Source organism: Rhinolophus ferrumequinum, chromosome 6 (genome assembly GCF_004115265.2).
Source record: "Rhinolophus ferrumequinum isolate MPI-CBG mRhiFer1 chromosome 6, mRhiFer1_v1.p, whole genome shotgun sequence".
Taxonomy (NCBI): domain Eukaryota; kingdom Metazoa; phylum Chordata; class Mammalia; order Chiroptera; family Rhinolophidae; genus Rhinolophus; species Rhinolophus ferrumequinum.
In genome coordinates, this window is record NC_046289.1 from 51,339,058 (window position 1) to 51,483,236 (window position 144,179).

Consider the following 144,179-nt stretch of genomic DNA (forward strand, 5'->3'; position numbering starts at 1 on the left):
ATAATAAAACAGAGATAATTTATTAAGCCCATTACAGGAGCTTGTCCCTTCATATAAGTTTTCTGATCCATCCCGTGGCTGACTGATATACAAGATTTGAATATAGCCTTTCTTTGCTCTGTTATCATATTTTAGCTGCTTCCTCCAATCTCCCTCCTTTTCTTTCTGTTCAGGTCTTCTATTGTCTACCTTGAAAAAGCCAAGTTATAACTATTTTCAAGTTAAATTATTAGAAACCTTTGAAGTAAACCAACAGGAAATATTCTGATCAATTTTGGCATTTTCCAGTAGGTCTACTTTCTGGGTCCCACCGGGTTCTATGTTACACGTATGTATAGCAGGGCACGCAGGTCCATGGTCGGCTGCACAGGGGGCCTTCCAGGGTGGCTTCACTCTCACTTACCTTCCTCTAGAATTTAGCAATCCGGCTGAAAGATCAAGAGGATTTTATAAGATACCATATTTCAACCAAATGTCTATGCATGCCTCCTGCTGCCAGGGACAATAACCTTGGGAAATTGTGGGAATTTACACAACTTTAGTGAGGAACCACAGCTCCTACCCAGTAGACATGTAAACATAATCTAAGCAGTCATATCGTGAGCAGAATTGTGTTCCCCACAAATTCATATGTTGAAGTCCTAACCCCTTCTCAGAATGTAACTATATTTGGAGATAAGGCCTTTAAAGAGGTGATTAAGTTAAAATGAGGACCTAAGAGTGAGCCTTAATCCAGTCTGACTGGGGTCCTTAAAAGCAGAGGAAATTTGGACACACAAGAGATACCAGGGATGTGAGGGCGCAGACAAAAGGCCACGTGAAGAAGCCAAGCCAAAGCTAGAGGACTCACGAGAGAACCAAACCTGCCTACCCCTTGATATTGGACTTCCAGCCCCAGAACTATGAGAAAATAAGTTTTTGCTGTATGAGCCACCCTGTGATATTTTGCTATGGGAGCCCTAGCAAAGTAATACAAGACATCATTTATTTTGTCCAGTTACCATGATGCTTAAAGACAGAGATTTTTCAAGTATAGACAATGGGTACCCTTACATCTTGGTTGGAAAATAACGAGGGGCATGGGTCTGTGTTGGCTTCGGTCTAGCTTGTGGGTCCTGCAGCGTCACGTCATGGAACAGTCTCTCCTCTACACATACTAGACAACTGTCAGCAGTTAACAACTGTTAACTTAGAGTCAACAGTTTTACTCTAAGTGGTTAAGGGTATTATACAGTTAATGCTCTACAACCAAATCATTTGTTACTTAGTATTTACAATCATATTTGGTGTCAAAATAGTACACAATAGTATAAATCATACAAGTCTCATAATTATCATTATGATACGCATCTATGTTAAAAAGGCCAGAATCTACCTTCCCAACAGTGGAGATCCTCTTTCCCTCCAACATGTCCTCCCATGCCCCCTACAAAACCCGTGACTGAGTTTTGCTTTAAAACCAGGTGCTGAGGAGCTAGGGGTAACAGAAATCCTAGATTATGAGACTGGTACCATGACCTTCATACTTAGAGAGAGACAAGGAGAAGACACCAACTAGCAGTGTGCTGTTAGCATCCAAACATCATTAGGCAGGAATGAAGGGACCACTGAAATATACTCGAAAGCCTAGGCTCTAGATATAAGGGAACAGGAAAGGTTGGGGCAGTGGAGAGTGGGAAAGAGCCAGCTCAAGTATTTTGCTATTCTTACTCTTACCTTTAGGGTACATGAGTTTGAGCGTTCTTAAACTAAACTGAAATTAAGAAAGTTTTCTTAAAACAAATTTAAATTCTTTCTGCCTTATCATTCCCACTGGCGTGGAAAAGCGGTCATAGCCTCCTATCTGTTTTCCCTAAGCAACCCTCACTCCACCATCCTATCTCCATAGTGCCAGCAGGCCTGCCTTTCTCATTTGCAATTCTTATGCCACTTTCCTGATGAAAACACCTTCATTGGTTCCCCAATGTTGTTAAGATAAAGTGAAACTCCTTGGCATGACTGTATCCATTACCTATAGCTGTATTAAAAATGACCCCCAAACCCAGTGACTTAAAACAATAATCATTTATTGTCTCTCATATTTACTGTGGGTAGAAGTTCAGGCAGAACATAGCAGGATGGTTTGTTTCTGCTCTGTGATATCTGGGGTCCTGCAAGAAGACTCACTGGCCAAAAACATCTGAAGCCCTGTTCACCCCACATCTGATGGCTCGGTCCTGGCTGGAACTGGTGGCCAGAACACCCACACTTAGCCTTTCCATTTGGTCTGGCCTTCTTCATAACATGCTGACTTCTAAAGACAAGGGTCCAGAGAGAGAGAGGGAGGAGGCAGGGAGGGAGGGACAGACAGAGGGATGGAGGGAGGGAGGGAGACAGAAGCACACTGGGCAGAATCTATATTGTCTTTTATGACCTAGCTTTAAAGGTCATGTAGCATTACTACTTTCCCCCCTATTAGGGAGCTTGTAGAAGTAGCTCAGGTTCAAGGAGAGGGAACAAAAACCCAATCTCTAGATGGAGGAATGTGAAGATCCTGCGGGATGGGATATATACTATTGGTGAGGTCATCTTTGAAAAGTACAATCTGCCACATTACTTACCCAACGCTTCACCGCAACCAATCTTTGCATTTCCTTCTACTCCTTGCCACTCATTCTACACTTTCCATACTGATCATTTTTGTTTAATGTTTTTTTTTGTTTGTTTGAACACGACAAACTTTTCCATGCTTCTCTATCCTTGTATATGCTGTTCCTTATGCTTGGAATGTCCTTCCTTCTCCCTGTTAACTCCCTAAAGAAAATCTCATGCTTCACGTCCAAATTCAATTGTAGCATCTCAGCAAAGCTTTCTTGTTCAAGCCCAAAGAAGGTTAACTATTTTCTTCATTGGGTTCCTATATGTGTTATGCATATCTCCATCTTACAGTATTACCTGTTTAAATTTTTGTCCTCAACAAACTGAGCAATTCAAAGGAAAGGACCACGGCTTGTTCTATTTTCACATTTCCTTTGGTCTCTTCAGATACGAAATATTTAACATGGTGCTTTACACAAGGTTCCCACTTTTTAAATGTGTGTTGAATGGCTGAACAAAACTTTCAGGAAACCTTCAGAAAATTATCATTTCAAGGGCCAGGTGGCTTTCTTGACCTTCTATAGCAAATATTTTTTCCACCTCTATCATTGTCTGAAATATTTTACTTTTTAATATTTATTTTTTATTTTTCAATTACAGTCGACATTCAGTATTATATTAATTTCAGGTGTACAGCATAGTTGCTAGACTAGTTGCTAGACTATATAACTTACAAAGTGATTCCTCAATAAGTCTTATGCCCACCTGACACCATGTATATTTATTAAAATATTATTGACTATATTCCCTAAGCTGTTCTTTACATCGCTGTGAATATTTTGTAACTGCCGTTTGTACTTCTTAATCCCTTCACCTTATTCACCCAGTCTCCCAGCCCCTCTCCCATCTGGCAACCATCAGTTTGTTCTCTGTATCTATGAGTTTGCTTCTGTCTTGTTCATTTATTTTGCTTTTTAGATTCCACATGTAAGTAAAATCCTATGGTATTTGTCTTTCTCTGTCTGACTTATTTCGCTTAGCACAATACCTTCTAGGTTTATCCATGTTGTCACAAACAGTAAAACTACATTCTTTTTTATAGCTGAGTGATATTCCATTGTATATATGTACCCCTTCTTTAACCATTCATCTTTTGATTGGAGCATTTAATCCATTTACCTTTAAAGGAAATATTGATAGGTATGTAGTCATTGCCATTTTATTAATTGTTTTTGTAGTTCTTCTCTGTTCTTTTCTTATCCTCGTGCTATCTTCTCTTGTTTGCTGATGACATTCTGTAGTATTGTGTTTGGATTGCTTTCTCTTTATTTCTTGTATATCCTTATAGATTTTTGGTTCGTAAATACCATGTACTTCATATATACCAACTTATGTTTATAGCAGTGTATTTTAAGCTCAAAGTCGCTTAAGTTCAAACACATTCTATAATCACTACCATTTTTACTCCCTCCACATTTATGGTTTTGTCATTATTTTTTACTTGTTTTGTGTGTGTATTTGTATGTATCCCTCACTTTCCTGTTGTAATGACACATGATCTTCCTATTCTTTTTGCCTTTTAACCTTTGTACTGTCTTTAGTGTTGGTTGATCCACTGTTTTTATTACGTGTTTGCTTTTGTCAGTGAGAATTTTTTTCTTAATGATATTTTCTTATTCACATTTTGGATTCTTTTTCTTCTTCTTAAAGAAGTCCCTTTAATATTTATTGTAATACTGGTTTGGTGGTAATGAACTCCTTCAGCTTTTTCGTGTCTGAGAAGCTCTTGATAGCGCTTTCAATTCTAAATGACAGCCTTGCTGGATAGAGTAATCTTGGTTGTAAGTCCTTGCTTTTCATTACTTTGAATATTTTGTGCCAATCCCTTCTGGCTTGTGAAGTTTCTGTTGAGAAATCAGCTGACAGTCTTATAAGAACTCCCTTGTAGGTAACTAACTGCTTTTCTCTTGCTGTTTTTAAGATTCTCTCTTTGTCTTTAACCTTTGGCATTTTAATTATGACGTGTCTTGGTGTGGACCTCTTTGCGTTCATCTTGTTGGGACTCTCTGCACTTCCTGGGCTTGTGTGTCTATTTCCTTCTCCAGGTTAGAAAAGTTTATAGTCATTGTTTCTTCAAATAGGTTCTCAATGCCTTGCTCGCGCTCTCTCTCTTCTCCTTCTGGTATCCCTATGATACAAATGTTGCTATGCTTAATGTTTTCCCAGAGATCTCTTAAAGTATCCTCATTTTTAAAAATTCTTTTTTCTTTTTGCTGTTCCAGTTGGGTATTTTCTGCTCCTTTATCTTACAAATCGCTGATTTGATCCTTTGCTTCATCTAATCTGCTGTTGATTCCATCTAATATATTCATTTCAGTTACTGTATTCTTCATTTCTGACTGGTTCTTTTTTATGTTTTCTATCTCTTTGATGAAGTTCTCACTGAGATTATTGAGCATCCTTTTAACCAATTTTGAACTTTGCATCTGGTAGATTGCTTATCTCCTTTTGTTTAGTTCTTTTTCTGGAATTTTGTCTTGTTCTTTCATTTGGGACATGTTTCTTTGTCTCCTCATTATTGGCTCCTTGCCTGTGTTTCTTTCTATGTCTTAGGCAGATCTGCTACATCTCCCAGTCTTGGCAGAGTGGACTTATGTAGTAGGTGTTCTATGGGGCTCAGTGGCATAGTCCCCATGTTCAGCTGAGCTGGGTGCCCAGGGTGTCCCTTGTGTGGGTTGTATGTACTCTCCTGTTGTAGTTGAGTCTTGATTGCTGTTGGCATGTCAGTGAGAGGGATCGACCCTCCTGCTGACTAGCTGTGAAGACTGACCATGACTACAGTGGACAAGCTGTTGTGGGAGGCTGACTCCATGGAGTGGGATTCACTTTAGCTGGGCTCTGGTGCCTGTCAAGTCCACCATTTAGCTGGGCTCTGGTGCCTGTCAAATATGTCACTTGTGGTGCTAATTTGGTGGTGCTCTGGTGTGGTCTGAAGCTGGCCACCAGGTGTATTTGTTCTGGAACCTCTTGGGAGGGGCTCTGGTGCAGGCTCAGGTCAACTGCTGTCTGTGTCTTGTCTGGGACCACGTGGTAGGAGCTACAAAATGATCTGCAATTAGTAGCTGCCTGTGCTAAGCTTGGAGGTACTTGGGAGTGGTTATGCTATGAACTGAGGCTGGTGGCCACTAATGCCAAGCTTGGGGCTGCTTAGCAAGAGGCACACTGAGGCCAGTGGCTTCTTGTTTGGGGTTTGTAAACTTTTGAGAGATTGTTGGGAAAGTCTGCAGCACAAGCCAAGACAGATCATTTGTGAGGAATAGTCATGAAAGAGGGTTGGGCCAGGGGTATAAATTGGGTGGGGTGGATTCTCAGAGAATCAACAGGGTGGGGCAAGGGCTGTGTTAACTTGGTTAATGGAGACTCAGATATGGTGCCTGCCTGTGCCTGCAGACTGCATTCCAGAGATAGCTGCCCTTCCAGCCCTCACCCCAAATCCAGACAATTCAGTTCCTCCCTGTATGTCTCTGGCACTTTTTGAGTTGCTGTCCCTTCACTGTAGCTTAGGGCAAGTGTTTGTGAGCATGTGAGTCTGTGCTCAGGCCCTTTAAGAGGACACCTGGATCTGCAGCAGCCGTCCCTCTCACCTGGACTGAGTCCCTGCTGATTTTTACAGCGAGCAGTGTGGGGACTCCTCAACACTGGTGCTCTGGGCTGGAAAGCCCAGTGGCAGTCTGGGACCCCTCGCTTCTCAGTGAGAACTTCTGCAGCTGAGATATCTCTCCCAATTCTCAACTGACACACCAGCCAGTTTTGGGTCTCTGCCCCCCTACCAGTCTGGACATGGTTTCTTCTTTATATCCTTAGTTATAGGAGTTCTGTTCAGCTGGCCTTCAGGTGGTTCTCAAGAGTGGTTGTTCTATAATTTTTTTGTAATTTTGATGTGGTCATGGGAGGAGGCAAGCACAGAATTCATCTACTCTGCCATCTTGACCAGGAGTCTGAAATACTTCTAGTATTTACTTTTTAAAGTCTTACATATATGAACAAGAGAGATGGACACACACACGGAGAGAGAGAGAAAAGCATGGGAGTAGGGGGAAGCTGGATAGTACAAATGCCTAGTCAAGGACAAACATTGCCTCAATCAAGGTACAGATGATGACAAGCCATGTCTATGTACTTCAGGAAGAAAAGGTTTAGCACAAGGACACACTGAGGGGATGAAGGGGTGAAGATACTAACAAGAGGAGAAAGAAAGCAAAAAGGGAAGGCTGTAAACACCCAAAACAAGTTCTGCTGTGCTAACAATTTTGCTCTCAGACAAATCTTGTTTAATCTTCAACAGTCTCTGGACAAATATAAGCTGGGGGCAAAAGTACCTCTTGTTCTGCCTGATCCTGGTTCCTCAGCAGAATGTAGCCCAGGATTTTCCTCCCACTTCTGCCCTCCCCCTGCATTCTCCAGACCCTGCCAACAGAGAGTCGCTGCTGTTGTGGCCCCACAGGGCTGACAGGAGTGAGAGAAACCACTCCCTGCCAGGATCACACACTCCCATGAGCCTCAAAGTGAACCTTAGATTGGACTCTTTGGTAAAATTATCAGGAGGTCTACAGTCTGATTCACAGCTCTAAATCTTTATCCCACAGTTTTGAGATTAGTTTTATAACATAGATAAAGAGTTGGAAACGTTTTCCTTTTGTAGTAAATAATAATAATAATAATACAGATCTTCTAATATAAAATTTGGCATGTTCTCACACAACTCATATTAGCATGAATATTTTCTATTAAAGGAAGAAGGGAACATTTTCTGTGGCTCAACAGTAAGAGAATAGTCAATAATAGATTTGGGTTTTCTGACCTGATCCAGTGCCTTTTCCATATTGAAATATGGGAAGCAAACAAAAAATTAGTAAGAGAGAGGAAAAATCCCAACTTTGACTCAACCTGTTAATAATAAATGAAAACCATTTAAAAATAAAGAGCCTATTAACATATTGAGTTCAAATTCAAACAATGTTTCTGGAAATACTTGTGCTTTTCAGAGAAAACTTTTAAAAAATGCAGGAGGATTACCACAAGACAGTAAACAAAAGTAAGCAGTACAAACTGATCAAGTGTGTCTGAAAAGTCACAAGGACACAGGATACAAAGAAACATCAAGCTCTTGAGCCCACAGAGAAAAGCAGCTTCTTATGTCTGAGCCCAACTTTCACATTTGTGGGGTCCAGATAAAGAGGATAAATGGAAACCTAAACATCATACATTTAAATATTTTACAATTTTAAACTAAACATACAAATTCTTAAATATCATGTTCTATTCTGCTTTAACAAATAGACCTTCATGATGTCAAAAATTTTAAATATGTAAAGTTATACTTTTTATTTGACTGAAAGTAAAACATTAAGACTACTGAATTTCATTATTTTGTGTATCTTTGTGTTCTCTTGATGGGCCAGCAATGTTTGAGTAAGTAATAAAATAAAGATATGCATTATTAATAAATTATATATTTATTCCACAGAACACAGTTTTTGCCTTTTTTCATCAAAATCACTATGTTGTTCTAACCAAGATTTTCATATAATTTGATGATATTCACAATAATAATTTAAAGGTTATTTTAAAAAGGAATTGTGTTTGAAGTATACAAATTTGAATATATTTCATCAGAAATATGCATTAAATAAAAATAGAAACATTAAAGTATTTCTCATAGATATTTTCAAAAAAGTTACACTTTCTAAAATATTTAAAATTTTCTATTAAAATCAAAAGGCAAAATAGAAATTAAATTAATGTATATCAAATTTATTACTATAATTATTCAGTTTTAAAAAATATAACTACATCCTTCAAAATATTTTTATAAAAATAAAACTGTTAGCAATTCTATAGTTTAATGTTCATCTATTTGCCAAGATAAAGAATAAATATCACACTTAATGCATACCATGTCTAGACCTACATATCTAAAAATGTAAGAGTATTCTAAATTGTTTAATTCAAAATATTCCTCAGTTAATACATAGAACTGTTAAAAAAATATCATGTTAATTTGTGACTATCTCAAATCCATCAACAGGAACACAAAGAGAATCAAGAAAATGGACACTTGGCACTGTTGGGAAACAATATTTCTGCTTCTGAAGAATCTATTGCTTTCCCCTTGAGAGGAAGGATTTGATACGTTAATTCATTTGTCTTTGCTCTCACCTCCATGCTTGCATTGCTCATCTCTCCCTTGAACTCTAATAATGACAGCTGCTTAACACACTAATCTTCCAGCATTCAAATGTTGTCTTGTGTTTTCAGGACACAGGACAAGAGATGAGGAAGAGCATTTTCTTGGGGACTGAACAGTGTTAATCGTGACAGCAGTAAGAGTCAGATCCTTAATGATCCTTAATGATTAAATTTGCTTTAGGTGTATTTGTAACTGCAAGGCCCTCTACATCCCTCTTATTCAGGTACTGCGTACATGTTCTTTTTCCAATCTCGCTGCGAATGCCAGGTGCCTTATTTTTCTCTCTTTTCCTGTTCTTCTTTTACTGAAAGCAGCATGGGGAAGATTTACTCACATTAGCTTTTTTTAAATTTATTTAATATACTGATAGGGTAAACCACTGTTGAAACACATGAAATCTTGTGGGTCTAGGTATATTTGTTATCAGTTATGAACATTTTCCTTGTGAGAATCAAATTATGAATTCCTTGAGGTTTGACCAGACCTCCTAGTTTTCTTTTCCATACCCCCAGGGAATCTAGCCAATGCTAGGCCCTAAGAGGCCATCAGTATTAAACATATGAATATTGCAGTAATTCATTTTTTGGAATGTTTGATAAATGTGCATTTGATACTCTAGCAAGAATATTGGGACTTCATACTTATATAACTGAAAATAAGAAAAGTAGTCTTTTAGTAATCGAAGTGTCAGCTAGAATGTAAGGAGTATAAAATGAAAACAAAAAAGACTTTTAATGCCCTAACAGAGTAGCACATACATGTCCTGAAATACTCTTACCGTCACACTGCAGACATAGGTCCAAAGTCACTTGTTTAACTTTTGCTTTGATGTGGAAGATATCACATGCTCTGGAAGCGATTTCTGATTATTTTCCTCACAGTCCTGTCACCTCTAAAAATAATTTTTCAAGCAAATTCTAGCTCTCATCCACCTTTCCTGAAACTTGTGGCTTTTTCATAACTACTAAAAATACCGATTTCTTTATAGCCAGAGAACTAAAAAGCCAGAATTTTAATAACTGAAAATATTGTGGAAATTCATTTTAGATTTCTGAATTATTTATTTATTATTTATTTCTAAATTATCTCAATTTAGATTTCTAGAATCCAAATATAACTGACTACTGGAACCTCTAGTTTCCAAAATAATGTCTGGCCATGTCTTTAAATCTATAAAATCGCATGAGTTTGGAATGATCTAAAGTATATCGTAGTAAGTTAAAGGTTTTGTTTACTTTATGATATAATTTTTCTCATTGAGTTTATTTTCTTAAGCATTTTTGTAAGAAAACTCAGGTTAGAAAAGCTTAATAATTTTAAATTACAAAATCTACATCTGTACAATGTTTATACTGAAAAGTGTCTTCAGATCTGAATTTTTTTTTGCAATTCTGATTCCCATATTTCTTTATTATCTCTGAAAAACATATTGTCTTTCAAATCCTTAAGAGCATTATAATATGCAGAAATGTTAAAACTCAAAGTTCAGCCATTTTAGTCATATAACAGACTCTTCTTTTTTCATCATAGAAAAGTTTGAGTCCTTCCAACAGTCAGGCAGATGTTGCCTAAGTGCTGTCTCTATATTCATTAGCCCATAATGAATCTATTAATTGAATATGTAAGTTTGGCTAATTAGATGTAAGACATTTCTTCAGATTTAAAGGGTAATAATAAAAAATTTAAACTGCAACACCAGATCAAGCATTTAAGAGTTGATAAATGTGAACTGGAAAGTGCACAATTCCAATATAAATTAGTTAATTGCCTCTGTTAATTTAGGTGAAATACATTAGTAGAAAGGTCAATCCATTTGAGGCTTGATGTGTTTTTCAAATAGTAAATTAAAAATAGCAAATCAAAGAGCACTACGGAGTGGGAAGCATGGAATCCACTTTTCTAATCCAGAGGTTGCAGAGTGGACTCAAGTAACCCCACAGAGTTAACCTGCTGTGGGGTAACCAGTTGTTTCTCAAACCAGGCTGTGTCTTATAGACATCAGCAAACTTTGTTAAAAATATTAATGCCTTGGGCCCCACCTTAGACTAACTGAAATCCCTAGAGGTGAGACCAGGCACCTATATTGTTAAAAGCTCCCTAAATGATTATAATTGGAAACTGGGTTCAAAACCATTGAACTATTCCATGAATGTCTGATCCTCTCACTAAGTAGGAGTAAAGTGGCAACATCAATCTATAACAGGTATGTAAGCGTTAGAAACATGACCTAGTGTCCTACTTAATGCTCTCTTTTTTCCTAAGTGGGGAAAAAATAAGCTTCCGTTGATCTCTCCTCTATTTTCTCTTCTGGCTAGGTCTATACCAAAGGGTCTTCTTAAAAATATTTGTATTAAAAATATAGCTAACATACAATATTATATTAGTTTCAGGGGTACATCATAGTTGTTTAACATTTACATACCTAAATAAGTGCTCACCATGATAAGTCCAGCAACAGTCTGACACTGTACTGTGCTATCACAATATTGTTGACTATATTCCCTGTGCTCTACATTACATCCCCATGACTTAGTTGTTTTGTACCTGGAAATTTGGACCTCTTATTCCCTTTCACCTTCCCCCCCTTTTTAATTTTTCAATTACAGTTAACAATCAATATAATTTTATATTAATTTCAGGTGTATGGCATAGTGGTTAGACATTTATATAATTTAAAAAGTGATCCCTGACTAGTCTAGTACCCACCTAGCATTACACAGTTGTTACTGTACTATTGACTATATTCCCTATGCTCTACTTTAAATCCCCATGAGTATTTTATAACTACCAATCTGTATTTCTTAATCTCTTCACCTTTTTCACTTTGTCCCCAACTCCCTCCCATCTATCACCCCAATAAATCTAGTGCGATCTGCACCATACATAGTTATTACAATATTATTGGTTATATTCCTTATGCTATACTCTACATCCCCATAATTACTTTGTAACTACTAATTTGTACTTCTTAATCCCTTCACCCTTTTTTCACCCACACTCCCCTACCCCCTCCCACCTCCATCTGGCAACCATCAAAATATTCTCTGGATCTATGAGTTTGTTTCTGTTTTGTTTATTTTGTTCTTTAGATTCCACATATAAGCAAAATCACATTGCATCTGTCTTTCTCTGTCTGACACTCCACTCAGCATAATACCCTCCAGGTCCATTAGTGCTGCAGCAGATGGCAAGAACCCATTCCCTTCCGTGGCCGAGCAATATTCCGTTGTATATATGTACCACCTCCTCTTTATTCATTCTTCCTTCGATAGACACCCAGGCTGCCTTCACATCTTGGCCGTTGTAAACAATGCTGCAATGAACATATGGATGCACATTTCCCCTTGAAATAGCATTTTGGGTTTCTTCCGATAAATACCCTGAAGTGGGATTACTGGGTCCTTCTTTGTCTTTTGTTATAACCTTTGTTTTCAAGTCTACTTTGTCTGGTATAAGTATTGCTACCCCAGCTTTTTTTGGTTTGTTTGTTTCCATTTTTATGAAATAACTTTTTCCATCCCTTTACTTTCTGTCTGTGTTTGTCTTTCAATCTGAAGTGGGTCTCTTATAGGCAGCATCTCTAAGGGTTTTGTTTTCTTATCCATTCAGCCCTCCTATGTCTTTTGATTGGGCTATTTAATCCACTTACATTAAAAGTAATTGTAGATAAGTAGCTATTTCCATTATATTATTCACAATTTTGCTTTTTTTTTTCATCTTAAAGAAGCTCCTTTAACATGTTTTGTAATACTGATTTGGTGGTGATGAACTCCTTTAGCTGTTTCTTGTCTGAGAACCATTTTATCTGTCTTTCGATTTTAAATGATAGCTTTGCTGGGTAAAGTACCCATCGTTGTAGGTCCTTGCTTTTCATGAATATTTTGTGCCAAGCCCTTCTGGCCTGCAAAGTTTCTGTTGAGAAATCAGTTGACAATCTTATGAAGGTTCCCTTGTAAGTTACTACTAGTTGCCTTTCTCTTGCTGCTTTTAGGATTTTCTCTTCGTCTTTAACCTTTGCCATTCTAATTATACTGTGTCTTGCTGTGGGCCTGTTTTCATTCATCTTGTTTGGGACTCTGTGCTTCCTGGATTTGTTTGTCTATTTCCTTCACCAGGTTAGGAAAGTCTTCAGTTATTATTTCTTCAAATAGATTCTCAATCCCTTGCTTTCTCTCTTCTCCTTCTTATACCCTTATGATGCAAATGTTGTTTTGCTTGATGTTGTCCCAGAGGTCTCTTAAACTATCCTCATTTTTTTGCATTCTTTTTTCTTTTTGCTGTTCTGATTGGTGGTTTTCTGCTACCTTGTCTTCCAAATCACTGATTCGATCCTCTGCTTTATCTAGTCTGCTGGTGATTCCTTCTAGTGCATTCTTGATTTCAGTGATTGTATTCTTCTCTTCTGACTAGTTCTTTTTTAGGCTTTCTATGTCCTTTTTTAATGCTTATTATCTCTTTGTTGAAGTTCTCACTAAGTTCCTTGAGCATCCTTATAACCAATGTTTTGAACTATCTCTGGTAGATTGCTTGCCTCCATTTTGTTTAGTTCTTTTTCTGGAGTTTTCTCCTGTTCTTTCACTTGGGACACATTTCTTTGTTTCCTCATTTTGGCTGCCTCCCTGTGTGTTTCTATGTATTAGGTAGATCTTCTATGTCTCCCAGTTTAGGCCAGGTATCCTTATGTAGTAGGTGCCTGATGGGGCCCTAGTACAGCCTCCCTGGTCACCTGCTCTGGGGGCTCTAGCAGTGTCCCTTGTGTAGGTTGTGTGTGCCCTCCTGTTATAGTTAAGGCTATTGGCACATCAGTGGGTGGGATTGAGGCTGATTTGTTGTGGGGTTTGGCCACTTCCACAGCTTATGGGCTGCTGTGTGGAGAGCTTACCTCAGGAAGTGAAATTCGCCCCAGCAGGCTCTGATGCTTATTGAGACTGCCCTTTGTGTATGCCACTTTTGGGAGTAATTGGGTGTGCTCTGCTGTGATTTGAAGCCAACCTCCAAGTATGTTGTGTCTCTTGGAAGGGGCTCTGATGCAGGCCCAGGTCACCCACTGCCTGTGACTGGCTAGGGACTACATGGTAGGAGCTACAAAGTGACCTGTGGTTTTTTTGCTTCCTGTACTAAACCTGGTGTCATGTGGGAGAAGCCATGCTGCAAACTGAGGATGGCTGTCACCAATACTGGGTCTGGGGTAGTTCCACAAAATGCCAGGACACCCTGTGGCCTGCTACCACCTGCCAATTTCCTGAAGGTTCAGCCACTGATAAAGCCTCATGCTGTATATAAGTTGGGTGAGACAGGGTCTCAGAAAGTCACCAGAGTAGGAAGAGCTGTGGTCACCAGGTTAATGTAGACTCTTGTTTGGTGCCAGTACTGAGCCTGCAGCTACTCAGCAAAAGTCTGGGAGCACACAGAGGCCAGTCATTTCCCGCCCGGGGCCTGTGGACTTCTGTAGTTTTCCAAGAAAGAGTGTAACACAGGTGGAACTGGCTGCTTGTGGAGAAAGTGCCTCAGGTGTTGGGGAAGTTGGGTGGGGCGGGGTCCCAATGAGTCAGCAGAATAGGCAGAGGAGCTCATCAGACCAATCAGATTCAGCTTTGGCTATAAGCGTAAGGGGCGGGCTCAACACAGGAAAGATGGCACCTGCCTGCTGGCTGCACAGGAGTAGGACCTCCCACAGAGAAAATGGCAACTGTCCTCCAGCCCTCGCCTTCAAAGCCACACACTTCCATCTGCCCACCATATGCTTCTGATGCCTCTCAAATCACCGTGCCTCTGATGGAGCCCAAGGTAAGTGCCTTCCAGCGAGTGAATCTGTGTGCAAGCTGTTTAAAAGGACATCTGGGTTTCCCGCAGCCTTTGTCCCACCTGTATGGTCAGAATCCCCACTATTTTTCACAGTTAGATGTTGTGGGGGCTCTCTTTCCTGGTACCAGTACTCTAGGCTGGGGAGTTTGGTGTGGGGGGCTGGAATTTCTCACTCCTCCATGGGGAACCTCCATGACTGAGGTATCCCTGCTGGTTCTCAACCACAACACAGAGGTTTGGGATTGTTCTGCATCTCTGCCCCTCCTGCCAGTCTCCACGTGGCTTCTTCTTTATGTATTTTGGTTATAGGACTTCTGTTTGGCTGGACTTCAGATGGTTCTCAAGGTTGATTGTTCTGTAATTTAGTTGTAATTTTAATGTGTTCACAGAAGGACACAGACACAATGTTTATCTATTCCAACTCTTGGGTCTCCTACCCCAAAGGTCTTATACTTGAGAACATTTAACTTGGATTTGGGAAATAGGAAGCAATCTCAGCTCCAAGGATTTGCTTTTTGGAATTCTAATTTTACAAATAGTTAAACTTACTGAATTACATTAGTTACCTTTATACTAAAAAATGTCAAAGGAGTTCTTTGTAGAGCCCTGCTTTGGAAAATGTTATCTTTATCTCTTGTGTCTTATGTCCCCCCAAAGCACCTAGAGGAGTATATGGACCATGGAAAGCCCCAACAAAGGCATATGTGACAAGGCTGTCTCCTCTGAATCCTCTTTCACTTTCATTCTGACCTGCATATTCTGACTTCTTTCCTGTCTCGTGGCCCTTGAATAGCTTAATGTATGCAGTTACTGTTATTCCACACACTTCTTTTTTTATTCTTCTGAGTTTCTCTGTCAATGCTTGGCTCATAATGCATCATCCATGAGTATTTGTTCAGTTGAAGCTATTTGATTCATAGAGGAAGAAAAAAAAATCCAGGTTTAGCAACAGCAGTCAAGCAGTCACAGATCCTCTGAAATGGGGAATATGTATGCCTGAAGCAAGAGAGCTCCTACTCTGTAGTCTGGGGTGGGAAGTCCACATTGGACATCCAAGTCTTGGCTCTGAATGCTTCCCAGTTTTTCCTGTGCCTTTCACAGATTGAACTGTGTGGTTGAGAAGAAAACGGCTGGCATTCCTCCTCTGTTGTCAAGACATCTCAAGTGTTCCTCGTTATCTTGTCAGTGGCTCCTTCCAGAATATAAAAGAGTCTCATTTTCTAGTGAACATAAATATGAATCCCTGTCCCAAATATCACCAAAATTCATGTGAGAATTCCTTACGCCCAAAGACCCTTTGGGTGAATGACTGTGTAAGAGGAGAAGGACTTGAGGGAGAAGCTTATGTTTAAGAATGGGAGAGTCCTAAAGAAGTAGTTAGTAACAGCTAAAAGTTATGTGTGGACTTTTAAAAGTAAATTAAAAAAATTTTTAAGTAAAAAGAGAAATGCAAACTAAGGAATGTAAAAGACAAACAAAAGAGCTAACTTAACTTAGTTATATTCCAAGCACTTATCTGGGTGAGAAAAATTAAATTCCGGAGATTGCCTATTAGTAACTCTTCTTCACCCACCATGTAAAAACAGTCACTTCCAATCTAAGACACACCCACGTGACTTGCTCTGAGATACTGCATGCTCCAAGCTACTACATGAGCAGGACTTGTAGGGTTCCAAGTACTTCACTTTCTATGGCAAATCTGGCCAACGAACACTATCATTCTTTTCCTAAAAGTCAAATGGTCTTTTAATAGAAGTCCCTCTCCTAAACTAACTATAGTCTAAAATTTGTCTGCATTCTGAGGGGTTTTTTTCCTCCAAAGTAATTAAAATTAAAAATGTAACCTCTCCAAAGATTTATCGTCAGTAGCAGATAAAATACATTGCATTCAAGCTATTGCTTTTTCAACGACAGTATTTATTTGCACGTACATACCATCAACTGCAGAGGGAGCTAATGCCTTTTTCCTCAGGCTGGTCAGAAAAGGCTGCACAGCTGGGATTTCATTTCTCCCTATGCCTAAGTGTGATTATTGATACAGTATTGAGCTCATCTCTGCACCTAAATTGAAGACTTTAAATGTATATGAGATGGATCTGGGCTTTCCAACAAAGAAAAATCTTGTTTCCACTTTTAAAATAGTCTCTTGAGGTTCCCAAAAGGTGGAGGATGTATTTTAAAAGGCAAGAATTGTGTTTTGTATCAAAACATGATTTTTGGAGTACCATTAGGAATCTACTCCCCGTAATCATAAATACTCCTTTTCATAGACTGCAATGATCAGAGGCCACATCAGGGCATGAGGTACTTAATATGTAGAGAATTTTTATGGTTAACAAATGCCATAATCTTAGCTTCTTTTCTTCTAGATGTTGGAACGAAAAGGGTAATTAAATGAGTGTTTAGATCTCAAATAAAAAGTTAATATTCATGTTAAATAAAAACATAAGTAAATTTATTTAATAGAGTTTTCATAATGAGTCCAAAATACTTCATTAAGCATTTCTGGATTAAAATATGTAAAGCTCTTTATAAGCTTTTGTTAATAAATTAAATACCACTTCTCTATAAATATACCATGCATTAAGCTTTCCTGTTAAGAGTTTTCAGGAAACATTTCAAATAAAGTAGCCTAGCATATCCCATTTGAGATGAATGAGATCATTAGGAAACACTTATATGTGAAATAAGCCCTCATTCTGCATACAACCCAAGGGCCCTAATTTTTTAAATATTTCAAACAATGTGCCCCTTTCAAATCATTAGACTTAGAGACATTTAAGGAACTGATTCAATTAACCCAGAAGAGAGAAATGCTATAACGTGTGATTTATTTTTGCAGATAAATTAAAATGCAAGTGTATCTGTTAGAAAAGGTAGGCTGTCATCATGGTTGGTAATGGGAATGGAAAGGCAATTAAGCAGGGCCACCTGAGGCTGAAATAGCCCCTGAACATGGAAGCTAGAAGTTCAAGCTGGACATTCAGTTACTGTCAAAACTAAGTGTTCCTTCGTTGGGAGGGATCTTTGTGTTCCATTCAATTTCCCTCACTGATTTCTAAAACATGTTTCTCAATTTAACAAATAGTTTCCTCCCTTAGCTGAAAATTAAAAAGAAGCCTAAATTGTTATGGTTTAAACCTTAAAGTCGAACTTCACATAAAGCTGAGGCCTTAACATTACAATTTTGCTTTCTCTTATTTAGGTGAGGAAATATGAGGCACGAATTTATTTTTCTCCTCTACAACTCCGGGATATTGGCTTGACCAGGCCTAATAAATTGTTTTCACAAGGAAATAAATAGAGCATGCTATAGCTTATGTTCCCTTGCATAGGGTTTTTTTAAACAATATGTATCCTAAATAATAAATAATTACAGATGGGGGAGAGTGGAAGAAGAAAACATTATAAGGGTGGGGAAAAAATGTTTCTTAACCAAATCAGGGGAAAGACTGAAATTCAAAATGTTAGAAATCTGAAGGTAGTTGTGGGGAAGTCTGCCAGTTTGATCACTTTTGAAATCTATAGAGGAAATGAAAGCGTAGTACAATGATAATAAAAGAAAGAAGAGGAGGGAAAAACAGGAATGTGAAAAGAGATGGTAAGGCAGCCTTAAAAGTAAGCAATAGCAGAATAAGTCCTATGGCCAGAAACCAAGAAGACATGCACTGACAAAGTAATAATTCACTGTTCTCTGCTAAATCTTGTCCCCCATCTTGAATTAAAGACCTTGGACAAAAAAATGGCTGCAATCATGAGCTGAAGATAGGGGAAAATTTCTTTTTTCAGAGGATGATTATATGAAGAAGAAAATTATTAAAAATCTATGAACAGAAAGGTTTATAGTAAAAAAATGGGGGAAAGCAAAACAAAATCTAAGACCAGGAAGAGAAAAATGTTTCTTAATCAGAGAGCATAGGAAAGTTACTTCCACTTATGATAGAAATAGTCAATAGGGCCACTGGGAATGTTTCATCTTTTGCTCAAATCACTCAACAAAAATTCTTATTAAACAGTTAATATGTGCTTCATGCTGTTTTATGAATTGAGGGAAGGCACAAGAGAAATAGAAGACACGGTCCTTGCGCTAATCACTTTACTGCCTAGTTGGAGAGGAAGTCTCACACAAAAGAAGCCATCAGGGAACAAGTCAAACCATCCTGCCATCTGTCACTGTACTAGACCTTTCAGAGATGTTTATGAGAAGAAGCCAAGGAATCCTTTTCCTGTCTGGAGAAGAAGGAATTCTCTTTATTTGTTCTACCTCTCTGTGTAACAATTCCGTCATACTGTTCCTTCCTTGGGAGAGATTTTCCAGCCACCTTGATAGAACTAGAGTTAGCAAGCAAGAAGTGGGTCAAGGGTGAACAACCCCATCTTATGCTTTGAGAAGAATATAAATCAATGGGTTCTAGTGTGTGATAGTCTTTCCTGACAATATTCACTTATTAGTTTAACTTATGAAGATTTCCCTTTTCCTCTAAATCTTTTGATGGCTTCTCATTGTCTCAAAAATTAAGGTCCTTGCAACCTTGAGTCAACTGCCTTGCCCACCTCATCTGCTGCTCCTCCAGCCACATTAATGTCCCCTGAAAGATATTCTCACATCTCTCTACCTTTGTTCTTGTGGACTCTTCTGTCTATACTGTCCTTTCCTCCCTGTTGAAGCCTCATCCCTCCTTTAAGGACCAGCTCTAAGGTTAGCGTTCCCAGAGAGCTGGTCTCTTCCTTCGTGGAGCACCCAGATTATTTTGCTGACGCTGTTTTGTAACTTTCCCTCACGGCTTCTCATAGTCAGTTGTCTACCTCTTTGTAGGGAAGGGTTTCAAGCTCACTGAAAGGAAGGGCTGTCCCTCTTGCTTGTAACCCAGCCTCCAGAACCTTTCCTTGCATTGGAAGGTGCTCAAAATATGTTTGCAGAATTGTTCTGCAGAAGCACATTGGTTTCTCTTGCTGCTACCTCTTCCCTCTCTCCCTAACTCTAAGACCTTACTTTTTTATTCCGCAGTTTATTCTCTAATCCCCTAAGGCTTTAATACAAGTGTATTTCATGAACATATACTGTTATTAAGGCATAATTTTTGGCTCTGGAGATCCCCTGTGAATAGAGATCTCTCAACTGCCTAAGCTAAGGTCCTTAGTTTCTCCATGAAAACAATTCATTCAGGTAAGATACTTCAGATTCTGAGAAGCTGGAAATTACTTCTATAGACCAAATACTAAAATGAACTATTTGTGTCTATGTCTATTGTTCAGCATCCAAGCACTGAGCATCATGCAGTTTTAGTTACTGATCTTTTCTGGCTGTCACTTAACATCCAAAGAAATGGGGTTCTAAGGGCTCTGAAAATGGCATTTAAGATAATCAGTAGGTACCTGTCAGGCTTTTATGTCAGGAGTGAGGAGGGGAAATAATCTATAAAGGTCTTTTTATTTGGACCCCAGATTTAGCCCACCGAGCCCAAAGTCCATTCTGGTTTGGACTCTCTGGGTTCTTGATGTACATCTACATGCTGACCTCCAGGGTTCCACAAACTTGAAGAAGTCCTGTTGGAACTATGGAAACACTTAAATTAGAGGGTGTAGATATGGAAGCTCAACCCCAAAGGGGCAGTTAGGTGGGGAGATTCTAGCAAGATGGTAGCTGTCAGCGTGAAGGCTAGAAAAGCAAAACAAGTGTATCCTTGTGTGCGTTGTGGTGAGGAGGGTGAGGGCTATAAGGAGAGAGCGGAAAGATCAGCAGGGCAAATGAAATGCAATTTCCAGGAGCGAATAAGGACCAAGACCTGCCATGTCCCGGGTGCAGCCCAGACTGCCCTGGGCGGTCCTCGGCCGGCAGAGGGCAGCAGCTGGGCGGGAGAAGGCAGCCCAGGGCTGCGCGGTGTGGACTGGCTCTTGGGGACACTCGTTTTGAGTGTGGGGCGAGGGACTCGCAGTCATCACTACTGGTCCCCGTCCCCGAGGCAATTGCGAACCGCGAGCTTAGTTGCGGGGAGTGGGTGTGTGCTGGGGTCTCTACGAAGGGTCCCGCGCCTCTGCCCGCAGGAGAGCGGAGGGCGCCCCTGGGTCTCAGAGAGAAAAGGGAACACAAAGTCTGGACGGCCCTGGGACGTGGGTGGGAGGGGATCTCCGTGCCCGCTGCAGCGTCGCTCCTCCATCCTCCGCGGGGTCCCCTCTGCACCGCGGCAGTAGCCCTCCACGTCTTGGGCTGCTCGCGCCGACTCCTCCAGCCCAGCTCGCTGCGCCGCTTCAGCGCCCGGCTGCTCGGGTCCCCCGCCAGCCCCCTACCGCTAGGCTTCCGGGGCCACGACCCGCACCCGCCATCGGCCAAGGTGCGCCTCCTGCTGACGCTGACCCGGCCGGAGTGATACCGGTCGCGCTGGGTGAGCCCCGCGCGGCCACGGCGATTTGTGCTTCGGCCGTCGAGGACAGCGGCAGCAGCGTGGGTGTGGGCCGGGTCCCGGGGGCCAAGGGGAGGGGGACGCCGGGCGCACTTGACCGTGGGAGCCCAGCGTCCCGGCACTCTGCGCGGGTGGCGTGCTTTATGTAAATCGGGGCTGTGCCCAGGCGCCTAAGGTAGGATGGACCAGCCCCCGCGCCTCGGCCCTCACGTCCAATAAGAAAAGCCTCAGCTTGACACCTGCCTATATACAGGCGAGCGCGCCCCCCAGCCTCGGACCGCGCGCACAGCCCGCACAGCCCACGCTGCGGGCCAGCGACACCCCGTCCCGCCACCATGACTTCCAGCAAGATCGAGATGCCCGGCGAGGTGAAGGCCGACCCCGCGGCCCTCATGGCGTCCCTGCACCTCTTGCCTTCGCCCACGCCCAACCTCGAAATCAAGTACACCAAGGTAAGCGACTGGCGAGGACCGGCCGTCCACGGAGACTTTCTAGAATCTTCTCTACTTCCTCTCCATGATCTGTTAGGGAGCGAGGGTGGTGTGACCGCATCTGGGGCTGGGGGTCAGCGTGTCATCGCTGCGCAGCAGAGGGGACACCCGGTCCTCGGGTTTAGGGCTTCGGAAGTCCTGCCGGGGTCTTGGGACACCTCGGGGACTCACCGCAAGCTGAAGTGCGGCGCTGACCGTCAACGGCTCGTTCCCCAAACCGTATCTGCCGCTGCCTTCTGATCGTACTCTTGGGATCCCGACCACAGCGGGAAGGCATTGGCACCACTCTGACTCCACAAATGGGGAAGAAGGGTGCCCCGCCTGGGTGGCCACGCAGCCTGGCTGTCTTTTCTTTTCTGCCTCCCGCCTTCGGTGGTGGCGGCCGCTGATCCCGCTCAGGTCCTCGGAAGCCCGGACGGAGCGGAGCGGCTTTCCTGTAGGAATTGTCAAGACATGCCGCTCTCTGGCTGCCTTTACAGATTTCATGGAAACCTGGCTGCTGAGTACCGTAGATCTAATGTCACTATTGCATTCGAATTTTGTAGGCAGTGGCAACTTTCCTGGAAAACTTGGGAAGTCTTTTAATTTGTGCAGATTAACTGGTTCGCTTTTGAACTGAAAAAAAAAATTATTTTTTATAACGAACTCTGACATCTTGGATTTGCCAATCAGGAATTCTTTTTGTTGCACCACAGAAAATACGAATATGCGTTTGCTACCTAAATATAAATTGGATTTACTTTCTTTCCATAAATTCGACATAGAAAAATGTATTAATGCACATGTGAGGGGATGATAATGTTATAGCATTGGGGGAAGATGGAATTTAAAGTTACGGTTCTTGGAGTTCATTTTCCATTTCTCTTAGTTGATTTTCTCTTTCTTTCAGTGGATTTCTACCCTAAACTTCTCTCGATTAACTTAAACACGCACTGAGCACACACAGTGTGGTTAAAGTTGTTTTCCATCATGCTTTTACAAGATAAACGAAATTTTGTCAAGAAGTAAATTGTTTGATTTTGGCTTAATGGTTGAAAGAGAAATACCAAAAAACATCAGAATATTGAAATTTTCCTTGCGTTGAGTTTTAGGATACAAATCAGGGTGGTTCTTGTTTTGAGTGCCGATTTAGATGGATTTCATGTACCTGTTAGCTTTTTTAGATGATGTGACAAATTTTTGAAAGCAATTTTAATGAGAAGTAATTAATAGTTACAGCTATTTAGTTAGTGTTTGCATAGCAATAGTGCCAATGTGTAGCGCACATCGGGGTTTAGGAACAAGCAAGGAAAGCCTGCAGCTTAAATTTTGTTTTATGAAGGTCCCTGACCTCTTCAGCCACATTTTAAAGGTCTTAAGATGCAAGATCTATGTATGAGAGAGGACCTAACCCTCAGAGTTGGGAGAGTTTAATTTTAGTCTTTTGATTGGATTTTTTTCACTTCCCTGAAAGGGGTTTTAGGTGTGCAGTAGGTATCTCGGGATTTAATTTGGAAGCTCTACCAGTTGTCTTTTTCTCTAACTCCCTTACTCCCTTTTTTCTCTCTTGTTCTCCCCCAGTAGGAAAGACAACTGATTTATAGCTAATTGACGCCTTTAATGTGGAGTCTTTTCGCTCAGGGGAGACTTTATCCAGTATCCACTTTCCCACTTATTACAAAGAAAAACAATCAGAAATGAAATAATGGGTTGTAACTTGATTCTTTAATTTGTGGGGAGGAGGTACCTTATTTTTGGCTTGACAAACAACCCTCATAAACACTGAATAATGCTAATCTACAGGCAACCTCTTTTCCACAAAACCTTGTAAAACCAGGTATCTATGAACATTGCCAGCAGCCTTCCTCTTCAGCTTCTCAGTGAGACTTCCAAATTTTCTGAGACAAGCGTCATAGGCAAGCAGCTTTTTTTAACACGAAGAGCAGAAACTGCTCTTTTGGTAGCCGAGGGTAATGGCTAATGACGTTTTACTTAAACGGAAAATGAGATTAATGGAGAGCTTTAAAGAAATCACTTATGATCAGAAGTGAGGACAATTTTAGTAACAGTTTTAAGCAGAATGAACAAGGCAGAATAGACAGTTCTTTAGAACAGTGATACCACATTCAGTAGGAGTTTCTAAAAGGATTATGGCTGAAAAGTATTATGCTGGAGGGCTTGTTAAATAACACACAGGAAACAACAATATTTGTGGCAGGAAATGGTACACAAGACCAACAGGTGAATCCTTAATCATTTTTGTCTTGGTAAACGAATACATGGTGAAGACTATTAGGATAGGATTTTTAAATCAAATTTTAGGACCAACATAAATAAAGACACTACTGATTTGTAAATGGTCCGATTATGCATTTAGAAAACTGCACTGCAATCTTGTATTTTTCACCATTCTTCTTCTAAAAGTATTTTACTTTTTTTAAAAAAATGGGAATGGGAGCGATCATTAGAAATAAAAGTTTTGTCTGTCAAAGATCCAGTGAAAATGCTCCAAAATTAAAGTTCAATCCCCAAGGATATTGCAAAGGCTAAAATTGTGGTTCTGTTTGTATTGAATTTCAGGCAGTTACACTTAATTTTTAAAATAAGCCTACCTCTCTGAAGGTCCAGTGCCCATTTTAGACTAATGATCAGTGGCAATATCGTCTTTGGAATATGTCTGTATTTATTTCCCTGATACAGCAAACTAGACCCTAAGTTTTAAAAGTGATTCCTTATTAAGGAATACGTTAAACAAAACAGACTGCATTAGTCAAGAAAGAGTAATAACTCCACCAACATAAATAGTGAGGGAGGGTACCACTTTGGGACAGAGAGAATGTATACTCTTTTGCTTGCATCCTAAGAAGAATGCTTAATATCTATCTACCTTGGAGTCTGACTGCTTTTATAATCTAGAGATTTTCTGAGTTGTTTTCTGTTTGTCAGTCTGGTTTTTAGAATTTTTGTGTAGCTACATATATTATAGAAATACACACATTGTAAAATCAAGGCTAGTGGTTTACTGACTGCCCCTAACTGCAGAGGAGATCTCTTACAGATTTTCCGGACTTCGGAAACTTTCCCTCTTTATCCCACCCTACCTTTTCTATGGTCTCTCTCATCAATTCTGACTCTACTAGGCCTTCTGTCCCCCCACCTCCGCACTACACACACATGCCTGCACGCGCTCCTGTGCGCACACACACGCTTAGTGCTCTTTCTCTGTTGATCACATTTTAAGTGAGTGTTTATGCCTATAATTAACAGTAATATAAAGTGCTATGTTTTCCTCCAGCATCTATACTGTGGGGAGCTAGAACAGAAAGAAGGGGACATTTATGGGTTATTGACCTATTAAACTGGAAGAGAAAAAGTAAAAGGCAATCAATTGATAATCAGAGCTAATGTGCATTGGGTAACTATATTTATTCTTTTATTTATTCATGTAACAACTTTTATTGAACACATACTGTTTTCTGGGGTTGATTTCAATTCAGTTCAAACAGTTTTTGAGTGGCCATGTTCCTAACAACTGTGCTTTCCATTATGCTAATTGGGCTGTGGAAGCATCCCCAGGAGCTTAGGGGTCTTAGTAGAAAGATTGAGTGCCAAAAATTGGTTGTCAGTCTGGCGGTAGTTCAGTTGATCAATGTAAAAATAACAATAATGATAATAATATTTACAAAGGTACTTACATGGTTGATAGAGTGTAATGGTTTACTTAGCACTTGCATATATATTTTAAATGATTCTTGCAAAACATTTTGAAGGTGAGAGAATAGGGAAAGTAGGAATAATTGATATGGGAGACATGGCCTTGGCTTTTAAAAAATTGGTAGAGCTTTCCTCACCATATGCTTTGCTTTTCCTAACAGTCACAGGCTTTTTTTTTTTTTTTTTGAGAGAGAGTTTAAATATTTTTTGTGTTGCTTCTATTGCAAACATGGAGAGAATATGAATTGTGCTACTTCTCTTAAGAAGGAGTTACCTTTTGTGGCTTTTGATTCCCTGACTCTAAATGACTATTTTTGATGTTTCTGTGAGTTCTTTTTAGGTCTGGGGTGAGATTTTTGCCTCTTCCAGGGATCATTTCTTAAAAGATGGTGTAGGTCTAGTTGTTTCCAAGCCTGTATTCAAGATTATCTATTGTGATTATAAATTGTAAATCAAACTTCATATTTATAGGGGACCTCAGGTTTTCAAAAAATGCTTCATAATTGTACAGCTCTTTGATGTTTGAATCTCTGTTTAACCCAGGGAAGCTGAACAACTTCATCGTAAGACTTGAATTCAATAATTCTCCTAGGGTCCTTCCCTGATGCCTTCTACCACAGGGGCTTATGTTACCATATGGAACCGTTATTTGCTGAGGCACTTCTGTCCTTTATTTCTATAAAATGAAGAATGATGGTTTTTCGATTTGAGAGTAGAAGATTCTCTGAGAAGTCTGTTGTGTGATGTCTGATTTGCTTGTAGCGAGGCACGCACAAGCAAAGAGAAGCCAGGCATGCACAGTTAGTTCTCTGTTGCATTAGACAAACATGATGATTAAACCATGATCAAACCAAAAACATCTCAGATACCAACATACACAGTTCTGGCTCAAGTCAGTTTCTCAGATGGATAAAGAAATACAAATACTGATGGGTATTTTTGTCTTTTTAGCTATCTTAGTGAAAGCTTGCAGGGGTCGGCAAACCACAGACTGTCTGACTGATTTTGTAAATAAAGCTTTATAGGAACACAGTGATACCCATTCAGTTGCATACTGCCTGTGACTTCTTTTGGACTATAATGGCAGAGTCAAGAAGTTGCAACAGAGACAGTATGGCCTGCGTTTTAAGAAAAATTTATACACGCTTGACTTAGAAAAAGAAAGGCTCTGAATTAAAATAAGTGTTTGTTCAAATCTTGGTCAGATATATGCTTGTTAGCTGTGTGAACAGCTAACATTTATTCACCACAGTATAAAATGGTGCCAGGTTCTGGAGATGCGATAGTAAACAAGGTATGGATGGTGTCTCCTCTCAGGGGGATTCTTCACTGAGTGTCAATTCCTATAGCTGTCAAAATTGAGATAATAGTATCTACCTGACAGGGTTGTTGTCAGGACTAAATGAATGTGGATGAAAATAAATGGCATATAATGACAATCAGCCAAGGATTAATTCCATTTCATTTTTGTACAGTGATGATTACATTTGTAGTTCCAAATTAATGGAGTCCCATTTTAAGACAGATCAACATTGTATGATCAATAAAGTTTTACAAAACAGGTCACCGTTTACTATTTCAATTAGTCATGAGTTTAACATTCTGGGTACCTTGTACGTTTACACTGGCTCTTCATCAAATGGGATTCCTTGGCGGTTTCCCTACCACGGTCTTATTTTTACTAAAGAGTCACCAAATCAAACAATTTTCCAGCTAGTACAGTCATGCGCCGCATAACGACGGTTTGGTTAATGAAGTATTGCATATACGACAGTGATCCCATCTGCTTATAATGGAACTGAAAACTTCCTATCCCTTAGTAATGTCAGAGCCATTGTAATGTGTGCAAGGCATTACTGCTTTGTGCCATCTCAGCCTATCGATAGTTGTGCTGTTGGCTAGAAATACCTGGGGGTGCTAATCTGGTCCCCTGAGCTTCCCATAAACATCGCCCTTTTTAAACGAGTGTTACCTCTGGACCTTCCCTGGTGGTTTTATTATGATTGTAAGATGCCCTTCAGGTGGTAACCATTAGGAAACTTTGAAGGAAAAAAACAGTTTGTTCCTTACGGACTGGAGCTACAGGTGGTTCCCCACAGCACAGCGAGGTGGTGAGTAGGCAGCACATGGGCTAGGGTTCTGTGGGCTCACTCTCTCTTGGTAAATTTAAAACATAAGAGGGGGAATTCAAAGTGCGGGAGAATTAAAAAAGTGAGTAGTCCAAATGGTCAGTTATCTAAATCAACCAAGATCTCTAAAACAAAGCAGCCTCCGTGTGGGAGGCGACCTGGCTCTTTACCCAGTTGTGTGCACGGTGATGTGTGCATTCCAGATAGCCTTCCTGGAGGTGGATGCTCTTTGAGGTGGTTGCCTCTGCAATTGGAGCCTAAGTCAGGCACCTGCATTACAAAACGAAAAGCCAACTGTCAGGACTTAAACTGCAATTACTCGTGAATTTGTGGTGATGCTGGTGTAAACAAACCTGCCGCTGCCAGTCGTATAAAAGTACAGTACAGGGAATATAGTCAATAATATTGTAATAACTGTGTGTGCTGCCAGATTTTTCGGGGAGATCACTTCGTAAGGTGTGTAAATGTTTAATCACTATGTTGTACGCCTGAAATGAATATAACATTGTATGTCAACTATAATCGAAACGTAAATTTTAAAAAATATAGCACACACAATTAGAGTAGTGAGCTGCACCATCTAGGTTTGTGCAGTACACTCTACGAAGTTCGCACAATGACAAAATTGCTTAACAATGCATTTGTCAGAGCAGTATCCCTGATGTTAAGTGACACAGGACTGTATTTTAATAATCAAATTAGGTATCTGACACTTGTGCCAAAATTCAGCATTAATGTGCCTTAGTACACCCAATTGACTGGGCCTAAATGTCAGATTACCAACAGCCATTTCTGGTATTTCTAAGTGGTTTAGATAAAGATGTTGCCAAGTCGTTGGTGCATAAGTCTGGGAAGTATGGCAGCATATGAGGGCAACCTTGGAAAGTAAATACTTTTTGGAAATGGGAAGTATTTTAGGTTATATAATTTAAAACTGAAGAGACTTTCACTAATCTTAACTGCCCAATTTTGGGGCATTTCACTTTCCAGAATGCAAAAGCACCATGCAGTGACTATTTTGGAAGCCCTTCTACCATGTTTCCCCGAAAATAAGACCTAGCCAGACCATCAGCTCTAATGGGTCTTTTGGAGCAAAAATTAATATAAGACCCGGTATTATATTATTATATTATATTATATTATATTATATTATATTATATTATATTATAATATTATAAAGACCAGGTCTTATATTATATTAAAATAAGACCGGGTTTTCTATTAATTTTTGTTCCAAAAGGCGCATTAGAGCTGATCGTCCAGTTAGGTCTTATTTTCGGGGAAACACAGTAGCATTGCTTTAATTTCTTTATTCACTCTGACGGGTCATTTCAAAGCCAGTCGTTTCCCTTTGTACACCAAGTCTAATGCATATAGTAGTGATTGCCATAATGTCACCTTGGTTAATTTTTAATTGCCTTTTCAGATGTATCTTTGAGCTTTATTCCATTTTACCTGTACGGTATATGAGATAATCCAAATTGGGAATTTCTTATCTCTGGCATTTCTCTATTGCTTGTTTTTCAGCCTTTAAGATGGAGTTATGTTCAAATTGTTTCCCTTCACAATCTTAACTCTTAGTGAGTTTATTTGCAGCAAGTCTCTGTTGTGTCACATGATTTGAACACTCTTTCAGCCTTTGAAAGTTCCAATTAGAATAATAATTGGGTGCTTTCACCATCTAGACTTTTGCTGGGCTCTCAACAAAACTTCCCAGGGGCTAAACATGGGAGTTTATTGACCTATGTAGAATGTGGTTAAAAATTAGAATGTCATGAGTGAACATTCTAATTTTTATTGTAGAAGGAAGCTTTCCTTTTCCTCCAGTTCAGCTCTGTTACCTCCAGAAGTAGTTATCTGCTCTGTTTCCTTTCCTCAGCATAATTTGACCTTTGGAGAGCCAAAGTAGTAGTTTTCTTTATACCTACATCTCTGGAAAGATAAAACCTGTTGTCCAGTTGAAACTGGAAACACCTGTCTCTTATTTAGAAGAATTTAGGATATCATGGCTACCAAAATATTTTCTAATTTTGATTATAAAATATAGGGAAAAAATCCAAAATAATTAAAAGATTATGTTTTTGTATACCTTTCTCCTACATAATTTTCATTCGTCTGGCTTAAAGTCTGATTTCGAATTCGATGACTCTTAGGGTTTTGTTTGTTTGTTTGTTTGTTTTGTTTTGTTTTATTGCCCCGGGTCATTTCTAGGGGTTTCTTAAAGATTAAACTGAGTTAGGTATAAGTTGTGTGGGTCTTCCCACAGGTAGGATGGAACCTACCTCCACGTAAGTGGATCTGGCAAAACATGGTGGTTTAGTAAATCCACTAACAGGCCAAAATAAACTGTTTCCCTACTCCCCCACTCTCTAGCACCAATATACACAAGATCTATGGGCTGACGTATGTGTAATGATGGACGGTTTAGAGTGGGAAGGAAGAAGGGAATTAAGGCCTTGCCTGGGAGGACAAAATTATGAAATGTCTGTATGAATCTACAGAGGATAACTTCAAGTTTTATTTCCCTAGGTGTGAAAATTGGACTTCCTCCCTGAATCCTTTTTGGGAGGAGATCAGGAATCAGTATGAGACTGTTTAGTTACATTCCCTAGCAAGCCTGAAACCAGTGAATTCTGCCTCATTTATATTTTAGTGTCTGATACCCAACTTTCCAATATAACTTGATTTTCACAGGGAAAGTGATCTAATTGTATCATTTTATGGTCATTTTTATTTTAATTGCAGCCAGAGCTAACCTTTTGCTTCCCTGAATTTATTCACTTGTTTATTCATTTGACATTTATTAGGGTCACTGTCTGGTACGAAGATATACATAGATGTGGGTTGTGTCCTGAAGAGGCCAGAGAGGATTCTCACTTGGGCGTGGGGTGAGGGAGGTGCACACAGATAACTGTGGTGCATGATAGTAGATGCTAAATGCTTGAGATGAGTGCATTTAAAGCACCATGAGGATCAGAAGGTAAAGAGATGTTTGCAGCTCAGCAGGTCAACAGCACACTATGTTATTAGACATATTTGACAGGAAATGAAATTTTTCAATCAGATAGAAGGCTATAGACAATAATATAACAAAAGTGTGTGCCTGTACCCAGATTTGTTAGTTCTTAACATTTTGCAATGTTTGCTTCTAATTTTTTAAAAGAAATACATTGACACTCTCCCTGTGAACTTCTATTAACCTGTCTTTCTCCCCCTTTCTTCCTCAGAGGCATTTGTTTTCCCCATAGGTGTGTGTGTATGTATTCATAAAACAATATATGTATTCACAAACAAAATATGCCATACGTATATATACATATATATATCTTTTCACATAAATGGTAGCATGCTGTATATATTGTTCTGCAATTGGCTTTGTTTGCTTAACATAATGTATTCAAGATTCATCCATGTTGTTGCATGTACCTGTATTTCCTTCATTGTCATAGTATTGTATCCTTTGGATATATCACAACTTTTAATTCTTCTACTATTGACATTTAAGGTACTCCCAGCATTTTGCTATTACAATAATTCTGCATTAAACATTCCTGAACATAACTCCTTGTTATACTCTCCTGGATGAGAGACCTTCGAGGATATATACTTAGAAGTGATATTGCTGGCTCATGCGGTATATTTATCTATAGCTTAATTACGGATTGCCAAATTTCTGTCCAACGTGATTATACTAGTTTCCACCACTACCAGCATTATATCAAAGTCCCCATTACTCTACATCCTCACTTATATTTAGAGGTCTCATACTTAATAAATTTTGCCAACCTGAGGAGTGTGAAATGTTATCTCATTGCTATTTTAATTTGCCTTTCATTGATTTCTTGTGAGGTTGAGCATCTTTTCATGTATTTGTCGGCCATTTGGCTTTCCTCCTTTGTGAATTGGCTAGTATATTATTTGCTCCTTTGTGTGTGCCTGTGTGTATGTGTGTTTTTTCCAGTTTGTAGCAATTTGTATATATTTGGGATTATAATCCTTTAATAGTAATACACTATGTGAACATTTTCTTCCTCCTTGTACTTATTCTTCCTCCATCTTTTTTGGTGTAATTATCGTGTAGTTTTAAATGCAAATGGAAAGAATTGTTTTTTGTCTTTATGTTTAGTGCTTTTGGTGTCTTATTTAAGAAATTTCAAGATATGCTATATCGTCTTCTTAAAGTCTATTTTTATTATTAAAATTTTTACCTTTTGCATTTGTGTCTTAATACACCTGTAATTGGTATTTGTGTCTATATAAGGACCCATAAGTCTTAAGGACAAGTGATGTAACGTATAGGAAAGTCAGACAATATTAATGTGTAAAGAATTTTTTAACTTGTATTCTGTGCAACTTTGGAATAAGATTAGGAGGTCCCAAATGTGTGGTTTTCCTCTGAGACTGGTCTTCTCCATGATGGGAAAATATCAGAAATTAGTCCTGCTTTGGATTTTAATACATGTTGGTTTCCTTAAACTAAGAACAGCAGTGCATTCTATAAACCCACCTTTAAGGAGTCACTGTACAAAATTCTAGGATAACATCATTATAACTTTTTCATGTCAAGATTAATTTTCCTAATTTCCTTCCGTTAATTCTTACATTACCTAAAACAGAATAAGTGCTCAAACGTTAGTCACGGTTGTGCTCACCCCACTTCTTTCTCTCCCTCCAACCCATACACTCTCCCACACAACCCATACACATTTTCTCTCCCACACAACCCATACACATTTTTGAAGGGCCATTGCCTGGCAAATAGATGAATTCTTCGCTGTATGCTGTTTGTTTATGGGATTGGAGAAAAACTGGAAAGGTGACAATGAATATAATGTGAAAAATAATTTCTTTTTTCATTTTAAAAAGATTTATTTGTAATAACTATCTTTAATAACTCTATATTTCCCCTGGGGAATGCACAAGTATAGATATTGCTAGCTTTAACATTGATTAAAAAGATACAGTCTTTATACTAATACAAAAGGATTACGAGTCTTCCCACCCTAAAACTCTGTGCTTTACTGTAAAGAATTCTCACTGATTTGAACCAAGACTCTGGAGCACTCGGCTCAGAGGAGTTTGTGACAGCAGACTAAAATCAGTAGATTTCCTCTCTTCTCAATTAGGCAACTGAAAACAGGAACTGTAGTTCTAAATATTAGAAGCAAAGTCTACATATTAGAAAAATAAAGAGAAGGAATGTAACAAACTGCTTCAAAATACATGCCTGAGGTGAGAAACAGCTTGTACTTTCATGCAATGGCAGCTTCCAGATGAAATCTTCTTCAGTTTTTAATCTTTGGGTTTGTATTTTGCTGATCTTTCCCTCCGGTCTTTGATTTGGTCCTTCTTCTTGGTAAGAATCTCTTCCATGTTTCCATAAGCTGTTGTTTGTTGGCATTTCTTCTCTGATTCCCTTTCAGCCATGCTCAGCTGCCCTGAACCCTGCGTAGGTGGTGCTCGGATGTTGACAAACTCTCCTCCAGGGACTTCTGGTTTTCTGTCTTGTCGTTAAGAGTCTTCTGAAACTCACTCTTTAAAGCAGCAACTGTGTTTTCCAAGTCACTCAAATCTTGGGCGTTTATAAAATCCTTTTGATTTCCTTGATCCAGCTGTAAATCCTGCAGTGCTCTTTCTAGTTTTGTCTTCTCATCCAGTGCATTTGTAGCCTGTATTTCAGTGGTCTTCAGCCTTGACTTCAATGTCTCGTTCTCTTCGTGGAGTCTTAAAATTTCCTCGTGTAGGAGTTCTGCTGTTCCATCTTCGTTAAGTGGAGCAAGTTCTGGCTTTATGATATCTATGGTGGGCTTTTTATTTGAAGATGTAAATCCTGATGTTTCAAATTCTGCAACTTGTTCTAATAATTCTGTTTTCAGTTCAGAGAAATGTGTTTGTAGCTTGAGGTGCCAGCGCTCAGCTTGTGAGAAAAGCTGCCGCAGTAACAGGTTGGTGCAGGCCGTGTTGATGGGCTCAGCCTCCAGCTGGCTGTGCACACAGCCTGTAACCTGTTCAGGACTTTAGAGACGTCATCTGTGGTGAAGCTCTCCTCCACCAGCCTGCTCTCCTTGAGGTCTTGGAAGCAGGAATCTACAGTCCTGGGTCTCAAACCTCTTTTTGAACAAGCAAAACACATATAATTAATAACTTCATTTTGATGTTGCTCACTTAGGCCCAGCTCTGCCATGGATGGGGCAGGCGGCAGGCAGCAGCCTATAGCAGCCAGAGAGGCCCGGAGGAGCCTTGCTAAATAAACCTGGGATCGCCCTTGAAAAAGAATTTTTAACAGAAAGATCTTTTCCTTGAATAACTAATTCAAAACTGTACTTCATCCTGTTAGTTTAGAGAATATAAATTATTCCTTAGCACCACACCAGGCTTGAAAATAACATTGCTTTGTATTTTGCTAATGTTGTAACTCACTGTGTTTTTAAACTCAAAGCTGGTGGTATACGTTCACTTTTGTGCTTGTATTTCGTGAGTTGTTTGATCTGTGCATGTGTGCATCTAATTCTGAAGAAGCTACTGAAGAAGAATGAAATTCTCCAAACTTAAAACTGAATCTACCCCTTCTGTGAATAGTAGTTGGCTCCACACTTGTCTTTTTAGGATGAACCTATAGTCTCTGAATGCCCGTATTACTAATTTGCACTACTTCTTAATGGTACAATTTTTGCCTTGTATTATATTTTTTTGTGTAACTCACTACTCCTAAACGGTACTAGATTATAAATTCCTATTCATCTTGGTATTTCTGAAGCATCTAGCTCAGTGTCTGATACTGTAAATGCTTAGGAAATGTTTGTTGAATGAATACTTGTTACGTTTTATTATCATTAATAGCTACTAATAGCTACAGCTTTTATTATTAGTACTACAATTTCCAAAGTGCTTTTCACGTATGATTACATTTAATAATTGTGGCAGCCCTATGATGCGGATAGTATGTTAATATCCCCATTTTATAAGTGAGAAAATCAAGCATATTAAGTTAAATAATTTTTCCAGGCCCAATAGCAAGGTGACAATTCCAGAACTCCAATTTATCCTCTTCCTTTCCTGCTCTTAACAGCAACAAGCACAAGAACCACAACAAAGGCAATAAAACTTGAACCATTAGCCTAAAGCTGTGTTGAATGTTTTACAGAATAATCCCAAGCCCAATTCTCTGACTACAAATCCCAAACTTAATTCTAGTTGATATTGTCACAGCTACCATTAGCAACAATTTCAAAGGTTGAAATTGGTAAAGATAAGAGTGTACATTCAAACCAAACCAAAAAAAAAAAAAGCATGTAACCGATGCTTCCAATGCTTTAGGTATGAATCACCTGGGTAGGTGTGATTCCTTAGACTATGGTAAAGAACTGTTGTCAGATTCTAACTGATTTGGTTGTAATCACGCAGGGCCCTTAATAACACTTGTTTGTTTGTTTTCATTCGAAAAGTACTTTTCTTGGTTATGGTTATTCAGATTCGCTTGGGAGTGAGGATGTATGGGACTGTTGAAAGCAGATATAGTTCACGTTCTTTCTAATGCCTCCTGTCCTCCATAGGCCATCATTTTGTGTAACTGGGCTATATAGCCGATGTGGGAGAGACACTGCCAGAGAATTGGGTGGATATCTTCCACTTGTCTTTCATTATTTCTCACTAAGGCTTAACTACTATTAGATCCATCTGTTACATGTAACCTCACAGGGGATGCAGAATAGAGAAATAGAGTGGTCCCCAGAAATTTATGCAATATCCAATCTTTAATAGAGTTTCAATGACAGAGGGTGGTCGTGGTTGGGATGCACAATTAATGTTTCATTGTAAATGGCTAAAAATCCTCCGTAAAGAAACTGCTGACAGGTTGTCTCCTTAAGCCAGATCTTATAGTCTCCAGATTTCTGTCTTCACTTTTAGAAAGAACACATTTCTCTTTCTCCTCTACACACCCCTTCTTCTCATCTTTTTCATCTTCTTTTCTATTTTTATGCACTTGTGCTTCGTTTATTTGCTTCCCTAAGTATTTCTTTCAGGAAGGCTCTTGATGAATCTCATCCCTTGGTTAGATTAGACTCATTTACCTGTTTTCATAAAATGGTTAGTTGTGCCTCCGAAACCTTTGTAGTCACCTCTTCCAGCTGTTAGCCTAAATGGTCCTTAGGGAGACCAGAAGCAATGAACCTGGAATAACCACATTTGACTTCTGTGAGCCCTCTTGAGAATTTAGTAATTACTTAATGGATTGAATTGGTGACATATACTATTCCAGATAACACCCTGGGTTGCATTAAATTAACCTTCACAAATGGGTATTTATTGGTGTACTCTTAAAAGACTACATGTCTTGGCTGTAATTGCCCTTCCATGCTTCTCCATGCTGATAGGTATTTGTACTGAGTGAAAAATTTTCTCAAATTAGAGCCTGGGTGGTAGTTCTAGCCATTTAGTGATGTGTGTCATTGTGTTCAGCACATTGAGCATAAATCCTGTCTTGTAAACAGCAGGGAGACTAATGAGGTTTGCCCACATTCTGGTATCATTACCAGGAATTCCAACAGAGAAAGAGAAGGCTTAGAAAAGAAGTACACAAAACAGAATTTTGGAACTCTTGATGATCCGAATTAAGGCGAGATATTGTCTAACATTTAGTATAGCCATGTGTATACAAATATGGGTAACCTACGTTTAGCTAAAAAAGAAATCAAACATTTTGCTTTTAATGAACTCTTGCAAAGTCACTAATTTAGTTCTACTGAGAGCTAATGAGGGGCTTATTTATGAGTGTCTCTAATTGTGAGTGGTACAAAGGGGACAGCTATTGAAATAATTCAGCTGTTAAAATGATAGCATACTTTTTGCTTTCTTGGAACGCCTCATCATTTCAGCCAACTGAAGTTTCACGCTAGTTTTAATCTTACAATTTTTGGAGTGATTCTGTGGTTATTTTTATAGACAAGTGACATATGAACACACCAACTCTTTTGCAAGAAGCCTTTCAAATGTGTGTGTTTTTTTAAGGTTTATTTCAGATCTTTATTTTTATTGTTACTGTTAAATAACTTGTGTGTTTGGTAATGTCACACCAAGGGATCCCAAGAATGTCCTTATAATTGCCAACGAGTAGTCCACAGAAATCCGCTAATGACTCTCCTTATATAAGTGCGTGATTAGCAGTGTCATTAAGATCCACTGGAAATCAACAATTTTATGTTTGCTAAAGACTTACTGTACTAGAAATGAGAGGAGTAACGCCCAAGAGAACTCTTCCTTTAAATCTTAGCTAAAAGTGATTTTAATACTTGGTAATAGTGGTGCAAAGAAGAGGTTTGTTGGTCCTTTTCTTCTAAACCATTTCGGCAGCTGCCTAAGCTCATGAAAACCACGGTGGGTCGGGTAAACTTTGGAGAGGGAACTTGTCAGAAGCTTAGGCTTTTCACTTGAGTCTAATAGAGACTTAGCACTTTGCAGGTCAGTGCCACTGCTATTTGTCTCTGCCCTAAGAGCTCTGGAGTTCTTCACATCAAAACCACATCTTGCTGAGCGGAGATCAAACGTAGGAAGGTAAGGATTCTGCCAGTGATTTATCATGCCAGGGAGAGTGATCAGGCCATATGGGGCCATTGCAAATGAAGTTGACATTCCGGCAGTTTCTCATACAGGTCTCACATGTAGTTATAGCTAGTTTTTCTTGTAGAGGAATTCCGGGTCAAGTGGCAGCTTTCAGTGGCATTTCTTAGGAAGACTTACCTCCAACATGAGGTTCATTTCAAAACTAAGTCCAAGATTTTTCTAATATTTTATTTAAATGACAAATAGGAATTTCTTGACCCAATGTTTGAAGCTTAATTTGGGCTTTTCATTTGATGTCTCCTTTTCTTCTTTCTCCTTTTCCAGGAGGATGCCTATTGAAAAAAAAAAAAGAAAGAAAAAGAAAAATTAAGGTCCTTTGAGGTCTACAAAAAAACCTTTCTTCCTAAATATTAAATGTGACTTTGATGAAATTGACTATATAAGCTATGCACAATTAGGCTTATTAGTTCATTATTACATTTTATTAACTCAGGGGCTTTCGGAATTAATTACTACTAGATATTACAATTCAGTACCTGGGGTAGGAAAAGGAGACACATAGACCTTTTTGTGTATTTGTAAGAGCAAAGAGGAAGAATTTAATCATTTAAGTCCAAAATAGGTATAATTATGTTTGAAAGCATTCGCTAGGATTTGCATCAAGGGCAAATTTTTAATTTAATGGAAAAAATTAATCCCTCTAATTAACTATTTATTTACATGAACAGATACGTGAAAATGATTGTGCTACAAAAATTCAGCTTGCTCTTTGTTTACTGTCAGAAGCAAGTGTTTAGCCTCCTGTGGAGAAATCACTTATTTATTGGTTCAAAGGCCTCTTCAACTTTGGAATATGCTCTGGGATGTTTCAGGCCCTCTGCAGGAGTTGCTTGCTTTGTAACATAAATGAAAGATGATATTGGCATTTAAATGAAGTAGTCCATGACATTAACTTTTGATTTAACTGAAGATACCTGTTGTCCCTTTTGTGTTTTGCTTTTTCTTTTATTAATGAGATTACCATAAATGGAATTAATTACATAAATGGAATGGGCTTTGGCGGTTAGAACTAGATCTCATCCTGTAGTCAAAATTCACTTGATTTCCCGAGGTATCAGTTTATCTGTTTATAAACTGGGAATTATTCTGATTGATGAAGTACGTCAACTCTGCAGGGAGCAAATTTAAGTATAATAATGAAATGGAATTTCTCCTAGTTTACACTTGGCATCCTTTGAACAGGTACAACATCCATGAAAATCTGGGAGGGTTGTAGATAAAATATACCGGCATCTAGTTAAATTTGAATTTTAGGTAAATAACTAATACTTTTTAAATATAAGTATGCCCCATGATTTGCCAGTGATTTGGGACATACTTATACTGAAATTTAATTCATTGTTTTTCTGAAATTCATATTTAACTGGGTGTCCTGTATTTTTACTTGTTAAAACTGGCAAACCTAAACCGATTACACAGTTTGTGATTTTTATCTATGACCAGCAAATAAACATCATTTTAGTGTAAAATTAATTGACAATGAAATAGACCAAAGGAATCCTTTAAAATTGTTGCACTTGAATCATGAAGAATGTAGTAGACTTTTTTTAAGTCCTAGCCATACTACTGAATAAATAAGTCAACTAGGACCATTGTAAAGACAGCTTAATCTCCTAAATGAATTGCTCCAACCTTTTAATTCAAAATCATACAAACAAAAACATTGAGATAAGCTGGGTGCTTTTTCAAATGGGGACCCCTGTGGCTTTGAAAATAAACACTTCAGCCTCCTCCTCCTCCCTCCCCCCCCAACACCCACACCCACACTCAGTAGCCTTTCTGATGTCTTCCATTTGCAAATGAACAGGCTGAATTCTGAGAAAGACAGAAGACTAATTAAACCTAGGAAGATAGGCAAAAGAACATTTGTTTCTAAGCAGAAGACCAAAAAAAAAAAAAAAAAAAAAAAAGTTACATTCTGTTTTCTCAAGACTGACAAGGGCATGAAAGCCCTTTCGCTGAGTTTCCTCTTCTCAAAGCACATATCCCACACCACTGCTCAAACCCTCTCAGAGCTAGGCCATCGTAGTATGTTTGAACCAGCCTGCGTTAGCCTGTCTTCATGGCAGTCAGAAAAGGGTAGCAGTCAGAAATGCCTGCAGACGAGTTAATGGGTTAGAAGGCCTTCACCATCTTTACCTTCTGGCCCCATTCTTTTGCCCTGTGTGTCTCTGATAGTTTGGCAGACAGGTCTTGGTGACTAGCTATAGAGAGAAGAATAAATGAATGAATAAGCAAACAAATGCAGAAAGAGGAGTGACTAGTTTTGTAAGAGCAGTAATAAATTGCCTTGAATTGGTTGTTTACATTCAGAATCAGAACCAGTTAAGTTTGAATGCACACCATACCAGGCTTTTCAGTAATACAATACCTTATTTAATCCTTACGGCCACTAGGTGAGGTGGTTTTATTACCTTATTCTACAGATGAGAAAATTGAGCCACAGAAAGTTTAAATGACACCTTTAGGTCACACCATCTAGTAATCTTTATACACATGTCAGTTCGACCCATGAAGAAATTACATCAGAGCAACGGGGAGGCAGAATTTGATTTTAGAGCAGCTTTGCCCACTTGTGTGGTTAGAGAAGACCCAGCGACCTCCATGAGATTCACACCAAGTCATATGACTAAGAGAGACTGGGAAAATTAGACTGTTTTGTCTGTGTAGAGATATCCTGCCACAAGGCTTGGAATCCTGAATCAAATGGAACACTAGATCTGCCCTAATCTGTATCACAGGTCCCTGGAATCACCCCAGAGTCCTTTAATCTGAATCATTGTGGGAACAAGGCCAGGCCCCCCACCTTACCTCACCTCCCAGTTCATTTGTCCCCTGAAAGGCTGGCCAAACTGAACTGTCCTCCGGGGAACATGACTAATGACCTTTTGTCTCTGTACTTTCTCATCAGTGTCCTTTCACTTTCAGAAACAGACCTTGAGGTTAGACGGATATGTGAGAAGCTGGGTGGACCTTTGTTACCCAACTGCTAATGTCCTAACTTACTTATGTTTACGACATCAACGCAATTTGTGTCATCATTGCATGTTAGTGTAATGTGTTGGGCATATAACATTTATCTTACAATACTCTGGCACAGTCACTTTAGATTAGTATTTTAAAGTTGTCTTAAAATGTTACCTCTAGTTTCTCTTTCTTTTGACCTTGTGCTATCTGCATACTTTGTAAGTCCAGTTTGCCGTCTATTTTCTGGTGAATTATTTTCTTTTTTTCCTTCCTTTCAGCCTATGACCCACGATAAGTGGGATTCGGTTCATACAGTCTTGGGTCCATTATTTAAAACTGTTAATTGATTTTAAATTAGAATTAATAAATTAGTCCTTGTCAAAGCAAACTTTGTAAAACCATGCTTTTTGCCAGTAAAAGATTACACCTTTTGAGCAAAGGCCGTGTCTCTATAATATCAAAACATTGACTTTAAAGTGAAAAATGCAATCAATCATCTAGGTGTTTTCCTATACAATGCCATTTGGGTGTTTTTTCACTTTTTAGCCAGATGTTTTGGCGTGAAGCCGAGTGAAGAATGGAAGTCAACAGAACTGCTTTTGCTCTGACTACCTAGATATTTCAATATGAGGGCTCTCCCCCCACCACCCAGAAGTGATCTGATCATTTGCTTCATTATTTTACTTTATATAGTGACCTCTTAATTAGAAGTAAAATAAGGTGGGGATTTTTTCATTAAAAATACTTGTCTTAACCTTTGATCATAATCTTCAATTATATTCTGCTTTGCAGAGTAGCATACTGAGGTGGTCATCGATACAAGTTTTTATAACAAGATAAATTTAATCTTATTTAGTTAAATGATAGGGCTGTCTGTTCTTTGTTGTCCATAAATCTCTTTAAAGTACATCCGTAGAAACAATGGAGCAATCATGTAAAAGGAGGTAAGTAACATGTAACAAGTCCTTAAACTACATCTTGATACTGATTAATTAAAACTCATTGAACTGTTTCCTATAAATAGATCAGCTGGTTATTGATTTGCTATCTGGTGCTCCCCTTGGAAGAACCAAAAGCAGTTTAGTGGCAAGGTGGGTAAAATTCAACTCTCCAAGGCACAATTTACTACAGGGTTTATTACAAATCATTTGAAGCATTTACTATTAAAATAACAGAACATTTTATTACTGAAATAAAACATGGCAGCTTTGTCAAAGATTCATTGAGGATAGGAAATTATTTACACTTAACTCCCATTAATGCCTGCTGCTTTGAGAATTCCTCAGGGGGTTAGATTCCCCAATTAGAAAATTCATGGCAACCTCTATATAGTCATGGCCCCTTTGTTATAGGCCAAACAGTGTGGTAAGTCTGATTTGTCCTCAGTTATCTTCTGGCTGCAAAAGTGGCCAAGTGATGTGGCTTGGCTTGTATGGCAAAGCTTCATTGTTTTGAATGTTTATGTAAATAACTTGTGATTTATAAAGCAACTTAAAGCAACTTTTAGATGAATCGGATCCCTGTTGACAGCCAATCTGAATCCCTTATTCCATCTTCACTTCTTTCTCCAGTGCTGTGATTTATCAAATCTTTTGAGCACCGACTGCATGTTAGAATGTGGGAGAAATCAAATGAAGCCAGGAGATGGTCAAGGAAATTAGGAAAGGGAGAAATAGGGAAGGGAGAAACGTCCGTTTTGGCCAGCTAAGCCTGAGGCACATTCACCTTTTATTTCCTTAATTGTACAACAGCCCTGCAAGGTAGATAGGCTTGCTTGTTGTTATTTTTTCCTTCCTTTTTTTTCCTTTTCCCTGTTTTTACAGAGAAGGAAACAAAGCTCAAGAGAGTTTGAGAGTCTAAGATCCTTCAGGATTACACAAGTGGAAAATGGCAGACTGATATTTAAATGGAGATTTTTCAACTCTAGTACCATTCTAATTTGTTCTATAAGGACAATAAAGGAATACATGCAAGATTAATCACCTCAGTCCATTTCTCTACTTTGTTCTTATTTCTCTACTTTGTTTCACATACACAGACACAACCATTGTAACATTTAACCTTCATGATGGAATAAATTAAGCAACTTCAGTCTCTACACTTGTCTTGGGGAGAATAGAGTTGCATTTTACTTTATTATCCTGATGGTCTCTTTTGAAAACAAACAAACAAACAAAAAGTGTAAACCAGCCCAAACACCTTGCATTGGCTTTCCAAAAGCCTGCCTTTCTGATCTTTACTGTTTTAATCCAGAGACACAACCATATACTCCATTCATACTTCAGACCACCTCTCTTGGACACTGAGATGGCGATTCTTTTCAGGTTTGGGAAGGGACACGTCTGTTTGACAGAAAGCTTTTGTTGCAGTGCAATATTATCCTTGTTAGAGTTCTTAAAAGCATTGCACCAGGAAAGGAATAAAATTTTTGAGATGGAGAAATATATGACATTTCCTGCCCAGGTGCCCAGAATCTAAGATGCTATGAAATATTTATGGAAGGAAATTGTACTCACAGATTTTTTTTTTCAAATACCTGTGTGGAGTGTCCTAATAAAGTGCCATTATGAATTTTTATTTTAATTCCCTTAGCTGGGAGAAGTAACTGTGAGCCAAACATCTGTGACCATTTTATAAAGATTTTGGCATTTGATGCCCTTTTCCTATTTAGCCTTGGATACCTAGATTCTACAGAGAAAGGAACATATGAAAAAGGAATCACTTTGATGCAGTGCAGTTGTGACCAGCTCCTAAATCAGTCAAGGTTGGCCAGTCATTCCCCCTTTCCTCTGCTAATCCAAAACCAACCCTCCTGTGGGAAGTCGTTAGGATAGGGATTGGTTTTGAAGCCCCTTCCTGGACCCTCAAATACAGCCCTGTGGTTGTAAGAGCCCCAAACTGTTCTTTAATACGCGTAGGAAAATGATTTCCTATCTGAGGATCACAGTCTTCTGGCTGCTGTCTGTCCTCTGGCAGAAGTTCCTGTCAGAGCACCTGGCGACACTGCAGCACATGCCCCAAGACGTCACCTCTGTGCAGAATCACATTAGGAATGTAAATCACCACGGTTTCCCTAACACATTGTGCTTTCAAGAAAGGAAATGAAAAATTATTTTGCGGTCACCTGTGTTGATTGTGCTGAAGTAAGAAGGGACTCATGTGAAATTCCTGGTGCTGAATAATTTTTAGGAGGCATTGTGAAAGAGATGCAGGGAGGAGTACTCGTAGTCCCTGGCCAGCCATTAAATCTGTTTTCTAAAGGAGCATTAGCAGAAATTAAATTTAGGAAAAAGCCCTGGGATAGGAATCAGGATATGGGGGTTCCAATCCTTATTCTGCCACTAATAGGGTGTGACCTCAGGCAAGTCACTGGATTTGTCACAAGTTTATTTATATAACACTTTCCATTTGCACAGATTATATCTAAGGCCCCTTCCAGCTCTGTGAATCTATTTCTTCTTAATCAAAGTGGCCTCCACTATATTTAGACCAAGAAAAAGTTATTCATTTACTTGTGCATTTTAAAATAGTGCTTTAATAAGCCTTGGCTCTTAAAAGTATATCTTGACATACTCCATAGTTTCACAACAAGAAACTAAAACCAGTTTCTTGGGGGAGGTGAGAGGTTTCCAGTTGTTCTTGGTGATTGCATAGGTTTTTAAATGTTTGATGTAGGACTCTTCCATCTAAATTTCACTTTTTCAAATGATGTCTTTCTAGTACATTAGTTACGTGTTCAAATACTAGACATAATTGGAAAAGGAGGCAGTCATTTTTAAACCTGGAGGACGGAGTCTGCTATAGGCACAGAGATATGCTATTCAAATAGTTACGTAGGAAACATCAGTATGCACGTAGAGAAGGAGCAAGACAAACCTAGTGTCACAGAACTTCTGATAAACTTTCTTATTGAGCGCCCACTGGTGGCCACGTGTTCTATTGCCAGCACCTCAGATACACAGAGTATTAGAACTAGAAGTCTTCAGGAATGACATCTTTCATTCAACTGGTAGGAACTTTATAAAGTGCCAGGTTCAAAGCATTCGAAAGTTCAATTGGGAAGTATTGTGATCAATTATCAATGTCTGCCAAAGGGCTGGACAGAAGGTTTGTATCACAAGTGCCATAGATTAGCTCGTCTTCCGTTACCAACTCTGGTTCTCTTACGGACAAAGAAACTGAGGGCTGGGGAAGCTGGGAGACTTGCAGAATATTTAGTGAGAAACCAAGACTAGAACACAAGCACTTTACCTCCTCTTCCTGTAAGGCACGTTTGGTTCTCTGGTTGGATTTCTCTGAGGCGCACAGATTACCTGTCTAGTGTTTTATAAAATTGGAATATAAAATATATCATCTTTGGAGCATATTCATAGTAGGTATTTAATGAAAGCTTTGAACATTGTGACCACATTATATTATTGGAGCTCTTACTGTGTTGGTTTTCCCCACTGCAGTGCTAAATACTTATTTCAAGGGCTGGGGCTGATTTTTATTTATTTGCTGTATCCCTCAGTGCATAGCATACTTCCTAACATATAATAGGTGCACAGGAAATGATTGTGAATAAAGGAAGAATTAATGACTTCAAGGGAGATAGAACAAAGATGCCAACTGCCTCCCCTTTTACATGTAACTCTCCACTTTTCATCTTTCCCCTCTCTTTTCAGTTCTTCTCTTTCTCCCAATAATCAGTGTTGTGAGTCACTCACTAGCTTTAGAACACCTTTTTAGAAGATAATATTTCTTGCATTTCCTTTCTTCACAAAAATGAAAGGTGACATGTCTTCATTATAAAGAAATGGCCTCAGCAACTTCTGGAAAAACTCTCGTGGTTAATCAGTTACTTTTAATATAAATATATATGCTTAATGCTGAATTACATTGTAAAACTCCCAGGCTGATTTATGGTCTCAGTCTGCCTTAATTAACATCGATTCTAGGGGAATAGTAAATGGGAATGGCCTTCTCAATTGAGGTTGAACAATGAACTCTCTGGGTGTTGTCCAATTTGTTACATGATTTACATGAAGCAAGCCCTTCCTTTCCCGGGGTTATCCCTTTTTCATCTGGTGTTTAGGACGGGTTATATATAATCCATAGATAGGAACATTTGCTGTCAAATACTTTTGATGATTTAGAGCTAGGCCACAAAATGGTCACTATTAATAAAGAAGGAGAAAAAAACCTAATCTGAGGCTTTGCAGGGATTCCAGGTTCTTGCTATGTGTCATCGCTTGTCCAGTCTGTGGCGTTTTTACGAAGTGGCCATAATGAAAGTCAGATTAAATGCACAGGATATATACATTTAATCAACAGCCATTGGAGTCTGTGGTACTGGAAGAGTTATAAGAGCCCCGTGAATGCAAATTTATTGCAAAAGAATCCAAGGGGTGGGGGAATGAATGTCTGCTGAATGGTACTACCTGACACGGGACACCAAAAAACTTTCCAGAGTGAGTGATTTAAGTGTAAGGTTTGGCTTGTAAAGCTGCCAGCTGCTTGGTTTCAAAACTTGAAACATTTCCAAAACATTGGATGAGGCACTTTATATGTGCACTAGAGTAAATACTCTGGTTTTACTGCCAATTTAAATGTGCTCAGTTTACAGTAATGAGCTTGTATAGGCATTACCTTGTTTATAGAAAGTGGAACAGGAAGAAATGAACATTAACCATTACCAGTAGCAATTCCCATTGCCTTCTACCACAACACTGATGGCAAGTATAGTTTCTTCCAATGTGGGAATATGTCACAACTGACATTGGTGTGTACTTGGCTTTAATGCGATGTTGCTTCAACAGAGTACCAAATGCTGTCTGTAATCCAGTGTGATTCAGTCAGGGCTGCTCAGACCAGTTGGCTGTTTCTACTATTTTTCCTAAAACAGATGTCAACAGCATTCTCAGATATGGGAATCGTGGGACAGTAAAAATGTAGTTACCCTGATTACATGTGATTGAGTTTGTTTTAGCCAAGTCTGTTTTCTACAAGTGAATCAGTCATGGGAGTCATTTATTTTCTCTTACAAAGTTATTTGGGTGTGTTTTGATGCTTTACATGGAAGCAGTGGCCTTTGTCTTTTGGGATGACTGGCACAGGAGCCTTTTAATCCTTTTATACTCCGGGGATCATATACTGGAGACAGGCAGACACATTTAGCCCGAAAGACATAATTTGCTCAGCCTGGAAAAGAGAGAGTATATAGAAATTTAAGGAGACGCTAGCAAGCACAATGCCTAGAAGAGAGTAGGCACTCAGGAAAAACTATTGGAAGAGATAAAAATAGAAGGGAAGAGGGCGTTAATAGGAAGAGGCCATGGAAACCCGTATCTTAGGAGACACAGCCTCATCAGCTCAGCTGTGTTTAGACTAGACTTTGTAAAACAGAAAAGTCCCTACCAATTGCCAGGGACTCCTTGTCATTATTTCTGCATTGCTTTGCATGGATTCTGAGAACCTTTTGGCCCAGGTACACATACTTACGAATCTCAGGATTATGCTAGCCGAGGAATACTACACTCCCCCCCACCCCCAGTGTACTTCCTTCTCTATTGTGTGGGAGACTAGCAAAAGGCTGAAATTGACCAAAACCAAGAGCGTGATGCATGTCTGCAAACAGGATTCTGATGGCATAAGTCTATGGCTATCAAACTGGTTTCAAGCCACAGGCTATGTGTGCTTTCTGGCTAGTCTTGCTTTAATGCTTTTTTTTTTATAACAGTATTTTCACGGTGGAAAACAGAAAAGAACGCTACTTATTCAGCATCGAATAGTTCAAAATACCGAACGCTCGAACTTTCCTGGGAAATGAGTGTCACCTCTTTCTGCTTTCCTTGTCACACCCTGTCCCTTCCCCTTTACCCCCACCCACCTCCTTCCACCCTTGGTTCCCTTCTCAATTCATTGTTTCTCAATATGAAATCTATAAGGCTTATTTTTCTCAGTCTCTCCTATTTTCACAGAAGGACATTTTTAAAAAGTAAACCATTTATTTTCTGACACGTTTTCAATATCCATTGTTCTTTTTAAATCTCCCCTTCCTGCATCCTCTACAGTATTTTTCACTCACTTTAATTACTACTCTTTCTAAATGTGGTTAATTTATAACACATTTAAATATTTTTTTTTCTCTTTTGTCTACCTTTCCATGACTCTGACTGACAAGTTCTATGAGTTTTTGACCTGTATACTCTGACTCTGGATTTTCATGATTTCTGGGCCCTGCTTGTTTAAAGACACCCTCCTTAGTCTGAGGTCAATGCTGTGGTAGAAGCTAGTGCTGAGAGTACAGGGCCCCTCAGCCATTGAGGCTGTTGGTAGGGCCCGGGGACTTTGAGGGGGAAGGAAAGAAGCTAAACTTTGATTTCTTCCTTCTCTGTTACAGTCCTTGAACCAGGTTATCAGATAATCTTCAGACAGGAGCTCTGACGTTAAGGAAGAGGGGCTGCTCGGGCCAGCTGAATCATTTTATTAGGGATAGAGTTTCTTCCTTCTACCTTATCCGTTCCCTACACTCCCTCATTTCTTGTTTTCCTGAAGTGTTCTTCTAACATGTCAGCTCACACCGATATCTTCCTTCTCTGCAGAGAACTCCTGCAATGCTTATCTCTACCATTCATCTTGGCACTAAATCATAGACTATCTTACATTATTTAACTTTTCTGAAAGTAATCTTGTCTTTGAAACTTGATTATAAAGCTTCAGGACAGCAGAGTACATGTCTTCTGTGGATTTTCAGTTGTACCTACGAACAACTCTATGTTTAGAGTAGGCCTTTAATAAACATTTTGCAGGTTATTTTCTGTGAAATCAGATTTCTGCTTAGCTATTCCTCTTAGTTCCAACTCACACTATCTTCTATCGACCTGTTTCGCAGAGGAGGATGCAGGAGAGAGTTTTGCAAGTCCCTGACTTTTATGAAATGGTTGCACTGCAACTAAGAGCCATAACTCTTCTTTATACTCCTTATTCAGATTATTATTTTTAAATTTGCAGAATTTAAAAGGTTAATAGTTGCTACCAAAAGTTACTGCCCAGGATTTCCACAGCTGGTGTTAAAGTAAACTATATACTCTAATGGATCCTTCTGTCATATGCAACGAGATCTTGGATGAATTAATGTGTGTGTATGTAAATATATGTATTTAAATTTAATTTTCCAATGATTTGTTAATAGTACATTGATCTTATATCCTGGGACTTTGCTAAATTTATATTTCAAGTGCTTTTGTTTTTTTTAGATTTCTTATGAATTTCCACAGATAATCATGTTGTCTGAAATTCAAGACAATATTACTTATTTTATCTTCAACCTCTTGGCCTTTCATTTCTTTTTCTTGTGTAGTATGTAGTATAATATCACATATTATTACAATATTAAATAGAAATAATGAGAGCCTTTATTATTGCATACATTAGTTTTAATGTATTGATTAATTAAAAGAACAGTGATCTGAAAATCAGGGAGCTGAAGGAAAATGCAAAGCTGATATTTTTTCTAGAAACAAATGCCGTTACCAGTTCTAGAAGGTGTAAAGTAAACCTCTATCCAACAGCAGCGGAATACACATTTTTCTCATGTTCACATGGAGCATTGAGCGAGATGGACCACATTCTGAGCCATAAGACACACTTTAAAAAATTTAAAAGAGTAGAAATTATATTAGGTTGGTGCAAAAGTAATTGCTGTTTTTGCAATTATTTTTAACCTTTTAAACCACAATTACTTTTTGTACCAACCTAATACAAAAAAATGTACTTTCAGACTGTAATGGAATTGAATTAGAAATTAATAGCTAGAAAGCTAGAAAATCCTAAAATAGTTGGAGATTAACAACAAACACATTTCTAACTGACACATGGATTAAAAAGTAAGTCTCAAGAGAAATTAAAACTATTTTGCTAAATGAAAATACAACTTATCGAAATTTGGGGGATGCCGTGAAAGCAGTATTTGGAAGGAAATTTACAGCATTGTATATATATCTATATAGCTACATATAGATATATATACATATTAGAAAATAATAAATATTTCCTAAGTTTCTGCCTTAGGAAAGATACAAACAAACAAAAAAGGAACAGTATAAACCTAAAGCAAGCAGAAGAAAAAATAATAAAAAAAGTGTAGCATAAATCAATGAAATTGAAAATAGGAAAACAATAGAGGAAATCAATGAAAACATAGGGTGGCTCTTTGAAAAGATCGATAAAATTTATAAGCATTTAGCCTGACTAATAAAGAGAAAAAGAGAAGACAAATTACAATATCAGAATTTAAGAGGGTCCATCACTACTGCTTCTATAAATATTCAAAGGATAATAAAAGGATATTAGGAACAATTCAGTGCCCACAATTTTGATAACTAATGGGCTAGTTTCTTGAGTGACACATTCTATCAGAACTTACTCAAGGAGAAGTAGATAACTTGGATAGCCCGATATTTATTAAAGAAATTGATTTGTAGCTTAAAAAAACTTTCTCAAAGATGACTCCAGCCCCAGATGCTGGTAAATTCTACCAAATATTTAAGGATGAAAATGCCACTTCTGCACAAACTCTTCCAAAAAATTGAAAAGGAGAGAATACTTACCCACTCATTTTTTGAGGACTGCAACCTAATACCTTATACCAAAACCAATGGCATTACAAAGTGGCACACATTCTTGAGATATTTACCACATGCCGCCTGCCCCTCCACAGTCCTCTTGAAAATAAGTTATCTTGATCCAGGACTTCATCCTTAAGTGGCCGTGAATGGTCTGCATGACTTCTTTTCCTGGTTCCAGATGTTTGGACCTAAGGGCAGCCATTTAATTTACACCTGGAGACTGGCTTGAAAAGATGTGTAGGATGCGCTACTCAGGAGGCTGACCTGAGAGAGACAAAGGGAAAGAATGGTTGTTGGAGTGAGTTCAGGATGGAGACTCATATTGGCCACACCTAGATAGATCTCTATATTTAAGAAATTGAGTAAGTAATTAATAATTTTCCAAAAAAAGAAAGCACCAACTCCAGATGGTTTCAGTGGTAACTTCTACCAATCATACCAATTCTCCACAATCTCTTCCTGAAAAATAAGCAGAAGAAACCCTTTCAAACTCATTATGTATGGCCAGCATTGCTTTAATACCAAGACCAGATAAAGACATTACAGGAAAGGAAAACTACAAACCAATGTATCTCATTAACATAAATGCACAAATACTAAAAAACATTAGCAAATAAAATCCAATAATGTATAAAAAGTATTATATACCACAACTAAGTTGGATTTATTCCAGGTATACAAGACTGGTTCTGTATTCAAAAGTCAGTTATTGTAATCTGTCACATCAATAGGCTAATGAAGAAAAATTGTATATTATCTAAAATACAGCAATAGCATTTGACAAAATCCAATACCCATTCATGATCAAAACTCTCAGCAAACTAGGAATAGAGGAGAACTTCCTCGACATCTACAAAAAACCTTTAACTAACATCATACTTAATGGTGAGAAATTAGATGCTTTCCCTCTATGACTGGGAACAAAGCAAGATATTTCCTCCTGCCCTTCTTATTCACCATTGTACTGGAAGTCCTAGCTAATGCAATAAAAAAAAGAAAAGGAAATAAAAGTTATCCAGACTGGGAAGGAAGAAATAAAACTCTTTATTAACAGATGACATGATTGTCTATGTAGAAAATCCTTAAGAATTTACCTACCTGCCTGCCCCCCCAAAACTGAAAATAAACAAACAAAACCCCCAAAACACACCTGGAACTAATAAGTGATTATAGTAAGGGTGCAGGATACAAGGTTAAGATACAGAAGTCATTTGCTTTCCTATATACCAGCAATGAACAATTAGAATTTGAAATAAAAACCACATCATTTACATTACCACAAAAAGAGAAAGGTATAAATCTAACAAAACATGATCTTTATGAAGAAAACTATGAAACCCTGATGAAATAAAGGAGAGCTTATGAGATATTCCATGGATAGGAAGAATCAATAGTATTAAGATGTCAGTTCTTTCCAACTTGATCTGTGGATTCAATGCAATCCCAATCAAAATTCTGATAAATTGTTTTGTAGATATCAACAAACTAATTCTAAGGTTTATATGAAAAGGCAAAAGATTCAGAAGAATCAATACAATATTGAGAAGAACAAAGTTGGGGCTGACAGTACCCAACTTCAAAATACCTGAGAAGCTACAATAATCAAGACATTGTGTTATTGGCAAAAGAATAGACAAAAAAATCAATGGAATAAATAGAGAGCCCAGAAATAAACTCACACAAATATATTCAAGTGATCTTTGACAAAGGTGCAAAGGCAATAAATGGAAAAAGATAGTCTTTTCAACAAATGGTACTGGAACAACTAGACATCCACAAGCAAAAGAAAAAAAATGATTTTGTACACAGACTTTACACCTTTCATAAAAATTAACTCAAAATGAACTATACACCTAAATGTAAGATGCAAAACTATAAAACTAGAGATAACATAAGGTAAAATATAGATGACCTTGGGTTTGGCAATGAGTTTTTAGATATAACACCAAAAGCATGATCCATGAAGGGAAAAATTGATACATTAGACTTCCTGAAAATGAAAACCTTCTGATCTGTGGAAATCACTGACAGAGAATGAAAAAGGCCACAAATTGGGAGAAAATATTTGCAAAACACATGTATGAGGAAGGACTTACATCCAAAACATACAAAGAATTCTTAAAATTCAACACTAAGGAAACAAACAACTCAAACAATGGGCAGAAGACACTTCAGCAGAGAAGACATACAGACAGCAAATAAGCATATAAAAAGATCCTCAGCATCATATGTCATTACAAAATTTCAAACTAAAACAACAAGATGCCACTGCACACCTATTAGAATGGCTGAAATCCAAAAAACTGACACCACCAAGTGCTGATAAGGCTGTGAAGCAACAAGAGCTGTCACTAGTTGCTGGTGGGAATGCAAGGTGGTCCACTCACTTTGATGACAGTTGGGCAGTTTCTTACAGAGCTAAGAAAATAGTCTTACTATGTGATCCAGCGATCACTCTCCTAGGCATTTACCCAAATGAGTTGAAAATTTGTGCTCAACAAAAACCTGTATATGACTGCTAGTAGCAATTTTATTCATAATTTCACCAAACTGGAAGCAACCAAAGTGCCCTTTAAACAGTGAATGAATAAACAAACTGTAGTATATCCTCTCTATACTATCTGCTCAGTTTTCTGTAAACCTAAAGCTGTTCTAAAAATTGAAATATTTAAGAAACCAAAACAAAGCGACTAGGTAGATTTGAAAGGGAGAAAAGCAGAACTTGTAGAAATAAAAAAATTAACATTGAAATTAGCTTACACCTAGGTAAAGAGAATTGAATGATACATCTGAAGAAATTACTCAGTTGTGGCACAGAGAAAAAAGGAGATCGATGGAAACGACTTAAATGTCCATCAATAGAGGACAATTTGAATAATCTATAAACAAGCATGTGCATATATATACGTGCACACCTATGTATATATGCATAAACACACACACGGGTATACAAAGAAGCCATTAAAAATGTCTTATGTTGTTTTTTTAATTAATTTATTTTTTATTTTTATTTATTTATTTATTTTTTTGGTTTGTCATATTTTTTTTTAATTGGGGTGACAATTGTTAGTAAAATTACATAGATTTCAGGTGTGCAATTCTGTATCACATCATCTATAAATTACATTGTGTGTTCACCACCCAGAGTCAGTTCTCCTTCCATCACCATATATTTGATCCCCCTTACCCTCATCTCCCACCCCCCAACCCCCTTACCCTCTGGTAACCACTAAATTACATTCCCCAGATTAATTTTCAAACCCCGTGGCCATCTTGTGGTTACTGATTGTTTTCTAATCCCCTCACCTTCCCCCTTACCCCCCTCTTATGTTGTTTTTTAAAAGTAAATTGTAAAACTCATGTAGACTTCGTTTTGTAAAATTATATATGTATACATACCCATATGTGGGCCCAGAGATGTGTCTTGAGTATGCAAACTTTAGTTATCTCTGGATGATGAAATTTGAGGCGATTTTTTACTTTGTTCTTTGTGCTTTCCTGTATAGTTTGAATTGTTTGGAAGAGTTTATACCACATATACAAAAGCAATAAAGCTGTTTTACATAAAGTATATATATAAAAAGATGGAAAATATGAGTGGTTAAAAGACATTGAGGATGGACTACAAAGGTAGAACACTTGTAGTTTCAGAAGGAGATAATAGAATGATATTCCAAGAAATGATGATAATGATTAAGAGTATTCCAGAACTTACAAGAGTCAAAAACTCACAGGCACTATAAGCACAATGCTTAACTATCAAGGTAAATACAAAAGAAATTGATAATTAGACATATTGTGATGAAACATAAGAACACCAAAGACAAAGACAATATCTGAAAAGCAACCAGATAGAAAAGGCAAATCGTCAATGAAGAGGTGGTATTCAGAGGCTTACAGCAGACTTCTTATAAACACCATTGCAAGGTAGAAAATATTGCAGTGATATTCTCCAAGTATTGTGAGAAAGTAATTGTCTTTGGGGGGTATCTTTTGAGAATGAGGGTACAATAGATACAGGTTCAGAATTGAGACTTTACCCCCAGTAAATCTTTACTAAATGAAGTTCTCAAGGATCATGAGAATAAAAATAAAAATCTTAAATATTATATTTTTCTTAAATATAATAATTTTCTGTATAAAATAATAGTTTTATAACAAACTCTTGGAGAAGAGCAATGAGATTTAATATTCTAAGACCCTTGGGAGGAATGTTAAGCTATATATTCAGTTCAGACTTCAAGTTGTTAAATATCCATGATAAAATATCATGGACAACCAATGAAAAAATACAAATATAGTATACAACTTCCACACCAATAACGGGGAAACTGAATTGTAAAATAAACAATGGCAAACATTAATCAGCTTGAAAATAGAGGCAAAAAAAGGAGAAAACTGGAAGTAAAATTAACGCCAAGATAAATAGAAAGTATCAAGTCTAAATATCACACAATATATAACACAAATATAATCACAATAAATGCAAATGTACTAAACTTGCCAATTAAAAGGCAAAAAGTTTCATATTGAATAAAATAAAATCTAGCCATACATCATTTAGAGAGACATATCAAATAATAAAGACACAGTTAAGAATGAAAGGATGGAAAAAGATATATCAGGAAAATACTAAAGAAAAGCTTAGGTAGCTTTACTAATATCAAACATAGTAGGTTTTAAGAGACAAAGATTTATTAGTAATAAAGGAGGTCATTTCATATTGATAAATGGTTCTGTTTTACCAGAGAATCTAATAGTTACAAACTTATATTCACTAATAAAATATCATGAACAAAATAATCTAAAATTTATAAAGATAAAAATGATGGAGCTAAGTAATATATTGGCAAATCTACAAAAGTGGGAGATTTCAACACAGCTTTCTCAATTAAGACAAGCAAAAAAAATGTTAATAAACCTCAGGTTGATCTGAACAATGCATTTCACAGGATTGTTATAAGAGACACCTGTAGAAACCTGTGCCTAATAATTAGTTTATAAAGGCAAGAAAAAGAAAAAATATATCTAACATTAAATAAGTTACATATTCAGAGTAGTGGTTATCTCTAGTGGCAGAGTGGGTCAGGCAGGAGCTTGGGATCAGGAAGAAACACACAAGTAGCTTCAGTGATATTAATAACATACTAGTGCTTGAATGGTGTGTTCATGATGTGTTTTAATATAATGCATGTTAACTCACATTTATGTTACATATATTCTTTTGTATGTATTAAATACAGTATCATACAAGAAAAGTTTACAGCCCAAATATATTTTTCATTCTTCAGTGTATTCATATTTCTTGGTGTGGGAGGTATTGTACTTCTAATCTTATTAGGAAAGGTGTTAGGCAATGATTCATGTCCTCTCCCAGCAGATATTCCATTCCAGTTAACATTAGGTAAGTGCCTACCACATTCGTTATGTCTTTTAATACCAACAGCAACCCATACAATGTCACTGGACAGTTCCTCACAATCATGCAGAGAAAGTTAAGTTTATGACCTAATCCATCCTATCCTCTTAGAAACCTAGAACAAGACAGGGACCTTCTCTTACGGGTCATCTGTTTCTTTTGCCTGTGATTAGGGCATCACAGAATTGTATAATAAGTAGGTATTTGTATACTTTACAAATGAAGAAACTGAGCAAGCTCAAATAACTTAGCTAGAGACAGACACCTTTACTTCCAAAGAGCTCTAGGCTAGAAAAGGCTACATCTTCCCTGACACTTACGCGTATTCTGAAATTAGGTAATATGCAAACCAGAATTTTCTAGTTTCTCATACTGATATCAACAAGTATTTTAATTTGTAAATTACAAGGAATAATTTTGGCAGCATTGGGCTACATTTTAAGGCAGAGCTTGAATTATTTTCTGCAAACTCACATTTAAGGATGAACTTTTGTGAATTTCAAGAAAGATGTTAAATCTTCATTCTTTCATTAACATTTGTTTGGGGCATTTATAGTATGAAGGTAGACACGAAAGGGTAACTCTAACCTTTACATTTATTTTTTTAGTTTCCATTTTGAAATAAGTTCAGAATATTTTTAATTGAGTTTAAAAAATAGTGCAAAGAATTTTTGTGTACCATTCAACCAGATTTCCCAAATGTTTACATCTTTTTAAACCACTGAGCAGTTATAAAAAGCAGGAAATTAACATTGGTGCAATATTATCTAATCCAAAGACATTATTCAAATCCCCCAGTTGTCCCAGTAATATTTATTTTTTCTGCTCCAGGAGCCAATCCACGGTTACACGATTCATTTATTTTTATGTATCACTAGTGTCCTTTATTTTGGAAGAGTTTTTATTTTTTGTTAGTTTCAGGTGTACAAAACAATGTAATAGTTAGACGTTTACACCCCTCACAAGGTGATAACCCTCCTCCCCTCATTGTGTATAGCTGTTACAATTCTGTTGACTCTATTCCCTATGCTGTACTCCACGTCCTGTGACTATGTATACATTAAACTATAGTGACATTCAATATTATTCAGCTTCAGCTTCAGCTTCAGGTATACAGCTCAGTGGTCAGGCATTTACACCGTCCATGAAGTGGTCTCCCTAATAAGATAAGTGCCTATCTGACACTCCATAAAATCTTTACAACATTATTGATTATATTCCGCAAACTGTCTTTTGTATCCCGCAGCAATATTTGTAGTCTTTCTTTGTCTTTCATGACCTTGACACTACAAAAAAGTTTAAAAAAAATGTATATATAGATACATAGACATACACACACACACACATATACACACACACACATACACGTATATATGCCACTTATTTTGTAGGATGTGCTTTAATTTGGATTTGCCTGATATTTCCTCATGATTAAGTTTGGGTTATGCCTTTGGAGTAAGAGTATCACAGAAGTGATCTGTGTCCTCAGTGTATCATATAAGGAGCGCATGAGATCAATTTGTCCCATCACTGGTGATGTTAACTCTGACCACTTGATTAGGGTGCTGTCTGCCAAGTTTCTCCGACACTAGGCTGTTTTTCCCTTTGTAATTAATAAGTATCTCTTGAGGGAACATATTTTGAAACTACATAAACATCCAATTTTTCATGATGCTTTTGCCCACTAACTTTACCATCTGTTGATGATTTTTGCCTGAAGCAATTATTACTGTGGTGTTTGACAAACGATGATGATCTAATTCCATCATTCCTTCGCTGCGATTAGTTGGAATTCTACTGTAGAGAACAGCTTTTCCTTATCCCCCATTTATTTATTCATTTACAAAACTTATATCAGTATGATCTCTTGGATGCCTTTTTCATTCTACAAGTAATTCATTAATATCATTATTTATTTTGCTGCTTAAATGATCCCAGTATTGGCTATTGGGAGCCCCTTCGTGTTGGCTCCTGTGTCCTTTTGATATGTCCCATCATTTTTTGAGCATGTACTCGATTTCTGGCGCCACAACAGTCCAGGATCATTTTGTGCTCCCTGCTACAGCCCTAAAATAAACTATTTCGCCGAGGAGCCCTGGTCAGAGAAGAACACTTTAGACAGCATTCAAAACTTTTGAAATGGCACAGAGAAGCTGAAAACCTTCAAGTATTGTGGAGGTATTTGCTATCTTGTGTATTAACAAAGTTGTCAATACAAATTTTTTAATTGTCATATTGTATGGCTAGGTCTAGAAAAATAGTAACGCAATAAAAATAGCAAATATTTTAACCTTTGTTGTACCAAGAGAAAATCATCACATCTACCATCTGGGTCCAAAGGATTCTTTATATTTTTTACTTTTTAAGTTATTTTATGAAAAATTTACAGAAGTAAATAAAGAGAGTGAAACCAACAAAATAAGCATTTAGACATAGCAAACCAAATTTTCTTCTATATTTTTCTGGTTTTGGAGGTATACATACCTGAAATGGGCATAGTGTGGGAATGTAACTATCTGCTCATCAGTTTTCATGTGAGAAATGAGAAATATTCATATCATAAATACTGATTCTAGATTTTAAACACATCTCTAGTAGATTATAGCTTATCATTATTTCTGGTTCTTTTTGCATGTGCACTATCACAATGTAATACTATTGAAAAGTTTGAAGGTTCATAATTTTGTAGAAAAGAGGATGGTCAATTTTTTGTTTCATAATTACAAAAGTATTTTTATTTTTAGTTTTATAAACGTAAATTAGATTGACCAATCCAATGAACTTTTTAAATTTTTACGTAATATCCGTCCTTCCAATCACCTTTGTATATAAGCCTACTTTCAGCGTCTGTCCATTTATGAATCATATCAAGTCAATTTTTATACACAAATGTCATAAAAGATAAAAGAATTGCCACATGTTCTTTTAGCAAAACAAGATGATGGACTGGGTTCTCATTGCAAAATAATACATGATTAAGTCCTTCCTATTGAATGACTAACTGGTTAGAATATTGTATTTCTTTTTTTGTGTTTATAAATATGTTGTTTGCTCTTTGATTCTTGAATTTGAGAAGATTTATCCTAAAGACTTATAGTCCAAGATTTTGCGTATACAGTCAATTTTACTCTCATCAGTGGAGTCTCTAGTATTTCTTCCTCTCTACCTTCATCTTCTGACTCACCTAACAATTGTGAAATGCCTTGGTTAATTTGTGTCTCTTTCTTATTATAGATGGAAATGAAAAATTATGAAATCTTAATTGTGTTCAGTGAAAGTTAAAAAAAAATGACAAAGATGGTGTCTCCAGACTTCTTTTATACCCTTTTGAAAAATGATGCATTACTTTGGAAAATATAATGAGAAAACCGAAGGTTGATGAAATAGGGGTGACATGTTTATTTATTCATTTCTAGGCGTTCCATTATTTTTTTGTTTCATTATTATTTTAGTTTTTTAAAGCATAGTTGGAAATAATTGATGAGTGATGATGAAATAGCAAAATATTTTAAGATACAGGAAAAGATCCCTAAGATTTCATAACGTACCTTAGATTTATAAAATGATCAATGGACCTAAATGATAGCAAGAGAATAAGTTTTATCCTGTTAAAAAGTAGTTTTTCTCTTTGATCTTTGGAAGGAAGACCTCTAACAAACTTAATAAAAGTCATGAAATATCCAAATATGTGGTGATAGAAGGAGAACTGACTCTGGGTTGTGAACACATAATGCAATACATAGATGACGTGTTACAGAATTGTACATTTGAAACCTATGTAGTTTTGTTGACCATTGTCACCCCAATAAATTTTAATTTAAAAAGCCATGAAATATCAATTCTTACAAAAACTTAGAAATGATCAACAAAGAAACTTAAAAACTAAAATTGGATAGTGATGATATTCCAAAGATTAAGAAATTTCAGTCAAATAGTGAATACAAGGAATAGGGAATATTGGCAAGAATCCTTTCTCCTTAAACCTGATAAATACTCTAGAAGTGAAAACTTCTTAAGTTTTTTGTTACCTTAGAAATCATATTGTGTTTCAAAGGAATGAGCTGTCACCTGTTAGGAAATTTGTTAAATGGAGTGAAAAGAAAACTAGACCAGGAGTCCAAGAACTATAGCTCTAATTTAGGCTTAGACATTAACTAGTTGTGTTTCTTTGAGCTGAACAATCCTGGAAACCATGGTGTAGTGGAAAGAGCAGGAGACTGAATCAGAGCCACAACAAGAACCTGCTGCTTAGGACTCTTAACTTCCCAGCCGCTCAATTGTCTCAGTTTTTGTAAAGATAATAAAATCTGCCTGTTAGGATTGTGAGCATTTAATGAACTCCTATAGACTGTAAGACCTTGGAAGGCTGGAACTCCTAGTCATTTTTGCCTCTCCTGAATCTAGACATATCTAAGTATTTATTGAATAAATGTATACATTTTAAGCATGCTTATACATTCTATAAGTTCTATATTAAAAAACTATAAAGTTTAAACAATTATACGGTCATTGTAGTTTTTGCTTAATACATTTGTATTAAGTACTATACAGATTAAAAGTCTTTTTTTCCCTTTACCTTAAAAAACCTTCACGAAAAGAAAACTTCAACACAGGCTCACTATTTTATCAAATCCAGGAAAAAAACAAAGCTTTGGAATAATCTAGAATTTAATATTTAAAATTATAGATCTATACTCATTTAACCTCATCTATGATTATTAAAATGGCAGGCAATGACAAATCAATTTATCATTGTATTTGTTTTAAGTTGGCGGACTGGCTCCTAAGTTCAGAAATTTTCATTGTCATGCCATAAATTTTATAAAGTAAAAGTATCTTTGTGTATTTATTCTTTAAGCTTTCATAGTCCAAAAATACTAGTTTCTCGCTTAATATCAGTAAAAGGGTTTCTCGCTTAATATCAGTAAAAATTAAAAAATTTCCTTGCCTATTTCTCTTCTAACTCATGTCTTACAAATCTTCTGAGATATTGACTTGAATAATTTCTTAAACCATTAGTCTCTTTGCCATTTTAATAAAATCTTCTTTTTTTTCTATATAAGAACCCCAAGGCTCTTAAAAAAGTCTAGAGAGACCAGTTTGAAAGTTACAGACCTCTTTCCCTTGGCTAAGCCGTACAGCCTACCCAACAAAGAGAAAGAAATCTAACTTGGATTTAACATGTAACTTGTTTAATTCACTAGTTTGGTCATTGTTCAGTTCAGGATCTGACTATGCATTAAGTAAATGCTTATTTCAGCACCCTTCAAGTTTCCCCGTGAAGTCATTTATGCCTCTGAGAGAGAAACTAGGTTCTAAGGTGTGACCACTGTCAGTTTAACCCATGATTTATTCCTTACGTTTGTTGGCCAGAGCTTGGACTATCAATAAATACTTTCTCAGCCTCAGTGTATGTTTTCTGTGTATATGAGACTCCGTCCTTTTCATTCTTGTTTGACTCTCACTGGTTGACACTAACTTAGGCTTAGACATTAACTAGTTGCATTTCTGTATTTAATCTTCGGATGACATTGAGGTTAAAAACATCATAGAGTAAATTCCTGAATTGGGGGTGAGTCTGGACTGCATACTGTTTAAGGGTGTCTTGTAACTCTTCAAATTCTATACTTGAATTATATACCAGCAAGCACATAGAATAAGTGTGATTACCATGATACTTCTGTAACACATTGCCTTTGACTGGCATCCTGTCACCTGTCTCACCAATCCCATTCTGTTCTCTACTCCTTTAGATTTTTATTAACAATGAGTGGCAGAACTCGGAGAGCGGGAGAGTGTTCCCTGTCTATAATCCAGCCACAGGAGAACAGGTGTGTGAAGTTCAAGAAGCAGACAAGGTATGTCCTTCTTAGACAAAGATCCCCTGTGAAATAATTACCTCCAAACAGCAGAGCACTAAACGTATGCTTTCCAGACACAACCACTGATGTTCATTCATCACCTTTTTTGTGAGAGAAGACAGTTCGTCCTTCATTTGGAGTGTTGTCCCTTCAGCTGTGCCTCTTCCTCTCTAACAGGCAGATATAGACAAAGCAGTGCAGGCAGCCCGCCTGGCTTTCTCCCTTGGTTCAGTGTGGAGAAGAATGGATGCTTCAGAAAGAGGACGTCTATTGGATAAGCTTGCAGACTTGGTGGAACGAGACCGGGCAGTTCTTGCAGTAAGTAGCTTAAGAAAACGTTCAGTCTTTGCCCCAAATGTACCATTCCACTGAAATTTAGATTGCTCAGTCTTTCTGAAAATACTGTGTGCAGTGGACCTGGGGAACAAGCTAAGGAGTACATAATACACATGAAACATGAGAGACATTTGGCTTTTGCGATCTGGTGAGGGAAGTGGAGGATCAGCTTGAGTGTCTCTTCTTACTGAATTTTGAAGAACAAAATTTTGAAGGACCTTCCTGCCTTCCTTCCGCTCTCAGGAAACAAAACAAAACAGTTAAGCAGCAGGAGAGTTACCATGCTGCTTGCAGAAAACAAATACCAAATGATCATTTGAGAATAAAATAAGAGTGTGTTTTCCTCCCCAGAGTTAACCCCTCTTGACTGAAGAGAATCCTTCAGAAGCCGAGGCCATGACATGGACCTCTCATCCACTTCTGCTCCCTTTGTTCCTGTCACTTGCAGCAACTTTCTTTCATTAAAACAATCCTTTTCTTACATAAGGAACTTCCCATCTCCTAATGGTTTTTGTTTTTGTTGTTGCTGTTTCTAAAGTAAAAGTCAGTTTCTTAGAGAATACAAACTTTTTGGAACCCGGAACCATTGGGGTATGCCTGTGCTATATACAACAGGGGGCTCCACAGGGATGACCCAGACCTGGTCCATTAATATTTAGGGTAGCCTTGTTCAAGCCATGAGTACTATATCCTCGCCTCTACTTGAGGTAACAGGTCACTATTGGGCTTTGAGAGAAGGAGTCATTGTACCCTTTCTTTGTATCACATCTGCCACTGTTTTCCTCTCCTCCCATCCCACTCAGGGATCTGTACAGATTAGGAGAACAAAAATGACTCCTTTATGGAGATGGTTTGGAATTCTGGCTATATGTAACATTTGTCTGTAAAACTTTCCTAATCTGGTACTTCAACGAGGTGTTTATGCATATGGTGAAAAAGGCATTTCATGGTGAATGGCTCCTTCTTGGAGATGCACGAGACACCGAGCATACTAAAAGTTCTGAAAAGCCCTACTCAGTGTTTCTCAAACTTATTTAAGCCTCGGCCTATTTTTCTGGCTAACCTATCAATATTGTGCAAAACTGAATTCTGTGGAACACCTTGGGGAATGCTGGTCTGTATGCTTATCTGTTCACTGAATTATGATTTCTTTGACAGTGAAAATTGTATTTTACTAAAAAACTAATAAAATGCAATTTGTAATCCTAACACAGTTCCGGACACATAAATGGTCAATGCTGGGTACTCTGATGGTCTATAATGTCTGTTTAATTGAGTTAAATATGTTAGGTTAACAGGGTGTACTAGATGGTGATACAGTTCATTTCTGCAGTTATATTTCCATGTCGTAAAATTCAAACGCCATACTTTTTCTGATGTTATGTATCACTGTCATCACTTCTAAAGACATTCCTACTTTTAAACACTACCAAGCCATAATAGGAGTGAGTTTTAATGAGAATGGAATATAGGGGAGCTCCTGACCAGAAAACAGAAGTTAATACTGCATCCAAGTAAACATAATTGAAAATAAACCTAGGGCTGGCAACTCTCAGGCCAAGTTGGCTGTTGTCAGTAGCTCATAGGGACCATTTAGGTGGTTCAGATTTTGGTTATTAACTCTCCTTTATGCTGTGTAGACCTTGGCTCTATGCTAGCTACATGGAGAATGTAATGCCCAGCTCAGAAACATAAATATTCTAAAAAGTACTGGGAAGTAATTTGATTCCCTTTAATAAAGGTGAGTCAATATGTAATGATAAGTAACTGGATATTTTAAAATGAGTTCCATCTTATACACATAGTAAATGGATATATTGTACTGTAGGTAATAGTATTTTCAGGTCATTAAATGGAGAATATTTCAATTTTAGTTTTGTCAGCACTGAAATAATTTTCACACCAGTACGTGTTATAAAATGTCCTTATAGAGAAGAATATGAGATTACAAACATATTTTTATTTCATTTGTTCAACGTGTAACACCTTTAATATTTCTCAAGTCAAAATACTCTTCTCATGTCAGTGTGTTCATTTGTAATTCTTTTTATTACAGATTTAACCACTTTAGAAGCATGTCTTTAAAATAATAACTTTATAATTTAAAACTGCTTAATATATCTATTTTATTAAATGAAACTGGTGCTTCACTCTTAATAGATAATGGTTGTTAACATAAATATTTACCAAAAAACCAGCCCTCAAGTTGTTAAAGTCTGAGCTTCCCTAGAGGAGATCTTGTTTATTTGGTGGTAATAAATAAACTCGCTGTGCACCGTGGATATTCCATTTCTCAGCAGGGGTCTTGGCAGCTGTGGAGAACGTTTTATATTCTCATCAGTTGCATAAAAGCCCATGTCCCTGCTCCTCTTTATGGATTCAGATTACTGGTGTAGACTCCAAAAAATCCCCATGCAGCTCTGATCATTAATATAACAAGCTAGTTTGACAAGCAGAACATTTCTTTATCATCAGTTGAAGAAATGTTGTGTTTATGTATTGGGATAGTGGTTACTGAAAACACACAGGCACAGGAATATGCACATACATATATATATATTCATTGTGGTTTTTACTGGAAACTAAACTAAACCGGCAGTACTACTAAAAACCTTTGCATTTGGGAAATCAGAGTTGACCAGGTATGCATCACTGTTCATGTTTATTCATAGTCTCAATCTTCCTTTTTTCTTCTGCTCCAGAAAGCATTTCGTGTATCACTGGGAAGTTCTCTCTGTTTCTTTTCCTATAGACCATGGAATCCCTAAATGGTGGCAAACCGTTCCTACAAGCTTTTTACGTGGATTTGCAGGGGGTCATCAAAACCCTTCGGTATTACGCAGGCTGGGCTGATAAAATTCACGGAATGACCATTCCTGTAGGTACGTGAAATTTGAGTACATTGAACAGGGAGACACGAGGCTCCACCAGAAAGACACTTCCACCACCAAACACACGAATACAGATAGGGGCACACTTGCGGCCGCTTGAACCGAACAAAGCAGGAAACAAATTACGTCACTTTGACAATGTCCAAGTGTCTGTGTGTACACAGTCCGTACCTTCGTGCAGGAGCGCGCTGCTTACCTCAGTATGTCGATCAGCCAAGGAACGGGCCTGTGTTTGTCAGCTGCCACGTGCTAAGCACCGTGCTAGAGTAGGTTCTGGGGTGTGGGAGACACGGGGCGTGGGCAGGTCAGGGAAAATTCCAAGAAGAGTAAAACTTGGTTCTTGCCCTCCTGAAACATAAGATCTACTTGTTTGGAAGGAAATACTCTAAAATTGTTAACAGTTGTTTTCTCTTAGTGGTGAGACTATGGATGATATATTTCTTTTTAAAACATGTTTTTCTATATTTCCTATAATGATCATGAGTTACTTTCATAATCTATAAAAACAGCAACCATCCTGACATCCTGACGCTTTTTTTTTTTTAATCATGTGGCTTAACCTATCAGTGCTGTCATCCTTTCAAAGGCAACGGAAAGTGTCCAAACTAAGTTAGCTGGTGGAAAGGTCTCTATCTGAGCGCGAATACTAGGGATACTAGGGATAGCAATACCATATCGAGTGCTTTCACAGCACCCCACGGGGAAGGCACGGTGATTACCATCCTCCTTGACAGAGGAGGAAGTTAAATAGGTTTCCTAAGTAACCCAGCAAATAAGTTGTAGAACCAAAATTTTGATATTAGAGCCTGGTGACTCACTTCACTAGAGGATCCAATTTAGATACTGGGAAGAAGAGATAGGACAGGAAAGGGACTGACTGAAAGAGCTGTGTGGATATTGGGAGTGGTGAATAGACATAAGGAAAGAAAATACATGTTTATTGAGTGGCGCCTGGATGCTGCTAAGTACTACGCCAGCTACTCTGCCTGTGTTCTCCAGAAAGCAGCCTGCTCTCCTTGTGCATCTAGGAAGAGTGGAAAATAATGCTGGGAACTTGGGGGTACCCTGTTAGGGCTTTCCTAGGCTGAGGAGTATTGACTTACTAGAAAAGAGGATGGTTGGCTGGTAGTGCAGACAGCTTAGAGCAGTGCTTCTCAAACTTTGCTGTGCATGTGTGTCACTTGGGATCTTCTTCAAGAGCAGTTTCTCATTGAATAGGTTTGGGGTGGGCCTGAGATTCTCCATTCCTAACCAGCTGGTCCTCTACCTTGAGTAGTAGTAAACAGAGGATGCAGAGACCAGCACTAAGCGGATGGCTGTTGTGATGCCTCATTTAGGCATGGGGCAAGAAGAGAAGAAGTCATGGTGAAAGTGGAGAAGGGACAGAAATGAAACTTCAAAGGGCTATTTTAAAATTACCTCCATGAGTGATGGTGACAGGTGGACTGTCAGTCTTTAGGAGATGGGCTTTGGGTTATAGGCACTCTTATCCGCCATCCAGAGGTTTCCCTTGTTCAGCAGATTCCGAAGGATGGAGAAGTTGCTCTTAGGGAATGTCAGAATCTTAGTCACCGCTCTAAGGATATCTCTGAACATCTGTTCTCCAGCATCACTTGCAGGATCTCGGAATGGCCTAAGTGAGGCAGAGTCACTCTGTGATATAAGCAAATCTTTAGGAGAACCTAGGAATTAAACCTTTACTAGAGATAGGACATGTGTCAGTCAGCCTTTCTAGCTTGGCCTGTACTTCAAGGCAGAGAGGTAATTAACAAGATCAAAGGCCCTAGTTTGTTTGTTTGTTTTGCCCCCTCCCCCACCGACCATTTCATTGCTAAAATATATTTCAGGTATTTAAATATCTGTTCAAATGATTTACAAATATCTTAGAAATACAGTGAAATGGAAGTCTGTACACATAAATCTCTGTTTGGCCTACTGTTGTCTTGGTTTTCTTTTGCTTCCTTAAGAGAGAAGACCCTGATCAGATAACAAATTTTTGAAGTCTCTGATAATGTTTGATGCTTTACTGACTTTCTTTGGCAATAGTAGTGCTTGATCGATAAGCCTCACTGTTTGTTCCTTTGGTGCTCTTTGGAGTTCCTGAGGATACTGATCTAGGAGTTAGACACACTGAGTTTAGAAAAGGCTTTCACAGTAGTTTCTCCCAGCTTTACTCATAAACTCCTGTTCAGTCTGTAAAGGAAAAAAAAGTGAGGAATTCTCTTAAATGCTAAGTAAGTTTTTGTTTCCCTAATTTTTCTTAAAGTGCATTTAGAGGGATGCCAGGATGGGGGACCCTGAAGTGTCAGGACTGTAGACAGAGCTCCTAGGAAGCTGGGGGCTTGGGGTGTAAGACCTCTCGCTGTGGTGCCTCAAGCAGATGAGGGAAGGATGGAGGCAAATGTGAACTTGGCAGCTTTCCATTCTGTTCCAGTTTTACATACGTGTAGGCTTGCCTGTAGGCTACTGCGAATTCATCCCATGACCCCTTAGGCCAGTTCAGAGTTTAGTGAGTCTAGCTGGATTAAACCCGGAGTTCTATAGGGGGTGATCAGGAAAAGAGGTCGTTATTTATTCATTCCCCATTATTTATTTATTCCCCTCTTATTTATTCCCCATTATTTATTCTCAGATTTGTTCAATCAATCCATTTGTGTTTGTCATTTGTAACTCCATAATTTAACGTCAGCTTGACTTTTGTCTCTTCATTTTTGGCTTTTTCCAATGAAATCTGGGCTAGAAGAAGGCTGTTACTGTGTTACATGCATCCCCCTATGAAACACCTTAAATTTTTGTTTGGAATTATAACATAAAGGAATAATGTATTTTATATAATACTTCAGAGTGTAAAATGTTCTTTCACATACAGGATCTAGGTGATTCTGTGTGCGATCCTGTGAGACAGATTGGATTTTTAAAAGGTAATTGTATACATTGTACAGGTATGAAAATGAGAACGCAAGGGTTCTTGAACAAGGTCACATGGCTAGTAAATAGCAGGCCTGAGATTCAAACCCAGGTCTCTTTCTGCCTAAGCCATTATAGATCCTCTTCTTATGGAGGTCAGTTGAGCAGAGCAATAAGAGAAAGGGGTCAGTCACCCGGATGAAGTCTTTAATCCTTTGTAGACTTTTGGATTAATATACAGTTGATTCTCATTATTTAGGGTAGTTATGTTCTATAAAGTTGGTGTGGACACTGAATTGGTAAATACTGAACCATTGCTCCTAGAGAGGAAATATAGAGATGAAAAGCACAGTTTTATCTGGTCACTCCTAAAAAATAAAGCTGAAAGTTTTGTTTTTGTTTTTGTTTTAAATTTAAAATATAAGACTGCTTTGTTGTACTGACTCATATTCCAAGGTTCATCCAGTTTAGCATCTCTGACACTAAAGGGTAAGAATCAAAAAGAGCGGGAAGAATTATGCTCTTGTCTCTTTCACTCCTTCCCATTCAGGAAGGCTGGGCAATTTACCATGTAATGGGAAGAGCTCTTTGTTCACCTCCTATACCAGGCATCAACTTCAACCCTCCGTCATTCTTCATATGTTTATTCATTCTACAGATTTGTGTTTGTTTGTTTTTGAGCACCTGCTATATTTCAGGTCCTGCATTAAGCATTGGGGGCTACAAAGGTAAGTAAGATGTTGATAGACTAGTAAGGAAAACTAACACGTGGACAAATAGTTGCAATGTAAGGTGGCTTGTTCAGATATGGAAGCATGAAGTTCAGTGGGACTCCATAGGAGAGGCAATCTTACCCAATATTAAGGCTTCTTGGAGAAGAAGGTGAGATACACAGGATGATACCTGAAGGGTAGGTAAGTGAAGATGGAGATAGGGCCATCACAGGCGATGGTAATAGCCTGTGCAAAGCATAAAAGGAGGAGAGTATACATCTGGAAGTATAACCAGATACAGGAGGCAATGGAGCTGTTGGCCTGGGTAAACCGTGGTACAAATTTTATTCTGTAGAAATGGTGAGTCGCTGAGTTATTTTAAATAGATAAGTGCCTTGATCAAAATTGCTTTTTAGAAAGAGCACTTTGATTACATAATGGGGGATCAGTTGGAGAGAACAAGTACCTGCTTTTTCTTCCTCGCCTTGTAGGGTAGCCTCCCTATAGAATATTTGGGAAGAGGAGAAAAGGGTTATGGCATGACCATTTTTGAGCCAGTCCCTGGTCTTGAGGTTTCTCCTGACTTGAGGTTTCTCCCATTCCTCTCCATGACATTTCACTCAGGGCCCACTGTTGGATGTTACCACAGAACCACGCAGTTTCAGTTTGATTCACAGGGTCTGATGTTGTTCCCTTTACAGCTCTGTCTGTTATTTCCTGCCGTGGTACTCAGTGGAGCCATTGTTTCTGACCATAAATCCTATGCTTGACCCTTCTACTATGGCAACTCTTAATTATGATGATAAATAATAACCATTACTATGATTTATTGAATACTTTCTTTGTACTCATTGTATTATCTCTAATCTCATAGCAGCCCTGTAAAGAAAGTATTATTTTTCCCATTTTGATTATTTCAAACCTATATCAAAATCCTCTACTTCTCTCATGTCTGTAGACTCCTTGCGATGGAGGAAATATCAAAGCTTGCTTTCAATTAACTGAGGGAGAAATGGAGGTTAATTGATTTGCATATGATTTTTCTCTATAACAATTGTTGATTTTACTGATTTTGTGATATGTAAGCAGAGAAAATACAGCCCATCTTGTAAGCTGAATTCTGACATAAAAATGGCTTTATGATACATTAACAAGTAGAAAAGATTAAAAATTAACTACATCATATCTAATTATTTATCCACTTCTACCTTCTTTCATTTTTATCCATTAAACTAAAGAATAGGCTAAAAATGCTCAGACCTTGACTAGGATCCTAAGATTTTACCTCCAACACCTTAGATCTAGTTTAGTGTTGTCAACAGAGAACACATATGATGGGATCTCACTCTTATTGTTCACCGAGAGTGAGAAGAACCCAGGTGGACAGAGCAAATAGCTTAGTGGGAGCTGAATTGGTGGTGACAGGAGGTCATGAAGTCGGTTTCACATGTAACCTCTTTCTGAGGTTAAGGCTGAAAAGGCCAACCTCCTCACTTTTCAGACAATGAAACTGAGATCTAGAGAAGTAAAGTAACTTTTTTTCAAGACCACATTACAGAGGAGTGATAGAGCTAAGATAGTTTCCTGACAGACTCAGGAACACGGAATCTAACTTCAGAGAAGCTACCAGCAGACTCCTGGAAAGAATAGTGTTAGCTCCACTGCATACTAATGTAAAACCTCAGTGTTTGTGTATGCATTTACAGTTTATCATTATAGCTGTAAAATGTTCAGCGAGGTCTGTTTATTGTCAAAATACATACTAATCTGCCAGAGGACATAATGGAATAGTTCAGTGTAGCTGGTCTAATTGTTTAATACTGGAGTCATCAGAAGGGTTTCTGTACACAGATTAGAGATTGGAAGTAATTCTGTACACAGATTAGAGATGGGAAGATGGCCTTACATTCACTGAATTGTGTTATAGATTTTAATGCTATTAAATACACTCATTTTTAGTGTGAACAGGTATATATAATTAGCTACAATTTTTGAAATACTCAGTATTATAATTGAGAGCCAGTTCTTGACATCTGTTTTTGGTAAATTTCTCTCCAATTTCTGGCACATTACAGATTTTTCTGATTTTATTGACTGTACGATATTGTCTAATTATACTGTCTAGTTATGTATAGACTGTGCCAATGTCAGATGTTGTTATGAGAATAAAAGTTCTGTTAAAAATTTTTTTCAAGCAACTATAAAATCTGGTTGAAGAAGTAAAGTTTACCCTGAAGGAATAATCAAAATAATTAAATTGTTCTAATTAACTAAATAATTGGTATCTCTTCTGTGTAACTTGACAAGCCCTCATCAAAGAACATAGAACAGTGGCTCAACTGGGTTTCACAAATACAGCAGAGGCTTATTCTGTTACTCATTTCTAGAGACAAAGACTTTTCTTAACATAATCCTAGAAATGTCTCAATCTACACATATTCAGTAAAATTTGATCCATAGTTCAACCAAATTCATCGTATAATAAAGTCTTTAATTATAAAGTTTTTATTCCTCATGAGTTAAACTCAGGTGTTGAAGAACACATCAGAGGAATTGTCTCTGGTTATGTCTTTAAAATAAACTCCTGGTAAGAGCAGTATCTGTTCCTGTGTATTTTTTACTTTCTTCAGTGAAATGGAAAAGAGGCTAAGAGATAAAAAGACATGTACATGCAATTTAGTATTCCTGCTTTGGTATCTCATTTCTTCTTTAGTTTTCTCCACCGTAGTCTAACTCGACTCATAATGTGGTGTTCAGAACATTTTTCTGGTATCCTCATCTAATGCAATCCTTTCATGCTGAGTCTGAGATCTCTCGGCAATGCCCCGTATTTAATAAGAAGACCTAAGATCATCGTAGCCCAAAACAGAGTACCTGTGTTTGGGTGTAGATTTTTCTCTACATTAAGCTATGTGCTTTTATAGCACGAAGCTAGAGAAATGAAGGGAACAACCTTTTAATTCATCTTGCCATATTTGGAGAACATCAGTATAAAAGATGGGAAAATGGGTTGTAATTTTTCTTCTAGGCAGAGATCCACATACCAAATCCTCAAAGAATCATCTTTGCCTTCCACAAGAGGGTTGTCATTTTTCTCTATTTGCACCCCTTGATATAACACTGATTCTGTGGTTTGTGATACCCACCTAGAAGGATTTCTTTGCAAATGAAATTCTTTAGCCTATTGATCAGGGTTATTGCTCCTCATGGAAAACCTTCCCTGGAAGAACCTGAAAAAAACAATCTATAACATTAAGGTGTGTGTATGTATGTGTATATATATATATATATATATATATATATATATATATATATAAAACACCTTTCCAGAGATTTATAAATTGAAGCAGGGTAGTAATTTGTACTATTGTAAAGAATGATATCTATGAAAATTCTTGAGTTGTTTGCATAGAAAACTAAAATAGTTGATTTGATTTTTAAAATATTACTCAGATTTCTTATTGTCATCCTATGGACAATTTCCACATTTTGTCTGCTTTTTCTGTTTTAATGGAGATATGTTCTAAAATAATTTCCTTCCTACAGTTGGCTGAATGCTGCTTACTTCCCAATTTCTTCCATTTAAAGAAAGATAAGTATCAGGAGTGCCAAAAAAATGTATACACATGACTTGTATTCATCTTTTGTTATCAGTATATATTGATTATTACAATTTTAATACAGGTTTTTCCTTTCTTAAAATGTATAGACATTCTTTTGGTACCCTCTGTATAAAACAAAATTTGGAGACAAGCAGCAGATTAGGGAAAAACTTTACATAGACTCATAACAAAGTCCTAATTGCCTTAATATGTATAGAGTTCTTCAAATGACTGAAAAGATGAATAACCCAATAGATAAATGACAAACGGTGTAAACCTGAAGAAAAAAATTGCAAACAGCCAGTAAACATGAAAAGATGTTCAACCGTATATCGTCAAACAAAAACGGGTTGCCATATTCCACCTGTCAGGTTGACTGAAATTAAAATGCTTGAAAAACCCCAGTGTTTAACGGTAGGAAACAATACCATGTTATTGTTGGAATTATGAACTGTGTAACTTTTCTGAAGGATGATTTGGCAGTATTTCTCAAAATGTGAAATGCACATACACTTTACTATGAAATTCCACAGATACACAAAGATATATTAAATGATGGTGTTTACAGCACTATTTATAATAGCCGAAACTGAAAGCAATATCCATCTCCCTCAGGATAGTTTACAAGTAGTACCGTTATTTATTGAGCCAATGCAATAACATTCAGCAGTTAAATATGTTAGCTTTATATGAAAAAAAAGTGGGAAAAAAGCAAAACCTAGAAAACTATGAATAATGTGATGCCATTTGTATTTTAAAAAATGAGAGAGAGATGGGGAATAAAAGGATGCTACATATACTTATATGTGAAAAGAAAGTTCTTTGAAAAGATGCCCCGGTAACAGATAGCTGTTAATTCTGGGAAGAGGTCCAGGAGAGGGAAAGAGAGAGACCTTTAATTATTTTAAAACGGATAATTTTGAATTTAATTAAAACAATTCTGAATGATGAATATTAGTGATTCAGATGTGTTGAGAGACCATGATAAATAATCACATCATTTCTCTTCCCCCAACCCACACACCTCCTCCTGTCACCTCCTCCTGTCCTCTCCTTCATCCCTCTCCATAATAGCAACGCTCTTATGGAGAGTATTAACACAGGGTCTTCACTTTCCCAGGAGGACGGCTTTTGAGAGAGAAAACAAATATCAGTAAAGTAGCCAAAGGGTTGGCAATTGAGGGAAAAACAAAGACGTTGCCTAGTACCAGAAATGAAAAGCCATATGCTAAAAAACGAGCCATTCTTTGGTTATTTCAATTAGCCATTTAAAATAATTCAGATAAACATAATGGCATTTTCCTGCAGCAGAATTTGGTGTGGATTTCCTGGGTAATTATTTCAATTGCCTTTTTCTCCTGTAAGGAAAACAAGGTTATTAAATCATCCTTATTTCCATGGCTCAGTTGAGGGAATCGTCTTTGAAGTGGACTTTCGCCTTCTTGAAATAGGCCTGCATATGCCTCCCCGCTACCCCCCAGTGCCCAGGAAGTGCATGGTGACTCCTGGATTGAGTTATGAATAGATCTTACTTTTACTCACCTTGTCCAGATGCCTAGCATTTTACGTTTATCCCGTAGCATTTTACTTCGTTTTGTTTTTAATACTTCAGAAAGTTATTTCAAATTTTGAGGTACCTCAGTTTTTAAGTGAAATAACTGTTCTGCATATAAAGTATCATGTGACTATTTAGTATAAAATGTAGTATTCAGTATTTCCCGGTTTTCAGCTCGTCCACCCCCCATCCCCGCCCTCCCCCAGGACTGCTTCTAGTGTCATCAACTTGGCCTGCATTTTGCCTTTGAGGTTGGTACTCTGGGTGGCTGGGAGCCGTATCTGGAGGTACCTTATACCAAGTATAGCTCTTCTACCAGCTTTCGTACGTGGTTGAGTAGGTTGTGTTTTTAACTTTATTTCTGTGTTTTTGCTGTCACCCAAGTTCTCCCTCTGCACTATTTTCCCTTCCAGTGTGAGTCCTCTGTAGTGACCATACCCATTTCTTTCAGATGGAGACTATTTTACCTTTACAAGACACGAACCCATTGGAGTGTGTGGACAGATCATCCCGGTGAGTGTATCTCCTCACGCCTCGTATTTATTTTCATTTGATCCAGTTCTTTTAAAGATACATAAAACATGGACCTCAGCGATGTGTGTTTTCCATTACTGGGAAAAAAAAAACTGAGCTCACGTTGTTGACATATCTTTAGCAGCCTCCCTGCAAATGCTTATTTGAACAGGTTAATAGGGTTTCAGCTCTGTTACCAGGAGTTGAGTTCTTGAGTCATGGAATTCTCATGATTAAAATAAGCAAAGCCAAGTCCAGTGTATTAATAACCTGCCCTTGGTTATGGATGTCTATTCGGCTTATGGAAAATTAATGATTTGTTATATTTGCTTGTTTATTTTTTAAAACTTTGACTCACCATCTTTCCAGGCGTATTGTTTTATATGGTCTTTTAATCCCATTCTTTCCCACTGTTTCTTTTCACAAGAATCTAGATAGAAGACTCTACAGAAGACACAGCAGTACAATTAACGTCACGGTCATAATTGAAACCATGCCGGGCTGTTGTGTATCTTGTAAAGGGAAATAGATGTAGTGCTTAGTGTTTGGACTGGAACATTAAACATTGTCTTTTTTTTCTCTCTCTCTCTCATACACAGCCTTGGCACTATACAAAACATCATCGAATCTTCCAACAAAACTAGCTAATCGTTCTGGCAATGATTTCAGGGGAGGCTCAAACTAAACTCTTACACTATAGACAAGAAGTTTTCTCTTTTCAGAATATAGGAGAATGAGTCAAGATAATCTTTGGCTTTGGGAGCCAAAGATTTTTGAGAGGTATTAATGTGTTTTTTTTTAATGGTTACAAACTCCAGGTTACTGTGAAATTTACTAGAGAATGAAAACAGAAAATGAGAGGTTTGGGGTAAGTTCTTCTCCTAAACCACCCAGGGGAACCCTACTTGGACCAGAGCAGGGGTGAGGTCTGTCACCTTAATTGCAGGAACTCAAACCTGCTCTTCTTGCCCTTCCCAGACTCTCAGAGCTGCAGCTTTCACTGACAGGACAAGAGCTGCTTGTCAGCCAGCTCCGGCTCAATTACAGCAACCAAGATTTATATACTGTAGATGGAATTAAAACATCACTGTGGACTCCCAAGTTTATAAACAACTAAGGGGAAAAGAAATTGGGTGTTTGGTGAAGGCAAGACACTTGTATATTTTTGCAGGCTTGCCAGGGCCAGTGAGAATCTTTCAAGGATGGCAGCTGAGATGCTTCAGACCGAAACACATTGTGGTCAGAGGCTGAAGCCAGCGGACCAGGATTTCTGTTTTCTTTCTTAATGAATTATCAACAACACCTGATAGTCTCATGCCTGCATTTATGACAATACAAGCTTAGCATACTTTTAAAATCAGTGTAAGTCATTTTTGGCCCCCAATTCAGGTACTCACATATATATATTTTTTTAGTCTCCATTAGCTTATTTTGCAGTGGAAAGGAGACACTAAAATTTTTGCATACTCCAAAAATAAAGAGGTGCTTTATTTTTTTGTAATCATGTATTTTGTGAACATACATGCATGTATAGAAAAGGAGCTACCTTGAAATAGGCATTGACTTAAATATAATTCACAGCTGGAATTTTCTCTTCTAGTTCTTCCACACTGAAGAACTTTCATACCAGTCTGAAATTCCTGGTGTAAAAATCACAAATGCAGGAAAAATTTTCATATACAAGAACTTACTGGAACCAAAGTGTAGTTTTAAAAACATATGAAATAACAACAATGAAAAACCAAAACAAGACGAAGAGAAAACAAAGACTCCCTTTTTACCATGCAATTTCTGTTGGTGGGTAGTTGGAATATAGTAATTTGGATTTTCAAGGTCAGTCCTATTCTATTCTTAATGACGTAATTAAAAATCCAAACATTTCCACTTTGTGGTAGGACAAGATTTATGTTGAGGACTAGTCTGAGAAATCTGAGAAGTCACAGCTTGAAAACAAAGTTGCGGAGGAATATTTTTCCACCTATCAACCTTGAGTTTTTTTCCTTTCAGTGGAACTTCCCCCTGCTGATGTTTGCCTGGAAAATTGCTCCAGCTCTGTGCTGTGGCAATACAGTAGTTATTAAACCAGCAGAGCAAACACCACTCAGCGCGCTCTACATGGGAGCCCTCATCAAGGAGGTAAGAGAAACCGCCTTCAGGAGTGGCCCCCCCCCCCTTGCCCTGGGGACCTACTGGAGCATATCTGATTTAATGTGCTTCATCAGCTCTCACAAGCCGCGTTTCCTCCAATTCTGTTTTGTTAGGCTGGCTTTCCACCAGGAGTCATCAATATTTTGCCAGGATACGGACCAACGGCTGGGGCAGCAATAGCTTCTCATATTGGCATAGACAAGATTGCATTCACAGGGTCTACTGAGGTAGGTACCTGGGAGCCACGGGTTGAGGAGCAGTCCTGCAAATGAGTAGAGGGCTTAAAAGAACACCAAAAATGTTACCCAAGCCTCAAAGGGCAGCATTGGTATCATAGCTGGAACACCAGCGAGTGTCTAAGTAAAGGTGCACATTCACCATTTGATGCCACAGACATCCGAGCGTTTTTGTGGTGCCATGTGTGTAAAACCTATCCCAGAAAAATAAACAAAACCCCATTACCTTTTGAAATAAAAGAAACACAATAGTAGAAGCAGAAACAAACAAGCAAAAAACTGTTCCAGAAGAGACTGTCCCAGTGGCTGGGGTTCTGAGCACTTCTTGAATTCAGAACAACAATGGCAAAAGCAAGTTAAGAAGCTGGAAATCGAAGCTAATCTCTGGTACAGATTAAAATGGAAACACAGCTTTCCCTTCTCATTATTTCACCAGGTCCTGTAGATGCAATTGGCAAGTTACTATGCCCATGAGTGATAGGGGTGATACAGAGCAGAGGTCAGCAAACTTTTTCTATAAAAGGCCAGGTAGCAAATAGTGTGGACTTTGCAGGCAGTATAGTCTCTGTTGCAGCCACTCGACTATGCCCTTGTAGCACAGAGTAGCGATAGGTAACATGTAAGCTGAGCATGGCTACTGGCCCTGAAAACTTTATTTACGAATACGGAAATTTGAATTTCATATAATTTTTACACATCACAAAATACTAATCTTTTTTTGACCTTTTCCCCCCAATCATTTAAAAACCCAAAAGCTGTTCTTCGCTTGCAGGCCATACTAAAATAGGCAGCGGGCCAAATGTGGCTCATGGGCCATAGTTTATTGATCCCTGCTGAGAGAGATTTCTAATAAAACGTTACCGCAAAATGTCTTGGATCCGGGTAACAGAGATGATAAAAAAAAAAAAAAAAAAAGAGAGTCTGATTCACTTTATCAAGTAGAACTTCACAGATGACATTGCCATTGAACACAGGATGTTTGCAGGTCTCGAACAGTGAGTGCTACCTAATAGAAATATAGTGAGAGCAACATTTGTAATATAAAATTTGCTATTAGCCATGTTAAATTTTTTTTAAAAAGAGAATGACTTTTAATAATATATTTTCTTTAATCTGGTATTTCCAAAATATTTCAATTTATGATCAATATAAAAATCATTATTACAGTATTTTGCATTCTCTTCTCAACATGAAGTCTAAGAACTCTGGTATGTATTGTACGTTTGTAGCACATAACCCTTCAGACCAGCAACTTACTAAGCAATTTACTAAGTGCTCTGTCACCATGTGTGGTTAGTGACCCTCACAGGACAGCACGGGTCCAGGCACTTGATTATATCCGCTGATAACAGTTAATGGGACTTGGTTAAATTGACTCATGTTTTAAAATTTCATGAGATTGATTAATACACCTGAATGTTAATTCGTAGATTATTGTTTTATGTTTGTTAAGAGTTAATCCAGTTTGTTTCCAGACATTCTAGTTGTACTTGTTAACAGCAATTTTGAAATTTTAATGAAATCTATAAACTAAAATGTGAGTGTGAAAGAGAATTATTGTTCCTATTTAAACTAGGTCTAATGCTTTGAAAAGATTTGCAAAGGCTAGATGTTAAGACAAACTGCAGTCAGCAAGAAGTGGGCAAGACAATTATAAAAGATTGGGGCAAAAATATAAATCTGAGTGTACACCTGGATTGCTTTGCAAATGTTTTTAAAAAACTGAAACCAGAAATCTTAAAGGCTATTGTAAGGGTATGGTTTAATCAAACAGGACAGGTGGACCCATAATTAAAGAAACGTCCTTGGTCTTATCTCCAAAGACTGGAATGTACATGTTTTTTAAACGAAAATTAGGTGCTTAAAGTATCTTTCCCTGAGTTAACCTTTTTTTCATTAACCAACCGATGGTCCTGGTTGAGTCAGTTGAGAGGCTTTGACTATATCATATTTTTTAATAAAAATGAGATCATAATATGTAAAGTGAGACATCACATGTTGTATGTCAGTCCCTATAGGTCTTCATTTTTTAAATAGTTGAGTATAATACTCTTGCATCAGTGTATCATAGTTTAATTAATTCTCATTAATGTACACCAGATTTTTTTTCGCTATTTTTCCCTATTACACAGACTACTGAAATAAACATCCTTGGAGATCCAAGACAAATTTATTTGTGTGTGTGTGTGTGTGTGTGTGTGTGTGTGTATACACACACACACACACATATATATATGTTATTCTATTGGATATATTTTAGAAGTGGAATTGCAAAACAAAAGGATATTTATATTTAACTTGCTTTATCACCAAGAATGCATTAGAATGGTGGTTTCATTTTTAAGATGTCTTTATGTATTAAGTTTTTTAATCTTCTGTTTCTTGTAGAATTTGCAAATATTCCCAGTTAGTTTTTTGTTTTTTAATTTTTAAAAATAGAGTTGTTTGCCATGCACAATTTTAAATTTGTGTGTAGTCATACTTTTCCGTCTTTCTCTTAATGGCTTTTGGGCTTCCTGTCATCTTTAAAGAAACCCCTTCAAGATTATACAAATGGTCCTTAACATATTCTTTCAGTACCTTTAGGTTTTTGTTTTTGTTTAAATCTTTAATCTGGCTGGAATTTATTTTCATGTATAATGAAAGGCGAAGCCTAAGTTTATTTTTCTATATGTGAGTATTCAGTTACTTCCACACCATTTATTAAACAATCCCTTTGTAGCTCATTTGAATGTAACATTAACATTATGTGATAAATTTTCATATATACATGTTTCTGTTTTGGGACTCAAAATTTTATTTGTCTATTCTTTCACTAGTGCCAGATCGCTTTAATTACTAGGTTTTAAAAAGATGTGTTGCAATATGGTAGGCAAGATACCCCGGTTTTTAGTTTTCCAAAACCTCTTGCCTATTCTCTCAGATCAAATTTCAAATCGATTTTCTAAGCACCTTTCCTTCTTCCCAAAAACCCTCATTGGAATTTTGATTGGTGTTACATTACCTGTCTATGTTAAATTGAGGGTAAGCCCTTTCTTTACAAGATTGACTTCTCATCTAGGAACATGGTATAAATCTCTTATTTGTCCCGTCATGTTCATCATACATCTCATCATATAAATATCAGGCATTTCTTGATAAATTAATTTCTAGGCATTTAACTTTTTCTTCCAAGGATATTTCAGTCTAAAAACTGAGCACTTGCAGGACATACAAGTAGTGGCATAGTGAATCAGTAACAACATAATGCTTGTTTCCAGGCTGCTTGCATTCAAATCTCTGTTTTGCCATTTAAGATTTTTTTTAACTTTTATGAAGACTTTATTGAAGGACAGTTTAATGCGCCCACTTCAGTATCAAGTGTATACAATCATGTAACCATAACCCAAATCAAGACATAGAATTTTTCCATTCCCAGACAGCCACTGATCCTTTTTATTTATTTTGCCAATTCTAGAATTTCATATAAATGGAATAATATAATAAATAATATAGCATGTACTCTTCTGTGTTCTTCTTTTTTTATTTTTGTTCAATATTTAATGAATTATTGATATGGTTGCGTTTAAATCTCACATCTTGATTTTTGTTTTCTACTTGTCCCATCTGGCATTTTGTTCCTTTTTCCCTTTTTTCCTGCCTTTTTTTGAATGACTTGAGTATCCCATTTTATATTTTATTTTGGATTATTAGTTATACCTCTTTTTTAAAGTGGTTGCTGTAATAATTACAATACAATGTGCATCTTAATCATAGTCTACCATTAAATAATAATATGTTATTTCATATATAATAGGAACTGTACAACAGAATTTTTCCACTTGTCATCCCATCCTTTATGCTATTTTTAATGCTATTTTTGTCCTATAATTTGCTACTACATATGTTATATACCCCACAGTACATTGCTACTTATTTTGTTCATCCAGCTTTTTGAAATTTTTTTAAAATGAGAAAACAAAATTAGTTTACATTTACTTACTCACTTGCATTTGTGGCCCTCTTTTTTAATTCTGCATAGATCCAAGCTCTTTTTCTGAGATTGTTTTCTTTCTGGGGAAAGAACTTGAACATTTCTTATACTGCAGGTCTGTTAGTGATGGATTCTGTCACTTTTGTTTGCCTGAAAATGTCTTTATTGCATTTTCATTCTTTTAATGAATGTTTTTTCTGAATATAGAATTCTGATTTGACAGTTTTTATTTTCTTTTATTTTACTTTCAACATTTTAAATATGTCATTCTGTTTTTTCTTTCTTACTTGCACTGTTTCTAATGAGAAATTAGTAGTCATTCTTACCTTTTTTTTGTACTGTACATTATGTTTTTCCTCTGGCTGCTTTTAAGATAGTCTCTTTTTACTGGTTTACAGCAATTTGATTATGATGTGTTTCTGTGTAGTTTTCTTTCTTTCCTTCTTTCTTCCTTTCCTCTCCTCTCCTCTCCTTTCCTCTCCTCCCCGCCCCTCCCCTCCCCTGCCCTCCCCTCCCCTCCCCTCTGTCCCTCCCTCCCTCCCTTCCTTCCTTCTTTCTTTTCCTAATTGAGGTTCATTGAAAATTCTTGGATCTACGTATGAGTTTATAGTTGGATCTGTGAGTTTATAGTTTTCATCAAATTTGGAAAACTTTGTTATTTTCTTGAAATACACACACACACACACACACACACACACACACATTTTATGTCTATTACTTTTTGAAAGGATGCTAAACATTGTTACCATTACATTCTTGAACATGTGGATTTTGTTGTTATTCTATAGAGTGCTGGGCTTTTTTTCCTGACAGGTGGTTAAGTCACTTACAGTACAACTTGAGCTTTTTGACACTTAATTTTCAGCTTTATTAGGACTAGTTTATCTTTACAGAGATACGAAAATTTAGTAAGATTGCTAAATTAAGATTCTTCTGGAGTTTCTTCTGAAAGTTCCTAATGTCCAACAAGGTCTTTTCCCCTTGGGTGGTCGAAACCCAAATGTTTGTCTCCTAGCCCTATATGAGCTCTGGGAATTATTCCGCATATAGATTATCTTGTCTTCTTTCTTTATCTGATTTCGTAGAGTCTCGTTCTATGTATTCCCAGCTTAGCAGTCAGCCAAAGACTCAAGGGACCCCCAGGCTGATTTCTGGACCTCATTCTCTCCCTCTGGTACTAAGCCCTTCACATTTTAGCCACCCCAGCCTCTGACAACCCTGACCTATTTCATCAATGCAGTGATACCACTTCATTCTACTTGGTCTCCTTATCCCATGCTGCATTCTAGAAGGTCTTTTGGCAGAAAGGTCTTCCCTTATTTGTTCCACTTATATCTAGAATCATAGTCCCATACTGCCTGATGTCCAGTTTGAAGAAAAAATCTCATGTATTTTTCTAGTTGTTTACAATGGCGGGGCAAATCCAGCGCCAGTTACTTCATTATGACCAGAAGCAGTAGTCCCTATTGCATCATTTTACTACTTTTGATACTGTTCTTTGAATTCTTTCTCCAGGTTTTAGGTGGATCACTTGTGCTCATAGTTTATCATTGCCTCATACTAGGTATACTACAGTCAATGAGGTTGCAAATTTATTTACTTCAGTTGATATACTTTAAGTCTTAATAATACAACTCTAAAGACATTTGGATTCAGAAAAGTCCTTGGTTTATTTGGTATAGAATATTTAAAAAGTACTTTAGTCCATTAAATAACTCTTAATCTTCTTGGGTGAACTGATTTGCTTATCAGTTTAGTGTTGGTTTTTTTTTTTTTTTTAGCTTTGGTTTCAGAAGATGACAGTTTCTGGTAATATATATAGATTTGGGTGGGGGATAGGAGTCTCTTCGGAATCTATCCCACAGGCTTTCTCACTACTTCAAGTAGTATCTGATGTGTAGTCAACATGCATTATAAATATTTGTTAGCAACACCAAGGAGGAAAGACTGAATTTGAGAAACAGATGTTTAATCTCAGAGCTAGAAGGTAATGTAGCAAATGGAGCACTTTCCTTCTTTAAAATGCCACCAAAAGCTTAGGGTTTACTATCTTTTACTTTGTAGCTATAAAATTATGGACTAGTCACTGAATTCTGTACAAAATTGGCTTAATAATGGTAAGCACATATGTTTCTCAGGGTTGTGAGAATTAAATGCAGTATGAGTTTTGTAAATTGTAAGCAGCAAGCAAATGTTGCAGTATTTCCCTGAAAATAAGACCTAGCCGGACAATCAGCTCTAATGTGTCTTTTGGAGCAAAAATTAATATAAGACCTGGTCTTATATAATATAATATATAATATAATATAATATAATATAATATAATATAATATAATACAATACCAAGTCTTATACTAATTTTTGCTCCAAAAGACACATTAGAGCTGATTGTCCAGTTAGGTCTTATTTTCGGGGCTACACGGTCGTTTGTAATATGACATCATCATCCCAAGAAAGGAGAGATCTCTGGGGGTTGGATGGTCTGTCAAAGCTTAAAGAGAAAGAGGGGTTTGATACAGGTCTTGTTAGGATACAGATAAGTAGAGCGAATTGGGGAAAAGGCTCAATATTAGTAAACAAGCAGAGGCTGGAGAGTATAGAAAGTGCTAGTGGAATAGAGTAGGGATTGGGGAGGGCTTGGGGAGAAAGGTTGGGAGGCAGATGAACTTGAAAGGAAGATTCTGCAAATCAAGCCTTTGAAGAGAATTCTTGGTTAAAAAATTGAGGTCAAAGTATAGAAGACCTTCCAGACAAAGACATCACATGAAAAGTATACACCAATATCCTTTATAAATTATAGACACAAAAAATACTAGCAAACAGAATACAGTGACATATGAAAAGGTTTATACATAATGACCAAGTGGGATTTATTCCAGGCATGCAATGTTGGTTTAACATCCAAAAATCAGTCAACGTAATACTCCATGTTGATAAAATAAGGGACAAAACCGCATAATCATCTCTATCCACACAAAAAAAGCATTTGACAAAATCTTAACACCACACAGAAACTTGTAAGAAATATTATTCCTAATTGCCAAAAAGTAGAAACAATCTAGATGTCCATAAAATGATAGTTGATAGACAGATTATTATATATCTATATCCAAATAATGGGATATTATTCAGCCATAAAAAGTGAATGAAGTACTGATACATGCTACAACATAGATGAACCTTGAAAATGTTATGTTAAAAGAAAAAAAAAAACTCATAAAAGGCCACATATTGTATCACCCTATTTGAAATGTCCAGAATAAGCAAATCTATAGACAAAAAGTAGATTAGTGGTTTCCCAAAGCTGGAAAGAGGGAAGAATAGGGGAATGACGGCTAATGGAAATGGAGTTGATTTTTGGATTCCTGAAATGTTCAAGAATTAGATAGCAGTAATCGTTGTGACGGTTTCACAACTCTCTGAATATACTAAAAACCATTGAATTGTACGCTTCAAAAGTGACTTTTAAAGTATGTGAATTACATCTCAAAGCTGTTAAAATGGATGATTTTTGAAACACATTTAAGTCTTTAAATTGTGATTATTAATAGCCAACACTGATTGAGCACTTACTGTGTGCCAGGGACCTACTAAGTTCTTTGCCTATCTCATTTCACTACATCTACGCAGGTGAGCGGAGTTTGGCTGGGAGAGGTTAACGTACCCGCCCATGGTCACATGTTGGTCAGTTGTAGGTCTGAGAATCATACCCAGAGCCCACACTCCAAATTACAGTGCTACACTGCCTCTCTGGCTACGGGCTTTACACCATCCTGTAGAAGAGGGAGCTGTTAAAAATCAGGAAGCACATATCAAAACGGGTACTTAGGAAGGATAATCTCTCAGTGGAACATGTTTTGTTCAAACCATGGTCAAAAGTATATCTAATTCTGAAAGGTCATAGACACTGTTCTAACTCAAACTTTTACCCCTTTTTCAAAATTTACTTTAAATTTGCATCTTTAGCCTCTTTAAATCTCATTTGATACATTACGCGTCCATCTGACATTCTCTAGTATAGGACTTAAAGTTTTAAACCCAAGCTGTCTTAAATCAATTCCATAAACATTTATTGAGCACTTATTAAATGTCAAGTACTATGCTAGACCTTAGAGAACCTGTGCGATTTAATCTAACCCAGGTGATAATCTGTAAATATGTAGCTAATATAGTGTGGTGTGTATGGGCGGGTGGAGGAAGAGAAGACTAATTCTGCACCATTTTACTTAAAAATGTCCTCATTTTCCACATGCTTTCTCGCCTTTATTTCTAAGGCTAGAACTAAAATTCTCTTGTGCAACATGGTTTTCAAATGTATTTGGCATTAAGGAGCAATATTGTTAGTTCAACATCTTTAAATTTAAATGAAATTTAAATTTAAATGAAATTTAAATGAAAAGCTAATTCATGCAAAGATAACAATATTTAAGGAAAAGATAATTCTACATCTTAATCCACAATTGTTAATATTCACAGCTGGGAAAACGTAGTTCTATCGTCCTTTTCTTTTTGGAGAAAATGAAATTGTAGAGGTGTGGGAACCAAAGTGCAAAAAGGACTTGGAGGAACCCCAGCTGGGGGACCCTTGTGAGGAGTGTGTTGCTTGATATTGGCAGATAATCAACAAATACTAGTATCGTTCAATTCTCAGGAATCATTTCCCATGCCTGATATTAAGGAGCAGCACTTTCAAAAGCCTCAATACATATTTGGCTGGAATGTAAAATGGGAGATTAGGTTTCACTGTTGCCTCTTAATAACAAATGCAGTTTTCGGTTTTTTGGGTTTTTTTTTTTTTTGGTCATTTCAGGCAGGTCTACTTTATCAGGCATTCAACCTCGAGAGCTATAGATGTGATACTAATTCAGTGCGTATCCTTAAAAGTCTCTTCTGGAAGTGAAAAGCCTTTATAGAGATGGGAAAAAACCCCAAAACCCAGCCCTGAGAACCTGTCATGACAGATGGGACATGTTGAGGAGTTAGTGTGTCTGACTTCCTAGTGCCCTGGCCACTTGGTGGAGTGAGCCAGCGCCGGACAACAGATGTTCACTGATTGCTAAACACTTAGTTCCAGTTTTGTGGTGAACATATTTAATAGTTAAAGGGACACAAAAATGTGCAGAAATTAAGTAAAATATTAGGTTTTACCCTGTACCTATTTCCCATAAATCATCTTTCTAATCCTCAGTTTATAATATTTTCACTTACATTCAGGCCAAGTCAGTTTCCATCTACAAAACTATCCAGTAGCTCATTATAAGCAAAGATAATTATTGAGCTGAAGAGTTAATCAATATAATCAGTCTAATGATCAACAAAGATGTCTTCATAGAATTTTACATGAATTTAGGAAGTTAAGAGTTTTAGTTCAGCTTGAGTTAATTTCTTTCAATTCTTTGTTTAGAGACTCTTAAAGGAAAAATAGTATCCCTCATTGCTGTGCTAAAATGAAAACTTGAAAGAACACTATCACAACACTGTACTTTGCCTCTCTAAAAAATACTAGGGGAAATCATCACTTTTTCAATAAGAAATTCCAAACAGTCTTCAAATCATATTAAAAGCAATCAAGATTAAATATGTCAGATCCATATCAGAAAACGACTTAATTAAAACCTCTATAATGATTGTATAGAGTTGTTCACAATACATGTTATTATTTAATTTTTTCAGCCCTCAGAGTTCATGCCAATAGATAACGGATGATTGTATCTAATTCATGGATTGTGAGGATGAAATAAACTAGTATATCTAATGTGTTTAGCACAGGGCCTCGTTCTTAGTAAAGTGTCAGTAAATATTAGCTGTCATTGTTTTCTGTTTATTTTAAAATGAAATTTATAGAATCATTTCTGCTTGAGAAAGTGTGGTGTAAATAGAAAGGGGGTTGGATTCTGCTGACCTTGGATGAAATCCTACCTCTCCTGTGTGTGACTTTGGCAAATCATTCAGTTTTTCTGATCTCTCATTTCTTCATCTATCAAGAGGGGCTATGAATAACTCCTTATAGGTTTATTTGTGGATTAATTGAGGCAATGTATTTGAAAGTTCAAGTCCTATTGCTTGGCACACTGTAAAAACTCAGTAAGTATTAGTTGAATCTGAAACTTCCATTTGTAAAGAATACGTCTGTCAAACTGATTGCTGTTCGCCTCTGGCAGTTTTACTTTCCTTTTGTTTGTTTTATGGCTTTTATAAATATTTTACAAATATTTTTGTCTTCTAATAAATATTTGGTTTTTTGTTTGTGTTTTCGCTGTTCTATTTCACTTTTTGGAAGATTGCCCAGGTGCTTGCTTGGATAAACTGATTTTGAATCTTTTTTTTTTTTAACTTTTATTTATTTAAATGTGTTTTTCCAGGATCCATCAGCTCCAAGTCAAGTAGTTGTTTCAATCTAGTTGTGGAGGGCGCAGCTCACAGTGGCCCATGTGGGGATCGAATCAGCAACCTTGTTGTTAAGAGCACGGTGCTCTAACCAACTGAACCACCTGGCTACCCTTTTTTTTTTTTTTTTTTAAGGGAGAATAGTGTACTCAATTTAGAAAGAGGACATTTTGAAAGAGGACACTTGGTACCTATTAAGGAACTTGCTTATGATTCTGCTATGGCCTAGAGTGGGGGCTACTCCTTCAACCTGTTTGCCAGAACTGAATTCTGGTGTAGGGAGAAATTTCTCCGCAGCAAAGTCTAATGTAGTTATTATTATTTTCCAGGACTACCTCACCTACAGTGAAGTGGGGGTGGGGGAGAACAGCAGAGGGGGGAGGGGCTTGTTTAAATGCAGATTCCTGGGTACCACCTAAGATCTTCTCAGAACATTTGGAAATGGGATCCAGGAATGCTCATTTTAATAAGCTCTCCTAGTGATTTTTATGTTCATTAATATTCAAGAATTGCTAGTTTATACACAATCTGAGTAGTTGGGTCATACTTCAGAGCATGTTCTTAGGCCCGTTTAGGAAAAAAACTACAGTCTGAGTTTGTTAATCTGTGCTAAAATAAAACGTTTGTTTAAAATACCAGGTGCCACTCACATTGTCTGCTGTGTCTGTAGGTTTATTCCAGCAATAATCTCTCTCTCAAGCACCTGAAGGAAGAAAGACTAACTCAAAATTAGTTTAGCAAAGCAAAGACATGGTCCAGAGCATTCCTGATGTCCATGAAATACTCAACAAAGAAACAAACAAACAAAAAATGCCAGTATTTTATTAGAAGTTTGCAAATATTTCCAAAAGTTCATACATACTACAAAACTATACCGTATTGGCAATTTGGGAAAACAGCTGACTGAACTCAGGAACTAATTGCCCTGTAAGCAGAGTTCTGCTCTGATTATATTTCTCAGATAGAAGCTGTAACTCACACAGTGCAACTGTAAAGTGCTAAGACTTATCTCCATGAACTATATACATACACCTGATGAACAAGCAACATGGCCGCTCCTCTGCTGCTTTTCAGTCTGTGTGTAGTTAATAACATTTTCTCTCATTCCTGCTCCTCGTGTGCTAGAGTAGCCCTACGCACTAACAGGCTTGCTAGCTACAAAAGAGATGACTTCGTTCATCTTAGAACTAAGATTCCTCTTTCATCCAACAATCGTTTTGAATCCCTACTGCATGCCAGACTCTGGTAAAGGTGTCTTTAAATCACTCCTTATTTTACAAACAAAGCAACTCAGGTTCACCCAGCATATGAGATAGAATTGAGTTCTTTATGAGTTTATTCCTCCCTCTCTTCTCTAGTTCCTCTGTGCTCCAGGTCTGTTCCCCAGAGGATTTCATAGGTTTAGCACAGCTCTAATGCCGTGGCACCAACCTCACTATGCCCCCAGGACCATTATGTGCAGAAGTTGTTCAAGGGAACACAGGGACTCAGCTAATGAATTCCTAGATAATTTTACCCTCCTGGCTGAGCTGGTCTGATTTTCTTTCCATATGGAATTTTTTGTTGGTTTAGTCCTTATCTGCATGAAAGCACTATTCCTAAAAGAAGTTCCAAGGTTCATTTTACTCATAACTATTGGTTTCGAAACATGGAAGTTGACCACCATGTTCCTCTTCGACTCTCTTCCCTGTAAGACCATCAGTATAGAAGATTTTTCAACCGCAGTAACCTAATTGGCCCATTTGATGTTTTTACATACCAATGTGAAAATAATCCAGGGAGTGAGTCAATGCTAACATTTCATTTAGAATATTTCTTTGAAATAGCTCCCTTATGATTGTTAGCCCTTCTTTTGAGCTCCAGACTTCTGTGTCTAACTGCAGCGTGGATGATATCTCTACTTGGCTGTCCAGGCTCCTTAAGGTAACAGACTCATTGACTTATGACTTGGCCCTTGCACCTTCCCCTACTCTCTAGCCTTACCAGCCTGTCTGAAAACCCCCGAATATGAAGCACTTTTCACAGTTCTGTGACTTTGCATATGCCATTTCTTCTGTGGAAATGACCTCCTTTCCCTTACCCACTCAGTGAGTCCTTAGTTCAATAATTTTGTTCTACCTTCTGTGCATTTAAATGAGGACGGGTCAACGTCTACCGTGATTATAATGCTTTATTCTTATGTAGATTTATAATCTCAAATGTTGCCTCATTTTAGTTCTGACATCTTTTCTTTTGTTGGCCTCTGATCTTCTGTTTTTATTGTCACCACCTTTTCTTTCTTTTTTCCCTCTTCACTTGTTCTCTTTCCCCTTTAGGCTCTAATTATTTTAAAATTTAATTAATTTATTCAGTTATTTTACATATACAATTATTTTAAGATCCATTCATGTTATTGCATATATCAGTTCATTTCTTCATTTCTTTCTATTGCTGAGTAGAATTCCGTTTTATAGTTACGAGTATATCCCAGTTTGTTTACCCATTTACCTGTTGATGGACATTTAGGGCATTTAGGTTGTTTCCAGTTTGGGACTACTATAAATCAAGGCGTCTATGAACATTTCATGTGCAAGTGTGTGTGTGTGTGTGTGTGTGTGTGTTTGTGTGTGTGTCCTTTTCTCTTGGTTAAATACCTAGGAATGCAATGGCTGGATCATACTAGGTTAGAAACTACTAAATTGCTTTCCAAAGTGGGTGTACCAACTTACACACCTACCAGCAACGTATAAGAAAGCCTTCTAAGAACTTCACACCCTCGCCAACATTTGGTATGGTCATTAATTTTGGCCATTCTAATAGGTGTAGAGAGCTTTCTCATTGTAGCTTTAACATAGGAAATTCTTCCCCTTCACAAGAAGAACAGTAACAACTCAATATGTCACCTTCAAAGACGCAGCTATTCAATGGGGGAACAGAGGGAGACAAGGGAGAATTTGGCAAAGAGGATGCGGTGGAAGGAGGCCCTGTGAAGTGTCTTGCTATTAGGAAGATTCACAACAGCGAAGTAGCGTACAGCAGTGTGCATAGAGCAAGTGTCAGCTGAATTTTTTGTGACAGAGCCTACATTTGATATTTCTCTGTCTAGAGAGGCTTACATTCACTCGGAGGGGAACCAATCCTGTGGCCTCTGGAGTATCTCTTAGTTTCTTCTCTGGAATGATATCATTGACAAGAAAGGACCTGAGGGAGGAGCATTTGTCTAGAATATGAAAGCCAACTTATAATTATCCATATTAATAGTGGCAAGTGGAGAATTTTCATAGGCAAATGAAATAATCATATAATCCCCAAATCCCCTTTCAGCTTACAGTTTTTGACTTCTTTATCCATCTACCCTTTTTAAATTTTGTAGGCTACTTGCGAAATTGTATAGATTCTCTCAGAGGGAACATGTCACTTAAATATAGATTTGAACATGGCTCCTGTTATGTGTACCCTAGGGAGAGGGGACCTGTTGGTACATCACAAAATGTCTGGAACAGTCAGCAACAGGAAGCTTATTTGAGGTGGCTCCTTTCCATTTACTTTAGCAAAAGGCCTTTTAAAGCAAACAGAGTTACTCATGTTAAAGGTGGGATTAATTTCTACTTATACAGCTAAATACATGTAAATATTTAATAAGTGAATGCAAAGGGGCTCTAATAAACACAGAGTCAATAAACAACCTCAATAAAGTACAGGAAAACAGTTTGCATTTTGCTTTGTATGGTGTTTTCTTTATTCCGTTAGATTAACAAACCATGATTTCATCATTAGTCAACAAGATAGTAGAGAGACCATCAAAGCAAACTACAGGAGAGTCCAGATTGATTCGTGCCAAACAAATGTTTGTAGCTAACAGCTGTATTATCACTGATTCTAATTTACGCAGCCGGGGTTCTCCTTTCATTTCCTAAGTGAGATGAATGTCACGTTGCATGATATGGACACCCTTTCTGCTGCTTGAGTGATGAATCAGGTCAGCTCTCTCTGTGCAACCTCCTCTCTGTAGGCGGAGGAAGAAGCAGCCTGCTACAGCTTTAGCTCTTTTTCACAACAGCTAATGGGCCTCTTTCTAAGGTCGTATGAGTCCACTAGTAAACATCCAGCATTTGAATCAAATATACCAGTTTGATGTGTTCAAACCTTTGGATTTACAGCTTTTAAATTACTAACTTTCTTCCTTTTCTTCTTTAATACTTAAGTCTAAACTTGAATGCCGAAGAAGTATGCTGTAGTCTCTGCTTGCTACCTGCGACTCCTTGATTGTAGTAGGTTTCTCGCCTCAGAGCTCAGGCTGAGTACGGACAGGTCCTAAGATGCCCTCTCTGTAGTTCACCTTGGCTGTGGGACTGACATGTAGTACCGTTGACTGAAGTATGCAAGGCTTGTTCCTATCAAAGCAGACCAAAAAAATCAAAATCTCGATTTTAAAAATGTATTTGAAATAGAAAGGGAGAGTCTTATGTAATAGAAGGATGGCTAAATGTACAGGGCAGTCGGTCAAGAATGTCTCTGTTAGTTGTGGACAATGTGTTAAGTGATCAGAATTCCAGTCATGGCAGAGGGGACCCAATCTCCCAGAGAACATCTAGAGAAGAGAAGTAGGAGCCACAGAGAGAAGCAGAAAGAGCCTGGTGTGGGTGCCCGAGCCCACTCTTGGTTCTGCCACTCACTGCCTGTCAGCAAGTCATTTCTTAACCTCTCTGAGTCATGGTTTGGTTTTTGTTCTTTCTTTCTTTTTTTTTTACTCTAAAATGGGGTAATCATTCTTGCCTCACAGGATTGTCATGAAGATTAAATATTGTTTGTGAGAACAAGCAGCACAGAATAGGTGCTCAATAAATGCTAATGTTAAATTAGAAAATAGAACTAACAGTGAAAGTTTAGACAGTATGAGAGAAATGCCCTTACAGATTCATTAATCCCGTGGTTCTTAACCTTAGCAGCACATTAAAATGTTCTTGGGAACTTTTTAAAAATACTCATGCCTAGGTGCTGCTCCATGCCAGACAGAGATCAGAATCTCTGGAGGTAGAGACCAGACATAGAAAAAGCGTCTGAGTGCTTGAGAATGCCCATTTGCCGTCAGCGTTAGAATCACGAAGCCATGCCCTTCATTAAAGATGCAGAGGTTTAAGCCAAAGGTAAGTAAGAAGAGGAAAGCTCCGGATCATTCTGTTAGTTGTGGCAAAGCTGAGCCTTGGACGTAGGTGTCCTGTGTTCTAATCTCTCACTTCTGTTTTCCAAAAGACTTCACGCTCTCTGATTTCCAAGGACGTCATGAGCAGCTGTCATGTCCTGCCCATGTTGAAAATCATGTGTGTGTGTGTGTGTGTGTATGTGTGTCTATGTGTGTGTTGTGTGTGTACACAACAGAGTCCCTCACAAATTTAGTCCAGTGGGGAAGACAGCTATTAAACAAAAACAGTGTGGGAGTTATGTAGGATCAGCCAGCTGAGCAAGAACCCCAAACCCTGTGGGAAGGGTAGGTCCAGAAAGCTAGCTTCTCAGAGGAGGTGGCACAGATAGGTCTGAAAAATGAGTTTATCAAGTAAACAAGGGGAGGAAAGGCATTTTGGGCAGATGAAACAGCTTATACAAAGACACAGAGCCATATTCTAGAAAGGGCAGGTGGTTTCCCGTGGCTGGAGTGATGGGTGTGTAGTGGTGGGAACAGTAAGGAAGAGGCTGGAAATGTAGTTAGTGGCTATATTGGTTTTCAAAGTCTGAATTTCACAAGTAAAGTTTTGAAATTGCTGTTACCACCTAAATTAAAGGAACTGCTTAAATGCCTTGGTCCTATTACTTTCTGGTGGGAATCTGAACAGATTGATTTGGCCTGTTAGTTCTGGATATTTCAGAAAGACAAGAAATACTCAGTTATACACATTTTTTGGCATTTCTATTTCCATCATAGTCAGAACTAGTGAGTACACCAATGAAAATTAAGAAAATAGAGAAGGGAAGAAGCATAGAGTCAATCTGTTTGGGGTTTAAGAAGTGAAAATATATTGCAGAAAGCAGGCATCTTCAACCAGTTTATTGAGAGCTCGACTAGAGATTTTTCTATTTTTTAAAAAGTTGGAATAGCTCTGAGAAGGAATCCACCCTGACGTGTGTAATTAACTAATCAAGAAAAAGAAATATCTCTGAAAAGAAACCCATGCCAATATGAGTAATTAACTAATGAATAGAAAAAAAAATTACCGAACTTTAGAAACTGTTCAGGGAGCAACAGCCTTGAATAAAAAGGGCATAGACAGCTGTCCGTGTTCTTTTTGTCCTGTATAAAATTATTTTCCCTGCACAGCGCCAAGCCTGCTGCAGTGCCGTGAACATGATTCTGGTACTGTGGCTTGTCCAGGGATACGCCTGATACCAATCTTGAAGACTGTTGAAAACCAGGATGGGACTCAGAGTTGATCTGTGTCAACATTCCTGCTGAGAACTAGCCCTGTTCCATTATGTGTGGGGGAGCCCCCAGTTCCCTGTCCTTGCCTCTTTGGGGTCCACGGATACAGCTGAGCTACCCTGCAGTGTGTGCAAAGTTAAGCAACCACACGATAGAACACGATCACTTACTCTTTCATAATGAGCTCTAATCGGGGAAACTGAAAAAAAAAAGATCAGATTTTTTTCCCCCTACCATTCAGTGCAGCTGTGGTGCTTTTATGAAAAACTACTTGTGCTCCATAAGGCTAAAAGAATGCAGAAGAATTGCAGACAGACTCTCAGATTGAGCAGGGGCTCCAAGAGCCCTTTGTGTCTTTTTTAACTTTTCCAATAAACTGGGCTACTAAGGGACAGATTAACTGCTTGGCTTGTGCCTTCATTCATCAAATGAAGAAACTGAGGCCCAGGAGGTGACGTGGCTTTCCCCAGTTGGAGCCAAGCCAGAGTTTGTAGCTCCAAGGTCTTCTGACTCCTGTGGGCCAAACTGTAGTCCAGAAACCTGGGCGTGGTTAAGATTAGCCAGGTTGTCAGAGATAGGGCAGGAGATATAAGAGTATATTGTGAAAAAGCTGATTGGAAGGAAAAAAAGATAATGAACGCAAAATTTGGTCTCTGTGCTTTTATCCTAATTAATCTGTATTCACTTACAAGATTCAGTTTCTCAAACTGTATGTTTGTCTATATTATCTTACTGATTGCCTATTTCGTCAGAATAGGGCTTGGTTTTATCAAGTCCATCCCTCTTGACTGGACTTTTAACCACTCAGAAGATCTGAGCTTCCTTGCAGCCTCATTTATCTTACCATGTACTTCTTCCACCTTTTGATCACGTACTAAGGAGCTCAGTATGACCAGTGTAGCACATATCCTCAAGGAACCCTGCTTATTACTTTTCTCTGAGATGGGCTGGTGAATTTGACACAGGCCTTCGTTTAGTGTCTGTGTTTCGTGTGTTTTTAGACTTTCTCACTCCATAGATATTTATTTGAGAAACTTTACATGGGATTTGTACAAGTAATACTTTAGGTTTGTTGGCACAGGACCTATCATATTCTGTAAGCAGACACGGGCTCAGTGCTCACCTGAACTCTTTGTTTTTAAACGTTCCTCTTTCCTACTAAGAATCCCCTGCTTTGGAGTGGCATCTGTTCTCCTTCCCATCCCTCTTCTCCCCTCGTGGCAATGATAATGAGTAGTGCCTCCTGTTTGGGGTCACTTAACCTCGTTCCACTCACAGGGAGAATTCATGAGTAGTAACACATTCTCCAAAGACAGTGACCTGGACACCGAGAGTGTCATGGGAAGGCATATAATGCCTGATCCCGTATCTAGGGAAAGTTGTTGCATCCTAGCCCAATGCTGTGGGTAAGGCCCAGAGTGGTCTGACTCTGGGGTTATAATCAAGTGCTGCAGAGATATAATTTCATCTGTTCAGACCTAATATTAAGACAGACCCAGATTTTCCCCTAAGTGGACTGCAAAACTGCACCTACGGAGCACCTGCTAGGTTTATGTGGGAGTCCTCTGAGCTGTGAGTTCCTTGTCGGTAAGGGACTCTGCCCAGCACTGCACCTGGCACATAGCAGCAGAACCAAGAATATGTGTTGAACGAAGCAGATTGGTGAGAACTGGGTTTTTTCAGAGTATCCTGTCCTGAGGCCACTCCAGATGGTAGTGGTTCTCCCGTAGCCGAACACATCCAGTTCCCTCTTGAGGCTGGGCTACAACCTGACCTTCTTCCAATGACGAAGAAGAAAGGTATTATTCATCTGCGATTTGCCTTGCAGTGTTTAGCACAAATTTGGTTTCTAAGGAAAGGCTGGCAAAGCACTGACACAGGAAAAATTATCCTTTGGTATTCTTCTTTGATGACCATAGACTGAGCAAGACTTTTGTATAGTTACTGTAGCCATGAAAACAATCACTGGACAACATTCCTAGTGGCAAAAAATATCAACCCGTAGAGAGATTTGATGAAGGTCCGCGAGTAGGACTAACAGAAATGTAACGCCACCTGGGCCAGGAGTCTCTTTACCTACTCCACATATTTGTTCAACGTCTTAAAATCCATGATGTTTCCTTGCTTCTGCTTGTTTTGGTAAACGCCAATCTGAGGCAGAATATAAGTTTTTTGTGATTATGTGTGTCTTCAAAAGGTGATTATTTCTATTCACTTTCAAATCAGTCTGGAGTTCGAGGATGACGTTTTGGTGATATGAGACACACAGGTGCTTAGTAAATGTAGAAAGGAAGGCAGGAAGGGCAGACTGCTGGAGGGAGGAAGGAAAAGTGGGGGGCGAGCCCACACTTGGGCCTCAGATTCATCCTGCATAGAGTCCAACAGGTCCTGCCAGGAACCATCTGAATAACCTGGTCGCATCCATTGACTTCGAACTCTTGAGTTTGCTCACTTTAAAATGAGATAATACCTACTTTTTAGGGTTTTTGAGAGGCTAAATGAGTGAATGGATGTAAATGTCTGACACAGACCAACTCGATTCATTTTCGTTTTTTAATGAATAATAATTATGGCTTCCAGTGATTATCTTTGATAAAGCTCTTGTCTGTTTATCTTCTGGACTTTAAACAGCGTCTCCATGAATTCATATGGTTTCCTCCAGACAGGGAGAGCCACACACACTGACATTCCTCAGCAGCACAGGCAGCCGTCGACGGCACCTTCTCGGGGATGCCCTGTGGTGCTGCTCCCCTGCAGCCGCCCTTATGTGCAAGTTTCCACTCTTGCTAGGGGCTCTCAGGCTTCAGTCATAATTCTCACCTAACCGATGTTCTCTTCGCAGAACAGAGGGTCAGGTTCTCCTTACCTTGTGTGCACATATTCTCTTCTTCAAGGAGAGAGAGCGTATTTGCCTGAGAATGGGGCCTCTGTTAGCCCATCTTCCTAGGGAGTTTACCTGTGGCAGAAGAGACACGACCTAGCAAGGCAGAGAGGGGCAATCTGGCTGGTGGGCTGACGCCTGCGCATTTAGGGACATTGTTGGTGTTTCTTAACTCCTTGGTAAATAACATTGTTCTACAAACTAAGAGACTCTCATTTTACCCCTTTTAGAGATAATGCAATTTTTTTCCCCCAGGGTTAGGTTTCCTCAGAATGAGAGTGTATTTTATAAAAATGTTTGCCATGAGGTAGAGTAATAATAAAGCCACGAAGCATTGAATCCGGCTAATGAGTAATACTGGAGACTGGATGGAAGACAGAGCAACAGTCGATACGCATAGATAACGTGGGAGACGTGGGAGGAGGCGTGCTGTGCGAGGTCCAGCAGCGCCTCCCCTGACAGTCCCCTCCCTTTCTCTGCAGGGCAGGTGAGGGGAGAAGGGTCACAGCGTGTCACACCTCCATGGGGTTGACGTGGGGGCCCTCACTGTATGCTAGGCCGGGATCTAAGGGCCACATAGGATAAATCACTTAATCCTCAGGATAACTAAATTCGGAGGTAGATACTATTTTTTAGCTTCATTTACAGAAGAGGCAACTGAGGCTCAGAGAAGCTAAATAAATTTCCCAAGGTCACACCATTGGTGAGTGATAGAATTAGTAAAAAAACCCAGGCTCCAGAGCCTTCCCTCTTCCCCACGACTCTGCACTGCTTGAGGAATTAGTAGGCCTACTTGAGGATCTCCACAAGGGCACGGAGGAGTCAAACATAAATTCAGCATCTCTCTTCTCAAAGCTTTAAAAATACTTAATTTCCAGTAGGATCCAGGCACTTCTGCACTTTTCATCTCAACAAGCGCAAATGGCAGTATGCGCTGTAGGGTGGCTTGGCATTTTCCCTAAAGCGACCTCTGCCCTCTAGTAGAACAGCACCCAGTTCCTAGACAGGTTCTCCAGAAGAAGTCCCTGACGTGGAGTTGGGCATGCAGGTTATTTATTAGGGATCCCTGATGAAGGAGAATGGATACAGGAGAGGTCAGATTGCAATGTAGGCCTCAGGCCTCCGCCAACCACATGTGGCCTGGTGAGCACATATGGTCTCTCAGCATTGGCCTGTGGTGGGCTGAAAGGGCAGGACTTTTACACCCCTGCCACCACCACTCAGTGGATGTGGGACACCCCAGGGACAGGGTATCCCCCTGCCTAAGAGAGCTCTTTGTAGCCCAGGCAGACTCTGAAGGAGCTGACAGCATTCCTAGTCACCGAGGCAATGACATATCTTGTCTACACAAGTTGACCACAGGAGTTACTCCTGTTTCATCAGTAGGTTGGTTTACTTTGCAGGATCCATTACTGCTGCGTGCCATTGCTGCCCAGAGTTGGCTCTGGCCATTGACCATCTCAGCTGCACAGTGCATAAAACCTCTCGCCATTTCCTTTCTTTCAGGTTGGAAAGCTTATCCAAGAAGCAGCTGGAAGAAGTAATTTGAAGCGAGTAACTCTGGAACTTGGAGGGAAAAGTCCCAATATTATTTTTGCAGATGCTGATTGTAAGTGAACCACAGGTTTCATGTATGTCCTGGCATACTGCTCTTCCGTGCTCTCCCGTACCTCCACTTTTGACAGGATACTAAGAAAAAGATCTTTGAAACTAAAGGGTCACTCAAGAAGAAGAATCTGGATCTCCCTTCTAAGGAGAAAATAGTTTAAAATTGGGAAAGAGCACTTATCAATTGGCAACCGAATAGAGTTTGTTTTCTAGATGCTAATTAGCCAGTTTGACTTTATAGATCAGGATCGAAAAGGTAAAGGTTTGGGCAGTGCTGTATAGTGGAAAGACCAGGGCTGTGAGCCTCTGAACACCTGAAATACAATCTCTCTCACCGGACTCAAGAAATTAGAAACTTCTCAAGTGTGCCTGGTGGCTTTGTAGATCATTAAAAAAATTCTGCTTCACTAGCCCTGCCAACATTTTCCCAAACCCACACCCCCTTCTCGGTTTAGTCATCCCAACACTTTTTTGTTGCTCCCACGACTTGCAGTCAGGATGACAACACACTATGGTCAGTTCTGTCTGAATAGACCTAAATTGGAGGTGATTATACCTTGGCAATAGGATTTCACGGAGACTCGGAACAGTAACCTAGGAAACCCCATGTCTCCAGGCAGGATGCTGTCTAGTTCACTCTGCACAAGTGTGGTCTCTCTGTTTTGAAAAACTTTCCAGGGAATTAAATTCCAAAATCTCTTTAAGTCCTCCTTTTTCTTTTCCACATCCTGCTTCCCCAATTTCACCACTAGAGACAACAGAAAGCAAATTGCTTGACTTGCAGCCCCCGCTTGGAATTTGCAAAGAGTTCAGCTTCAGCTTTACACTAGTTGTCAAAGGGAACAGCATGCTTATACGGAAAGTCCTCTTGAAGAGGCACTTCAGTGACATGATGTTGATGGATTCAACCAGTCGTTTAGCAACTAGCACAACCTGACTTATTAATACTATCTTGAAGTATAAGAGATGAAAACAAAAGCGTTATTGTGTGATATTATACATTTCCATGTAAATATAGAGGAAATTTAATGTCTTTAAGAAGATCCATTGCTATTATAGCTTCATTTACCAAAATACTCATTAAACATAACAGCCACAAGGCCCCATAGGTTAGGGGTTGCAAACTGGCAGTCCACAGGCCAAATGAAGGATATAACTATATTTACCTGTCTAGATATTACACAGTGCTTAAGAAAACAAAAAACTACATTAAAATATCTGTTTTTTTTTAAATTGGAAATCTGGCCACCTTGGGCCTATATTCATGCATCGCAAGAGCCGCATGTAGCAGCTTCCCTTCCGAGTCTCCATCACATTGGTTTACTGCCTAGAAGATTCCTACCATGGCATCACCTGTGCAGCCCGCTTGAGTACCGGGGTGTGAGACTCCTGGTATAGATGATGTAGTCCAGTCCTTCTTTTTACAGCAGAAGAAAGGGACTCAAAGAAGTGAAGTTGTCCAAGTTAACAAAACAAGTAACGTCGGGATCTAGTTAGAACTAGAACGAAGTTGCGTTCTCAATCTAGTGTTTTTTACTCTGCTACTCACTGCTGTGCTCTGCAGTGAGCATGACATTATCCCAGGGCTTTACAGAGGGGAGGGAGGTGGCTTCGTAGACAGGCCCCTCGCAGGTGAAGCAGTGCTGAGGACGTGGCTGTTTCCTCTTGTAGTGGACTACGCCGTGGAGCAGGCTCACCAGGGTGTGTTCTTCAACCAAGGCCAGTGCTGCACTGCGGGCTCTCGCATCTTTGTGGAGGAGTCCATCTACGAGGAGTTCGTGAGAAGAAGCGTGGAGCGGGCCAAGAGGCGCATAGTGGGGAGTCCCTTTGACCCCACCACTGAGCAGGGGCCCCAGGTAGAGAAATCACAAATGTTCTCTTTCTTTCTTTACTCACTCTCATGGGACCCAGTGAAATGCCATCTTCCTTTTCCTGCTGCCTCCTCACTCTTCTACCTCATCTTCATGGCTGGAAATGTAGCCAGTGAAGCGTTGCTTATGTCTTACGATACTCTTTCCATTTCTAAATTTTATCTCTGAAAAACTAAAGGATTAGCGTTTCCTTAAGGATACCCTGAGCTTTGGTGGGGGTAAGTTGGAGTCTCTCAACTCTCAAGAATGACCTAAGCATGATAAGATGGATCTTGATATTAGAACTCAGTCCCAGTCCTAACCCCTCGACTTCAAACATCCCTACAGATGCCACAGCCAAGGAGGCTGGGCATCTCTGATTCTCAGAAACCATTTATCCTTTTTCCAGCTGCAAAGGATTCTCTCCATCAGCCTGACCTACTCTGAGGAGATCCTTTGTAGATTGTAAATGTGTAGGAAATGAAGGGCTGTCTACTTTTCCTTCTGCCATGTGATTATCTCTTCCTCTGAATGCTCCATGCACTGTGGTGGGATGGGGAGAGCAATAAAAGTCCCCGCAGCCTGCACCCTTTACCGCTGCAGATTCTCCACAATCATCAAGGTATATTTGCAGATGGAATTCTGGTTTTAAACTATAGATAGAATTTGAGAATTTTTAAAGGAATACGTGGACCAGATCTCATCTGGATCACTAGAGCACGGGTTTTCCTTATAAGAAAACAACAGCTTCTAGGTTTTGGGGCCACTTGAGAGAAGACTGATGGTCTAGCTGAGCATTTCAAACTCAGGTGAATGTAGGTTTTCATATTATTTATCATCATAATTGAGTGATAACTCTATAACTTTTGGGAAGCAAAAGTTATTTTATGGACTAAGAAGCTAGTCCTCCTCACTCTTTAAATTTAATCCTTTCCTCTAATGGTGTAAAAATAGTTCCAGTAAACATTTAACCCAGAAGAATTTAATGTATAATAGTACCATATAAGGTGGTTGTGTGTTAGCTCATCTACCGTTTTTATATTTTTAGTATTGGTACAACTTGCTAAACTCTTCACTTGGCTATAGAAGTCAAATTTCCCCCATACAGTGAGTAATCAATTCACTAGCGTTTCCATTATTTAGAAACGTTGCCGAAATCTTCAACTGGTGTTTCTGATTTGGCGGTATCATCAGAGCAGTTCATTTATTGGAATTCTATTTTTGAACCATACAAAATTACCATTTTTCATAGGTCAAAACTGTTTAAATAACAGCAGTTCCATATGATTTGACTTGGTATGACGAAGCTTTGAAAAAAATCACAAACGAGAGGTTCTTGAGAACATGCTTATTTCCATTTTCACAGAGGATTTTACTTGGAGTCATTAGGCAATTTTTTCTGTAGATTGATAAGAAGCAGTACAACAAGATCCTGGAACTCATCCAGAGCGGTGTGGCCGAGGGCGCCAAACTGGAATGTGGAGGCAAAGGGCTGGGCCGGAAGGGGTTCTTCATTGAGCCCACAGTGTTCTCCAACGTCACGGATGACATGCGGATTGCCAAGGAGGAGGTATCGCACACAGGGTTCTAACACAAGCCACATCCTTCTCAGGATGGTTTCCAGAGCACTTCTAGTAGATGATATTAGAGTTTAGGGTCTTTCTGTGTTGTATACATGGTACGATAGCAGTTAATATGACTATGAAAGTGTCAGTCTCAAGAAAAATGTTAAACAAAAAGGCAAGGAAGCTTGCTGGAGGCCAGGAGACAGGCTGCATGACTGCAGTTGTGGAGCCAACAGAACAGTCGTAATAGTCAATCATTAGGTCACCAGGCTGTTGACCAGGAAAGGGAAAGCCTCCGAGCTGCCTCACATTTATGCAGGACGGGAAACAGTTGCAGGTCAGCCTGTAATCCAGGGCAGTACTTCCTCAGGTCTGGAGCAGTGCCGGGGCTCAAGAAGATGCAGCTTTAGTACACGCAGTGATGCCACGGAGGGTGGGGTGGAGTGTTAAACTCTAAGGAGGACAGACTCTTGCATAATCTTATTCTGGGAAAGTTTGGGATATTTTACAGTTTTGTGCTGCTAAACTTAAACATCATTTCAATAAGGAAGGCAGGGAACACTTGCTTTGAAATGTGGCAAGCAAGTAAAGGAATGGCAACCATGTTGGGTCCAACTATTTTGTTGCAGATCTTTGGTCCTGTTCAGGAAATTCTGAGGTTTAAGACGATGGATGAAGTTATTGAAAGAGCCAATAATTCCGACTTTGGACTCGTTGCTGCCGTCTTTACCAACGACATCAACAAGGCCCTCACAGTGTCCTCTGCCATGCAAGCTGGAACTGTTTGGTAAGATCGGAGTCTGTGGCGTCATTGTGGCCACCACCCCTTCCGCTGGTGGTGTAGGGGCCTTGTAATTCTCCAGAGCCTGGGGAAATGCACACATATCTTTTGAAAGGATGGGAAAGACCGAAGGCAACCAACTTCACCCTGAGAGGGAACACCATCTTTACTGGTTAGATCAGGAATCCAAGTGAATCTTAAATGATACATTTTTCATCTTGAAAGTAAAAATAAAACTTGGAAATAAAAATGACACCTATAAAAAGGAGTATCATGCCAGTGGGATTATTTCTGTGCCAGCTGAATCCACACTAACAGTACTGTTTTCTTCTTTCAGGATCAATTGTTACAATGCCTTAAATGCCCAGAGCCCTTTTGGGGGATTCAAGATGTCTGGAAATGGGAGAGAAATGTAAGTGTCCAAAGTTGTGGCTGCCTGCAGAGAAACAGGGATTGCAAATAGCAGCACAGAGGAATCCTCACAAAATTAGTTCATTCTCTTCCTCGCATCCATTCATTAAACAACCATTTGGTTGAGCACATACTACTATATGCTAATCCATTCTACATGTTACAGAGATGAATAAGCACAATTCTTTTACCTTAGGAGGGAATGGAGAAAAATGAACATACCAGTAATTCCGTACAATAAGCGCTGTTAGAAATATGTCAAACATCTTGTACATAAAGGAACAATCAATTCATTTCGCCTGATGGGGACAGACAAGACTTCACAGAGGAAATAACATTTCAGTTTTGTAGGAGCAGGCATCCCAGGCAGAGGGAATAACAAGAAAAAAGGCATGAAGGCACAGCAAATACAGAAAGATCGGGGGACAAAACAGAGTTTGGTGTGTTTAAAACAAGTCACCAGCTGCCAGCCCAGGGACAAATCTGGCCTACAGGAATGTTTTGTGTTGCCTCACAGTATTTAAAAATCTTTACCTGCCATTCAAAAACAAGGAGGCTTTACATAAAATCTAGATTCCGTGCTTATTTTCATCCCCCCAGAGCAAAATTGCTACCATGGTGAGCTCTGCAGCCCGCCATCTTCCCCACCTATCCTATAGCTTCTGGGACCTGAATACTGGTTGTCATTCATTTAACACAGACCTGATTCACGCACTTAGGTCACCTGCTCGTCACCGATAGGTTCTTTGAGTCTGGGAATGAAGGGTTGGGGCATATGGTAAATGAGGGGTTTAAACCCCGTCTCAAAGGGCTCTCCTAGGGCATTCTGTGGGCGCTAAGGAGATCCCAGAGGTTTCAAGGCCCAGATTCCTGGCACATAGAGGATGTTTTGGCAGAGATTACAGGAAGAAGAGCACTAGGAGGGTTTGCAGTAACACTAATAGATAGCATTAATGAAATGCCCAATCTGTGTATGGCTTTATGCTACCTTCTCTCCTAACATTGTCTCATTTGATTTTCACAATGATTCTATGGGATAGATACACTTATTTTTATATTCCAGGTGGTTTAGATGAGAAACTAAGGGTCAAAGGGATTAAGTAGCTTGCCCAAGTCACACAGCCAGTAAATGGCAGATCGGAGATTTGAACCTAGGTTTCAGTGGCTGCAGATCACTTACCAGTAGTTCTCGTTAGATTCAGGTAGGGAGGCCTGGGGGCCAGGTGTAAGGGTCTGCAGGGACAGGATCAGGGCAGAGTCCTGCCATGCAAAGGGCCTGAAACATGGGACTGTAGCAGAGGAAAACTGAACTCGAGGGATTTTACTTGTAGGCTTTATATGTAAATAGATTTTTTGAGTGGCATTCAGAGGATGAATGGGAGCCAGGGTCTTCCTAAGGTGATGCCCGCCCACCAGATCCAAAAAAAAATAAAAAAATTTTCCTTCGTTTTGAAAGGAGCTGGATCCATGCTTTCTAAATTCTCTGACTCACAAGAGGAAATACCTTCCATGCACATTCCCTCTGCCATTGTTGAATGCATCTTTTTTTTTTTTCTCCCAGAAAATGCTTAGTTCACAATCAGTCTGCTACCAAGTGCTGAGCATGTACTACGTGCAAAACGGGATGCTTGGTCTGTGGGTGCAGGTGTGGCTCATTAAGCTACTTAAATTTTTGTTGGAGAAATGAAATATCCACCTGGAAAGAATCAGAAGAATCCCAGAAAAGATTGCTAAATGATAGAGGAGGTGAGGGATGGGAGACATTACTGCGAGCTGGAGAAGTCCGGGAAACCTTTAGGTGTGATCTGGTGCAGGGATTTGCATTGGTCTTTAAAGGAAAGGAATATTTGGGTAAATAGAGGGGAATGTTTTCTCAGGATTGGTGGGCAAAGCAAGGTGGCAGTGGGAGAGGGAGAATACGGCATTGTGGGAGAGAGAAGTGTGGGGTTTGAGGGAAATATAAGACTAGCACAGAAGGTTTACATGCTTCAGATACTTTAGCGGGACATTTGTAGCCCCTAGCCATTAAACCACAATGTAGGTATAGCTTTGAGGTGAAGGGCAGCGTCTCTAGAATCACACTATTCAGATATGTATCCTGGCTTTAGCACTTAATACCTGTGCAGCCTTGGGCAAATCGCTTAATCTTACTAAGCCTCAGTTTCCTCATCTATAAAATGGGAATAATTTTAGTACCTACCCCAGAGGGTTGCTGTGAGGATTAAATGTTAGGATTAAGTATACCAACAGAGTGTCTCGCAAACCCTCAGAAAACGTTAGCTGCTGTCATCATTACTGATCCTTTTCTTAATAAACATGTTACTTTAGAAGTATGGCAGGATTTTTCCCAACTTCCATCTCGTATCACCAATTTATGTTCTGCCTTTTGCTTCACCCTTTGTGTCTGGCCTTCAGTACCTCTCCCTTGCTTTACAGCCAGAACTCATAACTAGTCTGGATCCTCTTTGCTCAGGTATTGGTATTCCTGAGCTTTTGTGAAGTCTTCCTGAACTCCAGGTATCGCTTCCTACCTTGTACATGGTCTTCACTTTCTGCTTCCACTCGTCAGGCTGCATTCAACTTTTTAGTTCATTTCCTCCTTCCGTGTGTGTGCCCCCCCGCCCCGTCTCTGAGAGGTGGGAGCGATCACTGTTCTGGGAATGCTGCTCATGTGGACTGTTTTGTTACAGATCATGAACAGGGTGAATCATGAGTATCAAATGCACTTGTGATCAAGCATCTCTGGTTGTTGGCTCCTAATCCCAGGCTCGCCCTGGGCCCTCATCATGGTCAAGCTTCCTGCCAGGATTCAGGCTGTGACACTGTCCGGGTCCAGTCTGTTCCTATCAGAAACATTCCCCTTGGCTATGTCAGAACCACACAGAACAGTGTGGCCCAAGATATTGAAGAACAGCTCTCCCGATTCATCTTGTGGGTCCTACAATAACTGGGCCTTCCCAGTGCAGTTAAAAAATAGTTAAGAAACAGTGCTCTTTGACAAGACTCACTTCATCTTGTCTAAACGATATGCTTCTTTGTCCCCACTTAGCTCTAAAACATATTTTCTCTTCTTTAAATGACCTAGAGTGGTAGGAAACGCTTCCTAGAAAAGAACCTGCCCTCTAACAGTCCTAGAAATTCCACGTAACCCTGCGTGTGGACAGAATTGTTCGTCTCATGGCCTGCAAACTCCATGCAGCTTTGGTCCCTGACATCTCCTTGCCCATCTCTAAGAGGAACAGAGACAGGAAATAGCACTTTCTGGAAACAAGCTCCAAGGAGGGTGGGGGAGCCTCTGAGTTCTCCCCCACAGAGAGCTGTGGAGAGGGCTGCCCTCTACAGGTTACCTGAAGGGCTGGCCTCTAACGCCCAGGGTCAGAGCCTTGTGCTGAGATTGTCTCCGTTCTGCCTGTGCAGCTAATTTCATCTGTTTCACTTTCCCCATCCTTTTCCTTACTTCCTCACTTAAGCTCCTCTGAGACAAGGGGTCATAGAGCCCACGCTATAAAATATGTGTCACAAACCAGGGAATGGAAAGAAAGCTGTGAACCTTCACATTTTAAAAATGAAGGACAAAAGCTTTGATGATGAGAAGTATAATTAGGATGCTCTAAATGAGGGCAGGTTAGTGTGCACGCACAGGTGTGTTGTGCGTGTATGCGCATGCCTAGCTGGCCTGTGCACAGAAAGTCACCTGCAGCCTGGGGGGTCGGGGTGGGAGGCGGGGCTTGCTAACCATGCCTATCTGGGGACCCCCTCTCAGATTCTGATTTAGTAGACCTGGGCTATGGCCCAGGATCTGCATTTTTAACAAGCTTTTGGAATGATGCTAATGCAGGTGGTCTGGGGACCCTACTCTGAGAAATGCTGCTGTAAGTCAAAGAAAAAGGCAGGGAAATATATACATCCTCAACAGAAATCCCTGTTTATTTCATGGGTGAGTCGGACTTATTTCCCAAAATGGCTGGCTGAGGGATACCAAAATCTAACATCCTACCTTATCTGTAGGTGTGTCAAATTTGGTTCATCTTAGGGACTATAACCTAGTCTGGCTAGGGGTCTGAGCTTCTAAATGTGCCTGTTCCCTGACACACTATCCAGCTATGAAGGTGACCACACAGAGATGGGAGCTTGTCAATAACAATATGTCTGACTTTTGTGCAGCAGTGGGGTTCTTCCTTGACTGTGGAACTGTGTGTGCCACAGAATTTAACTGGATTAAGTAGAATTTAAGTAGATTGAGAGAAAGACCCTGGAATGAGATGGCAAAATGGCTGAAGAATCTGAACTTCAAGGCTTTCAGAGATCTTACGGCAGTATTTCTCAAAGGGTGGGCCAAATAACCACCTGTATCAAAGTCTGTTGGGCTCCTTCCCAGACCTACTGAAACAGAATCTTTGGTGGGGGGTGGTCAGTAATCTTCTTGGGTGACACGATGTATGCTGAGGTTCAGGAATTACTGCCTGAGAGATGCCCAGGTACCTGGAGGATGGAAGTGACTCGCTGAGGTCATACAACCGATTGAAGGCAGAGCTGAGTTGGCATGCCTGTCTGCTAATCCTCCGTTCCAGTGTGTTTTCTGTGCTCTGTGCATTGCCCTACGACCTCTCACTGGCTTTCTTTGATGCCGTAGGCCCATGGGCATTACTTCTTTTTATGGCAGATTTGCGTTTACTCCTTTGTCTTGGAGCTAGGCTGTATGTGCACCATGGCAGCAGAGGGCTACCTGGGACCCAGATGGGGCACACCTCCAGTCCAGCAGGATTTTCCATTGCTTTGTGCACCCAGATTACGGGCTCCAACCGTATTGCTTTCTGTAGACTTCTGACCCTGTGGACTTCCTTGCATTGCTCCCAACCTAGTCAGAGATCTGAGCAGGAGGAAAGTAGTTCAGGGTCTGCCCTAAGTACACGCACAAGCCAGGAAACAAGAAGGGAGCGACCTCGCTTCAAACAGGAGGCAGATGATGTCCATGATGAAGAGACATTCAGAATTACCCAAGGGCAGGAAAAAGTCCAGAGAGAGCCAGAGCTGAGCTGGTAATAAAGACACCCAGAGCCTGAATGGGCTGATGAGGAAACTATAACTGAGTGGGGCAGTCCCAAGTTTGTTCTTCTCATTCCTACAAAGTGGCCAACGCAGAAAACCAAGCAGCACGCTCACCCCAATCTCTCCTGGGGACAGTGGGCATGTCCACTCTGGTGCCCTTGGTGCTCAGAGGACCTGTTGGCAAAGGGTTGGAGCCTTGTGTAGGGATGTGAGGATTCCAGGAAGGAAACAAAATGAATCCTTTACAGCAGGTCTCCACTGGAAAGCCCCGTTACGGTAACTTCGTAGCTTTGATACAGGACTGTTGCTTTTGTTTTTTTAAAGTTTATTGAAATGACAGTTGTTAGTAAAGTTACATAGATTTCAGGTGTACAATTCTGTATTACATCATCTATAAATCCCATTGTGTGTTCACCACCCAGAGTCAGTTCTCCTTCCATCATCATATATTTGATCCCCTTTACCCTCATCTCCCACCCCCCTCCCCCCTTACCCTCTGGTAACCACTAAACTATTGTCTGTGTCTATGAGTTTTTGTGTCTCATTTGTTTGTCTTGTTCTTTTGTTGTTTTTGGTTTACATATCAGGTATCAGTGAAATCATATGGTTCTCTGCTTTTCCTGTGTGACTTATTTCGCTTAGCATTATAATCTTAAGATCCATCCATGTTGTCACAAATGGTCCTGTTTCATCTTTCCTTACTGCCGAATAGTATTCCATGGTGTATATATACCACAACTTCTTTATCCATTCATCTGTCGAAGGACATTTTGGTTGTTTCCATGTCTTGGCCATCGTAAACAAAGCTGCAATGAACGTTGGAGCACACATGTCTCTATGTATAAATGTTTTCAGATTTTTTTGGTAGATACCCAGGAGAGGGATTGCTGGGTCATATGGTAATTCTATTCGTAATTTTTGGAGGAACCTCCACACTGCCTTCCATAGCGGCTGCACCAGCACCAGTCTGCATTCCCACCAACAGTGTATGAGGGTTCCTTTTTCTCCACAGCCTCTACAACACTTGTTACTATTTGTCTTGTTGATGATAGCCATTCTGACTGGGGTGAGGTGATATCTCATTGTGGTTTTTATTTGCATTTCTCTGATTAGTGATGTTGAGCATTTTTTTCATGTCTATTTGCCATTTGTATGTCCTCTTTGGAGAAATGTCTCTTCAGGTCCTCTGCCCATTTTTCAATTGGGTTGTTTGTTTTTTTGTTGTTGAGTTTCATGAGTTCCTTGTATATTTTGGATAGTAGCCCCTTGTCGGAGGCACTGTTTACAAAAATCTTCTCCCATTCAGTTAGTTGCCTCTTTATTTTGTCGATGGTTTCTTTTGCTGTGCAGAAGCTTTTAAGTTTGATATAGTCCCATTCATTTATTTCAGCTTTTACTTCCCTTGCCTTTGGAGTCAAGTTCATAAAACACTCTTTGAACCCAAGGTCCATAAGTTTAGTAAGGACTGTTTTTAAAGACAGCCTTTCTTTATCGTTTCTTGAAATACATCTCTAAGTGTTCTTTCACTTTTCTTCTAGCAGAGATGGTGTGTCCACAGGGTAGAACTAGGGAATTGGGGGTGGGAAGAAGCCTGTCTCCCTCCCTCTCTTCCCCAGTTATCACATGCCCTCTTTTAGCCTGATGCTACACACTCAGTTTGGTGGAGGGCTGAAAGCGAGATCAGTCGGGTCCAAGTCTGTGGGGGAGACAGATGCTAAAGCCGCCTTCCCGCTGTGACAGTGCTGTGACAGTAAAGACGGGTGCTCTGTGAACACAGGAGGGGGAGCTGCTGCTGCTGAGAGTGTCGGGAAGAACGTCACAGAGGGGTGACTCTAAAAAGAATAGAAAGGAAAAACATATAAGTACTTTAAAGAAAAAAATAGAACAGGCTTGATTTTATGATGAAATAGAGAAAAGAAAAAGGCAATTAAAAAGGTAAAAGTGAGAAGGGACTAGGGAAGGAAAATGAAGAAAAGGAGCTCTGTAGTAACGAGGCTTTACTACACCCCAGCATCCTTAAAGCAGCAGTTTGAAAACACCTCTGCGCGAGTCCAGAGGGCGGGGAAGGGCTGCCTCAGCCTCCTGTCACCCCTTAAACAGGTGACCCAGCTCCCACCCCCTCCCTCTCAGCCCAACCACCTGCAAGCTCCTCAGAGGCTGGGACCAATTATTTAGTTTCTCCTTCGCCCAACCCAACACAGTGCCGCCCCATACTAATAGCTCAACAATGTTTGTTTATTAAATGAATGACAATCCTTGATCTATGACCACAATCCCCGAGGACTCCGCGAGCCAGAAGCGGAAGTATCCAAAGGAGTCTTCTGGGGACAACTTACTACCACTTCCCGATTCTTTTTCAGTCAGTTATTTTGATTACTGTGAGGGCTATGGACAGTGTTTATTCAGGATTATGTTTTTAAGGCATTGCAGGTGATGTGTGCTCTTCCTGGTAGGCCTTTGGGGGTTCATTTCCATTTATTAAGTCTAAGGACCAATGAGGAGGAATTTAGAATACCGGACCGAGAGGGCCCTATCCTGGGAATCTCAGTGAGCGGACCAGCTCTATAGGAGAGTGTTCAGAGCACAGATGCGTCCTGGTCCAGTGACTGGAACCAGGTTTTCAAAGAGGAAAGCACACCGTGGTCCTGAGGAACCAGTGCACCTGTGGTAAAACACGGCCTCGGTGTTAGAGACCTGCTCCTGCCACTGACCGGGGTGCCCACTCAGGATCTCTGGGTGACAGCGGGCCAAGGCAAACCCTCAGGCCTCTTTCTCTGAGTAGCTGGGAACCGTTGCCTTTCTGTGCATTACTGTGAAGGCAAATCATCCTTTACCTTTAGAAACAATGACTGCTCATCAGATGACAGCTTTCCCAGCCCCTTAGAGGAAAGCTGGGCTTCAATTAGGGATTGTTCCGTGAAACACTAGGACCTGCTGTTAGTGGGTGATGAACTACACCTTCCCAGGACTCTTACCATGGGCTGCCCGGGCCCCTGGTTTCTGACGCTGCCCATTTCTGCTTTTCAGGGGAGAATTCGGTTTGCGAGAGTACTCCGAAGTTAAGACTGTGACAGTAAAGATCCCCCAGAAGAACTCCTAAGAAGGCCAAGAAGGAAGGTGAAGGCCTGCCTGCACGACCCTCCCTCTCTGCTCTCCCTGTGGGGCCTAGCTCTCAGGAACCCAAAGCTAACACTCAGTCCTTATTTAAAGATTTAGATGATAACATGTAGGCCAGGCTGGTCACTGCATAATAACTAGAGCAAACCAGCTGGGCACAGTTTCTTGGCATTCTGTAAGGGATCACCTTAATGATACCAAATATTGGGGAAGGTGGAATGAAGGTAACAGGAACAGCTATCGGCACATCAGGTGTCTCTTTCTGAAGTGAGTGGCTGAATAAGGGAGCTGTATTATTTGATGCCTTTTGTCACAAAGACTTTCCTCTTAAGGAAAGGTAGCCTTTCCATTGTCTTCATTTTCCCCCTTCCAGACTCTTCCCTGCTCACCCACTCCTCCTGCTTCTCCAAGGAGATCTCAGCTGAGCTCATTTAGGGCAGATGTTTGGGCCGGGAACAATTTTCCAACGTTTTGCAGCCGAATTACCATTTCATGTTATCCAGTTCTTCAAAGCAAAACATGACATGGTTTTAGTTAGAGCCAGACCAGACTGAAAATGCTAGGAGCTGGTACACTGCAGATATACTAGGACGTAAGAACTTGGGATATTCCTGACCCAACCTGGTTTCCTTACACCCAGAAATTCACAAGTGAAAGATCATGAAGATGGAGATGCAGAGTTCACAGCTTCTGAGCTTGCTGCATGGTTTTGGGGTGTGCGTGTGCGTGCATACATTTAATTCGTTGGTTATTCCAGAATAAGGTGGGGAGGGGGTTGTTTTTCATAGATAGGTAAGATCTTTGCCGAAGCTTCTCTTTAAAATCAACCATAAAAAAAAGTGATCTGAGTAGACTCCAGACTTTGGAAAAAGGTAATCCTGGGTGCCTTGCAGAAATAATTTTGTTTCCAGTTCTTACTAAGTGAATTTTCTGCAGATGGATCTCTAGCTTCTGCTGCCCCTCAGCCCACACTGCACCAACATTTGCTACTCCCAGTGATAAGGGTATTTACTTTGGACTGTCATGCCTTAAAATGCCCTCAATCCACTGGCAGGAACCTTGGAAAATCTGGCCAAGCCTCGAGGTTTTCCGTTTGCACAGTCCAGTGTACCCCAAATGCCGCCCTCCAGCAGACCTCCCCTGCCATGCCCAGTAGCTCGTTCACATACCATTCTTGCCTGCTGGCCTCCCACAAGGGAGGTGAGAAGCAGGCTGGTTCCTTTTCCTCCCAGCCAGGCAATCCTCTTCTGCTGTCCAGCAAACCCACCAGTATAACGTGAGCAGTCAGCTTCCTTTCCTTCTTCCCGCTTTCCAGCTGCCGAATCCAATCCAGTCTCTCACCTAGATGAAGATCATTTATTTAAAAGTACCAAACTTAACCTAGAGTATATGGAATATGGGCAACACATATATAGCCTCTGTATTTAACTGTTTCCTGCTTTCTAACCATACCAATTTTCTGTTTCTAACCCTTGTCTATTCACAATGTTCTAAAGAAATTTCTCCATGCTGTTATTTGCAAACGACAGTGCATTCAGTGGCCCGATGAGAGGTGCCACTTTTCTGAGTTTCCGTGTGAATGTCATGCTCTCCCCTTATAGCGTGTGTCCAAGTGAACGTATCCATTAACCAGCTAGTTACCTTTGAACTGCAATATAGAATGTGAAAATGAAGATTTATTTCTTTTAATTTACTTAAAAAGAAACCTCTGTGCTAGCAATAAAGCATTTATATTGTGTACTCCTTGGGATTATTTGGCTGTGTTTGTAAGTCTGTGTGTCATGCTAAGTACATTTGAGCCCTTCTCTCAGCTGCCGGGGCTTCTCTCAGCTTCACTCCCCTTTCTGGTTACTGACAGCAGCCTGGGAGGGTGTTCTAACAGAATGCCGTAAGGTAGACAAGGACCTTATTTTCTGACACTATTTGAAATCTTTGTATGCATACTGTTTTACGTGGCAAACAAATATAACCATATATGAAATGCAAGAAATGACAATTTTCATTCAAAATAACCTCCATGAGAGAGCTAAAGTATAGAGGAGTTGTTTCTAAGGCCTTGTTGTCACAAACATGGGCTGCACGATGAGTGCTCACATGGCTGACGGCATGTAGCAGTAGCTTCATTTGTATTTAGCAAGGTGAAAGGATGTCAAAGTGGCAACCTGATGCAATATTTTTGCAGCTGTGAAAAGCAAGCTGTACATGGTGACTGTCCGACCAGCTAGGGCTTGTCCCACTCTCTGTGTTCTCAGAATTGAGCTTTTGAGGAGTGGGCATCCACCCTTTAGACCTGCACATCCCCTCCTTCCAACCCTTGGAATCTCCACCCAGGTCCTGGTCCAGGGAGACAAACACAAAAGCTGATGACTTAGCCAGAGAGGAAATCAGACTTGGAGAGACGTCTTGCAGTGCTGACTGCAGTACCTTGCCCCTCAGAGGAACAAATGGAGCGTGGGAGAGTGCAGTCCCTGGGCACTGGGTTGAACTCTGAAATATAAGAGGTGGGCTCCCTGTGAATCACACTCCTGCTCAGAAATAAAATGAGGAGGAGAATGGGCGTAGGGTAATAATTTAAATGTGTTTCTGTAGAGCTTGTAGATAGCAGGAATCAGAATAAGATAAGACATAATCTGATGGTTCTTCAAAGCACTAAGTTCCTCAGACTTCATCCCTTTATGATCCTGCCATAAAAGCAAGTAAAGATGGCATTACAGATGTCATTAATGAAACCAACACAGAGACACTCATCAGTCATTTGCCGTAACTATATAGTTATGGTCTTTTTTCCTCCAAAATACGTGGTGATGACAAATGACCAATGAGTGTCTCTGTGTTATTGTCCAGTGTACCTTTTCCTCCAAAACACCCCCAATGCATTCATATTTATGATCTCATTCTTTTTCATGACATTTTAGATAATAAAGGACAAGAATATTATAGGGACCAAAGAACAGAAAGAGCGAAGGTACTAGACTGTGTAGTAAAACAGGAAGACACCCAAGAAAAGAGGATAATCAAAGAGAACTTAGTAGAATAGGTGGGTTTTGCACTGGAAGGAATGTTATTTCAATAGGCCAGGGAGCAGGAAGAAGGCATTTCTGGGAAAAGGAGTAACCTGCAAAGGCGCAAAGGTGAGGCCACGGCATCCTTATGTGACAGTAAGGAGATGGACAACAACAAGCATTACGTGCTGGTCGTTGGTCGGTTTGCAGAAGGCCTTGGGTGTCAGTCACCGTTCCATGGTCATGTAATACAAACTAGGGTGTCTCCAGTGGCTTTTGAGCTGGAGAGTGATGAAGCAGTGGTTAGAGCACACTGGTATGGAGCAGAGTGGATGGGAGGAGAAACAGCGATTATGAGATGAGTGGTTTGGTACTGGTTTGGGTCGTGGGGATGGAGAAGGAGGAAACAAACCAATGGAAAAGTCACCAGATCTTGAATGAATATGAAAGGATGAAAGGTAAATGAGTAAGTTTTCAAGCCTAGTTGAGTAAGGAAATAGCAGTGCCACAGAAGTTGAAACATGGAACAAAGATTTGAGGAAAGATCTTACCTTCAGGCTTTGGACGTGTAAATTTTGGAGTGATGGAGTGACATCCAGACAGAACTCTCTAGCAGGCATTTGGAGATAGGGGATCGGAACCTGGCTTAGGTGACTGAATTATGGCATCAACATAAGAGTGGTGGCTTTATGTCCAAAGACTGCAATAAAAACAAAACCAGAGCCAGGAGTAAGAGCCCGGCAAAAGAAATGGAGGCTGTAGTCAGAGAAACAGGAGGAAATCGCATCAGGTGTACACCACAGAAGCCAGGGGAGAGCTCAAGGAGGGCAGGCAGCACAGAGGCTGAGAGAAGGAGGATGATTTGGGGAGCCCTTGCATTAGGCGACTGTGGATTTCTCGCTTCATCTATGAAGTAGACACTGGAGGTATCTGAGTTGAGGGAGGTGTAAACAGCCACTGCCTCACGTGTGCTTTATGCCAGGAGCCAGGGGCCTTTCCCAGAGCTACCCCATGCTCAGTAACGCCATGCCATCACCAGGCCTCTCCTGAGCTGTAGTGCAGACGCATGGCCACCTCAGTACCCCTCAGAGCCCCATGGAAAGAGAGGGCATGAGCCCACAATTAACACATGCCACATTAAATTAGAAGAAAATAGAGCTGGGTTAGTTTACTGAGGTCAGGGAGGAGGAAACTAGCCTTGAAATAAGTGTTAAAGAGTGAGTAGAATTTGGAAAGGTGTAAAGAGGAGAGATAGTAAGACTTCTGGGGTAAAAAAAATCTCCATGCAGAATTTGTTCGCGCCATATTGGCTGCATTCTTGGCGGGAGTAGGGGTGCATCTGCAACCAGAACAGAAATGCTCATTGCCAGTTACATGTTTTTATATAGTCATTTATTAGTTTGCTAGGTTTTTTTGGTTGATTAATATCCCAGAAATATTTAAAGTCAGTCACAAGAATGCTTAAACTATAACAGGAACACTAAAAACAAAATCACATGAATTAAAAGTGTGAGGAGGGCCGGCCTCATGGCTCAGGCCATTGGATCGCCGTGCTCCTAACACCGAGGTGGCCGGTTCGATTCCCACGTGGACCAGTGAGCTGCGCCCTCTACAGCTAAAATTGTGAACAACGGCTCTCCCTGGAGCTGGGCTGCTGTGAGCAGCCGGAGGTCTGTGTGGGCTGCCGAGGGCTGCTGTGTGCTGCCAAGTGGCCGGCAGCCAGTGTGAGTGGCCGGCAGCCGGCGAGAGCTGCTGTGAGCCACTGTGAGCAGCCGCCAACAACCAGTGACTGACTGCCTCAGCTGGGGGGAGCACAAGGCTCACAACACCAGCGTGGGCCAGGGAGCTGTGTCCTACACAACTAGACTGAGAAACAACAGCTTGAACCGGAGTGTGGGGGGGAACGCGAAAGAGGAGGGGGAAAAGTGGGAGTAAAAGGAAGAAAAGAAAGGTGGAAACCAATGCAGCCAGAATGAGGCTGGAAAACACATTCCACAAAGTTCTGTCACTCTTCTTAGGGGTCCCTGTTCTCTGATGAGAGGAGAGCTGACACTGTGGAACAGTGATCCTAAGAAATTAATCTCTCTTCTTCCCTCCCTTCCTCTCTCTTTTTCCCTCCCTCCACAGATGTTCACTCTGCCAGACTCTGGCACAGGTGCTAGGATACAGAGCAAGCCAGGCATAGCTCCCACTTTTGTGAAGCTTGGAGTCTAATATGGTCACTCACAGCCAAGAGTCAGTGGCTTTCTTTGCTGTCTCACTGTAACTCCTTGCCAGGCACACAGACATCCAGTTGATAGAAGGATCATGTAGAACCTTTCCCACAACCTCTTGGTTGGTAATCCAGAGTGACAACTCTGTCCACAGAAATAGCTGACTAGCAGTGTGGCAGAGTGAAAAGTACATTGCATCCGAGTCAGAAAAGTGATTGAAAGTCCTCACTTGGTGTCCCTTATTAGCCATTTACAAGTTGTGTGTTTTTGGGTAAGTCTCTTCACTTCCATGGGCCTCGACATCCTCTAGAGGATCCAGGTGATCCTTCCTGCCCTGCCTCCATCACAAAGTTGTGTGAGGATTAAACCATATCGCGGATGACACATTTCTTCAGTCGGTCTAAGACGTCATGTTGCACACACTCAACTCTAAACAACTACAAAAAGTAAAGTAAAATGGCTCTTTGTTGCTTTGCTGTTCAGTCCATAACACATGAGAATTCTCCCCCAGCTTTGAGACCATCATGTAGACTCTGACTCCAGGACAGGTTTCCTGTGGGTTTCCAGGGAGCTGGACCTCATCAAAATTCTTCAAGCCAGCTAGGGACAAGGGGGATGAATGCAGCTTCAACTCTTCCCCAAGTTTTGGTCTTGTATATTCAACACATTGTTCAGACGCTCTGTGGTGATGACAAGACCCGCAGGCTCTGGCTGGGCTGTCCGTGCCACCCTGAATGGCTTACAAAACGACTCCTCAGTAGAGACCGGCTGGGAACGAGAACATGGGAAAGTCCACTGTGGGACGGCGTGAAGCCCTCTTTCTAAAATGTACACTTCTGATTCTCACTTGGTATTGGCCAGATTAAAAGGAAGATCAGCTTGCCATTTAGCCTTTGATGTGAAACTGCTTGGATAATGTTTCCGTTGGCCATTTATCTATGTAGCAAGGAGGAACTTGAAACCTGCGTGGCCTGGGACTCATTCCTGCTGGAGCATGAGCGCCTCTTAATGGTTTCAAGGTCTTGGGGCCTTGATTTTTGTGTTGTTTGTTTCTCAAGAGTAGGTCCCTGTGCTGCTCTTTCTCACGAAGTGGATGTTATTTATCAAGTGGGCTGGAGTTGCCTCATTTCTTTTGCAACACGGTTTCCACAATCAGTTTGCAGAGCTGTGCAGCTGGTTTCATATTTTATAGAGGGTGCCAAAAAAGTGTATACACATTTTAAGAAAGGAGAACTGTACTAAAATTGTAATACTCAATATATACCAATGAATACAAGTCACGTTTGACTTCTGCAATTACAAGAGGTGCTCAAAGTGGTTACCATCAGCATCCAGACACTTCTGATTATGGCAAACTACTGCTTGAGCAACGTTGACCAAAGTGTCCACTTGTATACATTCTTTTGGCACCCTGGTATATTCTAAGCCAATAAAAAGTGAACCAGCCCAAGCAGTCTTGAGCTGCAAAGAGTAGAGACCCCTCTAACCTCAATCCCATGTGGAGCCAAACACGGTGATTCTAGGACCCAGGGAAGACCTCTCTTTCCAATTCCAAGCAGGTATGTCCAGTTTATGGAAGGATAATGCAGGACCTTTACCAGTTCCTCTTGGTTGGGAACCTAGAGTAGTAACCGTCAAGTCTCTCATTAGGGTAGCCGAGTAGCAAAGAACAAGAACCCATAGTCCTGCTCTAGCCAGAACTTGGCAAATCCACAGGAAGTGTCTGTTTGTTAAACAGCTGAAATCCCAGTCTCCATTTCCCAAGTTAGGTTCATTCATAAACAACACAGGATTCATGTAAAATTGAATAAATTCCAGATGCCACTTGTTAATACAATTAGCTCATGCTCCCTAGTGGCCCTGAGGGAGGTGTAATGACCACAAACACTCTCAGAGCCTGCAGCTATGTCCACTCCCAGCCCCTAATTACATGTGCTAAAAAAATGCTGTGCCCTGCCAAGGGGAGGTGGGAGCAGGAGCTTGTCAGGCAAAGGCTGGGGACCGTGTTTGTAAGGTTGTCCACCCATCACATGTCTAGTCTTTTAGGTTTCGATCTGACACACTCTAATTCCAGAAAGGGAAGCCTGTTAGTAACATAAAGACTTTCTTCAATGGGCAAAGAAGCAGAATTTTAAAATATTTCACTATTCACTAGTTGTGTGTCATTGGAAAATTAGCCTTCTACACCCTCAGTTTCCTCACCTGTAAAATGGGGTGATAAAATGACCTACCTCAAACAGTTGTCATAAGAAAATGCATATAAAGTGTATCATGCAGTGACTGTAGTCCCACTCCCCGCACAAGAACGCAGGATATGGTGAGGTAAAAAAGGGACCCCAACGGAGCCATGGATAAGGGGTTCGTACCACTATTTCTCGCTGGCGGCTGGGTTGGAGATACAGGAAACAGGAGCCACACGATCCGTAATCTGCTGTCTGCTTCTCTGCCAACCAACCAACCCCTTGCTAATTGCAATCCGCGCTGGCTAGCTCAGCCATGGCAGTTATATCAGTGGCTGATGGCTAACCGGTAACAGCTGATGGCCAACTAGTCACAGCTGATGGCCATCTGTTACCCGAGCCAGCACCTTTCCATGTGAGGTTGAGAGCCTGGAAACTGTTCTCTGGGACTCTGTCCCCACATTATTATTGTTATTATATTGTTGTTATTGTTATTACCTAGCTTGAGGAACATAGGGAACTTTTTGCCTGGGGGGAGAGGGAATCACTTGTCTGGTTGGAATATTTAAATGGAAGCCCAGCAGAGATTCTCAGGAAAGGGATGGTAACACCTCCGGAAGAGTCACATTGGGGAAAGACATCTCCTTTCCCCAAAGCCACAAAATGACACGATCTGCAATCTTTTGGCTCTTTTAGAAGGGCGGGGCCACTCTGACCCAGAACTTGAAAACAGAAACATTCTCCCAAGTAAAATCAGTTAAGCCTGCAGGAACCACAGAGAGCAAAGCTGAAAAGTGCCCAGAACACATTTGCCTGTTGCCAGTTTGTCCCATTTTGTTCTCACAAGAGACTATTAATTCTTACAAACTAGTTACAAGGCCTGCCCGCAGGAAGAATCAATAATCTATAAAACCTGGGGAAAATAAAACCACCCTGGAAACTCACTCAATCCCAAGGTCTCGGCATGGGTTATGATGATTCAGGATTCTGATATGGCTTTTTAAAAAAGTTTCCCTTTCAAAGATAACAAATAAATTAATGCGCAAAGCCACATACATATTGGAAACACTTGTCTTTTTTTTTTTCCGCTTACCCTCAGCAATATGACAGGCTTTGTAATACATAAGCTTGTCAGGAATTCTTTTCAGGAAACTAAACTACAGTTTTAGTCTTGTCTATTCAACACATTGTTCAGAAATGTTTTGGTAACCTTTAAAGCCCTGCTCTAGGAGACAGGTTCCCATACTCTCCAATTAAATTCTTTCCTATTTTGAAGGTCATTAAGATTTGGGGAGATGTACTTATACGTGGGTTTGAGTCACACATCCGTGTCCTCAGCTGAGGAGGCAGGAAGGTCCATGCTTGTGAGAAAAACGTTCCACAGAGCCATCAAACTGTGCTGGGCTAGGCCCTCCCTGGTTAGGAAGGAAAGCCTGGGGCTGTTGGACACATCTGCCCACCAGGGAGGGCTCAGGGGTGGGTGGATGCCGGGAAGTGAACAGACAGACATAAAGTGATACGGGCACAGGACCCACTCAGTGGGAAGGCTGGGACAAAGCCTGAGGCAGGGAGTTGGTCTTCAACGCCCTAACCTGCCAGATACGGCCCTCCCACCCCTATCCAAACCTGGGGGACTGGAACAGGTATTTATACACCCATGTTCATAGAGGTGTTATTCACAATAAAGATGAAAGCAACCCAAGTGTGCATCAGTGGATGAATGGAGAGACAATGTGGTGTATACAATGAATGGACTATTATTCAGCCTTCAAAAAGAAAGAAATTCTGACACATGCGAGGACATCGATGAAGACATAGTGAAGACATTATGCGACATGAAATAAGCCAGACACAAAAGGAGAAATACTGCATCATTCCACTTATATGAGATACCTGGAACAGTCAGCTCAATAGAGACAGAAAGTAGAACGGTGGATGCCGGGGTGGAGGGAGCGGGGAGTGAGGCGTTATTTAATGGAGTCGGGGTTTCAGTGGGGGAGGCAAAAAGGTTCCTGAGATGGATGGTGCTGATGGCTGCACAATAATGCACTTAATGCCACAAAATTTTTCACTTCAAAATGGCTAAAATGGTACATTTTATGTTATGTATATTTTATCACAATTAAAAAAAACCTGCGCGTAAAAAGATTTGATCAAATCATATATATTCAGCGGTATACGGCTGATAAGACTTAGACGATTGCCTTTTTCAGGAACACTTGCCTTTTAGCAGGAGAAAAACCTTAGATCCAGGCTCCAGTCCCAGCTGGTCCAGGGGGACCTGCAAGGGAAAGAAACATACAGCATCTCTTCTTGACCATCCCTTTCTCAGGTCCATACCTGGCTTTGCGACCTCAGCAAGAGCAGAAATCACGGGTCATGTTGGTACTAACATCTTCCCGTGCTGGGTCTTCCCCAATTCTAACCAGCTTTTTTTTCGATCTTTAACTTTTGTTTGGTTTCCGTTTCTTGTAGTGAATCCCAAGCTCTTCTTCCTTATGATATAGACTGACATTTGCCCTGAATGGTTTCCTTTGCTCCCCCCTAATCCTGGAAAGGCTGAAACCATACTGCTGGTGCTCAGAGCTGCAAAAATGTCTGTGTCGCTGGGAACTGTTTTCCAAAAGGACAATTCAATCTCCAGTGCCTGTCATTGAAAATATAGGTTTAAGCAGAAAAGAAAGATTAAGACAGGGATTGTATAATAGAATTTGAAGAGTTAAAGGGGACCTTTAAGATTATTCGGTCTAATGCCCTCATTCTCCAGATGCAGACAATGAGTCCCAAAGAGCAATGACTGTCACATAGTAAACCTTTCAACCTAGGTCTGGGGACTTAAGTCCAGTGCTTTTCCTCCACTGCCTCCTGGGATAGAATTTGGGGGAAATTGTGATACTGAACCTCCCATATTACGTTACAGAAGTAAAACAGTCATTAATTGCAAATGTTTCCAGGAGGGTTCAAGCAGTGTCTTTTAACCGAGCCAATTAGCTCATTAGTACCCACTAAACACATCACCACTCAGATTAGCTTAAGGAAAGCAGGGTGTGAAGGGCGAGGGATCTGAGAGAAAGAGTCTTTCTTGTGTCAAGATGTGGAATTGAGAGGAAAAGATTCTGGGAGCCATAGTGGGGAGAAGGGGAAGGTATCATGGTTTCGAGATCCGGGCACTGGAAACCCAGATTTTACTCGCCGTTCTGTTTCTAAGCAATGGTGTGATTTGGACCCATCCCTGCCCTTCTCAGAGCTCAGTTTTCTTCTCTGTAAAACAGGAGTCCTCCCTTTGTGAACAGAAGGGTTGTCCTCAAGGGCAGGCAGGGAAACAAACCTGGCATCCGAATCACTTCAGAGAACTGGTTAAAAACACTTTTTTAAGCCCCCGTGCCTGTCTGGATATTTTGATTCAGCTGGACTGGGAAACTATATTTGTGCTTCATCTTATTTTTTAAATGGAAATTATTTTTGGTTATTGTTGAATAGTTAATTACATTTTGAATACATTTTGAATAGTTAATTACACAGGTTCAAAACTCAAAAGCCCCAACAAAGGTAGCAGCGGGAGGGAGGGATTTGTGTGTTGGAAGATTTCCTTCAATTGCTTTATCCTTGTCCCCCAGCCCTCTTTCCAGAAGCAGATCCCATGTCAGTTTCTTGGGATCTTTCCAAAGATGTCATCGACAGTTTTAGCATGTAGCCCAAGTGTTTGTGGCGCAGCTGGCCTCAAGACAGGCATTTGGGTGTCTACTCTAGAGTTTCCTTATCCTGTAGAGGAGGGAACGAAGCCTTAGAGACACAAAACTCCGCCTCACAGAGTGTTTGGGCCATGACAGCAGCTCTGCTGTACAGTGCTCTTCGCTCTCTGCTTGGCGTGCCAAGGCCCCAAACCTGTGTTTTCTGTTATCATTGTCTTGCTGAAAGCCACTGCCATCGGGAACGGAAGGGCAGTGTCCACCTCCAGACCATCTCTCCTCTCCTGTGGAGGGGACAGCTGTCACCTCCTCCCCCACCCCCACCCCCAGCATGACACAGTGTCAGGAAGGGATTCTGTGCTCAGAGTGCAGCGATGCCAGGATGGCTGGCTGAGAGACGGTGGGATTCCGAAGCCAGGCCTCAGAAGGAAGCTTGGCAAAGTGAAAAATGCTCCCCAGGCTCCCGGGAAAGGGAAAGCTCCACCGTGGGCATTGCGTCTTCACCTCCCCTCTCTGTTGTTTGCTGCATCAAAACTTTAAATGTAGGGATTCTTTCTCAAAGTTGACTGATTTACTCTCTGAAAAACGTTCCCAGAAAAGGAGCTGGGAATTCTAGAGAATAAAGAGCCTTGGTTCCTGATACTTGAGTCAGTCATGGCCTTAAAGATCATCTAGAAATGGTCACAGCAACCTTTCTTTCCACATACCCCTACCCTTGGCTCATAAATAACAGCGAAGCTTCACCACGGGTCTGTTTTTAGACAAATTATCTTTTCAACACTTGGATCAGTTTACTTCCTAGCTTGGTTGTTTCCTGTTTCTCAGCATCCAATTGGCTGGCCTCGGAGCTGGCCATGAGTCTGAGCTTTGTGTGAGAGCCTATGAAGAATTCCTTTGCGTTACTTAAAATCCGATGTTCCTCCCTCTAGAGCTCCCTTGGGGGGGGGCGGGGAGGGCATGTGGCGGGAGGGGCCCTTGACTAGCAGTGCAGGCACCTGGGTTCTGGTCCCAGCTGTGTGCTGACTCCAGGCCCTGGAGGCCAGCTTCCCTCTCCACATGCTGGTGCCTGATTCACTCGTGCAGTTTCTTCCCGTTACGTTGTTCCACTTACTCTCACCATCCCCCTGAGGGAGATGCACAAGGAATCCTAATCCATCGTCAGCAATGAGATTGGAGAGGAACGTGGAAGTGGCAGTGCAGGGACCAGAGCGCAGCCTTCCTCCAGGTCCCAGGGCGGACCCTCAGAAGAGAAGATGGGACCCTAACCCCCAGCCTCTGCCCCACCACACGTCTCCATGTCCACGTCCCACCTTCCACGGACTTCCTCCTTCGGCCCCAGTTTATCCCTCTGATATTATTCCCACTCTCTCCTCACTGGTACCTACCCCCCTCTCCAGCACCCAGCCCTGCTCCCCCTGACTCGCCCTTGCCTTCTGTCATTCCTTCATACTTTCCGCAGTTCAGCTACCCCATGCTCGGTGTTAGTCTGACGTGATGAGACTACCTCGTGAATAAGAAGCGTAGATCCTCTGGAGCTCACAGGCTAAGGGGGAAGACAGAACTAAATCAATCACTCTAACAGTGCTGTACGAGGAAGAGGAAAAGCTGCAGTGGGAAGGCACGGAAAGGAAGTGATCAGGAGGGGCAGAAGTTCTGGGGTGAATTTGAGGGAAATTTTATGGAGAAGGTATCATTTGAGTTTTTTTTTTTTAATACCACCCTGCTTCCAAAGAGGAGTTTAGAAGGACAAGTATAGGGCAGGGATCAGAGCGTGAGAACATTATGACTTATTATGTAGCCCACAACATATAAGGCATTTTTTACTTGCCTGGTGGCACACAGCTAGAAAATTCAGAGGCATGTCCAAAGCCCAGAATCTTACTTAACTTCATTCTAACTCCCTCTAGGATGGTAACTTCTAGGGGAAAAAATTGCAGATAAAAGCAACAAAAGAAAACCCGAAGTGCATGGAATCAACCGCAAGGGGACATGTTTGTCCATCAAGCAGGGGTAGATGTAAGCAGGTGTGTGTACGCAAAGTGGTGAGGTACTACAACAAGGGAGGGGAAGGGAACCAGGAATCAAAGGCAACAAATAGAAATGACAACTGCACAGCTCTCCTCTGAAATTCTAAAGGGACCTTGCAGGGAGGTGGATGGGCCATGCTCTGGAAGAGGAGCTCTTGAAGATAAGCTCCATACCAGGGTCCACTTCTCCTTTGCTCTGTGACCTTAAGACCCTGATTCCCATCAAGGCTTCTCTAGTGTGCCGGGATGGCAAGTGGACTGAAAGCTGCTCTGTTGGGATCCAGGAGGAGCAGTGAATGGTCAGGAAGAGGGAACCCACTGCAGGGCAGGATCTACTCATACAACTCAGTCCAGCATCCAAGGTGGGGATATATTGGTGGAAAGATGTTCCCATGGACACTGAAGAACACAGATCCTTCCATGGGTGGCAACATCAGGCAAGTAGAACCCTGCCCACTACAGACACAAGCTTTCACTCTGTCAGTTCCCAGGACCTCCAGTACCAGGCTCTGGTGTAGCACTGTGAGCAAGACTTGGCTTCTGCCTTCAAGGGGTTTGTAGTTGGATTTATACTTCCTGGGCCTGCTTGCATATCATCACACCAAATGACATTAGTGGAAATAGGAAAACTTGAGAGTTGAACTAAAAATTTCATACTCATTGTCTATTATAAGAATGACCTGGTGCTATAAAAATGACCCCTGCATTTGGCCACGTGGGACTGTTAGAATAGACAAAGTCAAGAGTAGTAGTAAGACCGGGTCTGGGATCAGACAGGCAGCCTTCAATCCTGGCTCTGCCGTTTATGTGTGATGGGGCAAGATGCTCATCCTTCTCGTCACATGTTGCTCTCCTCTAAAACTGAAGGGGAGAGTAAACTCGTAGTTTGCAGTGCTATGAGGCTTACTGACAATACATGCCATGGCTTAGAGCATAGTAAGCATTCAATAAATGGGTTTTTGTTTTTAAAGTATGCACCCAACAGACTAGGAGAAAATATCTGCCATATATGTAACAGACAAATTATCAGTACTCAGAATATACAAAGAGCTCCTAGACATCGATAAGAAAAAGACAAGCCAGTAGAAAACTGGACAGAGAATATGAGTAGGTAATTCACAGCAGAATGAATATAAGAGACACGTTTAGGTAGCACATGAAAAGATCCTCGTTTTTACTATGAATCATAGAAGTGCAGACTCACAATGAAAGTTTCAATTTTTATAAGAATGTGTTCATACGTCATTTTACATGGGTGACTTAAGTGAATAAAAATTGAACACACATATAATAATTTGTCTCAGCATAGGCTGTCGTTGAAATTTCCTGCTCTGAACCCAGACCACCTGGCTGCATACCTGAGTTTCACCACTTCCTCTGTGTGAGCTTAACCAAGTCATCTAACCTCTCCTGCCTTAGTTTCCTTATGCTTGATATAAACATACTGGTACTCACCACGGGCACTTATTGTGAAGATAGATGAGCCAGTACATGCGAGCGACTTCGTGCCTGGCATGTGGAAAGGGTCCACAATGTAGCTTTTAGTATCATCACCCTCCTTCCTACAATTAGTCAGCAAAAATCATCCCATTTTGGAGTTGGGAAGGCCCACATTTAGCCCAACGTCATTCTACAGATAAGGGAACTAAGGCCAGAGAGAGTCAATGACTTGTCTAAGTGACACAGTTAGTGAGCTTTACACTCCCAGTTGGATTCTGGTTCCCAAGACTGCCTGGCTCTAATAATACAAAATCAAATTCTCTGAGGCATAAAAACGTTCAGACTCAGCTTCATTTCTGTGCCTGTAAAATGTTAATGTCTCTTTCTTTATACACATCTCACCAGACTTGCTTAGTAAAAGTACAATGTCAATAAAAGCTGAACTCATGGCATGAGTATTTTGCTTGAGGGCAGAGGCAAAATGAATCCTGGTTGTGGTGATTCTCTTGTTCCCAATCAATGCTCCAAAGAAATAAAGCACTAACAACTAACATTTGTATTTCAAAGCCCTTTCACGTCTTCTCTCATTCCATCCCCAAAGCTTGGTGATGCAGGTACCATCATTGTCCCCAAATTACAGAGGGGGAAACTGAGACTCAGACAGTTTAAGTAGTTTGTCCAAGAGTTTTAGAAAGGATTTAACTTCCTACTAAATTAAATGGCAACCTTAAAATTAATTTTAAAAAAAAAAAGGCTATGAAAAGAGTCTGGAATTCTTTTTGTGTGTGTGAAGTTGGGATAAAGACAGATTAAAACATCCTCTATGAGAACATATATTCATGTAATAACCACACACATCTCAGATATTCTCTAACAGAACAATTTTCAAATATTTAACTGACAGAGTACGCATCCTGATGTTTGTTTCAGAAAATATAGTTACCATTCCTACGGAGAAATGTTTTCATTCAAGCTATATTAAAGGTCAAATATATCATTATGAAACAGTGATCAGAATTTCTAACTTCTATACTTTTATCCTAGTTTTGGGTGGCAAATAAACATAAGTCAATAAATAAAGCCCAGTAACCTTTTAAGAAATGTTTCAAAAACTCATCCAAACATGCCACGAACCATGTGAGGGACCCCTTCATGGGGCACGATCTGTCTGCCTAGACACCTGGAAGTAGCTGGAGATGATATAGAAATGGTAAAGGAAACACTCCTCTCCATGGGAATCAGTGCCCATCGGCCCCAGAAGGATGCCTGTGAACAAACGTGTTCAGCTCTCAAAGGTGGGGCTTATATCTGCAGAAATGTGTTGATTGATCCCATTCTGTCCAGTCAGACCCACTGTCCACCTAAAAGTTTACGTGACTAGAGCTAAGCGCTTAACTCTAATGCCCAAAGTTAATAAAAGGAGGCTTATTTGGGTGGGGTAGGTATGTCCAAGGATACATAAACTGTTGAGAAAAGTGAGAAGAAGAAGGGGCTTAGAAAACAAAGGAGAAGCTTCTGAGGGGAAAGTTCCTTTGTCTTGAGTGGAAAGAAAAGGCTGCCTGAGCTTCCCCGAGGTAAGGTCTAAGCCTGGGAGGAGAGTCCTGCTGAAAAAGGGAAACCTTATCTCCTGGGAAGGAGGACTGTGCAGTCTGGAGAATATTTTAATGAACTTCTACCTTTGGGGGACAGGTGGTGAAGTGCAAAATGCAAACAGAGCAACAAAGAAATGCAAATGGAACGCCTGTTTGCCCAACGGAGCCCACCCGAGAAGAACTCCTGTCCAGGATGCTGCTTTGAAGGTGATGGATGGAGCATGCGCTCCTCACCCCGGCCAGCTTTCAGACTCCCACTGCCTCCTGGAGGACCTCGGGGGATCGAATTCTCACCATAGCATCTGAGCATTTTTGTGATTCTGCTATGGACCTACTATCTTTTAAATGCAGCCAGGAGAGTGTTCATGGCATATCTTCCTTTCTCAGTGTCGGAGGGTCTGTAGCGATGGTTGAGCACCCTCATTGGTACACAGAATTTACTTTCAACATCCCTCCCTAACTTTAGAACTCTTTATTGACGAGGCCAGTGGATGTCAGGGAATATCTCTTTGTATGCCAAAAAACTTTTGAAAAATTCTCCACTGTAAGAAATAACTCAGATAAATCTGTGATAATAACTAGTGAGTGCCACCAACAAAAATTAATATTTTTAAAGCTTGTTCATGAAATGAATTCTCTTTGGGGTTGATGGAGAACCCACCCATTGTTGCCATGGCTTGGGCCCCAAATACCAGGGTAACGTCTGCCCTCAGAGCAGCCATCACAGAAGAATTGCCGAGAAAGAAAAGGAAAGAATATAGTACCAGTGGCCTTGAGGAAAAGCTGCTTATGCTGCCACTGAAGGAATCTCAATTTCTTAAGGAAATAGGATATACACTGTTAGCAGAATGTTTACCAAATTAGCAGCGAAAGTTACAACATCTCCAGAAAGGAAAGCTCACATGGCAAGATCTCCTGCTGGTAGCACTCTATTACGGACCTACCCACTATGAGCTGAAGTGGACAGGAATATGAGAGAAGCTTCCAGCTACTAACATGTGTTATGGAGCTCATTCAGTAGGCCTTAGCTTCAGATATACGGGATGAAGATAAATTATAAGAAAAAAAGAGGGAAAGAGAAGAAAGGAGGTATGAAAGAGAAGGAGGGAGGAAAAGAGAAGGAAGAGAGAAGGAAGGAAGGAAGGAAGGAAGGAAGGAAGGAAGGAAGGAAGGAAGGAAGGAAGGAAGGAAGGAAAGAAAGGAGGGAGGAAAAGAGGGAGGGAGGGAGGGAAAAAGGAAGCAGGAGGCATCAAGGGAGGGAGGAAGACGGAAGGAAGAAATGAAGAAGACACTGACAGCATACCTTTGTCACCACCGCTCTGTGTGGGAATCCATGGGGTCTCCTCAAAGCGAAGCAACAGAATCATGAACTCTTCTGTGCTACGGAAGGAACTGGTCTGATCTGATGGACAAGGTGAGCACAAAGTGGAGAATAGACAGAGGGAATGAATCCCATGGACACTGTTCTTGACAATCTAACAAAGGGAAAGTTAGAGCCATGTACTGGCCATTCAGATACTTCCTGGACCTTGAACATGGTACCGGGAAAGGGCGTCTTGTAAAATTACTGATTCGGGGAGGTTAGGGAGAAACTGGAGACCCTGAAAACAGGAATACCGTATGCAATGGCAGAGTTAATTGTCAAGATTAAGGAAGCACATGTAAAAGGCATAATTGTTTCCCTCGTTCCAGAATTAACCATTCACAATTGGGAAAGGAGGGCCATGGCATTGATGTGTTATCACGACCCGGTTTGCAGAGCCAGCTCAGCCACTACCATCTCTGTGGCATCAGATAGGACAGAACCACTCTGGGCTTTGGTGCCTGATCTGTAAGCACAGGATTGGATAAGGGCCTTGCTAAGGCTCATTTCACCTGGAAGAACCAGTGATTCCTGTATTCACGTCTGTGCAATTCTAGATACAGTAAATAGCTGGGCTAGGAGTGAAACATTGAAAATTTGTTGAGGTCATGAAATGCTCTCCTGAACACTTGGATTCGTGCTACTTAGTAGTATTCCACCTCTTAATAGCAGCAGTTTTTTCTGCTGTTTCGTAGTTAATTGTTTTTCCTTTGCACAAATTTATTTTATAACAAGAAGTCAAGGAACTAAACAACAACAACAACAAAAAAGCAGAAATACAAGTCTCTAGCTATCAAGTCCAACTTATAACTAAAAGAAAAATGAAGATGAAGACTCAGCTACTTTTTTCAAACTTAAATTACTTCCTTTGTCTAGATGGGAATAGTACATTCAGTTAGAGTGATTTTTTTAAACCCCCCCCCCCATTTTTGTGGACAATGCAATTTAAATATTTAAAATATTCTTTAAAATCTATTATACATATCTGATGACAAAGAAGGAAGTCCAAAATGCATAATGATTCGTATGCAAGGAAACAATTTGATGTCCAGTGGTCACCTGCTGCCTTGGACATGAGCCATCTCCCAATAACTTGCTATGTTTCTGCTTGATCCAACTTTCCAAATAAAAGGGTCCAGCCCTCACAGGGCGTGCTAAGGTAACGGCACCCCCATTCACTCTTGAGGAGTTTCCCCAGTGAGTTTATCCATCAGTCAGGCCTCTGATCTACAGCTTGGAGAACAGGATGAGGTATCTGGTTTCCGCTGACCTTGTGGAAAAGGCCCTCGCATTTCGAGGCCTGGGCCAGATCTGTCCCAGATGAAGAGGACGGTGTAGCTTTAAAGACTTAGTCCTTCCCACCCTGATCTGAGAAAAACTTTAGGATTCGTGAGAGCAGAGGCTGCCAAGGACTGGTTTTACTTACGCCATTCCACTGCTCTTGCACAATAGAATAACTCCGGAGTAATCTGTGACAAATCACTTACATATGAAGAGGCTGTTGACTGCCCACAAGCACCGAACTCAAGCTTTCTGAGTGGCAAATACATTTTTATTTAGCCTGTGGCTCTTGCCATAGACTACCAACGTGGAGGGCATTGCTTCACACCTTTTAGGTCTCTGCACAGAGCTTCACCCTAAAGAATGATGAAGGTGTTACCCTAGGTTACACCCATGCAAGGTGAGGGATGGAGTGGGGGTGAACCTCAAACCCATCTTTGCATTCAAATCAGTTGGGGCTTTGCAAAACTACAGATTTCCAGGGGCCCCCCAGACACACTAAACCAGTATCTATTTGAGCGGGCTCTGGGAACAGCACTCATGAAATTCTCCTTTTGAGATCCATATGCCACCTGCCCTGCTCTAATTCTTGGGTTCGTGTTTGAGTACTACTGGACCATATTACCACTCCCAGTGTAGTAACTGCCCAGAAAATAATTGGTTTCATCTAGAACTCTGGCTAAGCCCAAGAAATATGTCTAACAAGAGGCTTTCTGTGGAAGTTATTCATTTTAACTTGGCTGAAGTTGTTGCTGTTGATTTTAACCACACACAGATTTAATTCTCATTTGTAATCAGACTAGTAAAAATTAAAAGTTAAATCTATTTCTATTTTTAGGTTATATGATGGCCGATGGGAAAAATTCAGAACAGAATACACACACACACACACACACACACACAGAGGGTGCCAAGAAAAAGTATACACATTTTAAGAAAGGAAATAACTGTATTAAACTCCTAATACTCAATATATACCAATAACAAAAGATAAATACAAGTCACGTTTTACTTCTGCAATTACAATAGGTGCTAAAGTGGTTACCATCAGTGTCCAGACACTTCTGATTACGGCGAACTACTGCTTGAGCAACGTTGACCAAAGTGTCCACTTGTGTACATTTTTTGGCACCCCTGTTATGTGTGTGTATGTATATACTATACATACACACACATATCAATGAATATTAGTCAAGTAGAACAATTAAAATATCTATCACATTTTGGTTTGGGGGCTGTAAACCTAATATAGTGTTTCTTCAAAATAGCTGTGGTTAACCCACTGAACTGGAATAGGTATTCATGAAAAATAATGGAAATATGCCTCTACTTGCAGTTTATACTGTTTCTTTTTGATTGAAAGAATAGCTCTAAATCTTGGTCCTTTGAATAACAACGGTTTTGTCAACACCATTCCAGTCCTTTTCACTAAACCAATGAGAAGAGCAGAATAAAGGAAGTGTAGGGGGTTCATTGCCCTGGATTGATTTGCTGGCAGAGGTTTTGTTAAAACCTTGTACTGAACCAACATCTTTTCCAAAACTCTTCAGAGTTCAGTAAAACTGTTTGTTTGAATAAAAACTTCAATTTAAGAAAAGCATTTTTGCCTTGTTTGCTTTAAGATATTTTACATACCACCCATTTCCTTAACTTGAGAAGAATCAGAAGTTGCCATACCACCTCATGAGGCATGAATACCCTCTCTACATTTGTTGGAAAGTTCATAAAAATTTGTAGGAGAACACAGTCAGCCAACTGAGCAAAGACAAGATGAAGAGCCATCTTGTCTACAAGCCCAATCCAAACTTAGAGGTTCATTCATCCTTTTACACAACGTTTCTCAAGTGCCTTCTATGTACCAAACACCAAGACTAGAGATTTATAGAGATTATTAACACACAGTTCCCACAGCTTAGAAACCCTCAGGGAGAATGACACATCTTAAATAATTACAATACCATTGGATAATTCAAATACAGTGTGATCTGAATATACAGAGCAATTCATGAGTTGGACATTGCAGGATGCATAGGAGTTCAATAGGTAAGGAAGGGAAGGACATTTTCCTCACTTCCCAAGTATTAAAAGCACAGAGGTTGAGAGAGGAAACGTCATGTGTGGGCAATGGTCAGTGGTTGGGTGTGGCTGGAATACTGGACTATGAAATGTGGGTCACCTGAGGCTGCAGGTGTTAGCAGGGTTCAGGTCATGAAGGGTAGTAAGTCATGCTCAGAATTCAGATGTTATCCTTCAAAGGATGGAGTAGCCTTTGAAGGATAAGATTTTTCATGGCAGGATGGAGGATGAGGATGAGACGAGAGGCATGGAGAGCAGGTAGAAGGCTTTGATGGAGTCAAAGGTGAGTGGTAATAGGCCCCTGAACCAAAACTGTGACAGAGAAGAAGGAGAGAAGTCAGATATGAGACCTCTTTGAAGGACACACTTGATAGAATTTGCTTGGATGAAGATGACCAAATGGACTTCATTCTTGGAGGTAAGAGGAACAATAACTCACTCGAGGGCTAATACTTCAACACCTTGTTTTCTTTCCTCTCTCCTTGCCACTATGTTGCTCTTATTTTTTTTAGATCCTTTTCCTATTCTCTTGTTCCTACTTCTTTTTACTCTTCATCCAATAAGAATTGAAATATCACCGCCACCATCCACATGGGCCTCTATCACCATAAACTATCCTACAAATTGTAAGGGCTCAGGCCACAGACAGAAGCTGGTGAAGCAGTGGACCCCTGCTGCTCATCATTTCTCATCCATAAAAATAATAGCAAAAACATTGTATACTGCTTCACAGTGCCATTTTTATTTTCACATCTATGTTTCCTTCGAGTCTTATAACCACCCTTGTCTGTAGGAAAGACAAATCCTATTGTTCCCATTTCAGGGAGGAAGAAACTGAGGCTGGAGCAGTCTTGGAAGCCCCTCCCAACAATCCCAGACTGTTCTCCTACCTCTGACCTCTGTGACATCAGGCCTGTTCCCCAAACTCGTGAAGTACCAATTTCCTTCTCTGAAAATGGGGACAAGAAATGTAGCTGCCTTCTAGAATCGTTGCACAGGCTAAAGGAAATAATGCATGTAAAACGCTTGGCCCAGACCTGGTGAAATCTCAATCAATGTTAGCCGTTGTTTTTACAACTCTTCTAGCTCCAAAGTCCCAGCTCATTCTCCTCTGCCACAGGGTCCCCCACTCCTGGGAGAGAAACCGTTGTTTCAGAAGTTGTAGTTTGCCACTGGATGAATTTCTGCTCGCTGACAGAAGAAAAATGCCAAAAGGAAACATGAACATTTCACTGGGCCTGGTATATCATTCAATAGTCACAACTCATGCCTTGAAGTTACTTCAAACACGAAACAGACAGTGTCAATGGAGAGATGACAAGTTTTTAAGACCCACTCGCAGGCCCCAAGAGAGCTTCCTGTACTTGCAGGAAGCGTAAGTTTGATCGAGTGGCATGTATGTCTTACAAGAGGACCAGTTACTGGGCTCGGGTTGGGTTTGTGGCTTGCCTTGCTTGGCAGCTTCAGAAGATGCTACAACCAGAGCCATCGGGGTGTTCCTGAGATCCTGGTGATTCGGGGCATCTGCACTGGTGACAAGGCTAAGGGGCCAACCAGGGTGTCCTCCTTGTAGCCACTTAGCAGCCAGAAGTTTTTCTTAAGAAAAACATGCTTCCAGTTCTCACATAAGGATCTATTTCCACCGCATGTGACTTTTCTCCACACTCCTCACCCCCACCCCCACCCCCCAGGGCGAATGATCCATGAGGTACAAGGTAAAGATGAGGGGTACAGGAGGGGGACAAGAGTATTGACATATTATTTGAGGGCATGATGGGGAAGGCTATCTGAAGGCAAATTCAAGAAGAAAGGAAGAAGACTTCCATTCTGCCGGGTAGAATAAATGTTTGACTGAGCAGCATTCTGGCCAGCTGGGGAAAGGCCAAGACTAATTTAACCTTTGGTCAAATGGTTGGGAGTTAGCTAGTTTCCTTTTTCCTCTTACATCACTCCCAGAGATTCAGACAAAAATAACATGATCCCGATTACATGACATTATGGGCTCTGAAAATACACCAGGGAGGATAGTGTTGAAACCCCTTGGAGACAAATTAATCCTAGCAAAGCAACAGCTGTGAGATTGATACAAACAGAAGAAACAACAGCATATTGGTTCCAGGTTTGTTTCAGAGGTGAATTTAATCCAAGCAATTTTAAAAAAAGGGTTAAAAACTCTAATTTGGGAGCATTTCTGTTACTTTCAGATCGTGCTTTATGAAATACTCAGCGATGCTCCATGTGCTATACGGTGTGCTGTTCGGCACACTTCGGGATTTACTTCCTAAATTTGATTTTTTTTAAAAATCTTTATTCTTTAAAATAAATTCAATGAGAAAGAGCTGAGCGCGGGGGAGCCAGAGCTTTAAAGTCAGGCCTTCTATCAGGGAAGCCAATGCGTGGGAGTTGCTCCTTCTATGGGCCCAAGCCTGGCACTCAGGGACAGGGCATCTGCCCCTCCTCTCTGGGCTGATCGAGTCCAGAGCAGACACTTGAGCTTTTCCTGAAAGCACAGCCTGCAGCCCCTGGAGGGCCATCTGCAGAACTTGTATGCACCATTGACACTCCAAAATCAAAATATTTCCTCTCCCCGGGACACAGCGGCCTCTCCACACCCGCCCGCTTTGCAATTGGGCATTATTTGGAGACCCAAAATGAACCCTAGGATAGAAATCTCACAGCTGGAGCTGAACTCAACTGAGAGGAGCACACTTTTAGGACACGAGGAAATCTGTCTATCGTAATGGTTATGGGCACGGTTTCTGTCCTCGGACTGCCTGAATCCAAATTCAGCTCAGCCCGTTGCTATCTGCTTCACCTTGGGCAAATCCCCCTCTGTGCCTTCATGTGAGAAATGGAGGTAAGAATAACACCCACATCCCGGGACAGCTGGGAGAGTGAATGATAATGTTTGGGAAGTGCTCAGCACCGGCCTGACAAATAATAAGAACAAAATATGGAACTGCTGTCATTGTCAGAACGACAGTCATCTTGGAAGTCTTGGTAAACGTCAGAAATTGGTTGGCGGCAGGTCCCCTGAAGTAATCTTTAGGATTGGGCTAATTTCTAACTTTTGTAATCATAAAAGCAAAGACTGTCATGACAGCAGCCACATAATAAGTAAAGAGTCCCAGGTCCAGCAAGCGAGCAGAAGAGATCTGGGTCTTTCTCCTAGGCACAGGGAACGTGGTTGGGGCTCTACTAGGGTGTGGGGGGGGAGCAGTTCTTGGCCAAGAGGGAGAGAACTCATCAAAAACTAGAAGACAGAAGTCCCCGCACAATAGAGAACGTTGGAGCTTGGGAACTGCTATTTTTATACTCACCCACTAATGCACTCATCCATCCATCCTTCCATCCAGCAGATCTCCATTTAATCTGTGCATGGCAGGCAGCGTGTTAAGTTCTGTTCACACCGAAGGGGAATTTAATAGAACTTATAGCCGAGCGGCAGAACTGTGTTTAAAACATAAACACACAAATATTTAATTTGAAATTGTATAATTTTTATGGTTTATTTAAAAAATAGGGTGCTAGGATAGGAAACAGTGGGAGGCCTACTTTAGGTTGGGGTTCAGGGGTGCCTTATTGATGAATCAACAGAAATGACCCCAGGCAGCTGGAGATTTGAACTTGTGTCTCCTAGTGTCTCAGGTCAATTGCCTCATCTCACCAGCTCTGTCCCTCCTGGTCTTTGGCCCCGTAAGCGTCCACCTCTTCTGCCTCTGCAACAACACCCCCAAACTCAGTTCCACCCTGGCAACAGGCATTAAGTTAGTACAAGGCCTTCCTTCTCCACATTCAGAAATGCGGCCTGGGCCGGGGCAGAGGTTTTTGCTTTTCTGTGGTCACGCGGCAGATTGGGTCCAGAACAAGAACCCCTGAGGCTGGGTCAGTGTTTCCCCTGTGACTCAGCACTCACACCCTAACCCCTCTGACGTCTGACTTCTTCACAAGGAAAGAATGATGGGAGGCGAATGTCTCTTAGAGAAATGTCTCCTAGAAAAGTTCCCTTCAAAGCAGCCCCACTGTGGGAGACCCCAGATCTACTCTGACGTCCCTCTAGGATTCCACCATTAAGAAATAATAAAAAAAGAAAATGAAATGAGTGAAATAAAATAGAATAATAAAATAAAATAAAATGAGCCAGTACAGGGCACATTAAAGCTAACACCTTCAGAATGAGAATGTCAGTTTGCTGCGTTTGTATTCTGACTGGCCTGGCTTCCAGGTTGCTATACCCCAGAGGGAACATATTTCTGAATATTTCTGACTCATCTATAGACCTTTTGCTAGCACAGCACATAACTAGTGGGACTTCAACCCAGATCTTTTGACTCCAAGCCCAGTGCTTTTCAACTCCAACATGTGAGGTTAGTAACAGATTCTGTTTGGGATGCATGAGGCTACAGAAATGGTGAAAGTTTCAAATGGTGATTTCCCATGGGCAGACGGAAGGAGGCAGATGGTCACTAATTTATTCAGCAAACACTTGCTGAATGCCAACAAGTCAGGCTTTGCGGATTTCCGGGTGCATAAGACCAGTTCAAATCTCACCCTCATGGAGCAAATAATTGTCCAGAAAATTGATACAATAAGCACATAACTACCCAGATAATGATTAATTACAACGGTGCTGAGTGCTGGGTGGGTTTGTACAGAGAGGGCATAATAGACCCCAAACCAGGTCTTATTTTAGTCCTACCCATCACAAAGAACGGCACCCCCCAACCCCCATCGTGGAAGCCAACAACCCAGGAGTCATTCTTATACCCTCTCACTCCCCATTATCAATTCCTTACCAAATCCCCTGGATTTTGCTGCTAAGTATCTTCCAGAATTTTGCATCTCTCTCCATTTTCACTGCCATTGTCTCCACTAGAGCCGCCATGTCTTGCCTGCATACTGTAGCACTCCTGCCGGGTCTACCCTCCCCCACACGGGGCCCCGCACACCATGGAACTGCAGTGACCTTCTGAAAAGAAAACCTGGTCATGCCACCCTTTATCCCTCACCTCTACTCCTCTACCCTTTGACACTCCTGCCCCCCCATCCCACACTTAAAACCTTAATGTCTCTTTGCTCTTAGAATCAAGGCAAACACCAGAGCCTATTCTACAAAATCCTGGATATTCTGCCTTTCCCTCTCTCCCCACACTCATAGTGGAACGAAGCCCTCGCTCTCTGCTCCAGCTACCCCCGCCCTTTTTCAGGCCCTAATGTGTGCTTTGCAGGCTCCTGACAAACAACTGCAGGCTGTTCCTCTACTTGGAATGCTCATATGTGTCCCTCATTGCGGAAACAGCTTTCCCTGACCTCCTTAACTAGGTCCAACTCCCCCAATAATGCATTCTTGGAGCTTATCATGGTGTAACTCTCATGCTTACCTACTTGATTCTCTGCTCCCACAAGACTGGGAGCTCCATAAGGGATATGTTTGTTTTGGCTCATCATTGTATCTCCAACATCTGGCCCAGGGCCTGGTACAGAGTAAGCAAGGAATGAATGAATGAATGAATGAATGAGGGAGTGAATGAACTTTCTGAGGAAGTTTGAGCTAAAAAGTGAAAGACAAGCAGAAGCCAGTTCGACCTGGGGATCGGGGAGGAAAGAATACTCCAGTGTGAAGGAAAAGCATGCCCATGGAGAGGAATTGAAATGGACCCTCCTTCACTTTTCAGGGAGAAACTGGTGGCATCAGAGAGAAACTATATGAAGATAGTGCCCTCCATCCTGGATGGGACAGAAATGCAGCCTCTGCTAATGCAGAGGTGGAGGTCGAGGCCAGGGGCTCTTTGTAATGAACATAGTTCAGAAAGGAGGCAAATTTACATACGGCGTGAAAAAGCCATATGTAAATTATTTCACACAATCAGAGTCATGCAGAGACAAAAAAAATAGGTTTTCTTCATAGACTAGACTGTGGCATCCTCAGGAAAAAAATTAATTTGTACAGTGACACATGCTTGTAGGTGATTCAAGAAGAAACGAGTGACAGGCATCCTTCGGGGATAAAGACTAAACTACGGGTGAAGAAATCACAGTCACTGCGCCTGCAAGGCAGACCTGCCCGCTGCCCCTCTGAGCAGGGAAAAGCCTGGCTGGAGGAGCGGCCCATTAACATCTGCCAACAACTAAGCCAGGGGCTCGGTGGGCAGGAGCAGGGCTCCCGTTGCTTTCCTGTTGAGAGGAGTGAGTGTCCTGAGGAATGGGTACCGGGCTTTAGCCCTAGTCAGCTCAGGCTGCTATAAAAAAAATACCACAGACAGAGTGGCTTAAGCAACAGACATTTACTTCTCATTGTTCTGGAAGCTACAAGTTCAAGATCAAGGTGCTGGCAGGTTTAGTGTCTGACGAGAGCCCTCTTCCGGGGTTACAGACACCCATCTTCTCGCGGTGTCCTGGCACGGCCGTTCCTCAGTGTTAGGCATGGAGAGGGAGCTCTGGTCTCTCTTCCTCTTCTTCCAAGGACACTGATCCCACTATGGGGCTCCACCCTCGTGACCTCATCTAAACCTACTCACCTCCCAGAGGCCCTATCTCCTAATACCATCACATTGGGCGATAGGGTTTCCACATATGAAATTTTTCTGGGGGGAAACATTGAGTCCACAACAGCTTTGAATGTGGAGAGTTCAAAGAGAGGCCCCAAAGTGGGTACAAAGATGCCGGGAGTGGTAGTGACAGTGGAGGAGGAGTAGCACCATCTGTTCAGAGGGCCACGGGAGGCCTTTCACCGGACCCCACTTCAGACTGAGGGACAAGTTAGCCTGAGAAGCCAGAACTCCTGGTTCTCCCACTTGGTACAGTTTGGGGATGTTCTCTTAAACCTTCAGGAAAATAAGACTTATGACTAATTGGGAGTTAGCACATAGTCTGTCAGCAGGCACAGACATGGTCGTGTTAGAGGTAAGGAGGTGTGGGAGCTGCTGGGGAATTTTCAAAGCCCCCTGCTTGTCTGATGTGATCACCTTGTGTACATCCTATAGTTCCTAGCGGGGCAAAGCTTACAGAGCAGCAGAGAACCCTGGAAGTCCGGGAGACCATACAGCCCCTTTCCTTGATATTACCCTTCTCTCAGCAGGCTCTAAGGGAGGATCCCTGTGCCACAGAAAGGAGACTCTGATGTATAGGTTAGAGAAGCTTGCAAACAACATGAGGCAGAAAGGAGTTTTATATGTTCATAGGCTAGAAAGAAGGCCATGTGCTCCCTGCAGTGTAGGGTGGGAGAGTTCAGGGTGGGGCTGGAGAAGTGCTCAGAGACAAATCCCAGCAAATGTCGTAGCCTATGGTCAATATTTGGGACTTGATCTGAGGTCAATGAGAAGCCATAAGCAAGCTCTCAGGGGTGAAATGCCTCGAGAGTTGCATGTTTTGACCACCCTGGCTATGGGGTGGACAGTGGATGAGAGAGAGCAAGCGTGGATGCAGGGAGGCCATCGGGGAGCTGTACTCGAGGTAAGAGGGGATGGTGGTCTGAGCCAGCTGAGTACAGAGGAGATAGAGGGAGGAAGTGGTTTCCAGACACGTGATGGTGAAGAAGAATGGACGGTGAAGAGATGGTGGAGGCCAGGTAGCCTACACTAGGGTTCCTGACTGGTGCAAACCAGATCGCGGGCAGCACCACTGCCTAGGCTGGGGCACGCCGGAGGAGGATCCCTTGCGTTTGGAAGAACCCATTTATGTGACTTTTTCCTCAAGAGAATTCCACAAGCAGCTTCCTGGTGGCAGCAGTTCCCGTTGATCCAGTGACTTCCCTCCTCTGCACATTTTTGTGTGGAAGTAGGTGCCGGTGGGGTTTTTATTTTGCTTTTTTGCTTTTGAAATGACTGGTTCTCATTTCCTCCTCCACACGCCCTCTGAAGTGGTGTGTTTAGGAATGTTACATAATGGCCCTTCCTCATCTCTCTCATATTTATCTTTGCCTGTGCACCTCCCTCCCCAACAGGATGGGTGATCACCTCGGTTTCAATAAAATGAGTTTGCAAAGTGCCTGCCTTGGAGGTCAGGGCCAGGCTTAGTTCTCTAGAATCGCTGAGAAGCCAACAAAACTTAGGGATAAAAGTATCCTCCTTCCTTAAATGTTTAGATCTCTGTGGCTCCCTTCCCTGTGGCCTCAGGTACATTTTGGGAATGGGCCCTCGGGTTGGTTTAATAAAGAAAATGAAAAAGAATAATACAGGAAGAATAATTAAGGACGGTCCATAAAACTTGGCTAAAGAATGCCAAGTAAGTGCCAGCTACCTCTGTTACACTTTTTTGACTGAGAGCCAAAGCACTTTATCTTTGGGCTGTTTCAGTTTTTCCACAGGCAGGTTCTGCTGTCTCTCTTAGGCCTCCCGTTCAACCTTAACAACTTAATCTGCACCCTTTCTTCCTCTCTCTTCCAATGGCTTCTCTTTCTTGCCATTGGTTTTCTGGCTCCAGTTCTCCCTGGCTCCCTTGCTGACTTCTGGCTCCTCACATATTTGCCCACCACTCCTCCACCCCGCCGCCCCCTCCGTCTCTCTCCTTCTCTCTCTTTCTTTCTCTCCTTGTCACCATTTGTTCTCTATCACCCTCCTTTCTGGCTGGCTGATGTTGGAAACATTTCAAGAATTTTTAATTGAAAATACCATGAGAACTGTTATCACCTTTGTTTCACCAGGGAGAGAACCCGTGGCTTGGGGAGGATGATGGGTGACTCCTGGGGCGGGTGGAGTTTAATATCTCACCTAGGTTAACCAGGGCAGCTGGGCTCTGCTAACCTAGGCCCCGGGGTGGAATGTGAGAAATGAAATACGGTCTGACAGGAAAGAGGGTGTGTGGAATAACCGAAAATTCCTACAAAGTCTGAGGAGGTGGGAGAGAAGTACAGGATGAGGAATCAGTGAAAAGAAACAAAACAACCAGGAATTCTACTGGTCCCTTCTCTCTCCAACTGTCTGCCACAAAAATCACTACAAGGGAAAGCAGGTACCACCTGGAATGGAAGTCAGAGAAGGCTTCGGAGCCTCCTTCCTCCCTGCCTGGAGTGCTCGGTGCCCTCCCTCTGTTCTCACAGCTGTCCTGGCCCTGACTCTGTGGCCTGGGTCAGATGAGCTCAGCCTCCTTTGATCTCCTCCCCTGTGAGTTCACCAGCTCCCCCCAGGCCTTCTCCCAGGTCTCAGGTCAGCCTTCACATCTGCTGTGGCCTCAGAAACTGAGAGGCTGTGGAAGAAGGCAGCCGTGGGCTGTGGAGGGCGGAGGGCCGGGCATCTTTCCGTAATGCTGTGCCACAACCAAAGGATCCTCTTTTCAACGAGTTATTGTAAAATACAGAAGGAAAGCAGGGATGCTGGGACAACAGGGAGACAAGGTGATGCTATGGTTCCTCCCCTGCATCCTCAGCTGGACTCAGGGGTTATGGCGCAAGAATCATGGAATACTGGGGCTGGAAGGAACCAGAGCGGACATCCTGGACTCAGGGAGCAGGCCCTCCCGTCCACCTTCAATCAGGGTTGCTCCACTTGTATTTGTTTCCTGTAATGAGAATCTGTGTAAGAGTTTGAGACAAGGATTCCACTGCTGAAAAAACACAAAAGTAAAATGTTGAAATCCAGTGATTTATTCCAAGGTTCTCCTGTTAATTTGTGAATAAACTGAGGCCTGTCGAAGGTACATGATAAGCCAAAAATAATACAGCAGTAACTGCATAGCCAGCGCAGCCTTGGGTGTTCTGCCCTCAGCTAATTTCCCCTGTGACTGAACATCCTGGAAGGAGAAGCAGGGCCACAGCATAGGTGAGGCCGATGAGAATGGATTAGCTCCTCCCAGACAGACTCTCACAGCTGCGGTTACTCCGGGGGGGAACCAGAAGGCCCCTTTGGTTTCTCAGGGGCATAGAGGTAGGCCTTTTCAGGTCTAGATCAGAGCAATCTGTAGGACTTTTGAGATAAAGTATCATCAGTATGTCCCTCTGAGATGTTGGGATTGATAAAGCTACTTATGCTACCTCATTGAGTAGCTATAATTACATGCTGAGCTCCCTTATCCCCAGAGCTAAGAATCCTGGGAATCAAAAAAGGAGGGAGGGAGGAAGGGAGGAGATGGAGGGAGGGAGGGAGAGAGAGAGAGAGAGAGAGAGGAAAAAAGGAGGGAAGGAAGGAAGGAAAGTTAGGAAGGAAGTTAGGAAGGTAAGAAAGAAAGGAGGAAAGCAACTAACACGTTTGCCAAATAGCACATATAACCCTCTTATTCCTGAAAATTAATCCAGAAGATGGGGAGGTAAAGAAGACAGAGGCTATTGACCAGTTCCCATCATATGTCAAAGTTTAATACTGAGCTTTCATGGGGCATTTTTATCTGATAATTTTTTTAAAGGAGACAAAAGCAGAGAAAATACAAAACCAGGAAGAAGACACAAAGCTGAAAGAATGCCATGGAAGGGGATGCCAGGAAAAGCCAGACTCCTGGGTGGTGAAGACGCCACCAGCGAATGACTGGAGAGGGTAACGGCTCCAGCCCGGCCTGGGGCCTGACCAGGGCAGCCCTCACCTCCCTCCTCCCAGAGGCCCTCACTCGGCCCAAGCATGAGCAACTCTGCTAGCACATGGTGTTTTCTTTTTCCTGAAATAAAATATCATCACCTGATCTTAGCTAAGTAACTGTGAACTTGTAAAAGTCTGTTTGTGGTTCCCCAGAGACCCAGTCAAGTGGTTTTTCAGATGAATTTGTTCATTCAAACACTTTGCAATGTTTCTCTAATTGTTTCTCACAGCCCCATCGTCAGGTATAATTATTCCAGCTCCCTCCCTCAACCCTGTTGCAGGTGAGTAAACTGAGGCTCATAAAATGTGTGACACTAGAGGCAGAAAGCAAGGCTGATCCATTCTCCTAACTCTCAGACACTCGTGGGCATTTTCCTAATCTAGAACTCTTGAAGAACTGGCAGATTGCATGTTTCCAGCCAACCCCAGACCATTAGAGCGGGCGTCTGTTTGGTTTGGCCAGGACACAGCATCCTGTTACTAACCATTAAGGAATTTTACAGCGTGTCAGGAGTGTCAGTGAAGGTAGTGAGTGCATTTCAGTCTCAGAAAACTAGTTCAGGAGATGAAAACTAATGAGAACCAGGGTTCTAGGTGTCTTTTAAAGATATTAGAAACTTACAAGAAAAGCATTTTGGGAAATATATGTGGGATTGAGGTTTCATTCTTCTAATTAGTGAAATATATTGCTGAGGATCCTTTCCTTCTTCCGTTGGGATTTGGTCCTGTATAAATACACAGGGATGTATTAGTTATTAATCAGTCAATAATATTAATTATATTCTATGTTATATATTATAGTGTATTATATAATACCACATTGTAATGTTATTTAATATATAATAATATGGTAGTATATTACATCACTGTATATTAGGTTGGTGCAAAAGTAATTGTGGTTTCAAAGGTTAAAACCAATTGCAAAAACCACAATTACTTTTGCACCAACCTAATATATATCACTAAATATTATGTATAATATAATAATATTATAAATATAACAGTGTGTTAATAAATATATACAGAGGGTGCCAAAAAGATGTGTACACATTTTAAGAAAGGAAAACTGTACTAAAATTGTAATACTCAAAATATACCAATAACAAAAGATGAATACAAGTCACGTTTGACTTCTGCAATTACAAGAGATGCTCAAAGTGGTTACCATCAGCATCCAGACACTTCTGATTACGGCAAACTACTGTTTGAGCAACGCTGACCAAAGTGTCCCCTTGTATATATTTTTTTGCCACCCCCGGTATTTATCATGCATAATAAATATTATATATTTATGTAAATAATATAATACAAGTACATTAATAAATAATATTATATATTATAATAGAATAATACACAATAAATATGAAGCACATATCTGGGGCGATGTGCAAAACACTCTTCCTGGTGTGTGTGTGTGTGTTGGGAACACAAAGCTACATGAGCCCCACCTCAGGATGGGTGGAGATGAGTGTCAGATGTGCCTAAAGCCAAAGGAGAGCGTGGACCAACTCCCTCCTGGAGGCTGCTTCTAAATCCTGTGCTAGCATTTTGGTGAAAGCCATTAAGGGCTTTTGAGGGAGAAGTCATTGTAAGTTTTCCAGAATTGGACAGAAGGACAGCTTCCTCCTGCATTTCCACCATTTCTATTCTGTAATAGATTGTGACCCTTTCCTCTTGGGCACAGATAGTCTTCAATATGTTGCCATGCACCCACAAGTAGGGGAAGGGCAGGGGTGGGGAGGGAAAACCACTACTGCTAAGGGCCCAGTGGGTTGGAAAGCACGCTCACCTGGTTCTGAGGGGCGGGCTGTACCAAGCCAAGGAGGGAGATAATTGGATGTCAGTGAGAAAAGAGTCAGGAATTTTTCAGGGCCTACGATGGGAGGAGGTGACCTAGGGACAGGGAAGGGACAGATTCACAGAGCTGCCCTGAAGACCCAGGGACTCTCAGTTCATCCCGTTTCCGCCTCTAACTTACTGTGAGATGTGGTAAAAGTCACTTCTGCCTGGCTTTGGTCAAATGTAAACCCCCATTCCTGGTACTGGGCCTGAGGCTCCTTCCTGCCCTCAGTTCTGAGATTCTGTCTGGACCTGGCAAGAAAGGATAGCCATGCCTGGACTTAGGAGAGAGTCAGGACACACTGCACAGTTCTGGTCCAGGACCATATTTTGGGTAAAAAGAAAACTGTCCTGGAAGCAGGAGAAATGGATTCTGGCCTCACCTTCACACCTTACTGGGCAAATCATTTCTCCTCTTTGGGTCTTCGTTTCCTCATCAAAAAATAGAGTATTGCTCTTCCAACTTTTTGTGACCACTATAAACAATTTTTTTCCTTAGCAAGAGAAATCTTTTACCGATGTCCTCTATGTGACAGAAAACAAAACAAAACACCCAGAAGTTTCCCAGTTGAAGCAGTAGGGAAGGCTCCTGAGCCTATTCCCATGACTTTGGTGAGTTACATTTAATTTAATTTTTCTTGGGCCTCTATTCCCTCATCTGTGACATTGGGATAAGAATTCCTGCTCTAATCATCTCACAGTTAATCCTGCAGAAAATGAAACAAGATATGTGAAAGGGCTTTGCAAGCACTAAATTGCTGTGCAAATGTACTAAGTCGTATTCAAGCCTGTTGTTAAGCCCTTTATCATTTCTGCTGGTCTAGAAGTCAAGTTCTCTCAAAAGCAATCCAAGCTCATCGTTATGGAAGGAAAAAGATATCCATTGCTCTCCAAGCCAAAGCATGGTAGGAGGCCGGTAGCCCCAAAAGCTAGAGGCAGTACCTGCCCATCTGCAGAAGGGACCAGGGCAGCTATGGTTAGGAATACAGAGGGTTAGAAGCCGGAGCCACTGCTGGCTGCATATTTACCCAAGACAGGGGTTAATGAAACAGTGCAGAAAAGGAGATGCTCCGCAGAAGAAAGAGGTTTCTCTGGGCTCGGGCATGAGAGCAAACCTTCCAAAAGGAGGTACGGTAGCAGTGTCAGGCTTTAAAATGTTTCTCTGGTCCTCTGATAAGCACTTTTGTTTGGGATTCCTATGTCCCCTGGCCTCCACACCCCAGCTGGTTACCC

At 40.4% G+C, this 144,179-nt stretch overlaps 2 protein-coding genes across 2 annotated transcripts; one reads left to right on the top strand and one right to left on the bottom strand.

Annotated features, from left to right (window-relative positions):
* The first annotated feature begins 20,757 nt into the window (after nucleotides 1–20,757).
* Nucleotides 20,758–111,482, top strand: ALDH1A2 (aldehyde dehydrogenase 1 family member A2). The gene is made up of 14 exons (XM_033109258.1): nucleotides 20,758–20,964; nucleotides 21,287–21,485; nucleotides 60,718–60,822; nucleotides 61,003–61,143; nucleotides 63,914–64,043; nucleotides 73,281–73,342; nucleotides 75,350–75,478; nucleotides 75,604–75,717; nucleotides 96,868–96,970; nucleotides 98,641–98,825; nucleotides 100,225–100,389; nucleotides 101,014–101,171; nucleotides 101,503–101,577; nucleotides 109,653–111,482. The coding sequence occupies exons 2-14, from the start codon at nucleotides 21,369–21,371 to the stop codon at nucleotides 109,723–109,725; spliced, it is 1,557 nt and encodes a 518-aa protein (XP_032965149.1). The 5' UTR covers nucleotides 20,758–20,964; nucleotides 21,287–21,368; the 3' UTR covers nucleotides 109,726–111,482.
* Nucleotides 32,639–33,530, bottom strand: LOC117023970 (leucine zipper transcription factor-like protein 1). Its single transcript, XM_033109259.1, is given in 3 exon segments — nucleotides 32,639–32,784; nucleotides 32,787–33,341; nucleotides 33,344–33,530. Coding segments are annotated over 3 exon segments (888 nt in total).
* Nucleotides 111,483–144,179: the final 32,697 nt, after the last annotated feature.

Excerpts from the sequence above, each read along its gene's own strand:
- ALDH1A2 (XM_033109258.1), top strand. The coding sequence starts at position 21,369 with ATGACTTCCAGCAAGATCGAGATGCCCGGCGAGGTGAAGGCCGACCCC. Across the intron at positions 73,343-75,349 it reads TGTGTGGACAGATCATCCCG|TGGAACTTCCCCCTGCTGAT; the intron begins GTGAGTGTATCT and ends TTTTCCTTTCAG. Across the intron at positions 100,390-101,013 it reads TGCGGATTGCCAAGGAGGAG|ATCTTTGGTCCTGTTCAGGA; the intron begins GTATCGCACACA and ends ATTTTGTTGCAG.